Below are 144,179 nucleotides of genomic sequence, written 5' to 3'. Positions count from 1 at the left end.
TTCCTGAACAAGCTGACATTTTATGGGGACTATTAGAAATGCATGAATTCTGCACACAAAATGTCAACTGATATATTAAGAAAGAGCAACTCTCTGTAGTCACTAGCAGTAAAATTTCTCTAGCTTTTACCCCATTCTCCTTCATAGATACATTGTATATACGCTTGTACCATTTCAGATGAGATCACTTGACACCCAAAATACACATTCAAGTTAAACTTCTGCAATAAGAGAGTGGAATCTTAAAGAGAAATGAAAATAGTATCATTTCTCCATCTTCAGTTCAGAAACCAAGGTCATGGATTATGAATTTTAAGCAGTCAGTATATCACTCAAAAATCATTCTAGATATAAGATGGCATCTTTATTCAACTTGCTGATTACTTTTAAAGTATGTTCTCGCTTAATAGCCTTTTGCTTTTGACATGGAGGACTTCTATAAGTTAGATGCTAATACAAAAAAATTAACCCCTATCATAACGCAATTGAGTTGAATAGCATTTTTGTGTTGAATATTGTAGTCAGTGATGCTGTCTCCCACTATGTCTAGAAATTCAGAGAAAATTGAATGCTTGAAAAAAGTACACTTAATATTTATGGGACCCTTGCAGTATGACACAGCTGAGGGAGATATTCCCCATGGAAGATGAGATTATTCATATAATCAGTACCAAGTACAAAGACCACCAAATACTCAACATTAGCATAGCTGCAGTTTATTGATGGCCCTCCCCTCATTCATGACTCCGCTCACGTGTGGCATGACTGATCCACGGCCTCAGTTCTATATTCAGTCCATGTTATTCCAGCTTCCTTGTCACACTTAATGCTGCTCTGCATACACATCTATAGTTGCTTTTCCATCACATTGAATTCCATTTTTCTCACCACAACTTCTAAGGTTCCTTTTTGTTAAAAAAAAAAAAATGCACGTAAATAATGTCATCTACAATAAGATGACTTCAGATGACTTACTACAGCTCTGCCTAAAGTGCAAAAGACAAGTGATAATTCAATTACTAAATTAATTCTAATGCCAATAAAATCAGTTTTATTTACTAGTATGCAGATTTAAATTTTCTTTTGTAGATAAAAGTGGAAAAAAACCTGTAATTTTCCCTTAAAAACAAAAAGTAGAGAAGGCTCAATGGAGAAAGCCCACAGAAAAGTTTGGAGTTCCATCTGTGCACATGTTTACTCAGAAAAACATCACCTATTGCGTTTAAATGAGAATGTGACTCATCTCATTACCCATGACTAGAAAAGTTGCCACTTGTGAATAATTTAGAATTTGAATGCCATAGTGTGTGTAATATCTACAGTAGTATTCAGTTTCTGCTTTGTTGGTATCTTACCTTGTTGATATGTCATTTTGTTGTTTTTGTTCTAGAAGATGGGTTTAATTATATTCTAGAGAGACTATGTTGTTTAAGCAAAAAAGGGAAATAGTCCAGTGTAGCATGCAAAGAAAGGGCTACTACAATGATGTCAGGAGGAACATCTATTGACTGAGATCATTTCTGGAATATTTTACACTTTATTAAACTATGTGAAACATAGAGTTAGGAACATAAGTCAAAACTCAGTCATCATTTTGGTTTTAAATTTTTAAAATTTTGGAATATGCACCATCGGTCATCCCATATTTAATATTGGAGTAACTACTATGTGGAGGACCCTGTGCTCATCACAATGAGGAGATACAAAGCATACAAAGGAGGTCAAATGATAGAATGTTCTAGAATTCGATATCTAGAGCCATACAAACTTGTTCTATCACCTCCTAATGAGTGATTATGGAGGAGGTGCTTAACTTTTTAAATTTCCGTTTCCTCATTTCCAAAATAGAGATAAAAATAGTTTCTGTTGGGGCCCCTGGATGGCTCAGTTGGTTAAGCCTCAGTCTCTTGGCTTCTGCTCAGGTCATGATCTCAGGGTGGTGAGATGGAACCTGGAGACAGGCTCCGCACTAAGCAGGGAGTCAGCTTGGGATTCTGTCTCCCTCATCCTCTGCTCACTCGCTCTCTCTCTCTCTCTCTCTCACTCTCTCTCTCTCAAATAAATAAATAAATCTTTTTTAAAAAGTGTATGTCACAAAAATTCTCTTGAATAATAACCTGAGTATACACACAGAATATTTAATGCTTGTGTGACCAGCACATTATAAATACACAGTATTTCAATATTATTAAACTACCATCACTGCTGTGATTATTCAATTTATTCTCCAAGGAATTAGAAACTAATTCAGTAAAGGAGGATTGAACTAACAAACACCCAAACAACCGAACTGATATTATACGATAGAATATTATCTTTAGGAGAAAACTCTCAGGATATAAGTAAAACCTAAATTGAAATTACATACATAAAGAGTTATAAATATGCCATTAATTAGCCTATTCTAAAATGAACTCCCTAATTAAAGAGAAGAAAAGGAGTCCTTTTAACTTTGGAAGAGATAAGAATATTTTCATAAAATATTTTATCATATCTAATCATGGCAAATGGATAGAACAAGAAAATTGTAAAGAAGGAAATGCCAGCACCTCTAATCCCAACATTCACAGGCAACTATGCTCAGTTTTTCAACGTATCTTCCTCTGGTCTTTATGATGTCGTTTTTTGCACAGTGAAAATTCTATTGTACATTAAATTTTATGTCTGCTTTTGATGTTAAACCTTATAGTATAATAATTTTCTACACCTTTGAGAACACTTTATTATCATTATTAATATTTTGAAAACTTTGCATTTTTCTTGAGGACACACTATACATTCATATGGCATGGTGAATGTCATGAGTCTATATTTTGTCTAACAATTGGAGAATATGACTGGACACAACTTAAGGTAATATGTTCAAACACAATTTGAAAAAGACGCTATTGTTAAAATTCTTAAGAAAGTCCTCATTAAAATGAGAAGCACAACTTTTTTTAGTTTAATTGAAGGATGAATAGAACGTCACTAAGGAACAAGAAAGGTGTTATCTAGGCCAATGTAATCTTGTGAACCAAAAATACAGAAGTAGACACAGAGTGTGAGAGAATGACAGTCTACCTGAACATGAATAGTTCATGCTTTAAGTGCTATAAATTAAAATGGTACATTGTGGAGGGCGGATTCAGAGAGACAAATGTTGTCTAGATGATTTTCTATCTCAATCATAGATTACTTCTTTGTGGTTGGTGAAGAATAGAGGCCCTATGAAAATGATAATTCCTTAAGAGGCAAAAGAAGATCAATGTGTCATGTTTGTAGGATACTAAATGCCTAAGTACAGAACAATTGCTTAGATTTTTTAATAATGTATAAATTAATTTCACATGCAATATAGTACAACTTATCTGAGCAAAGCACTGAAAAAGTAATCTTTTTTTTTCCTTCATAATGAATGAATTAATGAAATTTTAGAGAGCACTTTTTTTTATTCCTAAAGTTTTATATTTCATTTTTTTCACATCCAAATAATACATTAATTGAAAATATCTAGGAAATTTTGTTTTTTTGACCTTGAAATTTTGTACACACTTTTCTATTGCCTGATTAAATTTGTTTTTATTTAACAGAGACAAAAGATTGTTTGAAATAAAACATATGTAAGGCAATGTGCCAGTTACTACAGATATATGGACAGGTTACCCCAAAACTTGATCATGTAAAACAACCATTTATCATGTTTATGAATTTTCTTTTTTTAAAAAAAATTATTTATTTATTCATGAGAGTCACACAGAGAGAGGCAGAGACTTTGGCAGGGGGAGAATCTAGCTCCCTGCAGGGAGCCTGATATGGGATTCAATCCCAGGACCCTGGGATCACAACCTGAGCCAAAGGCAGACGCTCAAACACTGAGCCACCAGGTGCCCCTGTTTATGAATTTTCTGTTTCAGAAATTCCAACAGAACACTGTGGGGATGGGTTGTCTCGGTTTTACAATGTGTGCAGCCCCATCTAAAAACTCAAAAGCTGGGGCAAGTGTGATCTGAAAGCGCATGCATTCCCACATCTGGCATCTAGTCTGGGAAGATAAAACCTGGGTGCTAAAGTAGCTAGGGGTTTTGTGCATCTCTCTCCGTGTTGTCTCTGCATGGCTTTCTAGCATAGTGGTTGGTGCATTCATAATATATATATATATATATATATATATATATATATATATATATATATATATTTTGTGGTCCAGGGTTTCAGAAGTACACTTGGGGAGAGAGAGAAAGAGACAACACACACACACACACCCACACACACACCCACACACACAGATCAGTTGATCTTATCACCTATTATGATCTAGAATCAGAAGTCACTTTGTAGTACTCTGGTGCTCTGTTCGCAGAAGGGGATTCAAAGTTCCACTCAGATCCAAGGGAACATAGACACCACCTCTTAACTGAAGGATGTCAACATTACATTTTAATTAGAGCACGTAGGGATGCCTGGGTAGCTCAGTGGTTGAGTGCCTGCCCAGGGTGTGATCCTGGAGTCCTGGGATCGAGTTCCACATTGGGCTCCCTGCATGGAGCCTGCCTCTCCCTCTGCATATGTCTCTGCCTCTCTCTCTGTGTCTCTCATGAATAAATAAATAAAATCTTAAAATAATGACAATAATAATAATTATAGCATGTGGAATAAGCTACATATTGGTGTGTCCATATTTGGGAAATATACTCTTAGACATGAAGGCTACTGATAACATTACCTTTGAATTCTAACTACCCACTGCAAAAATTTCACCATTACCTCTGAAACCCCTATGTGCCTTTCTTTGAATGTATCATTCCCTCTTCTCTTCTTTTCCCACATCTTCACTTCCCTGCATTTCGCCCTTTTCTATAATTTTACCACTGTGCTTTCATGCCATCTCACAATGGATGCTTGTGCATGTACACACGTGTACACAGATTGGGATTTCATAAAATATAAATATTACTGAATTTATTATTTTATGTCTTTCTTCCTCCCCCACCACCCTGTGTTTTTAAGATTTATTCATACTGTTGCATGTAGCTTAAGAACATACATCTCATGATGGAGTTTGGGTTGTTTCCAGTTTTGTTTTATTTGACTATTATCAGATAGGTATGAATATTTAAACATTCTTCTACATGTTTTTTGATGTACATGTAAGGGTTTCTTTAGCCCATATCACTCAGAATGTAGTATTTACAGCAATAAGAATGTGTATTCTCCAATGTTTATATTTTCACATAACTTTCTTATATTTTTCCTTTTATACATAAGGCTTTAATACACATATAATTTGTGTATATTATGTGCCATAAGGATAAAGTTTGCTTTTTTCCAAATGGATTTGATATTGAATCTAAGATTATTTATCAATTAAAAAGAAACCATTTAGGGACACCTGGGTGGCTCAGCAGTTGAGCATCTGACTTTGGCTCAGGGCATGATCCTGGAGTCCCGGGATCGAGTCCCACATCAGGCTTCCTGCATGGAGCCTGCTTTTCCCTCTGCCTCTGTCTCTGCCTCTCTGTGTGTGTCTCTCATTAATAAATACAATTTTTACAAAAAAGAAAAAGAAAACATTTAGAGGAATTAATTTTAAATTTGCAGAATTTGGTCAAAAATTAAAATAGTAAAAAGAAAACCCATGGGATTTTTTTGCCTAGATTTACTTATTATTCATATGTCCATGTAATATGTGCATGTGTAAATTGCATTTAACATGCCTCTTTACCTCCGAATACTTTTATATGTATTTCCTAAGAATGGAAGTGTTATGTAATCACAGTCGACATCAACTGCATAAATTTACATTGCATCAATACTTTATCACCCATATTTCAGCTTTCTCGAGTGGCCTACTCATATCATTTATAGCATTTTTTCCTGCTACTACATTTTTCAATCTCTAGGGTCAAATATTGCAGTGCTGTCATGTCTCTTTAGCCTGTACCATTTCCCAAACCTTTCTTTGTCTTCGATAATGTGGATGTACTTAAGGAATATATTTTTCCCCACAAAACAATCTTCATTTTGTGTTTGATGCCTTCTAATGTCTACAATGAGGTTCTGCATATGTGGCATATCTCAAGGTGCCACATCTGAAAGAATATAATGTCCAATGGTGATATTAACTTTGATCAGCAGGTGAAGGTTTTGCCCTAATTCTGCACTGTTAATTGACTTAAAAAAATCTTGTTACTTGTAATCTCTTTCTCAACTAATAAACAATCAATGGGACAATACTTGAATATCATATAAATATCTCAATCTCATGAAAAATTTCTCCCTAATCATAAATATCCACTGATATTTCTTCCCTGATGTAATCTTTATTATAGTGGTTGCAGTATGAAGACTTTCCAAATCCAGAACTCATTCCATATTTAATAGTTAGATCTCAACATTCTGTCAGCAAGAGCCTTCACTCTCCCTGTGTTTATATGTACTTATCATTTTTATTTATACATTTATTAATAAATAATAACAAATTCCTATGTTTGATGGTTTATAATTCATTGGTGAACGGAATTATTTCAGTGCTCAACTCCCAGATTTGGCCTATGGGAGCCTTCTCAATATGTCTCCTCTGTGTTTGTAACATGCTCCCATTTGACTTTCTGATATGACAAAATATTCCAGGCTCAACTTGGACCTACTCTACCCTGAGGGCATCAACTTTTTCCAAATTGTTGTAATTCTTGTTTATAAACACCATTTACTTAAGAGCCCAGTGTTTTCCTATCCATTAGCAATGTTAATTCTGTTACAATTCAGATTTTCATGTATGAGTGGTTATAGTCTTGAGTTCTCAATTCTGTTCCTGTACTCGAATGTTACTAAATAGGTACTAAAATCTCTTATTATGGTTTCCTGTTAGTTATTATGTTGTCTACTTTTAGAAGTGTCTCAGTCCTTTTTAGTTCTTGTCCAGTCCTGTAAAATTTGGAATTGGTTTACTAATTTGAATTTTAAAAATCGCTACTAGGGTTTTGATTGAAATTGCATTAAATCTTAAGCCAATTTCTAGAGGTGTGTCACCTTTCTGTAGGATACTGAGTACTTTTTTGAAATGTATTAATTTAGGAATTTTTTTTTTATTGTTAATCATTTTGGATTGGTTTTCCCCAGCACAGAGTGTGCCCTTAATTAAGCAGATGTAAGGCATTTTATAATTTCAGAAACATGTTCTTAGATTATATATTTTTTAAAAAAGCATAAATTATTTGGGTATATTTTCTTGTATAAACCCTACCTGGGTACAGCTTGTGTTTCATTCTTCTCTTCTCAATAACTACTATTAATGTCGGGGATATTTTTATTTTCCTCTTTTTGTTTTCATTCTCATATCCATATTGTAGCTATTGCGCCAGATATATAGACCCTCTGAGACCTTAGACTGACAGGTGGACAATTTTCAGGTGATTAAGACTTGTTCTTTGCATGGGAGTGAGGAGTTTCTGGGCTGCAGGGATTTTCAAGGTTCAAAACTGGGGAAGAGGGATTCCTGGGTGGCTCAGCAGTTTAGCCCCTGCCTTTGACCCAGGGCATGATCCTGGAGTCCTGGGATTGAGTCCCACATCAGGCTCCCTGCATGGAGCCTGCTTCTCCCTCTGCCTGTGTCTCTGCCTCTCTCTCTCTCTCTCTGTGTGTCTCTCATGAATAAATAAATAAAATCTTTGAAAAAAAAACAAAACAAAGAAACAAACAAACAAAAAAAACTGGGAAAGACTGGCAAACTGGAATGACTTGGTCATCATACAAATGATGGAAGGCAGACTTTGTTTGTTTTTGCCTAGCCTAAGGGCCATATTTCCTTTGTGGGCAATAGGAATATCATTATTTTATATTTGGTAGGACATTTAAATGGATAAATGATATGATCTTGAAGTAAATAAAAGAAGTAGTCATCTTAATTAAAATAATTCCAAAAAAGACTCCAGGCACAGGTAACTCCACCAGAAAATGTTACCAAGTTAAAGAAGAAATGATGACAAATGTACACATTCTCCCACATAAAAGGAAGAAAAAAAGGGGGGGAGGAATGCTCTGTCTCTCAGTATGAGTTCAGTCTATTTGTTTATTTTAATGTCACCATAATGTTGATTTAAAAAGACATGACATAGGTCTTACAGAAAAGGAGAATTTGTCATTTTAAAATCCTAAAGAAATATTAACAAAGAAAAGCTAGCAAAATATGTATTATGAGAAAGTTGTGTTTAGTTTTAAAAGTAAGTTTGGGAATATTTTCAAATCAATATAATTTGCTATCTTAATAGAATAATTGAGAAAATTCAAGAATTTATCTGCATGTGCAGATCAGTTTGTTTAAATTATTAAATTCTATTCATAATTAAAATAAATATTTTTATTCTGATACAAGGTAGCTTCAACAAATAATGCATCATGCCTTTTTTTAAATTTTTTTATTTATTTATGATAGTCATACAGAGAGAGAGAGAGGCAGAGACAGAGGCAGAGGGAGAAGCAGGCTCCATGCACAGGGAGCCCGATGTGGGATTCGATCCCGGTTCTCCAGGATCGTGCCCTGGGCCAAAGGCAGGCGCCAAACCGCTGCGCCACCCAGGGATCCCCTTTTTTTTAATTTTTTTTTTTTTGCATCATACTTGATAGTAAAATGTTGAAAGCTTTTTCTTTGAGATCAGGAACTAGAAACGGATGTTCACTTTTATTCAGCCCTGCTACCCCAAAAAACCCCACTTAGAGGAATATACCATGTTAGTATATTGGAATACTCAATATCATAACAATGTGACTTTGTCCAGATTTTACTAGATTTATCCAATCAAAATTCTAAAATGATGGATTGTTGATCTTGCTAAACTGCCTCTAAACTCCTATGAAAATTCAAAAGGCCAATAATAGCCAAGAAAATCTTGAAGAACAAAATAAGAAGACTTGCCCCTTGTGGATATCAAGACATCATAAAGTTACTATAATTAAGGTAATATGGTATTTATGCATAAATGGACCAATAGAATAAAATAATAACTTCAGAGAGACATCCACACATATATATGGACATTTAACTCCTGAAAATGTGGTCACAGAGAGTAGAGGGCAAGGAACAGTATATTTAATAAATAGTGCTGGGGATATTTGGTATTCATGTACATATCCATATCCACAGTTTATACAGAAATCAATTCCAATGAATTGTAGATCTGAATGTTAAAGTGGAAAAAAAGTTTCAGAAAGGTAATACAGGAGACTTCTTTAAGACTTCTGTATAAAAAAAAAAAAGACTTCTGTATAGAAAAATATTTCTTCAGAGAACATAAAAATTATTAAAAATGTAAGTATTGATCATTTTTATGTCATTAAAATATTTTCTGCTAAAATATTAATGAAATAAAATACAGTTACTTACTGAAAGGATGTATTTGTAATTCCTATAATTGACAAAAATTTCATCCATGATGTATACATAAATCTTTTAAATCATTAAGAAAAAATAAATAAAAAACATACACATGACAATTGAACCACACTTCACAAATGAGGATATACACATAATCGAAAAGCATATGAAAAGGCACTCTAAAGTCATTAGGGAAACTAATATTAAAATCATGAGATAGCACTAGTTTCCCCAACAAAAGGCTAGAAATAAAATTCACAAGAAATTTTATAATAGCTGGTGGTTGGAAAGAATGTGGAATGAAAATAACTATTATGAACTTCTGTAGAAAGTGTAAATTGTTAAAAACAACCAAGAGAAAATTTAATATTACTACTCTATTTGAAGATATATGTTCTTTATGCTGTTCCAATTTTTCTTCTAGCTGTATCTTTTTTTTAAGATTTTATTTATTTATTTGAGAGAGAGAGAGAGAGAGAAAGAGAGCAAGAACAAGCAGGGAGAGCTTCAGGCAGAGGGAGAGGGAGAAGCAGCCTCCCTGCAGAGCAGGGAGCCTGATGCGGGGCTTGATCCCAGGATCCGGAGATCATGACCTGAGCCAAAGGCAGACTCTTAACCCACTAAGACACCCAGGTGCCCCTTCTAGGTGTGTATCTAAAAGAAATTCACATATGTGTGCACAAAAGGCATTTAACAAAATGTTCACTGGTATTATTATGACACATTAACTGGAAATAACCCATCAGCCATAGGATGAATGTAAACAATGTGTTAAATATAGAGAATGTGGTGACATGCAGCATGGGAATGAACTGCCCCTACACACAACATGAGAGGAGGAAGAGGAGCATGTTAGGAAAGAAAACAAATGTTACTGCGAAGGATTAGTACACTTATTTGTGAGCCTGTCAGTTTTTGTTTCAAAATTATGAACTGGAAAGACACAGCTCAAAAATAGGAGAAAAAAAATCTTCTGGGGGTGGGGTACGGTGATATAGAACTAGGAGCAAAATTAAGATTTCGATAATATTTGTAATTAATTATTTAAAATATCTGAGATCATACTTTTTTGAAAAAAAAAAGTAGATAACTGAGTCCACATTGGTTAGCTATTTACAACTTTCAGTATTTAAAAAAATGTCCAAATTAGGATATTTTAAGTCGACAGTGATGAATTCTCAATAGTTTGATCAGGGGATTGATTATATTTACCAGTGCTTCCTGGAGTTGCAAATAGGACCTGTAATATATTCAGGACATTTCACCTTGTAAATAGAAAGTATTGATTGTATTGAGCGAGAATGACAATTATTCCTGCCATGGAGCTCTAATGCATGTCTACATTAGCTTCCATCTGCTCTACTGCAGTGCTCTCCAAATTCTGCTCTTCCTAATCCACGTTGATTTCATCCACTTCCACCATCTCAGCTTGAGATATTTTAATGCCTGCTTATATTTCTACCATAATCCCTCAAATCAATAGCATAATATTCTAGGACCCTCATATTCTCTGCTACATACACTTCATTTTTTGCATTGTCCCCTCCTACGAAACATCGTAACTAGAAATTATTGAGTGCTTTCAGTTTGAGTTTTGTTTTATTTTCACATATTGAAATGATCGCATTATTTTTTCTGATAATGTGGTAAATTACCTCAAATTATAATGTTATAAGTAGACCATACAGCATACAGCACTCTGGTCAAAGAACTGCTCTGTGTGATATCATGCCTTTAAATTCCAGGACACCTGGGTGGCATAGTCAGTTTTAAGCACCTGACTCTTCGTTTCAGCTCAGTTTGTGATCTCAGGGTCATGGGATCGAGCCCTGCATCAGGCTCTGCTAGCACAGAGTCTGCTTAAGTTCTCTCTTCCTCTTCCTCTGCCCCTCTACCCCTGGACTCTCTCTCTCCCTCTCTCTTTCTTAAATAAATGAATGAAATCTGTTCAAGCTTACTCTCTACCCAGCATATAGTTCTTTGTAATGATTTCATATAAACTGGAAAACACATGTGCTCTTCATTTGTTGGGTGTAAAGTTCAGTTGGCTTATCTATGCATGTGTCAAATAGATCAATATTTAATTATGCAGATTTAATTTCCTAAATCTTTATAGATTTTTTTTAAATCTTTTTGTCCTATAGGTTACTGAGGAAAAAATGTGTTTAGTCCCCCTCTATGACTATGGATTTTTTTTCATTTTTAAGTTATGTCAAATTTCACTTCACATATTTGAAGGATACAGTTTTAGATTCATACATATTTAAAATTTTTACATCTCTCAGGTCAATTGACTTTTATCATTAAAAATATTCCTTTTTTTTTAAATCTCTGGTCATGCTACTTGCCCTGAAGCCTTCTTTGTCCAGTATTAGAATAGCTCAATCAACTTCCTTACAGTTAATGTCTGCATCGTATCTTTTATCATTGTTTCCCTTTCAACTTTTCTGTCTGTTTGTCTTAGACTTCATTGCTAGAAATAGATTCTGAGATAGTTGCATCCAGACTCACTAGGGAGGACATAGGTATACCTAAATAAATGATTAAGACAAGATCAGTCAGAGAGAGATGCTAATTACAATGTAGTTGTGGTAGAAGGTTCAGAGGATCCTATCTGCCCATAATTAAGGTGAGGAAACCAGGACTTTTATCCCCAGTAGTCATTGGTCAAGGGCCACCTCTGGGAAGTGGTGTAACCTTAGGTAAGCAGTTTCCTGCATCCAAGGGCAAATTCCTGTGCAGAATACAGTTGTGGATCTGTCCTCCCAACAGTTGGGAATGTGTGCAAAAACCCGATAATGGGTTCCAGGTGGAGCAAAATAGTATAATGAAAGTACAATAATAGTATAATAAAATAATTATATGTAAGGTGCGTCCTTTTCAAGGAATCTATATTATTTGATGTGTCCTTTTTATTAAATTTTAAATACTAATCTCTTAATTGAAATGCATTCTATTCACAATTAATATAATTACTGATATATTAGGTTGAAGCCTACATTAACTTTGGTTAGAAAACAAAAGAAATGTCATCCACCTATTCTATGCTTTTTTCTTCCTTTTTGGACTTCATTTTGATTCAGAATTATGTCCTACGTGCGGTGATAGATGTTCTAGCTAACCTTATTGTGGTAATCATTTCCTGATATATACGTACATCAAATCACTACATTGTACACCTTAAACTGACACATAGTTATATCTCAATTACATCTCGATAAAGCTGGAAGAATAAAAACAATAAGCATGTTTTCCCCTCTAATTGTTGTTAGCTGTACATTTCTTTAGTATTTCTTTAGGTGGTTACCATAGAGGTATGAATTATACTTTTATTACTTTGTAAACAGTACAGAAACCTTGGAATGCTTTTGGAATAGCTACTCTCTGACCTACAGAACCATCCCTCAAAATTATCCTGTAATAATTTTTGCAAGGCCCCTCTCTATATAGATAGTTAGATTTAAAAATCTATGAATAAAAACTTATGGGACCATGTGAAGTCCCATAATTACTATTATTAATTAGTATTCAGAATAGAGAAGATATGAGGTGCCTATGTGTTTGTTTATTGTCCTACGTGTGTATAAAGATTTTTTGTGACGTCTAGACATCACCTTCTGTTTAGGTCTAGAAACCATCTCTTCAAGCTATTATCAAATTTCATATCTCTCACTTTGAGGAAAAGAGAGTGAGGCTATTATTTGTTATCCCATGGCTCTTCAAAATGTTTATATGGAAACAATAGAGATTTTCTTATCTCTAATCCCATTTATTTAATACAGGTTACATAATAAACTGGTTTTTATACATGGCCCTAGGTCTATCACCCTTAGAACATGAAGTGCATATAGTTCTGGAGAGAGAAGATTGTCTCCATAGTATATCAATTTTCTTAGCAAGTCCTGAGCATGGAGAATCATGACAATATTTCCATTATATTGACACTCTTTTCTCCCCTTCTCTACCACAAGTTACTCATATGTTAGATCTTTTTACCATGTCATGTATGTTTCTTCTGCTCTTTCGTGTCTGTATTACATATAATTTTCTTTCTTCTTGTTTAGGTCTGATATTTTTTCCCACCTAGGTTTTAGCTTACAAATGTTCTTTTCATTTAGGTTTGTTAAACTCATTCTTTAAGTTTGTAGTTTCAGCCAGCATATTATTTCATTCTGTAAAATCCATTTGATTCTTTTAAATTATTTCTCATTCTCTTCTGAATTTTTTTTTTCTCTTCTGAATTTTTGAATCTTGTAATTTAATTATTTAAAAATATGAATTATGGCCACTATAAAATCTGATAACTGCAATATCTGGATATCATGTAGATCTGTTTCTCCCCTCCCCCTACTATTCTGTCACTTTTTTCTTCTTCATGGATGCCTTTTATAATTGAGTGTCAGATATTGTACAGGAAAAATTGTAAAAATCACCAGAAACCCTGAATAGTGTTGTGTTCCTGCAGAAAGAGTTTGGTGGGTTTTTTTAGGGAGCTTGTTTAAGGGTCATTTATTTGATCTTATCAGAGGTTGAGATTATTTGAAGTTAGATTTAGGTTCTTGAAAGACTGATCAATTTTTAGTTCACCTTTTCTCCTAGAGAGTATATCCCTTTGGGGTTATAAACCAAACCCTATTTGTTTGTTTGTTTCCTTTCCTTCTTAACTATATTATCTAATCCCTGTAAGTACCCAAGCTCCTGTTTCTCAGCCTGACTTCCTCGTCTGTGAGACTGGAGAAAACACCGCCCACCTTCTCAGCCTCCTGGCTCTATTTTTGCTCTCAGAGTTGACAGACAATTTCCTCCTGTGGAAAAAGACATCCAAACACCTGGGTCACCTGTTCTAAGTTTTTTCCTGGATCCTGGCCTGGCAAATTTTCAATGTCTTGGTAGCATTCCAATACCTTCAAACAGATGCCACATCTTCATTGTCTAAATTTTCCATTAGTTTAGCAGATAAATTGTCTGAAACAAGTAATTCAGCCATTATTATTAGATTGCTCTGTCAGGTTGCTCTGAATTTGATGCAAAAAAAGTTTCATATTGTTCTAATTTAACCTGAAGTATGATTATAAACTCTATGCATGATATACAGACATTCATACAATAAACACACTGGGAACACGTTATTTACCAACTTCAAAACTGTGCAGCGTGGCACAAAAAGTTGGAAATGACATAATCTAACTATCAAGAATCTTCAGCCATATATTGGGAAGGTTTAAAATTAGCATTTAGATATAAGTAAATATTAGTATAAGGATAAATGCAAACATTAGAATTTAAATTACTTTCAGATTTACCTGAGATTGATGGAGTGACTCTTTAAATCCATTCTAGGCACTTTTAACAATATTCATAAAAATTTGTGATGCATTTTTTTTTTCTATTTTATAATGACAACATTGAGATTTGGAACGAAAGTTCCTTACTTAGTATTACACAGCTAGAAGATGTTGGAACACAGATTTGGACACATATTGAAAATATGTACTGTGTGTTCCTAAAATTCTAGTGTTCCTTCCATTCTGCAATGCTGCTTCACTGAGCCACACATAGAACATTTGCATATTTAATCTATTTGGGTTTTGAATGAAGTAACTTAAGTTTCACTCTGCCTTATTCTTGACAGAATAAGTAGGCATGCAGAAAAATCATATTTTTCTTAATTATTCAAAACCTTCAAGTATATATTAATTAACTTAGGTTCTGCTCTTGCTCCTAAGTCATAATGAGTTTCTTCTTTTACTTTTATACTTTGATTTAGGCCATGTTTTAAGTGGTTACTCTCTTCTATGGCTCCTGACTCCATGAGAATTATGTGGTTTGTGAGTCAACTTATATTTAATGTAAATTTATGTTTACATATCAATTATTAACCATTATCAGGTCAGAATAATTTTTTCTCTGATTTTAGTAAGAGAGACACAAGATTTTCAAACAGAATCTAAATTTATCCTTAAGAATTTTGGTAAATTGAAATTGCTTAAAAGTGTCAGTAATTTTGCAAATCAGGCAGGAAGACATCCAAGTTCTATTACAAATGGTTTTGTATTTCTATCAATTAAGAGAGGCAGGTGCAAATGATCATATTATAAATCTGTGGATTTAAATTTAGAATATATATTTTTTTAATTATGCCATGACAAGATAGATAAATTAACAAAGGATATTATACTAATGGCTATTTGTTCTATTAAGTTTGTTTTTTTGTTAGTTTCCCTCAGCACTTAGTTTTAATTCCATGGAATTGAATTATTTTACAAATCAGACACATATATCAATTTCTTATACATTGCACAATGCTAATCCTTACCCTTTACTGATACTTTAGCATATCTTTGATCTTTCCATATCTATGCTTAATCACTCTGATACTGTTTTATCAGATGTCTCTAAAACACCTGATCTGTACCAAATTCTTCTGTTTATTTCTGTCTGATTTCTATGTAGGACAATCTCCACATTTACTCTTACTACATATTTTCTATAATTTTAATATTATTTGAAATCTATTTTCGGAGAGCATCCCTTTTTGGGAAAAGTAAAATAAGTGAAACTAGGCAGGATTCTTTGGTATTCACAAAAAGTCATGAGTGATACTTATTTTCATTTGTGTTTGCCATCTTTCTTTACTCATATGAACTATGATGCTAATAAACCATTTGGAGATGATGAATTTCACTTTTCTCCTGATTCTGAAAACTAATAGCTATTTAGAATATTAAATGTTTTGTTCTATAAATGTTTCAAACTATCTACCTTCAGCAATCGCTGACTGCTCACATACTCTATTTTAATTTCATTTTAAGTTATTCTCTCCCTGACATACAATGAATATGTATAAAGGATTTGACTAAAAGTTTATAATCATATGATTTATAAGTATATAGATTTATATTGTACTTACATATTTTTTCTTGAGATAACTGGAGTGGAGGGTTCTTTTTTTTTTTTTAATTTAGGTTTTATCTAATTTAGATAAAAGAAATGTAAAATGAATAATCACCCTTCTCTTTTATTTACTTCTTAAGTACTCTTCTATTTTGTAAATTAACCTCCCAGATACTGTGATTGCCTAAATAGAGCATTGCTCATTTTAGGGGCTTCTCTTTGTGCCATTTCTCATACAAGGTCTTCTTGGAATGATCTTTCTCCCCTTTTTCAATAAGAGTTTCTTCCAAATCCTTCAAGATATTTCTTTTCTCTCTCTCTCTCTCTCTCTCTCTCTCTCTGTGTCTCTCTTTAAGATTTATTTATTTGAGGGAGAGCGAGCAAGAGAGACAGCTTATGCACTGGAGACTGGGGGGAGGGGCAGAGAGCAGAGAAAGAACCTCAAGCAGACCCTGGCTGAGCAGGAAGCCAGCTCTGGGCTCCAACCCACCACCAAAGCCTTCAGACATTGCTAAAGAACATCCTCTCTGAGGTCCTCCTGGTGGGTGACCACCTCTTGACTTAACTGGTTCTCCTCTGCTCTCCAAGCAGCATTCATCACACAAAGTAGGCAAACAAAAACACTTTCTGAATGTTAATTAATGACTTTGTTTTACATGGATAAATCATATTTATTACATATTTGTTTACATTAAATTTAAATTACATTAGATTCATTACATATTTATTACATAGGACTTAGAGATCTGTTATGACCCTGAAGGGCTGCCACGGAATTAACAATCCATGTTCTTATCAGAATGTTCTGTAGCAAAATCCATCTTATCTGGCCTTAGAGTCAAATAGTCTTTGGTGTGATTTGGGGAAAATGACTTAAACTGTTGTGACTCAAAAATCTGTTGTTAGGAGTCTTTTTTTTTTTTTTTTTGAAAGATGACTTTTCCCTCCTGTCTTGCAGTTTCTGAGTTTCCTCAGTTCAAAGATCATGACTTCGTGTCCCTGTCTCCATCCCAGCACATGTCTGACCTCTAGCAAGCACTTACCATATGTGTGAGATGAACAGATGGATAATGAAATTATTAGCGCTGAGTATGAAAACAATTCTCAGGGCTGATACGATCAAGGGAGAATTCCCAGAAAAGATGAAAATTGATCTTTGCACTGAAGGGCATGTAAGACAGGAAAAAAAAAAAAAAAAAGGAAAGACTATTCCAGTTGTGCTTCTAGACAAAAAGTCTATCTTCGTGATAATCACATGAAAGTGTTTTCCAGATGCCAAAGCACATGAAATATTTATTAATACATTTATTTATGGTCAATTTCCCTAAACATTTCAAATCTGTGCAAGGTTTATATTTGCCTCACCTAATAAATAGAAGTTACTTTAAATTTCTGATCAGCCTGCTGGCCATGCAGGAATTTAAAATAGTTGGAATTTAATTACTTAAAAATTGTTGTCTGGGGCTTCTCTTTCTCCTCCGTTCATTTCTCCCTCCTTTTTCTGATCAGTTGCAAGCAATAAATAAATAAATATGAAGTAAAAACAAAAACCCAAAAAACAAAAAAGGAAAACAGAGTGAATCATTTGATAGGTCCTTGTGCCCTCTAGTGGTAAACCCGTTAGCAGCCTGAGGACTGCTCAGTCTGGCTGCCTCGTTCAGTTCCTGCCTCAACCAGGGGATGCTCTCCTGGCCTCCAAACACAGAATAGGCACTACTAACCCACTGGAAACAATGGCTGGGTGCTAAGTAGAGAAATCTAGTAAAACTAAGGGGAGTTAAATTATATCTACATTTTTTTAAATGTATTTATTTATTTTAGAGAGAGCAAGGGGAGGGTCAGAGGGAAAGAGACAGACAGACAGATTCCCCTCTGAGCAGGGAGCAGGGAGCAGGGGTGGTGGGCTCTGTCCCAGGACCCTGAGACGGTGACCTGAGCCAAAATCAAGAGTCAGACACTTAACCAACTAAACTACCCAGGCGCCCCCATATCTACACTTTTAAAAAAGATCGACTGATTGATTGATTGATTGATTGATTGATTTTTAGCAGTGTAAGCTTGAGCTAGTCACTTAATTCCACTGAGCTTAATTATCCTCATTTTTAGCATGGAGATATTTCTATGTCCCAACAATTCCACACGAATGGAGCATAAATTATATTCAAATGCTTCCTTATCTAAGTGACTGGAATAAAAGGGTTTACCATTATTACATTTTTATGGCGTAGAGTTCAAATTATGTGAATTTAAATATAATTATTCAGTAGGCAGATTTTTATTTATTATTGACCAGGAATATTGATGACTCGGGCTAGCGTGGTGTGAAATACATTAAAGTTAAGAACATAACTATATTTTGTCTCAAACTGTATCTATGTAATTATGCCTTCACCAAGTATATATAAACCAAATTTAAAAAGATTTTCAATTCAGAAAAGAAAGATTCACTTGGAAAAGGAGCATCAAGTCAATTATTAAATATTTATTTATTCATTCATTCAGCAGATAAGTTCAATGTAATCTGTCTTGTGCCAGATATTTGTGTAGCACTAAGAAAAACATGGTGAATTCCTACTTGGAGCTAATGTTTCAGGAAATAAATACAAACTAAGTAAATAATCATATTACAAATGTAGAGATAGCACTCTGAAAATGCCAGAAAATGAAATACATAATATCAGGATGTTTAATAAGGGAAATTGTATTAGCTGAGAAAATATGGAGAGAATGAAATCTGGGGTAAAAACCAAAGGAATAACAATGATTGTAAGAGCAATGAATCAGGGTGGATATGAGAGAAAGATAAATATTTCAGGCAAAAGCAGAACTGGAAGGGGGAACAGTTCATTAGAAGATTGAAAAATATCAGGAAGCAAGAGGAAATATTGTGTTTGAAAAGGCAGGAAAGCTCAGTAGGTGTCAACAGCACTAAGACCACATGAGGATACTTATTATTTATTCCTAGAGTTGCTCTTTTTGAAACTTAAGTTATATGGTTGTTTCTTTCTGGAATTTTGTAACTTAAAAATAACTTTAAAAAGCAATTTTTTTAAGAGGCCTTTCAAAGCTATACACTCCACCCTAACACAAGGGCATATACACAAAAAATACACACTGTTACATATGTCTATTATTTCTATCTAACAAGTAATTTAAAAGAAAATTGAATATATAATTCCCTTGGTATTTATAGATTGATAACATCAGGTATGTTTATGGTAACAATTTAATGTTCTGTAAAAAATATATTAACATTATAAATATATGATTTTTTATGCTTCTTTTTGTGACTGCTTTTGCTGTTCTTTTATTATTTGTTTATTTGTTTTGCTTTGTTAGATTTCTGTGAGTAGGAAGTTTTCTCAGGGTTCCCAATGATCCCCAATTCTTTGATCCTGCCCATGTTTTATTCCCCTTGCCTTGACGTTGAACTGGATCTAGTTGGTGACTTTCTTCTAACAGATAGAATTTGGCAAAAATGAAAGAAGAAAGAAAAAAAAAAAAAAGAAGAGGCAAAAATGCCTCTTCCTGGTTAGGTTACCAAAGATGATGATTTGGTCTTGAAGATGTTCTCTCCATGGCTCTTCTCATATGAAGGTGCTGATAGAGAGGGTAGAGGAAGGCAAGGGGTGAGGGCAGTCTCTGGCCATTGGCCAGTGGGAACTAAGGCCCTCAGGCCCTCCAAGGAGATGTGTCCTGCCAACAAGGAGTAAGGGAGCTTGGGTGCAGATCTTACCCCAGTTGAACCCAGGTGGCTTTGGCCCCAGTCAGTATCTTATTTGAAGCCTTGTGAATAAGGTGATCATCCATCCTGGTTTGCCTGTGGCTGAGAGGTTTCCTGGGATGTGGGACTTTTAGTTTTAAAACCTGGCAAAGCCTTGGGCAAACCAGAATGAGTTGGTCATCCTACTTGTAAGAGACTGAGCCAGGAGATCCACAGAAATTATGAGATAATAAATGTGTGTTGTTGGGGCACCTGGATGACTCAGTGGGTTGAATGTCTAACTCTGGATTTCAGCTCAGGCCATGATCTCAGGGCCATGAGATCAAGTTCTGCCTTGAGCTCCCTCCATGCCCAGTGGGGAGTATGCTTGGGATTCTTTCCCACCTCCCCTTGCATCCCTGCACTCTCACTCTCTCTCTCTAAAATAAGTAAATACATTTTTTTAAAAATAAATGTGTGTTGTTTTAAGATGCTAAATGTGGGGGTAATTTGTTCAGCAGTAGAAAACTAATACACTTATATTCAGGATTCAACTTGAGTATAAGCTCTCATGGGAAAACCTCTTATATCAAGTGTGTGCTTAGAGACCTTTCCTCAGATCCTCTACAGTATTCTGTGCTTTTCCCTATGAAAACATCCAAAACTGTCTCATCATGGTCTACTTGTTCTTCTTTCTGTCCCACTAGACCAGAAACACTCTGATTGAAGGGTTCATGTTTATTCTTTAAGGAAAGCTTCGTAATATTTGGAGCAGATGTCACAGTCCTGGAACTGAGTGATGGTATATGTGACTTGGCTGGCTGACTTAATACTTTTCCATGTACTTGGAAAAAATGACATTACTTAGGGAAACAATGCTTCATAAAATCAAAACATACTTCAGCTCTATTAAAATTTGATCTTCTGTGCCTTTCACTAGATTTCTTATATATCTTCCATGTTATAAAAAAAGATAATCCTTTTTTTAATTTTTAGATTTGTACAAACCTAACTCCTCACTTTATGATGAAAGACATGATTAAGAGTCAAAGGATTTTGATTTTGTGGTGAGGATATTTCAGAATAAACTGACATCTGTGTTGAAGTAACAAGAAACACATTACCAACCACATAAAAATAACTTCAAATTCAGTTTTAATTTCACTAAGGGACACAGATAGTGATCTTTGTATAATAATGATTTAGTTAATGAAACAGAAATGACAAAATGGGAAATCTTTGTAAAAGTTAAATTTTGTCTCTCATTAGTAGATTTGCCTATACATCTGAAAATAGGGTTTGTAGAGGACAACATTAAGTCCTATTAACTTGAGTAAACCACCAAGTTATATGGTTATTATATTATTCAGTTCACTCTCTGTGGGCCACTTTCCTTTTGGTTCTTTCTTGGCTGTATTTTGAGCTCCAGATAATTGCTCTTTAAGTCTGCGCATGTAGTTATATCTTAGATATAATCTATATATGTATCTATAATCTATATTATAATATATAATATAATATAGATTATATATAATATATAATATATATTAAACATAGATTATATAATATATGCTATATATATAATCTTTTTAAAAGGATTTTATTTCTTTATTCATGAGAGACACAGAGAGAGGCAGAGACAGAGGCAGAGGGAGAAGCAGGCTCCACACCAGGGACCCTGATGTGGGACTCGATCCCAGGACCCCAGGATCATGACATGAGACAAAGGCAGACACTCAACCACTGAGCCACCCAGGTGCCCCTTGTGCCATATTTCTACAAGCAAACAACATCTTAAATTTTTATCTTATTGGGCAGCTCTGGTGGCCCAGTGGTTTAGCACCACCTTCAGCCCAGGGCATGATCCTGGAGACCTGGGATCAAGTCCCACATCAGGCTCCCTGCATGGAGCCTGCTTCTTCTCTTCTGCCTGTGTCTCTGCCTCTCTCTCTGTGTCTCTCATGAATAAAGAAATAAAATCTTTAAAACAAAATTTTTTATTTTATTTTCCTCTAAAGATGTTTTTATATAATGAGTCAATTATTAGTCTTTCCAAATTTAGTCTAACAATTTCTTTATTTTTAAAAGCTCACTTTCTCTAATACCTAAACAAAATATCAATGAAATTTGCTAATATAAGAATATCCATATACAAATTCAACCACTACTCTTTTTCCCAGGCTTCACTTCTTGACTGATTGCTTCTTGACCTTCACTTGGTTCATTGGAAGCTATTTACTACCCTTTTTGGTGGAAGCAGGTAGCAGAGAAAGATTTTAATTACTAACAATCAAAATGAAAATAGAGGCTTTATTAATGGCAGAGGGCCATGAGTGTTGGAGGGTGCTGATATCAGAGAGGGCTGCTGCAAATCTGGAAAAAAGAAAACGAAAATTCTTGTCTCTCTGAAAATTGAAGGGAAGCAGTTACTACATAAAGTAAGATGTTGGGCCCAAGGAGTTTTTAATAAGTAAATTGAACTTTTTAAGCTCTCCAGAGCATAAAATATAGAGAATACTTAACACTGTTTTATGAGCCAAGTGTCGATGTGCTTATAATATCTAATATGAATGCTTTAGATGCTCATATTTGATTTTATTTGCAAACTTTCATTGAAAAGGAGTTTGGTTAGGGGGATGCCTGGATGGCTTAGTCAGTTGAGCATCAACTGTTTGATTTTTGGTGAGGTCATGATCTCATGGTCCTGGGAGGGGGCTCTCCATCCGGCTCCATTCTTGGTGGGGGTCTGTTTGAGGATTCCATCTCTCCCTCTCCCTCCACCCCTCCCCTTGCTCTTGCTCACTCTCACGCTCTCTCTCTTTGTAAAATAAAGAAAGAAATATTTTTTAAAAAGTTTGGTTAACAGTATAAATTCTTTATTGGGTATTTGAGACATTGTATAAGTGATACAATGCAAAAAATTTATTTTATGATTTCTCATTTTCACTTAAAAATCACATAGTGTTTCTGAATCCTCATCTGTTATTCTAACCCCTTTTACTTTTCTATAGAATTTATAGTCTTCACTTCATAAAATCTATGAAAAATGCCAGAGGATTACCAATAAATAAAGCGTGAAACTTACTCATTTCTGAAAAGGATATGTACAGTCTTGTTTATGGATTAATTCTTGTTTCAGAGAGATCTGTTTGTTGCCTTGGTCAGAATGAACGGCATTTTAATACACTGGTCAGAATATGTGTTTCCTGTGGTACATTCTGTTTAGTTCGCATATCAAAGATATGCAAGTTCGAATATGTTGTATTTAGGAAGCTAGAGATTTAATCTCTCAAACAAATTACATTATATATTCCAAGTCTTATGACCCACCATCAAAAAGGAAATGATATCTGGGGTATTTCAGTAACACCTACATTGTGCATGTTCAATTCATAGCTAATTAGGCAGACCTGTATCTTAATTATTTTTAGCTTCCCCTCTATATGTCTTGCATTAATGAAAGTTTTACTAAATACTCTTGAATTGAATTAATTAAGCACCCCAAAAAGTATTTTCAAAATCATGAGTTGATTTTGTATTTTTACTATTCTTAAAGGAAATATATAATTTTATAAAATTAAAGAATAAATATTAAAAATAATTATCAACATAAGATCATTGTGGGAGGTTGGATTCATGCTAAGAAAGTCAAGAAATGTGGAATTCAGACACATTCATGTTATGTTCACACACTACCTTTAGCTTGTGTTATTAATGAGATAAATATTTTTAGGAAAAGATCAATTTTGCCAATAGAAAAGACGTTTCAGCCCCCTTTTCTCTACATATCCATGATTTGACTGAATTGCCAAATTCTTAAATTCCACATAAAGAAAGATGAATCCTTACTCCCCTCACAAACCATGCAAAGTCTGCCCATAGCCCAAGTTCTAATTTATTTAATTCTTTTTTAATTTTTATTTATTTATGATAGTCACAGAGAGAGAGAGAGAGAGGCAGAGACACAGGCAGAGGGAGAAGCAGGCTCCATGCACCGGGAGCCCGATGTGGGATTCGATCCTGGGTCTCCAGGATCGCGCCCTGGGCCAAAGGCAGGCGCCAAACCGCTGCGCCACCCAGGGATCCCCAAGTTCTAATTTAAAGACAACTTGTTTCACAGAAATTTCTTGGTGGCTGCATTACCCTGGATGCTGTATGACACAGTCTTCTGTTACTTGCTACTATTAATTTCTCTTACATCTTGACTTACTCATCTATTAAGAAGAGTAGTGGCCACATTTTCGTGTGGATAAAGTTACCTTGGCAGCATGTATACAATGCAGGTTCCTGTCTTAGAAGACAATGTAACATTATGTCAAATTTAGCCACACTTGCTTTCATGAGAATATTACTTTCCCTATTTCTGTCAGATATAGACTGAGACCTTTACTTTCCTGTACCATGGCAAAAAGCCTCATGCATTTCCTGTAATTTTTTTCAATATCTTATGACATTGCCTGGCATCTTGGAAGCACTAAAAAAAAAAAAAAAATAGTAGGCTATCATTATTTTATTTCAATCTTCATTTGTGCACTATGCAAACTCCTTCCCAAGTATATCATAAGCATTCAGTTTTATGATCATAATCATCTCATTGAATTAAATTTAATTTTATAATTGTATGGGTTTAAATCTTATAGCAAGTCTTTAAGCCTTTATTTCCACATGCATGCGTGTGTGTGTGTGTGTGTGTGTGTGTGTGTGTGGTTTCTTTTTAGTTTCATTTGTCGTTTAAGTTTTCAAGTCTGTTTTAGTAAAGCTACAGGTATAATAAAATTTCTGAGATCTAATGCATTTGAAATGAAAATAAAAGGTATGCAAAATGGAAAGGAAGAAATAAAACTGTTTTTGTTTGCAAATGACATAGTCAAATGTCAAGAAAAAGCTGAAATAATTGACCAAAAAACCCTTTTGGAATAATAAGCAATTATAGCAAGGTTGCAGGACGTAAGGTTAAGATACAAAATTCAATCACTTTCCTATATACCAGCAATGAACAACTGGAATTTGAAAGAAAAGTACAACACGATTTATAAATATAACAGAATATGTACAGGATTTATATGAGGAAACTACAACACTTTGATTAACTCAGAAAGGAACTGAATAAAGAGGTATTCCACGGGCATCTGGGTGGCTCTGTGGTTGAACATCTGCCCAGGGTCCTGGGATTGAGTCCCACATCAGGATCCCCACAGCAGCCTGATTCTTCCTCTGCCTGTGTGTCTGCCTCTCTCTGTGTCTTTCATGAATAAATAAAATCTTTAAAAAAAAATAAAAATAAAGAGGTATTCCAAGTTAATAGAGAGGAAGATTCAATGTCAAAATGTTAGTTTTTCCCAGTTATCTACAGATTCAATGTAATCTCAGTCAAAATCCCAACAAGATTTTTTATGAATACTGACACACTGATTGTGAAGTTTATTTGGAAATACAAAAGCCTGAGAAGAGCCAACACGATATTGAAGGACATGTATGGGAAATATCTACGTTTCTCTCAACTTCGCTGTGAAACTAACAATGGCCTAAAAAAATTAAAGTATTAATAAGAAAAAAAAAGAAGCTTTGTATGTTCTATTTGGAATACTCTGCCCCACATTTTCAGCTAGTTACTGATGTGCTAATCAATCCATAACAAGCTTCAAATCAGCCCTGTAAAGTTACAACCTGAGAGCACTTGGCCTTGGAACTGTGCCTTTCACCTCTTGCCTCCTGTGGCAAGACTTCTCTAATTCCATGCAGGGTGCCAAGGAGTGTTTATTCAGGACTCAAGTTAGCCCAAACTAGAAGTGCTGAAGAGTCCGTAACAGAGGAATCACCCTTAATGAATTGAAGTTTGGAGCCATTGATCCCCTAAGTAGACAATTCTGAGACTTATTTCATTAGACTCCTAAGAAGAACTATAGGACCAAGGAACAGTTGCCTACATTTCTGGCCAACTCAAAGCAGTATCCTTGCACTGGCTTTCCCTCCATCTCTGTTTTACTCTGTTTTTCTCTTAATCTTGCCACTCGGGTTATTTTCAAAATAAACCACCTGCTTGCTGACTTCTGCTTCAGATTATGCTTCTAGGAAAATCCAAAATAAGACAAAAGGCCTTTTAACATATATTAGCATTTGGTAGTTAGAGCTGGCCTTTCAGTCCTTTCCAAGATAGAGTAATAGGGAAAAAAAGAAAAAGAGTAATAGGGAATGGATTTACTCTATCATCTGAAATAACTAAAAGGCAAAAAAAAAGGCTCTCAAGATGATGGGAATTAGGTAAAAATAACTATGACCCTTAAGAGACAGGAAACAAAGTGGTGAGCCCAACAACTGCACCAGCTTACTGCATGAAAATATTTCTAGGGCTAGAGAACAGGGAGAGAAACTCAGGAAGAGACTGATGGTGACATAAGGAAAGAGAACTGAGGTCCAGATAATGATACTATACTATTGCACACATAGCTAAGAACATTACTACACTGTATTCACAATTTTCCCTCCCATCCTCTGTGCTAATGTTGCTGTATATTTTACTTTCATATAAACACACAAAATGGTGTTCGTATTTCTGCTTAAAATAGTAGTTTTTATTATGGCTGCAATAATTACACCAGAGCTGGAAGGCCAAATACAGTGAGCTGACATTCCACACCTACCAGAACAACATATATACACACAAATTTACATACATACAAACATACATACTGGCAACGCCAAATTGTAAAGAAGATACAGGACACCTGACATTCTCACATATTAGTGGTGTGGAAGGACAAGGGCATGAGATTTTGGAAAAGATTTCTACTAGTAGTATGTACTCAAGAGAAACGGAAATATCATTTCACAAAAAGACTTAGATGATTCATCATTTCCTTATAGTAGCCCCAAACTGTAGGCATCTCAAGTGTTCATCAGGATATTGGACATACGTATTTTAAAATATTTATAATGAGAAATACTTCTCAGCAATTAAAAACAAAGGAAATGCTGATACACACAACGACCTGAGTATATCTCATAAATATGTTAGACAAAGGACCTGTTTCTATTTATATGAAATTTTAAAAAGTACAAAACTACTCTGTAGTGTCGGATATTAGAACAGTCCTGCTTATGTGGACCAGGATTTATTAAAAAGGAGTCTGTAAAAGCTTTTTGTGGTGATGAGAATATTCAGTGCCCTATTTCTATGAGTGTTCTGCGAAAAAGTAGGAGAGGTCAACTATATAATCTCTAACAATAAGTTTTAATACCCCACAGGCAATGCGAGTTGTGAAATTCAAGAGAGTTTGCAGTTTAGATTTAGACCAAGAGACAGGAATACTAAAATGCATGTGAGTAAGTGCCCTGTAACCCCCTTTGATTTTCTCCACCAAAATAAAGGAAATACACACACAACAATGTAAATGAATCTCATAAAGCAACTCAAAAACCGTGTGAAATGTAGAGCCAAAGGATCAAAATTGAAGTTTGAAAATGCTCATAGAAATGGGAGACGGGCACTTGACGGGATGAGCACAGGGTGTTATTCTGTATGTTGGTAAATTGAACACCAACAAAAAATAAATTTATTATAAAAAAAGAAAGAAAAAAAATAAAAAAAAATAAAAAAAGAAAGAAAATGCTCATAGATTATAAAAGATGAATTGGTGTCATAAGTTCATGGTAATGACATGGTCTAAAGTATGTTCAACTAATTGAAACTTTGTTGTACAGATTTATCCTATAGGCATTTGGTGGCAAGAGAAGCCCCTAAATCTCCAGACAATGTAGTTACTAGATATAAGTGATAAACTTTGTATATAATGAGCATAGTACACTAAGGCAAAGGTAGTTCAATGACAATAGAAATGTTTTCTTCAATTTGCATCATAACATGTAAAGTTTATCTTGAGAAAAGACATTTATATTTCATGCTCAATTCCTTAATCACTCTGACTGTGTCTTAGGCAAGAAAAAACAAGAGAGAACAAACACTGGCAATAATACACAAAAGGATAATACTTTAAAAAATAGTTTTGCATAAGAAAAAAATCTTGGAATGGTGCATTTCATAGATCTTTTCCATTTCTACAGCTAAATTAAGTTATCCAACTAAGTATGACCTTCTACAGAGACTTTACACTCACGATCGTGTGACTCCCTTTCATCCCCTCTCTCTTTCTCAATATTGGATTGCCAATTTTGTGATGATGTATGTGTTTCAAAAACATTTTCCAAACACTGCACTCAAATGGGCCATTTGTTTAAGAGGGTCAGAGTAGTTCAAACTTCATAATGTGAATAAATGTTTAAGAGTGGGTTAAATATTGCCTTACACTTCTATAAGCAAATGCAAGTTATTATAGTTATATTTTAAGGGAGGTTATGGTGACCTTGGTTCCCATATTTTAATAAATTATTATCATATTCAAGAGCTAAAATTCAAGCATTTAATCAGAGGTCATACTTGAGTTTTCATTTTAATCTAGGAATTAATTTGATTTCCAATATTTAGTCTCTCACTTGTAGATAAGTACCCAAATTCCTCTGTCTTATTCTTTAATGCATAAAAGAACATAATTCTTAAGTTCTTCAGACTTCCAGTTTAGACTTATATATATATATATATATATATATATATATATGTATATATATATAGATTTACAAATACAGGAATGACAAGCTCTGCTAGACATACAGTCTATTTTATGAAAAATAACTTTCTTTAAATGAATACATTTTAGTCTGGAAGAGCTAGGATTGAAACAATACCTCTGGAGAGGAATAAAAGTAAGTGAAATATGCATAAATATTAATATATTCATGTTCTTTTATTATTTCTGACTATCTGGGTTGGAAGAATAGATAATATGAAATGGAAATAACAGGTCTGGTAATCATTCAAACTTAGAAAAAGATGCAGGCTTGAGCCTTTCCTAGGATCTTCTGGAATCTTAGGCAAGTTACCTGAATGTTTTCCAGATTCAGTTCCCTAATAAGAAAATAATATTACCACCTTTGGAGGGGGGGGGCGGCAGGGAGAGGTGAACAAAATAATATATGCATAATATGACCAATAAGTGTAAATTTTTCTTTCCCTTAGCTAAGCCTCTATCATGGACTAGCATCACTTGTTCCCGTGAGTCTCTAGTTTAGTGGGCATTATTGGGATTTACATTAAGTCTGTAACATGTTGTTTTATTAGAAATGTTGGACCTAGATTCAGGGGTCCTGATGCCAAATTCTGCCTCAAGAGCCCTTTTGCTGTGTTTTGTTGGACACATGACCTAAATGATGCTGGTGAGGTTTTCCACTAAATTTAGTAGAAATGTGATGACAAGAACAAACATTCATTGCAAAAAACAAAACTTTATTTACTATGTCTCAATCTAGGAAGCTAAAGTATTAAAGATGTATATCTGCCTTAAGACTAGGCTAAATAACTGTGAACCATTCAGTTGTTTTTGCTACCTAACAGGTAATACCCAACAAAGTCCAGTTATTACAGATTGGCATTTATATCTAACTCCTAACCAAAGAAATTACTACGGTATTTAGAATTATTTATGAACATATGCACTGCCACATGGATTCACCTATTTGAAACCAGATTCCTCAGATTTTATATTATCCTGGTGTCAAAGTGTGAACTTTGGAGGATGTTTTCCAAATTCATGAGTGGCTTAGAGTAGTCATTTAACACTTGGAAGATATAAAATAATGATCTTTTAAAATAAGCTTTTCTAAACAAGCTACATGATTATCATAAGATCATGTAAATTGGGCATCATTATCTCATTTTTTAATTTTTTTTTTTAAATGTAAGCTCTACACCTAACATGGGGCCTGAACTCATGACCCTGAGATCAAGAGTTACATGCTCTACTCTATGCTAACCCAGTCAGGCACCCCAGGGCATCATTCTCTTTGACAGAAGAACCCAAGACTCAAATATGTTAAAAATTATGCTGTTAGAGAGTGGAAGTCTAGGAGAGACCCTATTTTGTGTATTTTTAAATAAAATGAAATTTTCACAATGTAAAATATCATAGCACAGTACATTTCCTCTACAGCCCCCAAGCAGGTCTCTGACAAGAGCGACTCTGACCCTTCACTCTATGCTAAAGGTACATCTCTGTGTGGCACAGAGTAAACTCAGTAAATGTGTTTTGTCTGAATAGAAGAATATGGGGCATCCCTGGGTGGCTCAGTGGTTTAAGACCTGCCTTCAGCTCAGGGTGTGATCCTGGAGTCCCGGGATGGAGCCCCACATCGGGGTCCCTGCGTGGAGGCTGCTTCTCCCTCCGCCTCTGTCTCTGGCTGTGTCTCTCTCTGGTCTCTCATGAATAAATAAATAAAATCTTAAAATAATAGAAGAATATGGTGGGATGCAAAGAAGGAAGGTGAGAGTGAGAGAAAGTGATTCTGAACACAGGACAATAGACATGTCATTAAAAAAAATTGATCATCAACAAACATATAAGTAGAGGCAGCTCTTTGAAACAGGGATGTTCCACTACCTTGTTTTAATAAGAGATCAAGTTTAAATGTTGCCCCTAAGATAGATATGTAGAGATTTTTAATTGCATGAGAGGCATAATCTATATTCAGAGTATTTATATAATTTAAAAAAAAGATTTGGGAAAGTTTATTAAAAGTAAGAAGTCTACTGTGGTATTTTGGGAAAGCTATTTTAAATGGGAAATGAAAGGAAAGTTTGAATGCTGTCAATCATTATTCATTTTCACAGTCACTTAAGGAGGTAGCTGTAATGTGTGTGTTGGTTCTGTATATCGATTTCATAAATATTAACAACTTAAGTTTATAAAAATCCTTAGGATACTTGAGGGTTCTCAAGTCATTTAGCTTAAAAAACAATCACATTTTACTATTCCTTCTCCTTGCTCTTACTCACCCAGGCGTACACACATACATTCTTTAGTAGGGTTTGCCGGGGTTAAAGGGGGCCAGTGCACAGGGCAATGGTTACTCTGGAGGAAGAGCATTTCAATTGTAAGGTGGGCTAAAACCTACCTTGACTGGATGGTAGTACCCAGAATGATGGTGATTGCTCTTATATCAATGAGGTCTTGAAGGTGTTAGGTATTCACATCTGATTAAGCTTGATAATCATACATTATTATGTCACATTCCATAATGAGAATGATAACAAGTCATTCTGGTTTATCAACCAAACCTAAGCACTGCCATGTCTTGTTAATATCAAGGGCTAATGTGAATTAGAAGAACAGAACCTTAAATGTCAGCATCCATTCTTCTCATGAGCACAGGAGGGCATGCTGTAATAAGATCATAGACCCTAGTCAATGTGTAGTATTGTCCTAGTTGGGGACTATGACAAGAACTGAAAGGGAACTTTTCATCAGCTACACAACTGTTACTGTCAGGAATTACTGCCAAATATAAAACTAGAGAAAACTCTCCCATACAGACAGAAAAGCACTGGTTAGCCATTTACTATTTTGTAGACTTGGCAAAGGTGAGAGGCTCCCATGAAAAATAATGGAGTTTCTATTTTTTTAAAAAAGGAATAGGAGGATGAAGAGTCTATATTCTGTGGCTCCTAATTTTTTAGATAAGGTGCTATTCTGGTACGACTGGGTGACACAAACACAAACTCTCCAGACCAGCACCTGTGAATTCAGTGTAAAACTCCGTAACAGGAAGAATAAAAAAATGAATTTTGTCTTTCCCTTCTATCCAATTACTTTTAAAAAAAATTATGTATGTATGTATGTATGTATGTATGTATGTATTTGAGAGAGCGCATGCAAGCAGCGGGAGGGGCAGAGGGGGAGGGAAAAGGAGAGAGGGAGCATCTCGAGCAGACCCTATGCTGAGCATGGAGCCAATGCAAGGGTTGATCCCACATCCCTAAGATCATGACCTGAGCTGAAACCAAGAGTTGGGCACTCAACCAACTGAGCCTCCAGGCACCCCGCTACCCAACCACTTTTTTGAAAAGCATCTTTTCTACATTCTATTGCCTTTCTAAAATTTCTATACCAAGGTCTGGTATTAACAGTTGCTGAAACCTGTTCCTTATCTGAATCTCATAGTCTACACCCATGTATTTCCTTTGAAATGTGATGGGCCCAAAAGTCTGACAGCAGGACCTCTTACTGTTGGTTCAAAGAAGTCTAAAAGAGGTCTGCTCTATCACTACTTCACATGCCCTGCATCTGTTGTGAGAGGTCTACTGATCCAAAGCCTTTCAATTTTTCCTGCATCTGGTCAGTCAGATTCCATGGACAAGAGGTCTTGTCCGCATGTTATCCTTCCCCTCCTCTACTATTGCCAATGTCCAGCCCAGAAGTAGTTAAAATTAATAGTTACAACTACTATATAATATATTGAATAACTTTTATAATTATTCTTCAAATATTTTTTCTGAACTATTCTTTCTTTTCCTCAGGACAATTAAATAGGTTGTTAGACATTAGATCACCTAGTATTGTGCATCACATCACTCTGGTTTTTTTTTTTTACTCATTTTCCTCTATGTGCTTCAAATAAGATAATTTTCTGTTGATCTGTGTTTAAATAACAATTTTTTTTCCATTTATAATCTGCTCTTAAGCTCATCTGGTGATATTTTAAAAATGTCTGATATTCTATTTTTATTTCAAGAATTTCCTTAGAGTTACCATTTCTCTCATGGGGTTCTCCACCTCTTCCCTTATTTGGACCCATCTTTTCCCTTTTGTCTTTGAAGCTATTTATAATAGTATTATTAAAGTCTTTGTCATCTGGCTCCAGATCTGCTTCATCTCAGGGTCTGTTTTAAGTGCTGTCTTTTTCTTGATTTTCCTGGACATGATAGAGAGACTGGGTTGTACTGTTTGCCTGTAGTGGGTGTTGAACTTTGTTCTCATAGGCAGTTGAATTACTGACACTTCCTTTGTATCCTACGAGTTTGTCTTTATCTTCTGTTAGAGTGAGTCTGTTTCATTTCTCCTTAGTCTAGGGAATGTCTCTAATTATAGAGAATGACTCTTACTCTTAACTCATGACCTTTCTAACATCTCAACTTAATGCCTTGATTACCAATGTGGTCCCCTTACCTGGCTTGACAGAAAACCCAATATCTCACAGCATCTCATGTCTTCAGTATTTGTGTTCAGCTCTCAGCCCCACAGCTGGCACTCTCTGATGGCCTTTGGAGCCTCATAAGTGCATGCATAGTTAACTTTTGGCCAAATACCTAGGCTGGACCAACTTCCCAGCCTTGGTCTTCCCTCTACACTTCTTGGGTCAAGGTTCCTCTGTGTGGGTCTCTTCTTTCTCATACCCCTTTCCAGTCCCAGGGTGGAGCTCCAATATGCCTGACTTCCAATCATCCCAGAGTTCTAGCCTTGGGTTTTGCCTCCCTGTGTCACAGTAGACAAGGTGTACCCAGTCAGATAGCCTAGGCAAAGGTGGACCTCAGTGTATATGTTCCCATTCTCTCTGGGATCACATTGCTCTGCTGCCTGTTATGTGATGTATGAATGCCACTGCCTCATGTATTTTGCCCAATATTATAGTTTTTATGGTGGGTGGAAAAATACTATACAAGTTACATCATCTGGATACAGGCCAGAATTTACCCATTTCCTTTACATTTAAAGAGGCTTTATTGATTTCTTCCAGTAATCACCAAAATGGCCATCCAATTATTATTCTTTCACACATAATTAAATATTTTTCCTTAAAGACAGCACTAGTAATGATAATTTTGGAAAAAGTCTAAGTCATCAATTTCAATTACTTTAATATAATTATAATAAAATTATTAAATTCTACAGAATACCAAGCATTGTACATATCACTAGATGTGGATTTCTCATTAATCCTTACAGAACTCTTTGAGGGAGATACTCCACTCATTTCAACTGTGAGAGAAAGGAAAAAGAGAAATCAACTAACTCGTTATTTTCTCATAGTTAGCTAGCACCTCCTGAACTCAGGAAAGAAACTCAGGGGGTTTGCCCCTAGAGCCCATGCTCTTGGCTGTTACATCATGTGAAGTATACTGAAATAACAAATTAAACTGAGAAATGACACATTAGTGATCAGTGCTAAGTAAACAATTTTTAGGGAGAAAACTTTCAAAGTCACAGAATGGAAGCACAGCTGATTAATATTTATAAGTAAAACAAAAGAGGGAGGAAAAACATACATTTTCCAAATATGTCATAGTAAAGAAGGTACCAAGGGAAAAAATAGGCTTGGTAATTAATGTGTAGAAAAGTGAAGTTACTGACTATAAATAACTCAAAGTTCAAACTAATTTCTTATTCTGTCTTAAAGGAAGAGGCAGGAAACACAAACCTCTAAAAATGGATGAAGGCAGAGAACTTGTTTGAAAATCCCTGCTTGCAGAAGATTTGCAAACCAGCATGAATTTGTAACACACTTATTTAAGTGATTAAGGAATTAACTATCACTGCTAGGGATTAAACTAGTTTAGATAAGTCACTGGTTTCTGGCAGGGCTACCTGGGGGAAGATGAACCATGAATCATGGAGGCGAAAGATGACTGGCTCTAGGCCCAGCCTGGCAAGTGGCAAGATCATTGACCTTGGGCAGGTCATTTCTCCACTTGAGAGCCTCTCTGAGAACAGGGACCTTGAATACATAATCTTTACAGTACTTACCAGCTCTCTCTTCTATGCTTACTTTATAAATGAAATATTCAAAAAGCCTTTAAAATTTTTAAACCAAACTAAACCCACTGAGCCAGCAATGCTTAATAGAATTGTTGTATTCTAGTAGATTTAATGTAAATAAATAATGATAACCATCTTTGGAATTTGAAACAATCTCATAGATAATCAGGAACAAATTAATGACTGGCCTATTTCACTATCAGTATTCATTCAAAGGTACTTTTACTAACCCTTGAATCAAGTTCTGTCCATGGAGTAAATCACAAAGTGACCATGGAAAATTCATCTAGGATAGGGAATATGGAAAATCCTGAACTCTAGACATCACAGTGCCCTGCTAAAGTGGAAGCTCTGTGATGATAGGAAAGTGAGGAAAAAACCTTCAGTCTACTGACTTGAAGCTGATTTTGTTTCTTGGAAGGTCTGCGAAGTTAGGAATTACTTCAATTTGTTGAGCTTCAATTTCTGAGTCTTTGAAATAGATTCTTAATGCCAAATCTACGTAGAAATTAGAGGACTGCTGACAATGAATATAGAGGATTAAATAGTTATCATTCATCATCTTTCTCTGATTTATATAAAAACAAAACTGCTATTTTATCACGTATATTTTTTAACCTTATTGAGATATCTCTGACATAAAAGACACATATATTGAAGGTATACAACTTGATGTTTTGATAATATGCGTACAGTGTGAAAAGATCACTGCAATCAAGCTAAAGAACTTACCCTCACCTCCACAGGTACCACTTCTGTGTGTGTAGGTGGATAGACTTGAATGAAGGTCTATCCTCTTTGAAAATTTCAAGTATAGGAAACATTATTAGCTGTCATCACCATGCTGTGCATTGAATCTCCAGAACCCATCATCTTGCATAACCAAAATTTTGTGCCTTTTCACCAACTTTTCCTCATTTCCCTCGCTCCTATCCCTGGCAAGCACCCTTCTACTCTGCTTCTATGAGTTTGACAGTTTTAGATTTCACATGTAAGTGAGGTCATGTGGTATCTGTCTTTCCATTTCTGGATTATTTTGCCTAACATATTGCTTTCCAGTTTCATCCATGTTATTGAAAATGGCAGACTTTCCTTTTTTTTTTTTAAGACTGATTTGTATATACTACATTTTCTTTATTCATTTATCTGTTGACAGACACTTAGGCTGTATCCACACCTTGGCCACTGTGTGTACACCATTGGTGAGAATGTAAATTGGTGCAGTAATTATGGAAAACAGTAGGGGGGGTTCCTCAAAAAATTAAAAATGGGACTACCATATTCAAGCAATTCCACTTCTGAGTTTACATTCAAAGGAAATGAGATTTGGAAATCAGATATGATTTTAATTTTCAATTTTTTCTTTAATTTATAACAGAAATAAAATCTCAAGGCATGAAAGATGGCAATAAACCTAAAACAATTCCGGCAAGTAAGAATTTGTAAAATAGCAATCTATAAGCAAATATCAGATTATTTAAATAGAATTTACAAATGTATAAAGTTCAGCAAACATATTTAATATAGTTTGCCAATTTCTTGACAATATATGTAAATTTACTTAGATTAAAACAGTTTAAAACTTGAATGGTTAAATTATAAGCATTAGAATAATTTTATCATTATTATTTTTTAATTACTCTCAATTTCAGATTTAGAATGAAGGGAATAGTCTACCCTTGCTCAGCACTTCCTTTAAATCCTTTATTTAAAGAAAAGTCATATTGTTTATTCCCTAACATCTCTGCTAGATGTTAGAAAGATCTAAAAATCAGCAAAATATGAGTCCTGCTTTGAGGGTACTGATAATGACAAAGTATGGTCATAATAGAGATTAAAAACATCCTGAGGCTGGAGATAATTTTGTCTTAGGTACAAAAAGTGATATCCCAGAAGAAATCACATTAAAAAATGGACTTTGAAATAGAGAAGTGCTTTGATAGGTGGGAAAAATGAGAGAAGCAGAGTCATGGATAGGTGAAAAGGATGGCTCTTTTGGAAGCCCATAGCATGGAATAACTAGAGAGTAAGGTGCATAGAAATGTTAGTGGAGATAATGTGGAGGTTGTTGATTGGTGCTGGATCATGGCAGCCACTGAATGCAGTATTAAGGAGTTTATTCTAACTGTGGAGAGCAATTTGGGACCCCTGACATTTTATAAGATGGTGAGAGATGTTAACAGAATTAAATTTCAGAAAAATCACTTCAGGTTTGAAAGGGTAAGATTTGAAGCAGATGAGAAAGGATGTGAATGAGAGTTGAGGAGGCCCTAGGGTCATAGTAGATGTAGCTTTTCATTAAAATGCAGTGCAAAAGAGGAGGTGGCATTTCAGCATGTCCAGATTCTTCCTTGTGTTCCTGTTCAGATGCCCAGCCATAATTTGGATGTGAACAGGCCCATCTTGCTGCCTCAGTTGGCTGTCTCCATGATCTTCCTTTGGGTCAATAACTCTGGCTCCCAGTTATTCTATTCTCTGGTCTCACTTGTCTGCTCCTGATTCCAGAGACCTCAGAATCCCCTTTTTCCTCTGAATTGAGCCCTAGATCTCTTCCACCTCTCAGACTATAGCTTCTTCACCTGTCACAGATGTCCTAATGATTTGAATGTAAAACTGGGAACCCAATCAACAGCTGGTCGAGTGATTTTCAGAAGTCATTTTTACTTTCCAATGTCTCTTTCTACATTATTTTCACAAAAGTCTCTCCTCCCAGCTCTCTACATGGACAACATTTCCTCAACGCCAAGTTTCTATTCAAACAACACCTTCTTGAAAAGACTACATAGACCTCTCTTTAAACTTTCAACAGCCCGTATCATGCCTTGAATCTGCAGTAACATGGTCTACTTTTAAAATACATATCTGCCTTAAGTATTTATTGTCTTCTACTATACCATACTGTTATATTGAATTTTTTTGTCTGTCTCTCCTACAATCCTAACAGAATGTAAGCTACACAGACAGTAGAATCTTTACTTTTATTATGTATCTGAGACATATAGGTATTCAGTAAATGTTCAGTAAATTCAGTAAATGGTAAAGACAGTTTCATAAGATATTCCAAGAGTGAAAAATACTTTAAAGTTATAATTAAGAGATGATATGGGTTCTTCTGGAAACAGAGAAGTTGATGAGAATATATTATTGATTTAGCATAGGTTGAGAACAGCCTTGAATGGAGAAAGAAGCTGACATTGAACATATCTTCATACCTAAATTTATACATAAATTTATACCTAAAAAGTTAACCCATATTCGTTTTACAAGAGCTCAGAGCCATCTCTCCTCAGTAAAGCTCTCCATAGCTACCACTCAGCTGGCATTTCTGATGGACTGGATTGAATTGGAACATTTCTATGATATGCATGGCAAATTACTGCTTGGCACCTGTGGTAGGCAGACTAACAGCCCCCCAAAGATGTCTATGTCCTTATCTCTGGAAACTAAATATATTGTGTATATATTTATAAAAGGGAATTAAGGATTCAGATAGAATTAAAATTGCCAATTGCCTGACCTTAACATAGGGATATTTTTCTGAATTATCCACGTGTAATCACAAGTTCCTTAAAAGTGGAAGTGGAGGCAGAAGATGTCTTCACATAGAGATATGATGTGAGATTAATTCAATCTGTTGTTGCTGCCTTAAAAGATGGAGGAATAGAACCATGATCCAAGAAATGTGGATGGCCTCCAGAAGCTGGAAAAAACAACGTAAGATATTCTCCCCTAGAGCTCCACAAGAGAATGCCACCCGACCAAGACCTTAGCCCTGCATAAGATGTGATGAGACCTGCATCACATTTCTGATATACAAACTGTAAAATTATAAATGTGTGCTATTTTAAGCCACCAAATGTGTGGTAATTTGATACGGCATCAATAGGACCCTAATGCAGCACCTTTCATTGGTGAAGAGCTAAGGTAATCACCACCCTTTCCATGAGCTTGTACACTTCATGGATGCTACTTCTTGAAATGCACTCATGTGATTCTGCATGCATATGATTATAATTTCAGAAAACCACTGCTCTGAACGTTTGGAAAATCCAGATCTCTGGTAACAATCTCTCTAGCATGTCTACTGTTAAATAGAAAACTATAAACTAAAAATAAATTACAGAGCCTATTTCCAATCTCAGATTATTGCTGTATTCTTACCCTTCTTTCTCTTTAGCTATTTTTACTACTAGAAACATCTGTGAAGAGAAGAGCCAGATGTGAAATAGCATGGAATACAGTTTGCAGAGAGGGGCTCTGAAAAAAACAAAACAAAACATATCAATTGTTTTTACTTAAGAAAAAGTAAAAGTAACATCTGAAAAACTGCACAGACTGCATTATAAAAATACTCTTCAAAGTGTATTTTATTTCGAGATAGTTGCTCATTAGATGGAAAGTGTTGCTATATTATGGAAAGAGTATTGGATTGAAAATCAGGCTATTTTGTTTCTATTATTAGTTCTGTAATTTTAGACTGTATGTTAACTTCAATTGCTATATGTAGAAGTACAAAAGTTTAAAGTGTAAAGTGTGATGTTTAAATGTGAGGGCAAACTATTATAAGTAATGGAAAGAACATTAATTGAATAGCCAAGAGACAGGACTGAGAAATCCTGTAGGAGAAAGAGCACAAGTTTTAGAATTACAATGAGCTTGGCTTGTATTCTCACCCCCCCCCCCCCCATTGCCTCACGAGGCTTAATCAAGTTATGTGCTCTCTTAGCTCATCTCATTCCTCTTTTTCATTTTTTTTTCCAATATCGTGTCTGGTATTTTTACCTTATTATTTTATTTTTAAAAATATTTTCTTTATTTATTTGAGAGACAGAGAGAGAGAGAGAGCAGAGCAAGAAAGAGCATGAGGAGGAGTGAGGAGCTGTAGGAAAGGGAGAAGCAGACTCCCTGCTGAGCGGGAGCCTGATGTGAGGCTCCATTCCAAGACCCGAAGACCATGACCTGAGCAGAAGGCAGACGCTTTAGCCATCTGAGCCACCCAGGTACCCCTCATTCTTCATTCATAATAAGAACAACAATCCCAGTTTTAAGGGCTGTTTGGGGACTTACTGTAATAATTCTTTTGGTTTCCTCCTGCAATCTCTTGCCTTTAATAAATAAATGGTGTTAACCGAAATAGATCCAAGCAAGTTTCTCTGTAACTGGAGATTTTCTGTGAGACCTATCTCTCAGTCTTCATCTATGAGAAGTGACCCTTGCTGCTTCCATGAGAATTAAATGAGACAACATATGGATTTGCCTAGTACAGATTAGGTATTCAATAATTATTTTAAAAAATGCAGAGACCAAAGTCCATAGGTTCTTCCTTCTGAAGAAGGCTTGGCCCAGACTAAGAAATGTTACAATCTCATCCAAATATTCTGATCTTATACAATGCACTTTCATCTTTCAAAGCAAGTATGAGTGTAACACTGACCTTCAAGATGGAAAATATGGGCACATAAGCCCCAGGAAAGGGGGAATGCAAATTGTGGGAGCCTTCAGAATTTGGAACGGTGATGACTACAGAGCTGTAGCCACAAGGGAAAAGAAGACTCTGACATAGATTGTAAGGTGATGAAAGGTAAGTCCAAATCTAATGAAAAGACCAGTGTAAAAAGAGACTAAGAGAAGAAGGAAAATCTCAAGTGAGATGTAGATGATCTAGCTTTAGGTGGGAAAGGTAAGGAGGAGAAAGTAACTGCTATTGATGCTCTGTCAACACTGTCTCTCTGTAGCGCAAAGATGTTTACCCTTTATGGTGTCATGAACCTCTTCGGGAATTTAATAAAACACGTTGACCTTCCTTTAAGAAAATCAATGAACATCTGCACAGAATTGCAGAGCATTTAAGAATGACCTGAACTCTAACCGTGGACTCTAGGTTAAGACCTCCCACTGTGGAACATATATTCTTACTCAGGAAATTACTTGATGAACATGAAATCAGAATCCAATTAATCTTCAGTGACATTCAGATGGGAAAACAGAGGTGCAGTCTAAGATAGAATACTCTTAATGCCTCATGGCAAGTGGAGATCATTTGCTTTTTGAGTTCAGAAGCAAAGGGTAAATGGTTTACAGCAAGATAAATTGAGTTACTTGGTTCATTCATCCCGCAGCGATCAGTATCCCATCTGCTACTTCAGGTTCTAGGCAAGTTAATGTAATAGCAAATTCCTGGATGAATTGGATGGGAAGGAAGCCAGAGGTAGGAAGTATAGAGCCAAAGCCATCACCAAACAGTAAAGCAGCAATTGAAAGGGTCCGTTGACTTGGAGATGAAGAAAAATGCACAACAGGAAAAGCCCAATAGGCAGTTGAGCATATGGAATGGGAGAAATTGCTTCATTTATGCAGGAATTAATTTGATATTATTTTCATTGAGTTTTTTGTGCTATAAATAGGGGTGCTCTCTTTATGGTAGCACAAGCATTTTGTTGTTCAAGCCTCATCCTTGGAACAAATTCAAGAAACTTCACTTCCTCTTACACACAGTATGATCCAGCTCTAGTCTGGGAGAGTGATAGAGTAAGGACAAGAAGTAGACAACCTATTGATACGAAAAACAGACCAGCAATTTTTCGTCTTAAACTGCACTCCAACAAGTAATATGGATGCATTACTATTAGATACAATGTCAACAAGATTTCAAGTGCACAAACCTTCCCAAGGTCATTAAATTTCAAACACAAACTGGTAATATAGTGAAATCATGGAAGGATGAAAGGACAGAGGTGATACACCTGCATTTATTTTGGACAATTGGTTATTATTGCATATCTTCAGCCACCTACATTGACATATTACTATTTGTGGGGTAAAACCCTGGGTCGTCATTGCTTCTTTCCTATTGTTTGATTTTAAAATTTATGTTAAAAGAGGCATACATTAGAGTATATATAATATGCATGTAGAGTTTATAGAATAAGGACAAAATGATGTCAAAAAACTATAATCCAGGCTAAGAAATACACTCCTGGATCATCATTTTCCCTCTCCCATAAAGAAAACCCCTGCACTGAATATTTGTGTAATAGTTCTGTGGATCTTCTTTACAGCTCAGTGTTACCCATTTCTCTCCATGTATAAATGGAATTGTGCTGTAAGCTTTTTATACATATGATTTTTTTTTTTTACTGCAAAGGCTTTATTTCTTGATTATTTATCAAAAGGTATTTCTTTTTGGAGGTGCCTGGGTGGCTCAGTCAGTTAAGCACCTGACTCTTGATTCAGCTCTAGTTGAGATCTCAGGGTCATGAGATTAAGTCTCAAGTTGGGCTCTGCACTGAGCATAGAACCTTCTTGAGATTCTCTCTCTCTCCTTCTCTCCCTTCCCCTCCCCTCCCTCTCTCTTTCTCTCTCTCAAAAAACAAAAAGGTCTTTCTTTATATATTCCCTTTTATATTATGGAATATAATATGCACACAGATAATATGTAAAATATATGTGTGCAGTTTAATTACTAATGCTAATAAAATGAACACCTGTATACACACCAACCTGCTTTAAAAATGAAAAATAACCAATAACTGAATACTCCAGTGAGCTTCTCAATGATTACTCAGAATACAATTTCCATTTCTTATTATTTTATTGGTTTCCTTAGGGTTTGATCATAAATATGTACTTTCCTATACAATATTTTTAACTATGTATTTTTACCTTCATATAAATGAAATCACTATAAATATAAAAAATAATTGAATTTTCTCCCAGATATTTTGCATTGTGTATTCATGTTTTTTTATGAAATTAGTTTCAGAAGATAGAATTTATAATTAATTTGAAATTTGTATATTAAATCATATTTATAATTGTATTTAATTTTCATTGCTCTACACTATTCTGTTGTTTGACTCTGCCATGATTTATGTATCTGCATTTTGATAATTGATTTTGTTATTGTTGTGTATGTTGTGGATGCTGCTGCTCTGAGCCTTCTGGTGTATGTCTCCAGACGTACATGTGCAATATTTCTTTTGATTATCCACTCTAGAATACATTTTCAAGGGTCATAGGTGGGAGATAATCAATTTGCCATTAATTCCTTATTAGTATTTCAAAATTATCAATTCAAGTATAGTACAATTTTCATTTTATCAGTATTCTCATTGCTTTATATTGCTAATACTTGTTGGAGTCTGGCATCTTAATTTTTTTTTAAATAACTCAATCTTTTTGAAGGTGATGTGATGACTCATTTTGGTTTTCATTTCACTTATTGCTTGGGAGGTTGAATACCTTGTGTTTTTGTTTTAATTTCCTAGACATTTCTGTTTTCTTATCTGTGAAATCCCTGTCTGTACATTTTGCTATTTCTTTGGTAGTGAAGTCCATCACCTTTATTGATTTAGAGTGTTTCATTACATATTCTGTTTATTTGGTTGGATTCATATATTAAAAATATATCACTTAATTTGTAGGTTCCCCTTTTCACTCTCCTTATGGATTCTGATAAATGAATTTTCATTATTTTCATTTCTGATAAATGTTCTTTATTTTCTATATTTTATTTCATGAAACTAAGCTTTAACTTTACCATTTTTTAAGTCTTAATTAAGATTTTGTTTGTTATTCAAGGTCATAAATATACTTTCTGATATTTTTTCTAAGCTTTGCTTTCACATTTGTTAGATTTATGGAAGTTTATTTTTAGAACTAGAATGAGATGAAGATCACTTTTAATTTTCCCATATATATTATCGGTTGTTCCATTCTTGAATTATCATTCTGTTTCCACTGATATTAATGCAAGATATATCAAAAATCAAACATAGATTTATTTATATGCCCCCACTTACTATCATCTTCAATTACCTCTTACTGCACAAACTCAGAGTATTTTAATTACTATATCTTTAAGTTTTGCTTTCCGGTACAGAAGCTTGTTATTTTCCTTTATTAGAGAATTAGTAAATACTGACTCTGCTATTTAAGGGGGAAAATTGGCTTGTAAATTTCCAGTTATAAGAAAAACGTCTGTTCTGAGTTCATTGGAATTATAATTAGTCTCTATATTTTTTTGTTGGGGTTACCATTTTTATGATAGCGGGTGCTACTATTCATGACCTTGGTATATCTGTGCATTTACTTAGGTTATCTTTATTGGCTATAAAATAAATTTTATAATTTTTTCTCTAAGGATCTTGCATATCATTATTTTTTATTCAAGGGGATCTTATTTTTTATTGCTATTGAAAATAGCGTATTTTTTAAACAGCATATTTTATGTCTATTGCTGGTAAATAGAAGTGAAATTTACTTTTTTTAGTAATAATTATATATCTAAAAAATTGTTCAATCCTTTCATTAATTTCATAATTGTCCTGAGATTTCTTTGGGATGCTCTTTGGAAAAAGTATTTTCTGGGATTAATGACAGATCATCTTCCCTTTTCAATTCCTGGAACTTTTAATTTTTCTCCATTATTTTTTGCTAACACTAGACTACACAGTCTATTTTCAACACTAGGTATATTACTACATTTGAACTTTGGTTTCTTGATACTACAGCAGCTATTCTATGTAACCATTTGTTATTAAGATCAAGTAAACATGAAACATAACTATACAAGTTTATGGCATACATTGAAAATGGTTTCTGTTCCTGCCCTTACACATGCATAAAGAATGATCCATATTTATGTTTTAAGTTTAATAGTTTCTCCAGATTCATCAAGATAAGATTTCTTTTTTTTAAAAAAAGATTTATTATAATTATTGTGAGGTGGGAAGGGCAGAGGGAGAAGAGAATCTTAGGCAGACTCCAGAGCTGAGCCCAGAGCCCAAGGCAAGACTGGATCTCAGGACCCTGAGATCACAACCTGAGCCAAAGCCAAGAGACCATGCCCAACCCACTATGCCACCCAGAGGCCCCTTAATAAGATATCTTAATTGTAAATTATATGCCTGGTAAGGATGATGGTAGGGAGAAGGTAGAAAATTCACATACACATGCACAGACACATACATATGCAGTGGCTAAAAAAGCAGAGAATATCTTGAAATTGCCTTGTCTTTACATCCAATTAGAACTCTTGTAAAGATAAAAGAAAAATGGCCTCAGATTATTTTAGCTTAAAAGAAGTACTCATAATTGTCAGAAATCTCTGCCTAATATTTGTATCCTGGGGGTGTTACTTAAAATGTGTCTCCTAGAGTTAAAAAATGACAAAGACTGTCACAGGGAAGTGAAAAAATATGGAAACCAAAGCTCATTTATGTAGACACATTCGTTATGAACAGGGCCTTTGAGAAAAATCACTCTTACTTTTTTTTTTTTTTTTCCTGGGTGAATCATAAGTGAAAATAGAATAAATTTTGTCTGTGGGATTATAAGCTGAAGTCTGTCAGGTAAATTCCTATGATTTTCTTTGAAGTCAGCTCTAATTATACTCTTTCAGGGGTCCTCTGTGAATGTTCAGTTTTACTACAGTTTTGACTTTCATTAATTTGAACATTAAAGGAAAGAATTTTCAGAAACCATCCATGCAAAATGTTTTTACAATCCCAGCAGTACTGTTGATTCTAATATTTAAAATCTGAAACTAAAGTGAGAAACTGATTTGGAACCTGAAAATATGTTCGTTCTCCAAATCACAGCAGTCTTAAGCCAGTTTCTCTCTTATAGCAAAGTCAAGGTACTGAAGCGATTTTTATGATCTTAGCGAAATTATGGAGTTTTGCATATAAAACTTTATATTTGCTAAATTATTTATTCTATTTTTTATATAAGCCTATTCTGATGCCGTGCTCTTTCTGTAGATACACAAAGTTAGATTAGAATTTTTAAAACCTCTAGAATCGTGACCCAAGGATCCAGACAGAGGTAGTCAAGAAGTCAAGAACTGGAGAAAAGCTCAGGAACACTGCATAGGCAAGAAGCCAGAGTTCTGTTGCTATTTTGTGGCTAATAGTATATTTTGATAAAAACCACTTTGTTGCTCTTGTTCTGCAATCTTTTGTATCTGTAAAATGAAGAGGGTATTGGGCTAGGATCATCTATGGCAATGCATTTCTCTAAAATTGTATGTCAGTATAATTGGCACAAGGAAACACTGAACCAGTCAGATGAGGCTGAAGCACATCAAACCCAACGCCCAGGTACCTATAAGAGAGGATCATTCAAGGCAACTAAATAATGGGAAAAACAAAGGGATAATAGCCTTTTAATCACTTGCTTCTATATGCTTCTTTAATTTCTGTTTTCTAAGCTTTCCTATAATCCTCATTCTAACAGATCCTCTTGAAGTGATCTTTTACCTCTGGGAGATGCCCTTGGCTTAAGAAAGTTTGTAATGGTGTTTCTCAATGAATACTTGGAATTTTATTGAATATAGTAGTTATTAAATTGACTCTACAGCTACAGAAACTCTAGTTGGTTTATCTGTAAAATAGCATTGATAATTGCAATAATTACACCTATTTAGTGATGTTCTAACACATCAGATGATGCATATAAAGTGAGTGCTCAATAAACATTAGCTGCTATTATAAGTATCATAACAATTATTGTTTCCTAAAGTGCTTATTTAGAATTCAAAATTCCTGGCCTCATCTCAGAGTCTGATGGGATAAGGTTGAGGTATGTTTTTTTTTTTTTTTTTTTTTAGCAAGCTCTCAGGTGTTTCAGATTCATATTCATTGGATGGTTATTAGCCAAAGGGAAAGATAAGGGAGATAAAAGGACCTAATTTTCATTTGTTCTTGGCCAAAGGAACAAAATGAGCCCTTGCAGCTCTTTTGCCGTCCAGCTCAGCTTACTAGAACAAAAGGCCCAACCTATATAAAATTATAGTGTTAGGTTTATTTGGCTTTGCACACTGTACAGGTTATTGTCTGGAATGTAGCAATGTTTGTAAAAAGAAACAGCTGTGTAGGGCCTCCCATATCTACATATCATATCTAATCATGAATCATTGCCAACCATCTTCTCTCCCTAGCATTAGGACTAGCAGTTTTATATAAAAAGATAAATAGGGCAGCCCCGGTGGCCCAGCGGTTTAGCGCCACTTTCCGCCTGGGGTGTGATCCTGGAGACCAGGGATCGAGTCCCACGTCCGGCTCCTTGCATGGAGCCTGCTTCTCCCCCTGCCCGTGTTTCTGCCTCCCTCTCTGTGTCTCTCATGAATAAATAAATAAAATCTTAAAAAAAAAAGATAAGTAGATCACTGTCCTTTATTAAACATGAATTCCACTCCAAACTCCAAGTGTGAACTTGAATATTTTTGACCTAAGTGTATCCAATTTTATTTCATTTTAAAATTTATTTTTATTTATTTATTTTAATTTAAATTCAATTAACCAACATATAGTACATAACTTGTGTAGGGTTCAGTGATTCCTTAGTTGAGTATCCAATATAAAGAGTAATTTCTCTCTCAGGGATCACAGTGTGGAAAAAGTAAGTTAATATGCCTCCCAGAAGCTCTTCCCCCTACTTCTCATTAAAAGCATATCACACCATATAAATCATTTCCCTTTCCTTTATTATGCTGAAAGAGATATCCTAAAGCCAGCACTGTAAGGCGGATGAATCAACACTCTACTATCAAGCAAGGTGGTTAGAAGGGTAGGCCCCCTTGACAGATGGCAGTTAGTCTTCTTTTGAACCTCTCTTTTGAAATAGGAAAACATACAGTGAAAATGATATCTGGTCACCTTCCATCAACACTTTTAATTATTACCTAGTCACCAAAGGTTAGGGCAACTTACCTGAATGGGATAGAGAAATAGGAGGGGAATTCATTTTTCTTTCCCTTCTTTAGTCTTCTGAGACCCGTTGTCAAATAAAAATATCTCAAGGTTTCTATACAAATGAGTAAAGCATGGGTCATACACTGAATCACAGTTATTTGTAGTAGGTTACATCTGTTGTATAGAAATGAACCTGCTGGGTAAAGCATGAGATTGCATTTAATCTATGGATCAATTTGGATACAGTTGACATTTTAAAAGTATCAAGTATTTCAATATATGAAAATTACATGAACTTGCATGTATTTAGGTTTCCTATAGTTCTGATATTTTATGGTGGTGACAAAGGTATGGAAGCATAGAATTCATAAAAAGCATAAAGGTTTTTCAGGTCTTCTTTTAGATTGATTCTTTTGTATTTGATGTTTTAAAATACTATTTAACATGGTATAATATTTAAATTAACATTTTCTATTTTTCCTCTGGCATATAGGAACACAAATGCTTTTGCTATATTGTCCTTATAACCAAAAATCAAGATATATTTACATATTAAGTCTCATTTGTTTGTAGATTACTTACTTTAGATTTTTTTATGTATATTATCTGAAAAAAAAAGTTAATGTTTTTCTTTCCAATCTTGTCCCATTTGTCAACCCCAGGGGAAAAAAATTATTTTATTACTTCATGACTACCTGTGATTTACTTTTTTAAATAGATAGCCATTATAAGATGAATTAAGTTTCCTTTCATTTTTATACAAAGAAACATTTATTATTATCGGTATTACATGTTAGCAATTTCCTTTTGTGCATCTATCCAGATCATCACATGGCTTTTCTCCTTTTTATCCATTATATAATCACATTGCTGAATTGCATTAATTTAGTTTGTTAAATGTTAACCACCTGTGTTTCTAGAATAAACTACACTTTGCCTTAATATATTATTCTGTTGGTACATTGTTGGATATGATTTGAATTATATTGCTTAGGATTTTTGCATCTGTGCTTGTAAGAGAAAATATTCTGTGAATTCTTTTTTCTTGTAATGCCTTTGTCAGATTTTGACATCGAGTCTCATGACTTAGGAATTGCTACTTCTATTTTGTCCTCTGAAGGATTTTGTTATAAGAGTTGTATTATTACTTCATTAAATGTTTCTAAAAATACATGAGACTAGCCATTAAGACCCACAGCTTATTAGTTTGGGAAATTTCCAATATGAAATAGGATTTTTTAAATCAACCAATGGGAATTTTTATTTTGTGCCATGTCAGTTTTGATAAATTTCATATATTGGAATACTCACTGTGTTGTAAAATATTAATTCTTTGAAAATTGATGCATAGAGTAAGCACAACACTAAAATCTAGCAGAGTTTGTGTGTGGAAATTGACAAACAGATTCTGAAGTTTGCTTGTAATTGCAAAGTGTCAATGTTAGTCAAGGTAACCTAAAAATAAAAGCAAAACCAGAGAGTTACCATTTCCAAACTTCAAGACCTTTTACTTTGAAACCTTTAAAAATAGAAGTAAGGGAAGTGTGATGTTGGTACAGGATAGACAAATTGAACACCAAAACAGAAGAGTTTAAACACTATCCACAAATACTCAAAAACACTCCCCTAAAATATGAGGAAGAAGACATGGCAGTGTATCAGACCGGGGTCAGACTCCCCACCCCACTCAGCAATGTTAAGTCCTATGAGAACAAGATTCAACTTGGAATACAGAAGCCATTAAGCATATCTTTGTCAAATAAAGATTGGTAGGCATAGAGACCAATAAACCTATGTTCAAACAGAAGCCAGTTATTGCAATGGTTAATTTTATATGTCAATTTGACTGGATTCAGAGAGCCCAGATAGCTGGTAAAACATTAGTTGTGGATGTGTCTATGAGTATCTCTGGAAGAGATTTGTGTTTGAATCAGTAGACTGAGTGAAGATGGTCATCCCTCACCAGTAACGGTGGGAATCATCCAATTCTTTGAGGGCCGAACAGAACAAAAGGCAGAGGAAAGGTGGATTTTCATGCTCTCTTCTTGAGCTAGATATTCATCTTTTCCTGATCTAGGACATCAGAGCTTCTGATTTGGGGCCTTCAGACTCCAGGACTTACATCAGTATTCCCTCTCTTCCCCCACACATATTCATTCTTGGACCATCAGACTTAAACTGGTTTTCCACAATTAGTGGGGCTTCTCATACTTCATAACCATGTAAGCCAATTCAAATAATAAATTTCCTCTTACATATCTATATATATTTAATTGCTTCTAATTCTCTGGAGAACCCTGACTAATAGAGTCATAGTCCAGTTGTATAAGATTTGGAGCAAATGACTTTCTTTTTTTTAGATCTCAATTTCTTCACCATAATTGGGAAATAATAATGGAATCTATAATCTGTCATTTTTGGGAGGATAAAACAAAAAAAAATTAAGTCCAAGACTTGGTATAATGAATAAACCATACTAAATGTTTAATTAAAACTGGTTATTACTTTAACTATAATTTCTTGAAACATGATTAGCTCTCTAATCAACAGAGATCTTTTGGTATAGCCTACACTTTATATCATGACTTCCTCCAGAATTACCATGTTCACTTTTGTTTATTCCCTAGTAAGACTATTTGTCTCAATGGCATTGATTATATAATACCCTTTAAAGAGTGTGTACTTTGTAGTGTAAATTGGACAATTCACTACAGAAGTAAAATTGATATCAATAATGTAATTCAACACAGTATGTGCTATTGATACTGAAGGTGATGAGTAATTTTCTATAAAACATACTATAATTGCACTATTTCATCTGAAAAAAATCTAAGTATATGTTAAGACTAATATGTTTCTTGACTTGCACACTAGTGAGAAATAAAATGTTCATATTATATGTGGAGTGTTTTATGTGACAAATATTCAGCAAATACCTGTGGTTTTGTGTTAATCCAAATAGAGTCATGGTGGTCTTTACTTTTGCTTATTCATATCTTGATATCTCAATTTCAGTGAAAGAAAAGGGTTTACAGAGGTTTTTACTGAAATTAGAGAGAAAGATGATGGAAAAAAGAGTTATCTAAAAATTGACTATGAAGTTGGTTCTTGATTCTTGATTCTTTACCATTATACCATTACTAATCATGATAATTGTGGAAAAATCTCTTTTTATAGATGTATTTTGCATACTTACCTAATTAAATCATTGGCCATTAACATACTTGATTTCCATCAGCCTTTGGAATTTTCATATATTATTTGATTTTGTAAAACAATATTTAATTTTTTTTTTGTATTTTCTAGTAACAATTTTATTGATAGTGGGAGACTGATGAAGAAGTCTAGGGTGATTAGAAATATCAGAATCCTGCATTAAGACTCATCACTCTCTCTATTTTCCACTGGCTTCCACTGTGTTCTTAAAATGTAGATGATTGTGTCACTTCCTGAATAAAACTATATGATGGTCATCTTATACAACTAAGCTAAATTCCAATATCCTTAATAGAATATTCAATGATTGTCAAGTTCTGGCCTTTATTTATGTCGTCAGGCTCATATATCACTATTACCTAATACCCTCATGCTTTGATGGCTCACCTCCAACTATACGTCTAATAGAAAGCCCGATAGACCATGGGCATGTGAGAAATCCAAGGGTGAAGTCTGAGCAAGCCAGTGGCAATGGCAGCATACTGTTGGAATTTCTGTCTCCTTGGTAAAAGCAGACAAAACAACCAAAGAAACCAAATACATGCACAGTTTATATATTAAAACCAATCAGCCAGGTATTCTCATGAACTCTAAAACATGAGAATGAGTTACCAAATAACAGTCACCAACAAAGCCCAGACCACATCATCTACTGGGCAGAAGAAAATGGAAGGAAGGCCTGAGATCTGGGGAACACAGAATCTAATCATTAACACAGACTGCCTTTCAAAAGGGTCCACAGGCTGTATGGGAAGCCAAGTGTACCAATCAAGAACAGATGAAAAGAGGAGGGGTTTTGATGCCTTTATTTTGCTAGAATGTGTCAAGAAAGGCCTGACAATTCATAGGAATTGGCATCTTAGGAGGATACTTGAGGCTAACAACCCAAGTGCTTTACAAGACAGAGCCCTGAACCCTAGGGAAATTCTTAGGAATAGATTCTTAATTGACTAAGACTGAGATACTAGAAGTTAAAGGAGAAACTCTAATGAAGCAGGAGGGGGAGCTGAGAAGGTGGATCTCAGAAACTGCAGGGCTTAATTTTTTAATATTTTGCATTAGCAACATGAGAAGAAACAACAGAATCATGAATCTAGGAAAGCTATCCTTGGTCTAACCTTTCTTTTTAAGAATAAAACCCATATGATTTAAATATGGAGAAAGTAAAAGAAGTTGAATGAAGGTTCAATAAATGTACATGCCATCCTCTAAAAAGATTTTAGCCTGCTGTTTAAAACTTAAAGAAATTTGAAAGGAAGCTGATAGAACTAAATAAAGGAGAATCAATCTATGATTTCAAAAAGAAAGACTACAAGGAACATAAGAGCAAAGGAATATTAAAAATAATGCCTCAATAAAAGCAAATGTAGAAAAGAAGACAAATTTTAAATGAAAATTTTAAATGGAGAAAAAGATTAAAATGACATGAGAGAAGTCAGAGATTTAGGAAATTGAAAAGAAACTCAGACATATAAAATGGGACTTCCTAAAGAATTCCAAAGCAATGAAAAAGGGAACATATTATAAGGCATCATTTAATAAAACTTCCCTGAAATATATAGTCTTTGAATCTATATATTAAAAACGTGCATTAATATTTTCAAATAACTTTACTGGCTTTTATTTTTTAAATTATTTATTTATTTTAGAGAGAGAACACAAGTGGAGGTGGGGGCGGAGAGAAGATGGGGAGGAGGAAGAGAGAGAGAGAGAGAGAGAGAAAGAGAAGCAGACACCCTGCTGAACATGGAGCCTGATGGGGCTGTATCTCCCAACCTTAAGATCATGATCTAAGCCAAAATCAACAGTCAGCTGTTTAACCAACTGAGCTACCCAGGTGCCCCAACTTTACTGGACTTTAAAAGTTAATAAAAAATTAGGGGCACATCCCAGCTCCTCCCCACCCTTAAAAACAAAACAAAACAAAACAAAACAAAACAAAACAAAAAGCCCTACTTATAAAGAAACAAAAATCAGATTGATGTCAGAATTTCCAATAGCAACCTATTTAAAATATGAATAACCCTAATAGAAAAAGTTTCTAAAAGAAGAAATTGTTCAGCAACCTGATAGAAAAGTGTGCAAGAAATAAGAACAGCCAGCTCACATTTAAAGAGAAAAGAAAAGAAAACAAAGAAATCAAATGGTCCTGCAACATAGGAAAAGATCTTAAGAGCAATGGAAGTTAAAACTACATGAGATAGAATTTCTTGACACTATTTTTGGGGGTGGAAAATTTGAGATTGTTAACATATTCTGTTGGCAACGCTGTGGGGAAATAGATTTCTCTCATACATTGCTGATAGCAATGCCAAAGGATATGAGTGCTATGGGAGAGAGTTTGGCAATATCTAACAAAATGTAATATGCAGTTTTTTTCTTTGAGCCAGTGATTTCACCAGCAAAAATCTATCATAAAGGTGCACTGCCAAAAAATGAAAAGTTGTATATAGAAATCTACTTATTGGAGTAGTATTTGCAATAGCAAAGAGCTTAAAGTAACCTAAATGTCCGCTAGGGATGAGTAGAAAAAAAATATGGTAGTTACACAGTGGAGTACTATGCAGATATGAATGAGGGATATTTGGATAAACTCTTCTGATAAAAGCAAGCTAGAGAAAAGGGTATATAATTTGCTACTGTTTTTCTGCAAATGTGATCATTCTTCGATAAAATAGTAGCAAATAAGCTATTGCCTTAGGGTATGATATCCTGGAAACTCACATTAAAATACATACCAAAGATACTTGAATCAATAAATGCTTGATTTCTATAAAGCAAAACAAGAGAAAAATGTTATTGGCCACCTTAGCAAGAAGCTAGGAAAACTAGTCTTTATTTTGAAAATCAACTATCTCAACTGTTTTTCCTTGTCAAACTGTACCCCAGGATAGCCAAAGTGTTGATGGGAAATAGGTTATTTCTATTTCATAAGTATCATAGATAATATATATATGAATAATGATAAAATTATAATATTAACATTTTACAACCCCTCTTTAATTGATCAAGACAGTGGTCATTAGTAGCTATTAAAGTTATGGCAAATGAGATGATAAAACAATGTGTGCATTCTGATGGAAATACAGTATACCACCTATGAAGTGGTCAGGCCATACAACTTAACCTGAATCTAATCAAGTTCCTGGATCTAACTATCAATTTAGGAGAAATACAGGGTATAGAGGGACATAATAAAGAAATCATCATAGATTCGATCAGCAAAATTCACATTATGAGACTATCCAAGGAAAAATGAACTGCCATATAAAATATAGACATTACAAAAAAACTTTTTAAATTAAAAAAATGAAGGAAACCTATAAAGTTTTTAAAAATGCATAAAAAGATGCTGAATATTTGTTGAACATGAACTTTATTTCAACCTGATTAAAACAAGAAACAAATACTAAAAAAAAAAAAAAGATGAGAGGTGATGGAAGAAATTTGAACCCTGACTGGATAAGATATTGAGAATATTAAGTAAATGTTATATTTTAGATGTCATGTGGTATTTTAATCATGCTTTAGAAGAGACATATTTTTAGAGAGATATGCAGTGAAATATTATAGATAAAATGAGTAGTGGGGAGGCTGGGGGTTATTATTAAAATAAGACAATCCATGACTTAATGATTATTGAAGCTAGGTGAAGGGCACATGTTTATTATATTCTCTCTGCTTTGGAATATATCAGAACTTGTCTTATAGAAACTCAGGGGAAAAAGAAAGAAAATAATGTATGGAATTAAATCGAACTCCTGTCCTACTGCATCCATTGACTACTGCTATCCATAAATATTTCTTGCTCAGGGAATGTCTGCTCACTCTGATTAGAACATGACTCATACTCCTAGCCACTCAGACATTCAGGTGGGAGAAGTTCCCACATCCTACAGCTCCACCGTCAAGAACACCTGGCCTTCTTTCTTGCAGTAGGAGCAATAAAAACAGGAGAATCATTGTAAGAGCTTTTCACTGCCTGAGCCAAAAAGTTGCAGTATCCCTTCTGCTCGCATATCAGTGCCCAAAACTCGTTACAGGACCCTGCCTGTCTGCAAGGATTTGGAGATACAGCATCTTACACAACGAGGGAAGAAATTGAAGGGAATAGACATTGGTAGCACCAACAAAATTTACCACAGCATGTCAATGGATCTTTAGAAATAAATAACATTTTATGAGGCACTTTAGAACGTATTGTCTCCTGCAATTCTTGAAGCAGTCTTGAGAGACTTGCATAAGCGAGTATTCTTATTTAAACATGAAGATGTTAAAAATCTCTTAAGTTCATGCAGTGAAGCAAAACGTGTATTCAGGGCTCCTGACTTAGAACATTTCTTCCCATCTCTTGTGTTTGTGTAAGAATTAAATAGGTTTATATATTGGGAATCACTTCGTAGGCTGTAAAACATTAAGTGAGTTAGTTAATTTCTCTCTTAAGGAGAGAGACTCATTAATGTTGCTCTGTGCCATATGTGGGGGCACTTGGTATGCTTTGGAAACAAGGTATTGAAAGGCATGGTGCAAACCTGTTACTATCAGCTGGCCAACTCGCCAAGGACCCTCCTTTGCCAGAAAGAAGAATGTGCCTTCCTTTCCAATGACCAACATTTTGCCTTGTCCTCCTCCATTTTGCTAACGGTTCAGTCTATAACTTGAAGTCTCAATCCGCTGGAATAATTAGCCAGAAGTAGTCCTCTGTGGTGCTCACAGAGTAAATAGCTGTAAACCAAGGCAAAGTGTTTTCCAGAGAGGGGAATCCCGCAACTATTTCCTGGGCTCATGGAACAGAAGGCAGCCTCCCTTGGTGCTCCATAGAACTGGTTAACACCAAGGCTTTCTGGCTTTTTACATGAACAGAAAGGAAAGAGAGAATCTGTCTGTGTTTTAGTGGGGACATTTCCCAAAGTAGGCCCATGCAAATGAAAAAAAAGAAAGGTTAAAAAAAAAAAAAGCTCACAGTGGGCACAGCATAGTCACTGTTGTGTGCACAAATGCCTGGCACAGTTTGAAGCCATAGTGTGCGTGCGAGACAAGAACTCCAGCTGCAGTGAAGAACTCCCCTCTCTACCTACATGCCAAGAGCTTCCAACTTTCCAGAACCTCGTCCACCGTTGTCCCTCTGGCCAAGAGTCTGTGACACTCTTACCTACATTTAGAGATTTTCTTCAGCATTAGGTAACAAAGATTGCCAGCCTATACAATCCATCTTCAATTCCTTTAGCTGTGAGAAATTGTTCCCAAATACCCCTCAATAAGCTGTGCCTAATGACTGTACTTCTTTAAAAAATAATTACTTTGATTGCACTGAATTTTTGACATACTTGCCCATGTTTCTTCATGTAAATTTCCAGAGGAAGAGACTGAGACTTGTTTTTTTTTTTCTCTGTTTAGACTGTGTACCACACTGATGATTCATAGTGTAGATCAACAAATTAGTACTGAATGGATAGCTATATGAAGGATGGGATGGAAAATGAATTGGGTGGGGGGAAGGCCTTACATAGAAAAGATGAAATCTCAAATATAGCTGGCATAAACTTGAGACCTCTCCCTTAGAAAAAGAAAACGTGTGTCCCTAGATTGCCCAACCAAATGATTTCTGGACTAAATGTATTCTGAGAACCCTAAAGTCTTTTGCTAACATTCGCTTATATTGAAGGGAGAAAAATAGTTAAAAATCCATTTCACATCCGCCCTCATCCTTCACACTTTAGCGCAAATGCCCAACAAGTTTGGACTGTCATCTGTTGTGCCACTTCTGAGCTGGAGGAAGCGTTAGAACATGAGGTTTCTTGCTCTGCAGAAAACCGCCCCATTCCAGAGTTAGGACACAGCAAGCCTGACTGGAGAATGAGCTCTGGCTCTTTGGTGGGGTGAGCAATGTGCCTTCTCAATCTGGAAACCACTTGTTTAGTATGCAATTATGCTTCTCTATAATTTCGCTCTTTGCTTGATATGTGTGTCTTTTTTTAATTTTATTTATTTGAGAGAGAGAGCATGAGCAAGCAAAAGAGAGCAAGAGCGGGGGTGACGGGGGGGGGGGGAGGAGTAGCAGAGGCAGCGGGAGAAGCAGATTGACTCTCCACTAAGCAGGGAGTCCATAGTGGGGCTTGATCCCAGGTTCCGGAGTTCATGACCTGAGCCAAAGGTAGATGCTTAGCCAACTGAGCCACCCAGGTGCCCCTTTAATATGTGTTTTTAACTACACTGCGCTAATTAAATTTTCATAGTCAGACATATGGCTCTTTTTTCTCATGTAATATTTTAGCTTTCTTAGGACTTGAGTTGTACAGCCTCACATTTCTTCAATCTCCATAGAAAGCCAAAGCATGACATTTGTATTGTTGTTGGTTAATTAATATTTGTTTGTAAATTAATAGTACGCATCAAATATATTCCTAAGGATTAAGAACTAAGGTTGACTTTGAATATGAGAAATGATTATGAAAGAGTCTATCTATCTATCTATCCATATAAAATTTGGGTTTTCTCATTGACCCAGTAGATATGAAGGTAGCCCTCATTTTAACTTCTAATAATTGGGGAAATTTGTAATACAGAATTGTATTTCTTTACTGCCTTACTCATTTTTACATTTTTAGTACTATGTTGAACAGAGAATACAAATCAAAACTTGTTGAGATTTTATTTGTATATGTGACTTCCTCTTAGTGGGTATATGCTATTTTATTCCCTAAGATGCCCTTTTCTTTTCTTTTTCTTTTTCTTTTTCCTTTTTTTTTTTTTTTTAAGATGCCCTTTTCATTGGAGGTTCAGTTCCTTCTTGTGTGGAAGTTGCTGATCAGCTACAGGGAGGGGCCCATTTCTCAAGCTTGGCTGTTTGGAGTACTTCAACATCATAGCTACAGTGAATGAATGACAGTTGGGGCATGATAAACTCCAATCAGAATAACTCTGGGATTTTGTCTTGTATGTATCAGGAAAAAATTATCCACTGAGGTCAATAACGCTGGCAGGGCAGAAGATGGATGACACTGACCATGTTGCTCATCAAGTAGGGAGCCTATCTAAGAGTAAGGTAGGCAGAGCCTCAGTGTCATCATCTTAATCCCTCATTCCAACTGTGATAAAGCCAGAAGCGCCTCTGGATTGCTGTTCATACAACCAAATAAATTCCCTTTCATTGGTTAGCCTGTTAGAATAGACTTCTGTCAACTACCACTGAAAGAATCGTGATAAAATATCTCTATGATTTTATTGTTTCTGATACGTTTTCATTCAATACTCTTGGGTAGTACAACCATTGGTTTTTAGAATTGTGTCATAGTTTGTCATCATTGTCTTCTTTCTTCATAGTACACAAAATAATGACATATCTTTCAATTAATGGTATCTTAGAGCTGATGAAATGTTGCATGGAATCAATGTTGTATCAGCATGCCACATAGATTAAAAAAAAACAGTCAAGCCTTGAACAACATGGGTTTGAAGTACACTACATACAGATGTTTTTCGATAAATACAATACAGTACTGGAAATGTATTTTCTCTTGTGATTTTCTTTTTCTCTTCTCTAACTTTATTATAAGAATACAGTATATAATACATATAACATACAAAATATGTACTAATCTTCTCTTAATGCTATTGGTAAGGCTTCCAATCAACAGAAGGCTATTGATTAGTTAAGTTTTGGGGGAGCCAAAAATTATATGTGGATTTTTGTCTATGCAAGTGGCCAGTGCTCCTGACACCTGCATTTTTCATGGGTCAGCTGTACATTCCATAAAGCTGCAGTAGCCAATAGTGTCATCACTTTCCCTTTGACCACAAATGTGGTTCGTTTGAGTTGAAATGTGTTTTAAGTATTAAGTTTTAAGTATTAAGTTAAACACTATTGAGATGAATACAGGTTTATCCTATAGCAATAGTTGCTCTGTTATCTTCTTTCTAAGCTCCCAAAATTCTTGAGTCCATTATCAAGAAAACAACCAGAGTGAGCTTTTAAAAACTTCAATCATAATGTAACATTTACCTGCATAAAATAACCCCTTAATACATTTTCAATAACACTGAGAATAAAAAGCAAGTAATGTGTGGTGACATAGAAACTGCACATGGTCTGCAACCAGTCCATCTGCCCAACTTGATCATGTCATGCCACTCTTCCCTCCTCTGAGTCCTGCCCTAACCACATGATGCCCTAACTACCCATGTCTTCAGGTCTTTGACTTCATTCCTTCATTCTCTTCAGGCCTCTGCTCAAGTGTCACTTGCTTAGAGAAGCCATTCTGGACCAACCGAAATTAAAGTACCACATCCCTCATGATTTATTTCTTTTTTTCAGTTTTAATGTTTCTTTGGAACACTTATTACACTTTGCTATAATAGTATATGTTTACTTACTTGTTTTGATTTAAAATCTGTCTTCTATTAAAATGCAAGTTTCTTGGGCATAGAAAAAAATCCATCCATCTTATTAGCCGCTATAGCCTCAGAACAAAGAAAGATGTTCACTATATAGAAATTTAATAATAACAGGTTTAATTAATATCCAGAAGTACAATTACTGATTGGCAATTCACATATACCAATATTTTTGCTGCATTTGGGAAAATTATCTTTAAAGGTGGTTATACAAAATTACTTTCCAAACAATATGGCATCAGTTGGTGATTTTCTTCAACTTTGCCATCATTTACTGTTAGCAGACTTTTTTTTTCAATTGCTGAGAAACAGATGGGTATAAAATTATAATCACCTGTGTTTTTCAGTTGATTTTTTTTTCTCCATTTACTATAAGGCTGAACATCATTCTGTCTCTTGGCCTTTGAGACCTCTTAATTGGTGACTTAATTGCTCATGTATGTTTTAGAACATTTAAGCATTTATATTTTCTCCTTAATTTTAGGAGCTTCTTTATATAGTCTAAATATTAATTTAACAGCCGTCTGTATGTAGCTGTCTTATGCAAGAATGCCAGTTGCCTTAAAAAAAAAAAGACGTATTTATTTATTTGAAAGAGTGAGCACAAGTGGAAAAGGGGCAAAGGGAGAGAATCCTCAAGCGGACTCCCTGCTGAGCTGGGAGCCCATCAACAACACCACAGGGCTTGATCTCAGAACCCCGAGATGGTGACTTGAGCCGAAACCAAAAGCCGTCAATCAGCCCACTGAACCATCCAGGTACCCCTGCCAGCTGCCTTTTATTTCATTTTATTTTTTTTTAAGATTCTATTTATTTATTCATGAGAGAGAGAGAGAGAGAGAGAGAGAGAGAGAGAGAGAGAGGCAGAGACACAAGCAGAGGGAGAAGCAGTGTCCATGCAGGGAGCCTGACATGGGACTTGATCCCGGGTCTCCAGGATCACGTCCTGGGTGGAAGGTGGTGCTAAACCGCTGAGCCACCCAGGGATCCCCCTGCCTTTTAATGTAAAATGATCTTTTTCCTACTTTGTACTAAATAAAGAAAATATACATTTTCTTACATTTTATTTATTTATTTATGATAGTCACACAGAGAGAGAGAGAGGCAGAGACATAGGCAGAGGGAGAAGCAGGCTCCATGCAGCGAGTTTGACATGGGATTCGACCCCGGGTCTCCAGGATCGCGCCCTGGGCCAAAGGCAGGCGCCAAACCGCTGCGCCACCCAGGGATCCCTACATTTTCTTTTAAAATTTAAAGATATTCTTTTTATATTTAGAATCTTAAACATCCTTGGAATATATTTTAGTGTATGACCTAAAGTTGGAATCTAATTTTATATTATTTTTATATGCAAAGCTAATTGTCATGACCATTTATTAATAACTCATTCTACCTATTGGTCTGTCATATATGAAATCACCATCCATCAGTGGGTGTGTTTCTAGGGTTTTATTGTGTCCCATTGGACACCACCATGTCCACTGCCTGCTGCACTAGTTTAAGCGTGATTGCTATGAATTCTTTACAATAGAAAAAGTTCTCCCTCATTGTTTTCCTTCCAAGAATTTTTGACTCATCTTGAATGCTTATATATCCATATATATCTTAGGGTCAGGAGACACATTCTGTGGGGGGGGGGAACAAAACGAAACTTTGTTGGGATTTAGGTTAGAATTTTATTTAAGCAATAGTTTAATTTGGCAAGAACTGACACTATTAAACCAGAGACTCACTGAAATTAAAAATAATAATAATAATAATATAGTCTTTGATACCAAAATCTGTAAATAACTTTTGGTAAATTCAAGAAAGGTGATGTGAAGAGATATAATCTTTAAGGCTGGATTGGACCTTCATTCACCTGTCCATGAAGCTATGTTCATAAACATATTTCTCTTCATTTGGATTGTGGCTAAAAGAAACAGACATTTATATTTGTCCTTCAGCAGCTGTGGAGGGATGTTTATCGAGGGAGACCAGAGAGAAGTGTTCTGTATCTTTCCAATTATCTCAAGCACTGAATATATATCAGTGTAAGTAAGCAGTTAATTACTGCCAGAGCCATACACGCAGGCCAAATCTTTACTTTCTACCATCCATTAACAGTTTATTCTTGATAATAGAGAGAGGTTTACTGAAGTTATCTATTTAAAGCTTTAACTGCAGGCTTAATTTTTGTGTGGAGAATATGTCCATAAATTCATGAGATGGAGCAATCTTCTCTCATCCTCTGACCTTCCCGTGGTGCTAAAACATGAGGAGATGCATATTCAGCTCTTCCCAAGGAAGATAGTGACCTGCAGAAAAAGAGGGAGAGGATGATCATCCATTCAAGTTGAAGATTTAAAAAAACAGTCATACCCACAAAGCACAGAACAGTGAATTAGGGAATATATAAAGCATCTGATTCTGAGAAATTGAATTTTCATTGCAGATGTTGTGAAGAGATAAAGTTCCACCCTGAAAATATATGCCTGTTGTTGCAGCAAAAATATGAAAATGATATTAAAGCAACTCTAGAACATTATTTCTGTGGAGGGAAGAAAAATATCATTTTTTGTTCTTTGTAATAAATTGGTTCCTTTAATTTTCTTTTCTGCCAGGAGTGACAGATGATTACAAAGTTGATCACACAAACACTGGGCTGATTTTAAATTATAACGATGCAAGGAAAAATAGGAATTGCTCTCCTTTCCTCCCAAGGCAATTTTGGAAGACAAATCATTAAAAGGAGTTCACTAATTTTATAGAGAAATGCCAACATTTCTCAATAGAATTACACTAATCTATGTGTTTTTTAAAACTTTGATAAACACTTAAAACTACATGCCATTATAAAATAACAAACAGAACAAGGATCCAAATGAAATGGAGGTTGCTCTAAGAGCAAAAAAGCCAGTGAACGAATAAAAATTGGAAGTAAAATTGAAAAAAAAAAAAGTAATACCCAAAGGAATAATATTTATTATTCTGCCTCAGGCTACTGAGACTCATGCCTTTAGGTTTACTTTCTTGACGTGGGTGTAGAGTAAATGCAATGGGAAAAATTTTTTAAGATTGATGGAAAATATTGTACATTATTTGCAAAGTTTCTACAAAGTTTCTATTTCCCCTCAATTAATTATTGTGCTCTATGCTCAATCTCCCTCCCTCCCTCTCTCTCTCTCTCTCTCTCTCTCTTTCTCCCTCTTCCTCTAAGGCCCTGTTTAAGCATGGAGAAATCCTCAAAATCATGAGTGGGAAACATCAGGGAAATTGTAAAGAACAGTGACTTCACTGGCCTCATGTTCATCACAACTCTAACCCAGCCCATACAAGGTGGTTATGGGTGTGCTGGTTGGTTGAACACAAATGCCCGCAGCTTCTGGTCATCATGAGTTATGCCATCGTCCCCCTTAACTTCAACTCTCTGCTCTTAACTGGCATTTTGCTTCACAGTCTCCCCAAACACCTGTCATCTCTGTACATTCTCCCTTCTTACTTCCCCCTGAAACTAGGGTAAACATATTTTTAGACCCCACACTCAACTGAGATTGTTTTCTTCTTTTTTTAAAGATGCCTAGATAAGGAAGTAAACAATTTATGTGAAGTGCTTTGTATTCACCTCACTATGGCCCTTATCACATCTTCTTGAAATTATCTGTGTAAAGTCCATCTACCCCACTAAATAGAGCTTCTCCAGGATAAAGATTGTGTCTTATTCTTCATTGCCAAGTTCCTAACAGCTCTTTGATATATTACATAATACATTCAAACATCATTTATTCACACAACAAAATGGGGAAAAAAGGAAGGAAGGCTGGCGAGGAGGGAGAAATAAAAGGAAGAAGGAGATAGGGAAGGAAGGTAAGAAGGCAGGCAGGCAGTTGAACGAGACTTAACCATAAGAAGGAGTCAGTGGCTAAGTTATTTAAAGTGAGGAAGGATCATGAGTATAAGAGTGGATACATGAAATAGGATGGTGTGTAAAGTTTGGTATGCCAAGGGTATGGCAAAGTGACAAGAGATGAAGAAAAAGGTTTTAGCACAACTTGACCTTAAAGGATCATCTTTTGATGGACACCAAGGCTCCTTCCACAGTTTGGCTATTGTGGACATTGCTGCTATAAACATCAGAGTGCAGGTGTCCCGGCATTTCACTGCATCTGTATCTTTGGGGTAAATCCCCAGCAGTGCAATTGCTGGGTCGTAGGGCAGATCCATTTTTAACTCTGAGGAACCTCCACACAGTTTTCCAGAGTGGCTGCACCAGTTCACATTCCCACCAACAATGCAGGAGGGTTCCCCTTTCTCCACATCCTCTCCAACGTTTGTGTTTTCCTGCTTTGCTAATTTTCCCCATTCTCACTGGTGTGAGGTGGTATCTCATTGTGGTTTTGATTTGTATTTCCCTGATGGTAAGTGATGGTTGCCATTGTGGTTGAACAGAAATCTCACAGAGGAAGACACAGACATGGCCAACAAGCACATGAGGAAATGCTCCGCATCACTTGCCATCAGGAAAATACAAATCAAAACCACAATGAGATACCACCTACCCAAGTGTTATTCATGATATAGAAATTCTGGAGAAAATGAAAGCTCAATGAGAACGTGTTGAGAAGTAGAAAGCATTCCCAAAGTCATCTGAGCAACTATATTTTTTTTTTAATTTTTTTATTTATTTATGATAGTCACAGAGAGAGAGAGAGAGAGAGAGAGAGAGAGAGGGAGGCAGAGACACAGGCAGAGGGAGAAGCAGGCTCCATGCACCGGGAGCCTGACGTGGGATTCGATCCTGGGTCTCCAGGATCGCGCCCTGGGCCAAAGGCAGGCGCCAAACCGCTGCGCCACCCAGGGATCCCGCAACTATAGTTTTTGTTGTCATCTTTGTGGGTGACTAAAATCACACAGGAGACCAGTTAAAGTCTCAGCCTTTGGGGGCATGCTGAGTCCTCTAAGATATGAGCAGTTCATAGGCTCTTGTAAATGAAGGATGACATAATTTTAATGTTACATTATTTATCTGGCTCTTCATTTTCATCAAGGATCTTGTTTCTGTGTGTAACTAATGGTCATCCAATACTGATCATAGGCATTCTGTCTCCCCAGCCCAGGCGGCATACACTGGGGAAAAGATCGTGTTTTTATAAGACCACTGACATTTTTTAATGCTTTCAGTTTTGCTCACAGAGGAACACTCTGATTCATCCCTCCCATGCTGGGTTATCCTCTGGTCTTTTATTTCTCAGGATTTTGCTTGCTAATTTTAATTTGCCAAGGCACCAGGAAGTTGGCATCCAGATTAAAATAGCAATGGGTCTTTTAGAACTTTTTCCGGGTGACGCTTAAATATGTGTGACTCTTCACTTTTATCGAGAGATACATTTGAAAAAAATGTGTGTATATGAATTCGGGTTCTTCATTTACTGTGCAAATCTGTGAGAAGACTTGGTTGTTCACATATGTTTTCATCCTCTGTGTAAAACAACACATGAAGGGAAAAAATTTGTTCAAAATTTAGTCAAGGATATTTTGAAAATAATAATATCAATAATGACAAAACCTCTACCTCTGAGAAGCTTCTCCATTTCAATCATTCTACTAAGAGCTTCTTAATGAACAATAGACCTTCTCTACGCTAAAGGCATGAAGATTACGTTTAAGTACCTCCTTGGTCATAATGAATATCCTTTTTCAAAAAGATTTATGTATTTATTTGAGAGAGAGAAAGAAAGGGGGGGCAGGGAAGGGCAGAGGGAATCTTGAAGCAAACCCCCCACTAAGCGTGGAGCCTGATACAGAGCTTAATCTCAGGACCCTGAGATCATGACCTGAGCCAAAACCAAGAGTCGATTGCTTAACTGACTGAGCCACCTAGGCAACCCTCATAATGTATTTCTTGACACATCATATTGGCAAACATATTTCCTCCTTTTCGTGATCTTGTTTTCTCTTTTCAGCTTGTGTGTTGTTTCTGTAAGTTTATTTAATGTCTTATTTTAAAATGGATGTGGTAACATAAATGTTAGTTTGTATTACCTGGTTTTCTGTTTTATTGCGTTTCGCGTAATTAAATCAGGGTGTAGTGAAAAAATGCAGGATTTAAGGTAAGAAAATCGACCTATAACTCTCTACTATGAATGTAAACATAAACATTCTAATGAAATACTAGAAAGCCTACAGGAATTGATAGATTTTACAGGAATTGAAGTTATGGGAAACTAAAGATTTTTCCTGGCAATGTGAGAATCACTTAATATCAGAATATCTGTTATTATATTGCACCATGCCAATTGATTAAATAGGAAATATCATTACGTACTATCCATTTGTGTTGAAATGATATTTTACTGATTTTCTGAATGGTGATGTATGCTTCTGTTTCTATACCTATTGTACTTTCTTCTCAAACAGAGCAGTGTCCTGAATTTTGATTAGATTGACACAAATTTGTTGAGTTTATTTTTCTCATTCAAAGATATTCATTGGGTAGGATTTGTATGATAAACCCTATTCTAGACATCAGAGGGGGAAAATTAAATGTAGATGAGTGTTTCCTGCTCGTTAGGAGTCCATATTGTATAACAAAAAGGATTTTACTGATTAACTAGCCCAGCAGTTCTGGACACCTGGCCCTGACACCTGAGCTAAGTTAGCTCTCTGAGGTTCACCTGGGAAAAAAAGTTAAACTATGGATTCTTAGTCTCCAGAAGAGCTACTGAATCAAAATCCTCAATTGTGGAATGGATAAATTTGTAGTTTTTAAAAGGTAACTTTGATGATGTGTCTCAGCCACTGGTTGGTCAGTTATACTTTCCATCTAATCCATTGAATGGTTCAATATCTGATGCCTAAAGAGGACAATGAGTAGATTTCTTTCCTATCTTTCTTTTTTCTTTATCTTTTTTTTTTTTTTTTTTTTTTGAGAGAGAGAGCATATGTGAGTCAGGGTTGGAGAGGGACAGAGGATGAGGGAGACAGAGAATCTTAAGCAGGCTCCACATTCAGCAGGAGCCTGACACAGGGTTCAATCTCATGACTCTGAGATCATGATCTGAGCTGAAATCAAGAGTTGGACACTTAACTGACGAAGCCACCCAGAAGTACCAAGAGGACAATAAGCAGAGAATATAAGAGATAAGAAAGAACCAGAACTTGAAGCTTAGAAGAACAACCTCTCTATGATTCCAAAGTCATATTTTTTTCTTGAGAATCACTTCATTACGGGCTCTTCCAAATATTCCCTTCAAGTCAAACAAAAGTGGCCTGAAAGATATTTTGAATATGTGTATCACCTTATTAAACTGAACATCCCCAAAGTTTATGAGACTCTTATAAAAAGGGAGTGGTTGTATCCCCTTCAACACTGACTGGATTCCACCTGGAGCTGAGTGGACAGTGGGACAAAATAAACCCATGGTCTGCTCAGAAGTGCAGCCAGGATAATCATGATATAAAACATGGTATTGTTGCATGAGGAGTAACAAAGATCTTAAGATGAGGTTTTCCAGTCTATAACAGTGAAAACATATTTGAACTTGGAGTCCAGTCCTTACTCTCATACTTGACAGATACGGTAGACACAGAACCTCTCCCCTGACCTCCTCTTCAGGCTGATGCACACATTTTTAGTTACTAGGCATATCTGGGCCATGCTCTCAGTCACTCAGATTCTGTGCCCACAAGGCTATGTCTTCTCTATAGGGTGGCCCATGGCCAGTGGCAAGCTGATGTGTGTTGACTTAGGTCCAGCACTTTCATCTCAATTTGGGACATCATGGAAGGGCCATCCTAGCTCCAGATCTCCCCCTAGGAACAGTGGAAGCCTCACTTGGAACCCTTGTGGGTCAACTTTTTCCTCTGCCCAGTCCTACTTTCTTCCTTCCTCCCTGTGTACTTCCTGAGAAGACACTCCAAAGAAGTCCCTGCACAAAGATCTCCATCTCAGGGAGATTCCACAGAGGCTAACCTAAGATGCTGGGTGTATACGATTTAACAAAGCATCAAGCTTTGGTTTCCTCATTTGTAAAGCGAAGAATAAAAGAGCTTCTGGAGGACTAAATGGGAACCACACATACACAAGTGCAAATATATGGCACATAGTGGGGGATTACTCAGTGACTATATGTTTAGCTATTTTTTAAAGTGCTTTAACATATACTAAACATAATCATAGGTTGGACAGTTCCTCTATAACTATAACTCTACATTGTATAGAACATTATTAGATCCATGGTCTCATTAAAAAGCACTGATTTACTATTGAGAAGATATCAACCTTTCCTAATTAGGAGCCTATAGAGAGTTTCCCCTTTATCCTCTCCAGTGGGAAACGAATATTGTTATGACATCATTTCTGTGGTCAGTTGAGCCTTTATCGTTTTTATGTTTCTCAAAATTTGCAAGTGCTATATAAATTAAAAATAACTGGAAATCTGTTTCCCCATTATCTACTTTTTCTCCTTTTGGGAGATAAGAAACCAAATTCTACCGATAGGCAAGCAAAGGGAAGTAACTTTTTTTTGGTGTTAAAATGCAGAATGTGTTAGTGACCAAAAGCAAGAGTATGGAAGGATATGGGGGGGGGGGGGGAGGAAGTGTGAAAATCAGAGGATAAAAGAAGAGTCAAGAGAAAATATGGCCAATGAGGCTGTAAAATGGAGTACAAATTGCATGCTTCTTGTTTGAACTGAGTTTTTGCAAAGGGTTAAAATGCAAAAATAGGATTAACCATCTGAAAAAACAGGGAGTGTATCTTATGAGCTGGGTGCCCATGAAGAACTAATTGACCAAGACATAACAGAAAACAGTGCATGAACCTCTCTGTAGTCCCAATCATGGTCTAATGCTTTCTGCTTGAAGAAATGAACTTGTCCAAGGCCTCATAAGCTAATAAAAGGCAGTACCAGTATTGAAATCCAAGTCTTTTATTCCAAAATCTTGCGTGGTGCCACACAAATTCACTGTATGCTTGATATCAAATGTGCCTCCCTGTGGAACACATTAGTGAGGACAATATTTTTATAGAGCATGTAAATAAAAACAATGAATATGAAAGTGCCTTGCATGGTCTCGGGAACATAGACAGACACTCAGCTGAATACTTGTTAAATCTAAATGCATAACTGCATTCACTACCTTATCTGTCCTGTTTATGCATTCTTAGGTAATTGAAAAAAATTAAGTGACCAGTGATTTTTTGATGTACGATCTGCAAATAAAGAATTGTAGTTTTAATTGTCATATAGATCACTCTTAGTTGTGGCTTTGTGATAGCCTCACTAACCTAGATCTACATGTTCCTAAAATTCAAGGGTTGTCTGCTTCTGTATCATACACTGTCTCCCCTTGGTCCCACAGCAGAAGGTGCCAGCTGCAGCAGAGCTTGTTGAGTTCAGAGAGAGATATGCCTGGGCTTGTATTTTGGTTCCAAAGCACATTAGTTTTACGACTGTGTCATTTCACATATTTTTATAAAATATTTTATTATTTATTTAGAGAGAAAGCATGAGTGAGGAGAGAGGCAGAGGGAGAGGGAGAGAGAAAGGATCTGAAGCTGATCCCCTCACTCCCCACTACATACCAGTGTGGGGCTCGATCATATATTCCCGAGATCATGACCTGAGCCAAAATCAAGAGTCCGCCATTTAACAGACTGAGCCACCCAGGTGCCCCCATATTTTTATGCTTCAAATCTACATGTGTAAACCAAAAATCATAATATCTCTCTCATGTGAGTATTGTATTATGTACAATAAATAAAAGAAATATAAAATAAGACTTATAGTAACATTTCAATAAACATAGCTTTCCTCTTCTCTCCCATATGATATTATATATATACACATTTGTGTGTATAAACATTTCTATATACATAGAGCATATATGTATATACCTTTAATAAGCATTAGTTTCCATCCCTTTGTAAGTAAAAAAATAAAAATATCAAACCATGCTCTTACATTTAAATACGTATATCCAATAATCATATTAACATTCTGATTTTAAAGGCAATTGGTCACCATTTACTAAAGTCTTATTATTTTATTATTTTTATTGCAGGAAATATTATCTCTCCTATTGAAATGCAACAGTTTTACTTACTTAAATGGTACTATGATAGCAATTTTCTTTCTTGATTGTCCTAAAACCCCCAATGGGCTTACCGTTTTCAGAGCAGCATGTACTCTCACCATTAGTTGAAAGGAAATCTGTGGCTCTTGACTGACCATTTCTACTCCCCAAATGAAAACCCAAATAGCCACCTAAAGCATTCACACTTGATGCTGAGAATTTCCAGCATCGATATTTTGTTTTCACAGCTCAGCAAAAGGTTTGAGAATGAAGGTTTTTTTTTTCCTTTTCTACTTTTCTCCTAAAATATTACAAAAGGCTCTTATTTTACCAAATTTATTCTCTTATGTATGTATTTCCCCTCCCCATCCCAGTCACTGGATAAAAAGAGAAAGCACTTTTAGATGAAAACAGGAGAGAGAGAATTCTCCGCTTTCATGAAAACTGCCAGAAGTGGCATTGTAAACACATCTTGCATTTGCTATTTCTAATTTTCCCCCAGAGTTCTTTAATTTTCCCTTTGTGTTTGGAGGAACTCTATGCTCTTTTCAGTCGAAGAAGAATTAAAAACCAAACCCAGTTTTTCAAATACAGACATTTACATTTCAATGTTCTTTAGTGGAAGAAAGAAATGCAGTGGTGACTAATAGCACAATGCCTGTGTGCCTTGCAGGTGTCTGTACTTTTTGTTTCTTTTAGGGCTCTAGAATAAACCCTGCCCTTGACCCAGAATGGGAACTGGATTGCTGAAGATGACGCAAATTTGGCACAGAGCTGCTGGCCTTTCATAGCTCAGAGCACTGTCTCTCCACCAATTATTATAAAGGATCTATGGTAGCTCCTCTGCCCCATCTCTGGAAAAGGTGCCAGTGTCATGAGCTGGTGACATATCTGTGAACGATGCAAACAGGAAGCCATCTGAGAGGTGAATACTCACCTTCCACTCTCATTGATCTCTCATTGACAACCTGATAGGTAATGGAGGGCCATAGAGAATGCTTGAATTTGTCACAGACATACGGTCATGTAGTCATGCTTCTACATGCAGGTAGATCTACAAATTGGAGCAAATGAAGAGTAGGGCTGTTTTAAAATACATATTTAATTTATACAGCATTTAATTTTTGATGAAGTTTTTTTTTCCAAATTATTTTTCTCCAAATTATATCCAAATTTTTTCCAAATTATATTCCAGTTTAAAGAGAAAACAAAGAAACAAAAGACACAAAGGGAATAGTTCTACTGCTTATTAAAACACCCAGCAGTCCATCATGCTATGCACAGACCAGGTTCCCAATCCCCAGAGGCAGCCTCTTTGACTTTTAGTTGATTCCTTGGCAGTTTTTTCTCCACATCTCTCAATAGCAGGAAGACATTGCTGTTTGTGGATTCGCATTCTGAGGCATTATCTACAGACTCTGCCAGAGGATACTCCACTACATAGAGCGCATAACTCGCGTCCCCTTCCCAATCCTGCAAATACAATCATGCTGTGATTTGTGTTGGATGAATAGTCAGTCCCCAGGTTATTATGATGAGGTAAATGCTATTCATGGCTGAGACACACAGTACATTACAATTATTATTCATTTTCTGTGAAATATTTTGTTAAATTTTGAATGTTATTTCAGAGATAATTTTCTAATTTATTTTCCTTGCTTATTGTGTAGTTCACTGTCTACCCCAACCCCAACATATCCCTGGGTATGTACAATTTTCTCTACCTAAATCCAAAAACATTAGGTGTTCTGTTACGTCGCCTCTTTGGAAATGTTTCCCAGAGCCTTTGAACAACTTTGGTGTGGACCAGCTGTTATCCTTGGCTCTCCCTTCACAGTTCCCCTGTGGAATCTCTTCATTTCTAATTTGTTTGACGCCCTCTTTCCTGGATCTCATAGCTTTCTCTTTTTGGTTTTATTTCCCTGTTAGTTACGGCATAGCATCTGGAAGTTTCTTTAGAAAAAGTACATGTCATGTAATTTTGTGATATTCCAAATACCTAAAAATGGGTTTATTCTCCTCTCACACTTAAGAGATAGTTGGGATGTAGAAATTTAGGTTGGAGAGGCATTATTATCCAGTGTTGCTAATAAGAAGCGCACTGCATTTCTGATGCTTATTATTTATTTTGTTAGAGTCAGTTTTTCCCCCACTCCCTGGAAATTTGTTGGGCCACCCCATTGTTCCTATTATCCTACAATTTCATGATTTTATTCCCTTGGTATGGTCCTAAATTCATATTTTGAACTAAGTACCATCTATACATTTCTAATGTGAAACAGCATCGTTTTCCTTCTGAGAAATGATCTGGAAATATTTGATATTTTTTCCTTTCTTTCTAAAGGCTTATCTTCCTAGAGCTCAGATAATTCAGATACTCAACTCCTATACTGATCCTCTCATTTCCTTCTCTCTTTTTTTTTTTTTTCTCCTATTTCTACTATGCTTTTTGGAGATTTACTTAACTCTATCTTCTTGGTATTCTGAAATATTAGATGTGAGATACCTCTCTCTCAAATAAGTAAATAAAATCTTAAAAAAAACATATTTCTTTATTGTAGGATCATCTACCTAAGCTTATCCTATGGGGATAAAATCCTAATATTAGTATCTTTCATTCTTTCCCATTGGGCTGATTTTCTATGAGACTTATGTACATCTTGTGACTGAAAGGTAGAGCTTCATCATATTCAAGAAGCTAAGTTCCTCCCTCATATGAAAGGGCTATTTTCACATAAACTCAGACTTTTTAAAAATTAATAACATGTTTATTAAGATATCATTCACAAAATACTTTTGAAAGTGTACCATTTGGTAGTCTTAAGTTATTCAACTCAATTAATCCTTACAATCTATAGAGTTAGTATTAATATCAGCCCCACTTTATAGATACTGACACTGAGGCCAGGAGGGATTAGTAGCTTCCCAAATAGCTCAAGGAGAGCAGAAATATAAAGTACTAAACAACGTGCGCTCAACAAGATAGACAATAAATATGAATTATCCTTTTCCTTTTGTTAAGTAATTAAGAGACAATTTGGAGATTGTCATAATATACCAATCATTATCTAACGTTGACTTAATCTCTGTTCAGTTCCAGGCACATGTGAAATCCTGGGGGATAGTGATGATTGGCCATTGTCCCACCCTCAGAAATGCTCACAGATGCCTGCGAAACAGACTTATAAACATTTGTCACAGATGCGACAAATGTTTAGATAACAGCTATCTGCTGATAACCTTATCTGTATCTAGCACAGAGTGTGAGTTAAAGAAAGCACGTTGGAACCAATTTTTCAGTACAAAATTATTATTTAAAACATGTACTCTCTTAAGCAGCATGCAGACATTGGAAAAGAGCAAAACATTGATTGCTCATGGAGCTTCCCCACTCAGCAGAGAGACACAGCATATGACCACACACAGTAAAATGAGTAATATCTGGTTTCTATGGGAAATAAGAGCCCAGTGAGGAACAAATCACCTCCAGCTGGGGCTAGTCTGAGAAGGCTAGAATTAGCACTTAAAAGGAGAGCGAGAATTTAGAAGCTTAGAGAAGCAAAGTGGACACTTAAGATAAGAATGTGTTTAATTTCATTCACCAATTCATGTCACACTTATTTATTAAGCATATAAAATACTCCAGGCATAAGGAAATCATAAGAGGTGCGAAGATGAATAAGATATAATTTCTACATGAGAAGAGCTCACCATCCAACAGGAGAGCAATAATTGCACAGACTGAGCCTGGAGTAATGATTCTCTGTGAATAAAATCCACACATATGGGGATGAAGAGGGTCCTTGATGGGAATCTGGCCCTCCAGGAGGGTCTTCCTCAGAGCAATCCAGAATAGTGGATTAGCTATATACTGCTAGTGCTCATGATCCTTTCAGGAATTTTCGGCAGCCAAAATCAGTGGGAACAAGTGCCAATATAAAATAAGCAAAGTATAAGCAGAAGCAAAACTCAGGAGTGGGCTGAGATTTGAGTCAAAAGAAGTATGTTGGCAACAGAGTGACAGAGCCCTGAGGGGTTCTTGTAGAATAAGCTGGAGTGGTCCTCTGAATTCCTGTCGATCGATAGGTTGTGGAGCGTGGACAGCAAGACTGCCTACAAGTATAGTCAGGAGAAGACGTTTTGCTACTGCTATGAACAGTATTCTCAGATCAAATAAGGAGACAGGTCAATGTTGTTGGTCGAGGGGACTGGAAAGACTTCACAGAGGAGGTGATGTATATATTAGTCTTTGAAAGTCGGGCTTCTGCTAGGTGCAGAATGGGAGCAAGAAAGGTCACGTGATGCAAGGTGCACAGCAGGCTCAAAGGCTTGGGGGCAAACGAGTGCATGGCTACACGGGGTGTTCAGGGAATATGAGCATTCTGGCTTTCTTCGCACATCGCATGAGTGGGAAGAAACAGTGGGATACGATGCTTACAGAGAATTTCAGAGAACTCTAATTAGATGTGAAGGGGAAGAAAAAAAGCTTTGTTGCAGAAATGGTGTAAGTTTTTTCTTAGTTTTCCAGTTATATCTATTTTCCCCTTAGGTCCAAGTAGGATTAAGATTTATACATTTTACAAATGGAATGGATTTAAATGTTTTTTTTTTCAAAAAGATGGACTTAGAGTGGCGTGGAGGTGAATTTTATGTCAACTTGACTGGGGTGCGAAGTAGGTGGTCACAGATTACTCTGAGTGTTTCTATGAGGGTATTCTTGGATGAGCTCAACAGTTAAACCAGTAGACTGATTAAAGCAGACTGTGTATGTACACACACACACACACACACACACACTATTGGTTCTGTTTCTATGGAGAATCCTAGTTCAGGTGTCAAGGACCTCTTTTCTGACCCACTCTCCAGCTGCTCTTTATCCACTATTGGACTTGCGTTTTGAAATACTCCAACGTTTCACAAGCAGTAACCTGAGATGAATCTGTGGAGCAAGAAACAAATTAGGAAGTGATCCTAGCAGTTTTCCTGGGGTGAGGGTGAGGACTAATAGTGCCCTGATTTCTTCATAAACATGTGTGTACACATATCACAGCCCAGAGAAAACCACTAGGCAATGTGAGTCTCGTGGATCTTAGTCCAAATCCCTGCTCCATTTTCTGCTACTTGTAATCAGAGGCAATGGCTTAACTTCAGAGGCCTTGATGTTTTCTTCTGTAAAATGGGAGCAGTAAGGGGCTTACCCACAAGTCTCGATGAGATGAGGTATCCAAACACTTGTCATGTGAAAACCACTGTAAATACCATGGCCTTCCCTGAATCCTCATGGGTACAAGATTATTTTACTCCTCCTTCCTCTCTCTGCTTCTTTTCCCTTGCCTCTATGACCACCCCCATGAAGAGAAATGTGCAATAATTGGAAAAAAAATCCCTTTTGTAAACCTTTGGATTTCCTATGTCTTCTGAGCACTCACAATTTTCAATTGTTCCTTGGCTTATTGTCATTGGAAACATTAATCATAAACTTTCATTATCTATGGCCAGGTGTTCAATACACCATATATCTGACATCCAATAAAGAGATGATTGCACCCCTAAAATATTTTGCTTTTTACTATATACAAAGTCATTCAGATAATGAAATTTCAGGAAGAAGAAAGCTAAGGGATAATGCAAATCCATTCTTGCAGAGCTGGGCCTGAGGTTGCATACACACACTCTCTCTCTCTCTCTCTCTCTCATAAACATTAACAATCACCCACAAATATGTTTTATGAGCTTTCATGAAAAGCCTTCAGGGGATTTTGCAAAGTCACCTGGTTAATCTCTAAATTAATCTTTGTGCAAACAAAATTCCTGTAAGCTTTTTAGCAGGTGACCTCAGAGACAAGGCGGTATATAAGCTTCTGACAGTCCATTGTGGGCTCGATGTTTTAAGATCTCTCTTTTCTGGCCTGGCAAGCACACTGCATGCTTCAAACTGTACTTTGCCAGTCCTGGAATGTGTGTGCAGGCATAACTGTGCAGTAGTAGTTTTTTTTTTTTTTTCCCTTTCAACTAAACTCTCCAGACTGCAAACATACCTTCAGTATCCTAGGTTTCAGGGTCATGATCTATTAGAACTAGAAAGAAATAGAGATTATCTGGCCTAAACCCCTCTTTTTGCAACTGCATAAAAGGATAGAAGGAAAACATCAGCTTCTTAGTGTTCCTATTATGGGTTGAATTGTGGCCCCCAAATGATATGTGGAGGTTCTGACCCCTGGTACCCGTGGATGTGATCTCATTTGGAAATAGTGTCTTTGTAGGTGTAATTAAGTTAAAATGAGATCACACTGGAGTAGGGTGCAGCCTTAATGCAATCCAATTGGTATCCTTATGAGAGGAAACTCCGTGTGAGAGATACATGCAAAGAGGACACCGCATGAGGACACAGCCACATGGGGAAGGCAGCCCTATGACCATGGAGAGAGGGAGACAGTAGGTATGCAGTTCTGACACAAGAAATGCCAAGGGTTGCTGGAAACAAAGAGACTAGGGGAGAGGGCATAGCCCCGATCACACTTTGATTTTGGACTCGCAATCTCCAGAATTGTGGGAGAATACATTTCTGTTGGTTTGAGTCACCCAGTTTGTGGTACTTGGTTAAGAAAGCCCTATGAAGTGAACAGAGTCCAACCATAGAAAATAAGAGGACCATTACTTTGAATACCCTGCTGATTTTCTAGGTTGATAAAACAGGAAGTGAGAGCAGCAGAATTTCTTTGAAAGAGGGTTTAAATAACAGTGACCTGATAGGATGGGAGATTGAGGGTGCCTATGCACAATATGAGAAAATGTCAATTGCTGATATCAGAAAATGGGAGGGACGATTGGTATCATGATAGGTTACACCTAATAACCCTATGCCACCTTTTCCTTACTATCACCACTGTGCACTGTGTTCAATTCCAAAAAAGGGAAATAGTAGACATCTTCATTGCTATACAGATGATTTGGTGCTCCTTTGGAAGGGCAGAAAATGTAAGAATTTTAAAGCTGAACATATATTGTGTATAAGCTAGACCCGAAGCCAATAATGCAACATGGATGCACATCGGTGCTAGAACCAAAGTCCTGGACTTTGGGTAAACTGATCAAATCTAAACTTCTCCTTTCTCACCTATAATATGTGCATAATAATAGCCTCTACATAATTTTATAGTGAAGTGTGGTGATGCAGTGCATTCAGAGTGGTTAGTTCAAGTCCTCATCCATAGCACTCCATGTGTATGATGTGCTACGAGGAGCAAGGATGGGGGAGGAGGAAACAGACGTGGGGATGGAGAGGAGGTGGCTGTCCAGGTGAAGGAAAGAAGAGGAGGCCCATGATGAGCTTTGTTCAAATGATAAATAAAAGCCCTTTTAATGTATTTATAATGTGTTTGTAAGCTCATCCATTTTCCCCACCTTCCAGAGCAGCAAGTATATTTTTACTTTGTATAGATGGATTTCTTTCTGCGTTCAGCATTAACCTCATGGTTTTAAAAAGTAATCAGTCTAGTTCCTCACTCTTTATGCAACCACACTCAGAGCTCAATAAAAGTCATCATCACTATCATCGATAGAACTTTAAACTTGGAAATGTGATTTCACACGTGGTAACCTATTTGATTATTAGACAACCAGTAAGTGGTTGGCAGAAAAATACATGTTATGCACATAACAGATGAGGACACCAAGCCTCAGAGATGGAGGGAGCTGCCCAAGGTCACAACCTGGGCTGTGTTTCAGTACAGTGCTCCTCCCACCCAGAGCCTCGCACACCCAGGAAGGTGTCTTCTCTTCCCACTTGCACTGCCTGATATATACTCATTATTCAAAATTCAGTGAAAGCATTTCTTCTGGGAGGACTTACCACAGAGACCTTTTGTGTTACCATCTTTGTCAGTATGACACTTGGATGAAGCGTTCCCTTACTGGTCAGATTATCCCTCCTAGACCTTGATCCCTGTGAGGAGAAGGAACATGATGGCAGAGTGCAACACAGAAAGGAGGGGGGATACTCTCTGCACAAGACAAGTGGTGGTGTGGAACTATACACAGAGCACTGAGCTAGGAGAAGGCTTTTGTTTAATGGCATGCTTGACTTCTCCTCATCCCTTCCTTAGGTTAGCCATCATTCCTGAGCGCTTTCTCCATGTGTTTAATAACTGGGATACAGCTCTGCTCTCTTTCTCCTTGTGGTCTTGATTAGGGAAGTTTGTGAAAGATATTATTCATGTTCTAGACAGGCTTTGTTTTGTTTTGTTTAAGATTTTATGTATTCACTTGAGAGAGAGACAGAGAGCATGAGAGAAGAGAAGGGCAGAAGGAGAAGAAGAAACAGACTCCTTGCTGAGTCCAGAGCCTGAAGCAGGGCTCTATCCCAGGACCCTGGGATCATGACCTGAACTGAAGTCAGACGCTCAAGTGACTGAGCCACCCAGGTGCCCCTTGAAACAGGCTTTTTCATCAATTCTTGAACAAAGAGCAATAGATATGATTCATCTTGATGGTGATGATAAAAGTAATCCAAGTTCTATCATATCTGTCTTATGGTTAACCTGACCACAAATTTGCACCCCAGTAACTAAGCCCAGCCAAACCACAAAGGTTAATCCAGAGAGAGGATTAGTGAGAATGACAATTTGGACTTGACCAAGAATGCTTTCACGTCAGTTTGGTATTGAATCCGCAATCAAATGGAAAAAAAAAAAAAGGGTACTCTTGAGACCAGGGATACTCAGAAGCTTGAGTTGTGATCAGTCTTCTGATCTCAAAGGGGTAGCCCTAAGTTGACTTGTTTTCAACAGCTCTCATGATGAGGTTGGTGGATCCTAGAAATGCTCCCTTGAGGTGAAAAAGGGGCTCTAGGGCAGCCTGTGGTGGCTCAGTGGTTTAGCGCTGCCTTCAGCCCAGGGTGTGATCCTGGAGACCCAGGATGAAGTCCCACGTCAGGCTCCCTGCATGGGGCCTGCTTCTTTCTCTGCCTGTGTCTCTGCCACTGTGTGTGTGTGTGTGTGTGTGTCTCTCATGAATAAATAAATAAAATTTTTTTTAAAAAAAAAGGAGCTCCATGTCAGTTTTCTGGGGTCCACTCTTGTGACAAATTAACTAAAATGTAAAACTAAAATAGTGCACTCATGTTTCATATTTTACATGGCTACTTGGTACTCCCTCAGTGGATCTACTAAATTTTCCTTCTAACAGGCTGATTTTCCTGTCTAACAGACACCATGTTCTGTATGTTCTTTAAATGTATTTAAATGTATGCTGACAAAATGTGTTACAAAAGCTAAGACTTTTTTTCATCTTCCATCTTGAGACATGATCTGTAGATCTTCTCTTTTCTTCCTACTGATGCTGTTTCAGACCTACTTTAGAGGTGTCCAGTTACTTTTCAGTTATAAGAATAAGTCTCATTTTGAAAATTTAGAGACTCTGGATTCAGCAAAATCCAATAACTAGAGAGCGTATGCAAATGACCAATACACATATGAAAAATAATTAAAGTTACTAGTATCCAGGGACATGGCAAATCAAAGTAACAATACCATAATGCTTTACATTTAAAAACTGGTAACAATTTTAAAGTTCTGCAAGACACACTGGTGTCAGGAGTGCTGCAAAAAGATCCCCTCATACATTTTGACAGAAATGTGAATTGTTACAGAGTTTTTAGACAACAGTCTAGCAACGTCCATGAAAACATGAAATTAAACATTTCCTTTGACCCTGAAATCTCACTCTTGGGAATCTATTCCACAAAATGAAAACACAAATATGTCAGAGTACACATGATAGAATCGATATTAAAACATTGGTTTGTAGAGGGAAAAATTAGAAAACCAATGAAAGTCCATCAGTTGGAGATTGTCAAAATAAATCATGCTGCAATCAACACAGAGATATTGAATAGCATGTAGTCATTAAAGCAAAATACAGGAAAGTTCATATAATATGGCCTCACTAGGAAAGACAAGCAGAGAACGATGCTCTTATTCACTTTAATGTATGGACAAATATAGAGATATGTTTATGTTTATTAATCATATGTAATTTTATATCTTCTGTTATATATAAATAACTTTATACAATATATATTAGCTTATTGACATGAATTATTAATTATCTGGTTGTACTGAAGGGCAGGTTTGGAGTCGGGAAAACAAAGTAGAGGGGGGAGGTCTAAGCAAAGTGAAAAAAAAAGAACAAACATAAAGTGATAATAATAGCAGTGTGTATAGTATGATCACATTAGTACCTATATGTAATTATATATGTACAATTATATGTGCACAATTAAACTAGAGACAAATATAGTTGTGTACAGATAACTAGACTTAGTGAATTCAATCAGTTTCAAAACTTTGGGATTCAAAAATCAGTAAAGTAAGTCCCACTTCCTTTTTTTTTTTTTTTTTTTAAAGAAGGAGTGTGAGTGTGAGCTAGGGGAGGGGCAGAGTGAAAGAAAGGGAGAGAATCTCCTGCAGACTCCGAGCTAAGCACAGACAGAGCACCCTCGGGGCTCAATCTCACAACCCTGAGATCATGATTTGAGCTGAAACCAAGAGTTGAACGCTTAACCAACTGAGCCACCCAGGGGCCTCCTTACTTTCTATTTTTAACAACCCACTTAGAGGAATTTTTTTTCTATATAAAAGCTTCATATGAGGTCAGAAGGGGCCAGAATGAAGAGGGCAAGGTTGACAAGCCGATATCTTCCCCAATAGCTCCAATATTTCCTGGTCCAATCCAGTGCTCAGAGATCTGCCTTTTTCTATCTAGTTTCTGAAGCTTAATGGCTTTATGCAGAATTACCATTTGCTTAAACTACCTGAAGTGCTTCATGCTGTATTAAGGAGAGCTCTTAAAAATTCTGGGTTCTCAAGGAATGTTTACCCGTCCAAAGGACTACATAAATGTATCAGAAATTCTAAAAAATCAAAGATTGACCAAGGAATTATTAAGCCTCTCTCTTGCATAAGGAAAGGAATCTATGCTTTTCTTATTCAGATTTCTGACCTGAATAATGATTCCAGAATTTCATTCAGTCTATAAATTGTGATTATCAATTAATAATAAGTGATTTTGTACCTTAGAAGGAGCTATTCTATAATTACTTTTATTTCTTAAAAGAAAATACATGCACTGTATAATATCTTTATTGCAGGCTGATGCTCATCTGTCATTGCTGTTGCTAATAGAAGTATATTTCCTTGCATATCACTAATATTTCAATTTTTAATGGGACAAGGAAACCTTTTCAGAATCTTGTATCATCACTAACACATTTGATTTAATGTCTCAGAGAAACACCCTTGCACTTGTCATTGTTTTGTCTTTCAAATATTGAAGAAATTCTGGGAAATAAGACACATTTCTCCCAGAACACCCAGAAACAATAAATATTATGGCATGTCTGACAACTAAGTGTCCAATTTCAGTACTCAAGGTACTAAGAGTACATGGCTTAACCCTGGATGCATCTGGGCACATCCAGTTCAATCATGTGACACAATAGAGCTGCATCAACCACAAGATGGTAAATCCTTTCCCAAGTATTTTCTAACAAATTATTATTTTGTGTTTGTGAATTTTTACCCTAGAAGATGAGAAGGTACATTTATGTGAGAGAGGAAGCAGAACTAGTTTAATTAATATTAGAAGAGACAAAGAAGAAAAGAACATTTCTTGAAATGTTTTCACAAGAAAGGAGCAGAAATATGTACATGAATTGAGAAATTAATCTTCACTGTTTTCTGCAAAAGTGGCATAATTCACATGACAAATAAGGAAATCCCACCATTTGCTATAACACAGATGGACCCTAAGTGCATTATATGCTAAGTGACATAAGTCAGACAGGAAAAGACAAATACTGTATGATCTCACTCATATGGGACATCTAATAATACAATAAAGTTGAACTCCTAGAAGCAGAGTAGAATTGGTGGTTGCCAAGGGCTGGGAGAGGCAAAGGAAATTGGGGACATGCTGTCAAAAGGTACAAACCTCCAGTGAGAAGATGAATCAATTCTAGGGAGCTAATGAACAACAGTGTGATTATAGTCAATAATACTGTATTACGTACTTTGAAGTTGCAAAGACAGTAGATCTTGAATCTTCTTACCATAGAAAAAGGGAAATGATAATTATGTAATGTGATGGATAATTGTGTAATTTGATTTATGTAAAGGATGGATGTGTTAGCTAACTCTGAGGTGGCAATTGTATTACAATATATAAGTGTATCAAATCAAAATTGTACATCTTAAGTTTACACAAAGGTATATGCCAATTACGTCTCAATACAATTTACAGTTTGAATGGGGGAAGTGGCAAAGCAAAAGTGCTAGGCAAAAAAAAAAAAAGGGAGGAGGGATTGGCAACAGTATTGGCTACCATTTATTGAGTTCTTATCAAATAGCAACCATAGTACTGTTTTAAAGTTGTATTACTTTCATTCTCACACCTCACAGCAATACTATGCCTCATAGTACCATTTTCAGAATATGAAACTTGTTTTGCCTAGAGAAAAGGAAATTCCCAAATGAAGCCAAATAACTCTTGGTTTTAGAGCAGTGGAGCCAGGAGAAATTGGATTTTGCTATAGAAAATAATTGGGTTCCCCTCCTTCATACAGCTAGAGACCCCAGTGCCACACACGGCCCTGGGTCAACCCTTAAAATCTTTCCATTTGCAGGGACACCAGAGAAAAGCAGAAAATGTTCCTTCCCAAGTCAGCTTTCTGTCTGAACTGCAAAGCATAGGCCAGCCCTGGACTAACGGAGTGGCTCCTTATACGTTCCCGTGTTCCACTAGAGACAATATAGTGTTTATTCACATCCAACTCTATATTCCAGAATCAAAATTCTATTTCACTTCGATCTGTTTGAGAGTATGGTTTGCATGGTTTTTACTGTAGGTTTCTCTGCCAAAATGTAAACTCAGCACAGGAAAGGAACTTTAGGCTTCCAGGTACATCATAAGGTTCACTGAATAAATAAATGAATGCCTGCCTTGAGGTTGGAGCCCTCATCTGGTTCACATCTGTATCTCCCTTCCTCTGTTCTTGAGTCACTTCTTGCTTCTGATAAGGCACACGGAGGATAAGGCAGGGTGTGGTTACACGAGAAATGGCCTAAACTTGCCTTACTCAGAAGGAATGCATGCAAGTGTCATGCTGATCATGCTATTGTCATAAGTGCTGGGTATAAGAGAGACGAATAGATACATTTTGATCTCATCCCAATCTAGAAGTTACTTTTCCCAAAAGGACAAATTCAGCATAGCATTATTGTGGCATATACAGCAGGAAGCAATATTTTTAATAATAATTCTGTTGTTGTTGTTGTTTACCTAAGAAGAATTGACTGAACAACAGCAACAATGATGACTAATTTTTTTCCACCTATAGCTACAAAGATCTAATTTCAGAAACAGAAATTCTGGTGAATTCTATTTGCTAAGCATTAAAAGGTTCACAATGCTTTATAGTCATCATTTTATTTACACCTCATGGCAACCTTCTGATGTAGGTAATTTATGGAATCCTTTTCCAACAGCAATGTCTTGAAGATAAACATTTTCCATAAAACACAGGTTTATGAGAATCAATTTTTTTTACTTATTTTTTTTTACTTTTATTGTTATTTTTTAGCACTGTGGTGACTTGCAGGATCACAATATGTGTGGACTTCCCAACAATATCAAGTAGCAGGACAAGATAGGTGAGTTCACTGTAGCCAGCTCTCCAGACCTACCACAGCCTGCTATGTGCAAAGGCCACCAACTGAGTGAGTCTCTGTGGGATGGGGATTGCATTCTCTTTGCATATCTATGATCAAATGAACAAAACTGTGCTTTTTATCAGACAAGGAGATATTATTTTACTGTAGCTTTGTTTCAGTTTCTGTTTTTTTGTTTGTTTGTTTGTTTGTTTGTTTGATGGCCTATGACCCTTCAGATCTTGGTTTCTTCTATAGGTAGTATTGGAAAGAACTTTTACTAGTAATTCCATTTTACAGATGAGAAAATAGAAATGCAAAGAAAAGGTTAACTATGTTACTCAAAGTCACATAATTAGTAAATGTTAAGGCCAGAATATGGAACAACAACTATAGATTCACTAAAGAAATTAAAGACAAATGTTATTTTATCTGAACAAAGCAGAACACAAACTCAGAAAATCTGACCAAGTCTTTTCAACATGTCCCTTTGAGGAAGGGCACTCTACTCAAGTAGAGTGGGTCCTTAATCCAAGGTGATATATTCCCTTAAAAGAAGAAGAGAAGAGAGTCACATACCATATTGAGACAGAGTCAGAGATTAGAGTCATCATGTGTCTATAAACCAAGGTATGCCAAGGATTCATGGCGACCACCATAATCTAGGAGAGGAGCAGAGAACAGATTCTCCCTCAGAGCCTCCAGTAGGAATCAAACTGCTGACATCCTAATTTCAGGCATTTAGCCTCCAGAACTGTGAAAAAATAAATTTCTATTTTGTTAAACCACTCAATTTGTGGTGTTTTGTTACAACAACCCTAGGAAACTTATGTGAAAATCTTATCCACATGAATATCTGCACATGATATAAAGAAATGAGCTATCAGGCCGCACAGAGATATGGATAAATGCATACTGCTGAGTGAAAAAGCCAGTCTGTAGGAGAGAAGCTACCTACTGTATGACTCCAATTATATGATATACTGGAAAGGACAGAATTCTGAAAATGAACATGTTTAGCTTAATATAGATACAGAAAATTACACATAAAAATATAGCTATGCAAGCACACAGAGATTAACGTATATACATATATTTCCTTTCTCTGTTAATTGAAAGGGCCTAAAAGCAGTGACATCTCAGTAGTAATGAGCATACCTAGGACCCAGAGCTTGGTTTCTAATACCATTCCTTCTCCAATGAAAAGGGCACTGGGGCTCTTTAGAGAAATGACTGATTCTAAGACTGGAGCAGGAAATATACATGATGAGTCTGGAGCATTTTGTATGGACAAAAAGTAAGAAAGCACACACACACACACACACACAATCCTACAATTATTGGGATATGTCAAAGGGAGACAGGAGCCAACTGAAAGGGTTCCCAAAAGCCAAAGTAGAAGAATCTGAACAAAAAAATAAATTGACTTGTGTAAAATAAACCAAAGGTGTAAAATAAACATGTGTGAGTCCATTCTAATATAAATAGACAATAAAGAAATAAATGGGCAGGGAGGGTGAATTTCATAAGCAGAAGAATTTTAAATTTAGCAACTCCCAAGTTGTACATCAATATATAATGCTATGCTTAGATTGCCAAGTGATTCTTTTATATAGAACCTTAGTTCACACAGTGACTTCTTAAATACAGTTGCTTGCTCAAAGGTTATTAGTGTCTTTTCTGATTATCTTTATACCAGGTCTGTACATGCACTTAATAAATATTTAGTGCAAGACTGACTGACTGAATTAATAAGTGAATGAAGCCCTAAAGAATGCATAATATAAATTATGGTATTACATTTATAAACAGGAAATGATATTTCTGCTCTGAAGGAAATAAAATTAAAACAATTTTCCTCAGGTAGTAGTAATAAAGGTGGTTAGAAAAACAGAGAATTTGAAAGCTGTGTTTTTTTACAATAAATAAGCCTGGATGTGGGCTAAGGGACCTAAGTCTGAGATCTAGCCTAAATATTCCCTCACTGTTTAACCTTGCAGGAATCTGTAGCACCAATGAACTTCAGTTTCTCCTTCCACGAAAGGAGAAAATAATTGTTACCCTGCCAAACTCATAGAGCTGCCGGGAAGATCAAATGTACTCATGGATGTGAACATGATTTATAAAGTGAATACACTATGGAAAGTAATTATTGTTTGAGAGTGTTGAAATGGGGAAAGTGCTTCAATGTGAATAGGGGGCAGTACGGAAGTTAAACAGGCCAAGAAATATATTAAAATCTACATTAAATAAACACCACGCAAATGAACACACACACACGCCTGTGAAATCCATTAGGTCCGGAAGAGCTTCTGACAAAATTCTCACTGGTTGAGCGGAGGCTGGTTGGGTTGTACTTAAGATGTTTCGTATCACACCCCTACCTAAGTAAGGCACTCTATGAGGACAGAGGAAGGGGAGCAGGGATCCAGAATATCTCAACAGAACTGTGGGTCTCCTGTCCACTTTCTATCTCACTGATATTTCCCTCCAAGGAGAAAGAAAACATTTCCCACTGTGGAAGCAGATCATGAGAAAAGGTTAAGCATTTTTAACAGGACTGGTAATGAAAATGTTCAGGTTTTAGGGTGTCTGGGTGGTGCAGTCAGTTGTGCATCCAACTCTTGATTTTGGTCCAGGTTGTGATTTCAGGGTGGTGAGATCAAGCCCGACGTTGGGCTCCATGCTCAGCAGGAAATCTACCAGAGATTCTCTCCCTCTGCCTCTCTTGCCCATTCTCTCTCTCAAATAAATATTTTTAAAAATGTTAGGGTTTGGAGGACATAGGATTTGAGGAAGGACTGGTGTCTGCCAAAAGATGGATATGTCCCAGGTATGGAAAAACAGAGACCACTAGAGTGATGTTAGACATCTTTTTTTCATATAATTCAGGCTTACCACATTTTATGATTTAGAAGGTTTTGTAAGTTGCTTTTCTCTACAAACATTCTAGGGTGCAGAAAATATGCCATCTAGGGTATACTCTGACAAGGGGAATATCTTCCATTTTGGTGCAAAAATAGTAAACAAAAAATCATAACAATAACAAATGCTGCTAATATTTACTAAATACTATTAGTAGCATTTTTTACAGAATGTAAGAATGTTCTGGAAACATTCTGTAAGAAACCTGACTTACTCAGTGCTGATTCTTGTGGCGAGGCTGAGTAAGTATCCAAATCACTGTTTGAAGAAAAAGAAATTAAGAAGAAAGACTACATACAGCATGCCCAAGATCACAGAGTTAGTGACAGAACCAAATACTGTTCCTTTACACCACACTGCCTCAAACACATTTTTAGAAGGGTGGTCAGCCATTTTTGTGGCTACAGACTAATCTCATATGCTAAAATTTTGCATGGTGATGTGGAGAAAATAAAAGTTTACAAAGCACTTACTATGCTTTACACACATTGCATACCTGGGTTTCATTTGATCACAGAGTAGCACTATGAGGTACATGTCTCTATGTCTGGATAACATGGGGAGCTGAGGACAGGATGCCTTCTAGCAATATCCTCTGTCCTCCAGACCATACACTGCTCTGCAGGACACTTTTTATTTTTATTTGTTCATTTTATTTTACATTACAGTATTTTATTTATTTTATTTTATTTTATTTTATTTTATTTTATTTTATTTATTCATTTCATTTCATTTCATTTCATTTCATTTCATTATTTCATTTTTTAGTAGGCTCAATGGCCAGCATGGAGCTCAACTTGGGGCTTATCCTCACTACCCTGAGATTAAGAACTGAGCTGAGATCAAGAGTTAACCAACTCTTAACCAACTGAGCCACTCAGGCGCCCCTTAGGAAATATTTTATTTTTAGCTTTTGTCAATAGCTGACTTAAATCATATGAACATTGTACTCTACTCCTGCTCCCTGAAGAATGGAATCCCCAAATTTTATCTTTGTTGACTAAACCATGCTGGCATATCTTCAGCTATCTCTCTTCTGGGCAGTCAGATGACACTTTGCATCCATTGTGTTTCTTCTCTGCACAGGAAAAATTCCATCCAAGTAAGTAATTGACAGGAAAAATTCCATCCAAATAAGTAATTGGCCGTTTAACGTAACCTCTCAAAATCTTCATTTGTTAATGAATGCATGTGTGCTTGAGCCAACCTATTGCATAATTATGTGCTGAGTACCTCTTGCTGCTTTGCACATGTGGCTTCATAGTGGCCAGCATATTTCTGGTTTTCCCGGCAAACAGCATTTTGGTTTGACATTATTAGGTTCTGCTTTCTAAATCTTTTATAACTGAATATATGAAAAATACAAATAATGATTTAAAAAAAATAAAGCTGACAGAAGAAATATGCGCTGCTTTGCATCACTGAAGACCTAAGTACATATGAATAGAATAAAGGTAGAAAAGGCACACATGTAGTTGCATATACTGTTTTGGGAACTAAGACTACATTTCTCAGAGGGAGATAAACATGAGGTGAATAGAACAACCCACCCAAATATCCACATCCCCTGGCTTCTTTACGTTCCACAGGAACGCAAGTCAACCTGAGAGTCACATAAAATGTTGCTGCTGACTTTCTTCCCACCATCTTGGAAACAACCGCAGTGTAGTCTTCTGTTCCCCTGCTCTGCAGGGACTGTATTGGAGATGCCAGCCACGTGGCTCTGACCAGCAGAAGTCAGCCAGAAGTAGTTAGGTAGCACCTAAAGAACTGTACCCACTACAGATATGGGCTCTGTGGGTGAGTTCCTGTCCAGTGAAATCCTCTTCACAGTTCCAGAAGTGTCGAGGCAAAATGATGCACTCAACACACAAGAGTTAGAAGCACATAGGTCATTACTATAGAAATGATGGTTGAGTGATGGCAGTGACCAACCAGGCTTTTGTTCCAGGCTAAAAATGGAAGAACTATGTGGATGAGGGAAGGATACCTATATCCCGACAATGTCACCCTGTGTGATAATAGGAATGGCAAAGGGAGTGATGACAACAACTATGAGAATCTTATATAAAGGAACCTCAAACCTCATGGTGGTGACCAGAATCACCCAATCCCATAGGCATTTCAAGAAACCTGCTCTGCTGGGCCACCCCTTGTCATGAAAGAGGTATAGAGCATGTTTCAGCATTATAGTTCTGGAAAAGGATCTGGTGCTGTGGAGAAATGAGGTGTTGGGCAAGAAGACCAGTGAACCTGGTTGTCAGTAGGACCCTAAAAAGAACCAGACATTCAAGCGAGGAGCTGTGACTGAACAGGGGCAAAGAAACTCAGGTAGAGTAGTCCAAGCTGCTCTGTGGGAAGTACTGTCCTGGGGCAAATACACTTACTGTCCCTAAGGAATTCACCAGATGTGATCACCTACAGTGATGGCCCACATACATTGAGAAAGGAGAAATAGGACTCCTCATATATATTTGTGTCCTTGCCGGGGCCACTTGGGTGGCTCAGTGGTTGAGCGTCTGCCTTTGGCTCAGATCATGGTCCTGGGGTCGTGGGATGGAGTCCCACAGTAGGCTCCCCACAGGGAGCCTGCTTCTCCCTCTGTCTGTGTCTCTGTATCTCTCTGTGTGTCTCTCATGAATAAATAAAATCTTAAACAAAAAAGAAAGAAAAACATTTGTGTCCTTGTCACAGCAAAGTGTCCATGACAGGACACAGCATAAAACAGATCACTGCACCACCAAAGAGGCAGCATCTAATAGAGAAAGGAATTTTGATGATTAGAGCTGAAAGAGAGGAAAGCATATAGGGTATGAGCCCCAAGAAAGCCAGAGAGATGGCATCTAGGTATACACAAGTAACTGACATCCGCAGAAGGAAAATTGAAGCTAGGGGATGTGTAGTTGGCAGGGCTGGCGTGCCAGGGCTGATCTTGCAAGAATTTGGAGGTAGGGACAGCTTTGGGAAAGAATGGAAGAGAGAGAGAGAGTGACTTCCAAGCTTGGGGGAGGTCATGCCGACACTGGGGGTGGCACGTGGGAAAGCAGGAGTATAGGGTGCTTACCCATGCAAGAAATGTGTAGAGGAGCAGAGAAGGATCATAGGTTTCAGTATGAAACTATGGGCATATCTTCCTCATTATTAAGAACACACAGTTGCTTTCTAACTGGCATAGAATGAGCTGGAGAATATTCCTCATTGGACAAGTGGCTATTTCTCAGTATGTATGACAGTGCTATGGAGATCTTAATTACACTAATAGCTTCAAATTATAACTTTGTGTACTGCACAAGCAGTTCCTTACCATGCTCTGAATGAATTATTTTTTTTTCTATAACTTTTACTATCAGGAATCTAAGTTTGTCATTCAGAAGCCGTAGCAGGTAGTGCAGTGGGATTTGTCAAGTAGCGTGGTGGCTACCAAGAAGAAAATAATTCTATTGTGTCATCCGCATACAAGTTCTTGTGGCTGATTTCCTGCCTAAGCCTTTTAAAACCTGGAGGCATCTACCGTAAAAAATGGCAGTTGACTTGCCATAATTTAATTAAATGTGTATGTTCTATTATTGGAAGTGACCCTAGAGAGACAGTTTTATATGAGCATACATATGTGTGTCTGGCATTTTTTGCAAATATTAACCAGTCACGTAAGTAAACACACACACACACACACTCTCTCTCTCTCTCTCTCTCTCTCTCTCTCTCTCTCATCAGCGGATTACTATTTTTGCAGGTGTTGAGACAGGGCAATTGCATCCAGGTCTTTACAGAGAGCTTTCTAAGTGCTGTGTGTGGCTGCTGACTTGAACTCGCCTCTCTCAGGGGTCTTGGAGCCACGAGGAACAACCCCATCCCCCACATTCGCCACTGAGTTCATCTTGACACCTAAGTCATTGGGCGATGCCAGATACCATGTTCCCTGGGCCCTCACTTCACCCAGTGGACACAGAATTGGCCTAAGGGTAAATAAAAGAGTGGCTATAAAAGGGCTTTGTTATGTTTAAACCTGATCCACGGATGTGCAGGGATAATGTAGAAATGGAAGAGAACCTGTGGAATTCAGCATCAGGGACTTTCCTCTGTGCTTTTGAGATTAGGGGTGTGGGTGAGGCAGTGACCACATCAGATCCTCTAAAACCTCCAAGCCCCTGACTGAACAAAGTAGTTTACTCTTCTACTATAACCACTCTTCAAACCAGACAACACTTCAAACAGCCCCCTCTGACTATGTCAGTCTTTCTTGGCCTCTTTAACCAGCTCTCATTATCTCCTCAAATTCCCACAGCATTTTATCTGATTGGCACACAGCCTAACCTTTCATCAAGGACTTAAACTATAAATAGAGCTTCATTTTTTCCTGACTCGCCTATAGGCTCCTCAGTAGCATAAATATTAGGTCTTTTCTTTCTGTTCCTTGGGTAGTACCCTAACTCGGAACTGGTCATAAGGTAGTACCTTAATAATAACATTTGACTAACCACTAGTGTTTGACCTATTGGCCCATCTATCATCTTGAATTTCTTCCTTAATCTGATGCTGATTGAAATACATAGTGAGGATGCGAAGTTCCTCCTCTCCCAATTTCTCTGTTGGTAATTGTACATCTGGTTTTTTAGCTCTGAGCATTTCTTATAATTCATTTCCTAGTTTATTATCAATAAACTGCTCCTTTCTTCTTCTCTTTGACTCTGGGTGAAAAATTTTAGGCTCAGACTGAAATCATAACAAATTCTCAGAAAAGAGGGTTTTGTTTTGTTTGTTTTTTTTGTCCTCAGAGGAACTATTGTTATTTTAATTCGTAATTATAATTACAGCACTGCTCTTTGGGATAATTCTCCAATACCCCCAAACTACATTTTCGGTAAGCGTGTTTTGTTGTTAATGTACCATAGATTCCTGGGAAGAACTAAGCTATTAATTTGGTATATTTAGGTTTCTTGCCAGCTGGAAGAATTAGTTTCCGATACTTTTAGAGTATATTTAATAGCTCATTGATGCTTAGCTGAATTTTAAACTGGGATGGTTTTAAAATTATGAGTCATAGAGAAGATTGGGGAAGAAAATGGAAAGTCTGAATTCCCATATGTTATTTATTTCTGGCTTCCTTTAAAGTATTATTCTTTAAAATCTGAATAGAATCAGAATGAGAAAAATAAGATTAAGGTTTAAGAGGATGTGAACACTATCCTGGATACCACAGATATATAGAATAGAATTTAGGATATAAAATAGATCTCACAGATATACTCTGAAACTTTTGACAAGTCAATCCTTTGGTGCTCAGTTTGAATCCATGTGAGATAAGGAACAAAGAAAATTCATCTATATGCTTTCCTTCTTTCTCTTCATTTCCCCTTCTCTCCCTTTCATTCCTTTCCTCCTTTTCTAACAGTTGTTAATGATAACTCATAAAATACAACAAAACACAACTTCACTTTGTCATCTCCCACCATGACTTTAACTTGAGTTACGTGGAAATAATTTTTTTCTCATTCTGGGATGGAAGTTTGAGTAGATCCCATACAAGTTTTTCAAGTTCATTCTTAAGTAGTGATGCAATCCTACAGTTGTTTTTCAGACAAGAATAACACAAATTTTAATATTTCCAACCAGTACTTGGATCAAATGAATGCTTCATTCAAATATTCAACCTGGAATAAGATGTCACCCCCTCTCTTGTGGCTTGTGGTTTCCTGCAGTCTGCCTTTGCTGACAGTGAACTATCTTCTCCTTTCTACCCCCCACTTGTTCTATAGAGTCATTATAAAGAAGAGGGTTTTTGTTTTGTTTTGTTTTGTTTTGTTTTGTTTTGCAGAAAAATATGAATCAGCTTCATTCTACTTAGTTCCTCTATCTCTGCTTCACTTCTGTCTTTGGTTACTTTGCCTCTACTGAGATGAGAAGGGTGATTAAGTAGACATCACGTCAACCAATTCGGTTATACTTTCTGCCTTTGGCTTTGTTGCTGCCTGGCTTGATTCTCTAGCATTTGATGTCACCCTGTCCCACAGACCTCTCATTCTGAAGTTAAAACTCTGCTTTTGGGATCCCTGGGTGGCTCAGCTATTTAGTGCCTGCCTTTGGTTCAGGGCATAATCCTGGAGAACCAGGATCGAGTCCACATCAGGCTCCCTTCATGGAGCCTACTTCTCCCTCTGCCTGTGTTTCTGCCTCTCTCTTTCTGTGTCTCTCATGAATAAATAAATAAAATCTTAAAAAAAAAAAACTCTGCTCTATCAGCTTCTCCCCATATCTACTTTCTCAGAACTATAAAGAGGATGGTAACTTCTCTTTCAAAGATTGGCTGTAGTAATCATACCTACCTACTTGTCACATAGCTCAATTGGGAAATCTACCTCAGCTTCACAAGCTCCAACAGGTGATGCTATCTGACACTACCTAGGGTGACAGGGTAAGATTTCATATAATCTTGGGTCTTGGTGATTTGTAGTCCAGGCAATTAGCCTTCCTACCAAGAATCCCATGTATACCTTTGGTTCTGAAAGACATATTCCTCCATAGATTGAAGATTGCCTGGCCCCTTAGTAATAAGTAAAGTGTTGTCCTGAATAAGCTTTAACCATGGAAGACTCTGTCTCTACGGAAGCTCCCTTGTTTTGAATTAGACAACTAATGCCTTAATGTAATTAATGACAACGAATTAACCAGATTATATAACTTGTTGGTGACCATCTTTTTTTTTTTTTTTTTAAGATTTTATTTATTCATGAAAGATACAGAGAAAGGGAAGCAGAGACATAGGTAGAAGGAGAAGCAGGCTCCAGGTAGGAAGCCTGATGGGGGACTCGATACCAGGACTCCAGGATCATGCCCTGAGCCAATGGCAGACACTCAACCACTGAGCCACCCAAGTGTTCCGTTGCTGACTTTTTTAATGGAAGAGGAGTTTCTAGGGATTCCAATGACTGATCATCAGAAGGCTTCCCCGGTACCAAACCTCCTCTTTTCCCCAGATCCAGGTCTCCATGACACCATGGCCACCTATTTCACTGGCTTCTTTGTCCTAGCTCTTTCCTGGAATATGCAGAATTTGGGCCTCATTCTGACTTCCTACCAGAAAGAAGCCAGATTTTTCTCAGTCTTCTCAGATGGATCTGAGTAGCAGAAAGTACTTCTTTGAAGATTAAAAGTATTTCCACCCAGAAGAAAATCTATTCTCATTTACATGTACTTTAGCTTAATAATGGTGTTTAATCAACTTTAAACCATGGTGCTTGAAAATAAAAAGAAAATAGGAAGAGGAAGTACATTCATTTCAGTAAAATGTAGGAAACGAAGATAAAATCATGTTTTCCCAACTCCTTAAATCATCTTTATCAGTCTCACTACAGGAGGATTTAATTTGAAAAGATAACATGCATTGACTGTGCAGTGGATCTTTGGGTATTTGACAGATGAATGAGGTCACTAACGAGAAGCTTATCTTTCACAGAGGTTAATTCTCAAGTGGAGAGATTTGTAGACTGAAACTCAGTGTTTGTGTCATTATAACTGGCTTTATTTCCCTTTCAAAAGATCCTGTTTAATATAAGTAAAAACATTAAATAAAAGCATATACTATAGGCATAACTTTTTGACAAAGTGCCTGAAATTTTGGCGAATATTAATATGGTTACAACCTACTGTAAAAGACCTTTCCTTTTTTTTTCTTTTTTAATTTCCATCATTTTTGCCCAAAGTGAATTTACTGATAAAATTAGTAGGAAAATAAGGATGATTTTTATTGTTGGCATATTTTGATCACTTTCCAAATTGTGTTGGGAAGAAACACACCTTGCTTTTTTGAAAGAAAAACATATACTGTTCTTTAAGTAGTTACAACTCTGTGTGTGTGTGAGTGCATGTACATAGGGCAGAAAAGGTTCAAGCATTCCTTTCCTACCAGCAAAGAACCCCAAAATGTAGTCTCCCAAAGTATCTTTTTCCCCCTGAAAAATAATAAGAGGATTAAAACCAGTAGTAATCATCTTCATAAGTCAGAACATTTCAGTGTTCATCTAGCCCTCATTTTGCACAGTTAAAATGAGATTATTGGGTAAAGTAGTCTGTGTTTCCACTAGAATTTGACTATGTGCCTAGGACATTAATGATCTACAATGATCGATCACTAAATATATTGTAGAAGTTTTTCTTTGTTTGCTTGATCCTTATTATATTGGTATGGGGTACTAGGTGGGAGGTAGAAAATTATTAGCAAATAAGCATAAATCTTTCCTATACTCTTTAAATTTATAGCCAGTTGTCTTGTATTATTAATCATATATAGTAAAAGATCACACAACAAATAAGAAATGGTCAGGGGCACCTGGGTGTCTCAGTTGTTTCAGTGTCTGATCTTGGTTTCAGCTCAGATCATGATATCAGGGTGGGGAGACTGAGCCCCAGGTTGGGCTCCCAAGCTCAGCTGCAGTCTGCTTGGGATCCTTTGCCTCCACCTCTCCCTCCCTCTTTGCCCCTCCCCTCACCCCTGCATATGTTCACGCTCATATTCTCCTCCTCTCTCTCTCTCTCAAATAAATAAATAAATAAATAAATAAATAAATAAATAAATAAATAAATAATATTTTTCAAAAAACAAAAAAAGAAATGGTCATTAACAAAAGAACTATCAGGTCATTTCTATAGTTTGTCGAACTAATGAAAATTTATGCTTGTGGCTCAGATCACAGATTTGTGCATTATGAAAGAATATAACTTCAACGTTTCTAAGAAACTTTAAAGAAAAATATTACTTAATTTGGTTCTGTATTTTAGTCATTATTATGTGCACTGTGGAACTAATTAGTTTAACTGTTTATGGTGCCCAGGAGAAAATATTGAAATGTCTGCTTCAAGTTTGAGTATTTGGACTAGATGATCTCAAATGCCCCATGCAGCTGCCCTCTCTGTACATTCTAGAATTTTAAGTTCACATCTTCTGCTCCTACCTACATTTCATGGCAGGCTGCTAACACCATTGCATTGAGAAAATAGGCATACAGGAGGGGAAACAGCAAGCAATGTCTATTTAACGATAAACGTTGGAGAGAGGAAAAGCCTATTGGATGGACTATGAACATCCAATAAATATTTATTGGGATGAAGCTACTGTGAAAACTTACACATATAAGGACTAGATGCCTACTACTGTGAGGTAAGAAGCCAAGGGAAGCATAATGTCAAGGGGTTAAGTGAGTCCTGGGTTGTACGTTTGCCAGGGAAATTTTCTGGGACAGGTTACTGCGCATCTCCAAGCCTCTACATTCTGGTCTTCACGGGAAGGATGAGAGTATGTGCTTTGTAAGATCACTATGGGGTGGGGTGAGGGTTGCTTGGGTGGCTCAGGCAGCTAAGCATCTGCTTCACCTCAGGTCATGATCCCGAGGATCCTGGGATCCAGCCCTGTGTTGGGCTCCCTGCTCAGGGAGAGGTCTGCTTTTCCCTCTCCCTCTGAACTTCTCCCCTGCTCATGCTCTCTCTCTCTCTCTCTCTCTCAAATGAATAGATAAAAATATTTTTAAAAATCACTATGATGGGGATCCCTGGGTGGCTCAGCAGTTTAGTGCCTTCCTTTGGCCCAGGGCGTGATCCTGGAGTCCTGGGATCGAGTCCCGCATCAGGCTCCCTGCATGGAGTCTGCTTCTCCCTCTGCCTGTGTCTCTGCCTGTGTGTGTGTGTGTGTGTGTGTGTGTGTGTGTGTGTCTCATGAATAAATAAATAAAATATTTTAAAAAATCACTATTAGGATTAGATGAGACAGCATATGGAAAGCACCTGCTCAAAGTCAATATTCAAAACGTATTTGTCCTTTGTTGTTGTCCTCTAGTGTCCTAACCTGTTTATACACGCTTAGAAATGCTCTACATTTCATGTCTTCCCCCAATGTTTCATACTAACCAAGCATATCACAGTTATCTATGCAACAGAATAGTTAGAGATGATTTGGAAAAGGTGATGTTTTAGGAGATCAATCTTCCCAGAAAGCATTCCCCCACCCCAACCCACTATGTCCTGAGTTGTTGTTCATCCCTCCCCCTACAAAGTGGGCTTGGACCTTTTTACTCTGCATTATGGGGGAGTAAAGCACTCTAAGTAAGCATCAAAGTCAATTTCATCTCTGTTCAATTCTCACAAGCCTCTTTTTGCAAACAATAATCCTGCAGGACATCTCATTATTCACTGGGATAATTGTTTCAAATATCAAAAGCTGCATAATAAAAATAAGAAAAATCCTTATTTTTAGAAATTGTACCCTGGCTGTGCTGCAGACTGATCTGGGGAAAGTGTAGAGATAGGTTAGCAGGCTGATGGAACATTCTACAGGAGACTTAATGAAGTCCTGAACCGAGGTGGAAGACACCAGAGAAATCAACAGAAATTCCTATCAAACGTCTGGAAGTGAACTTCTCCAAGGAGGCGGTCAACCTTCAGTAATTACCCTAAGAATTAAGTAAAACTGTTTGCGTCTACATGTGGTGCGTGCTGGAAAAAAATCATTAAATCATGCTGCCAAAATGGGAATAAACGTTTCCGTGGGTTATGAACAGAACTGCACAGAGATTTCAGTGGCCTTTCATTTGTTAGTAATCTCCTAATGACTCAGCCTGGCAATGGCCAAACGCTGCTGTTCTGGGAATCGATGGCCTTCTTAACACAACACAAAACTGTTGCTGTGTGGATACCCATGAATTTGTTGTTCTGACCTCCAAAAACAGCAGTCATGATTGAGTACCTACTATGTACCAAATTCTATGTACCTTTAGGACAAATTTGCCACTGTAATTAGGTCGTGGATAAGAAGTTTGAGACTTCAACTGCTGAGTGACATGTTCAGGATTATACAGTCAGTACATAGCCAAACTGGAATGTCAGACCAGACGGTGTCCAGTTGTAAACCTGTTTCTTACTCCACCTACCAATTCTTCCTCTGTAAAGAAATAAATATATGTGTGTATATAATATATATAAAGTGTGTATATTGTATATACATATATAATATACATATATATTTCTTTATTTGTTTATATATAGTATATATAAACACAATTTACATATGATATATATACACAATAGAAATATTATGTATATATACAGTTTCAATCAGCTACTAAAATTACACAATAGAGATAAATATATTGAGTTGCAGTGACGTTACCAATAATTATTCACTGAAAAAAAACTATGATGATGCAAAACCCTATATACAAATGTGCATAATAGCTTTATCACGATAGCCAAAAAGCAGTGATGGCCCAGCTGTCCTTCAGCGAATGAATGGATAAACAAAAGGTGGTACATCCATTCAGTGGAATATTACTCGACAACAAAAAAGGAATGAACAGTTGATGTAAGCAATAACTTTTATAAGTCTCTAGGGAATTGTGCTGAGTGATAAAAGCCATTCTGAAAAGGTCAATTGTGTATAACTATATATATAGTTGTATAACTATATATATATAGTTAGTATATATAGTTTATATATGTTATACATATATATATAATGTTCTTGATATGACAAAATTATGGGAATAGGAATTAAATTAGTGGTTGCCAGGATTTTGAGATTATGATAGGCGTGGTAGGAGCAAGATGCATGTGATTATAACAGGGTAGCACAATAGGGGTGGTGGACACATGAATCTATATGTAGTAAAATTAGAAATCCACACATATACAGAAGTAGAAGTAAAACTAGGGAAATCTGAATAAATAAGATCTTCAGATTGTGTCAATGGCAATATCCTGGCTATGATATGCTACAATATTGCAGGATGTTACCACTAATGGAAATTCTGTAAAAGGTACTCAAAATCCCCTAGTATTACTTCTTATATTTGCATATGACTATACTATATGATTATTTCAAAATAAAAAGTTTAATTTGAAAAAAGATAATGACATTAGTGGGATGTTTAATGTTAATGATGATTTAAAATAATCTAGGAAAGATTTTTAGAATGTATGTATAATCAAAAAATGCTCCTTTTGAAATACATAAAAAAAATTTTATTTTGCTTTATCTAAGTAATTCAGAACAATTTTAGAATAACAGAAAGAAATTACCTACCGTTTGCCTGCCCAATAACAACTTAATATTTTGGTATACATTCCCTTGGACAATTTTCTCTACATCTGTTACACACCTTTTTGTCTTTGCTTTATGAAATTGTTATTATTCAGTTTCTATGATTGAGTTTTTTCCATTAATAATTACTGGCAACATCACTGCAACTCAATATATGTGTGTAATTTCAGTAGCAGTGTGACATTTCTCTGGGATAAATGCCCAAGAATTCAATCGCTGGGTCATATGGTAATTGCATGTTTAGTTTTATAAGAAGCTGCCAAACTGTTTTCCAGATTGACTATACCACTTTACATTCCCACCAGTTATGTATGAGGATTCAGTCTCTCCACATCCTTGCCAGCATTTGGTGTTGTCATGTTTTTGTTTCAGCCATTATGATAGATGTGTTGTGATATATCATTGCTTTAAGTTATAACAAGTTGAAATTGTTTAAAAAACAATTTTAAGATAAAAAAATTAAGGGGCACCTGGGTGGCTCAGTTTTTTAAGCATCTGACTCTTGGTTTCAGCTCAGGTCATGATCTTAAGGTCCTGAGATTGAGCCCTGCCTTGGGCTTCACACTCAACTCGGAGCCTATTTGTCTCTCTCCTTCTGCTCCTCCCCTGGCTCGTATTCTCTCACTCTCTCCCAGTCTCTCGAATTAAATAATAATAATAATAATAATAATAATAATAATAATAAGGATTCTCAATGCTCATTGAGGATAGAAAAGATATCCTTTCATACAGTGCTTTTAGTCAAATACATTCCATTTGACATAGGAAATCCATTTCTTGGAGTCTACCCTCCATGTAAGGAAAGAGATTTCCTTTATTCTCATTTCAAACCCACCAAGTCACCTTCTGATTATTTAGCATTCCAAAACAATTTGCCATTAGTTGAGGACAGTTCAGGTCATGGAGTTGTCAGCCTCCCCGTGTTCAGGACAGTTCTCTTTTTAGTGCAAATGAAAAAATTAGCATTCTGGCCCATAGGTGAGAGCCCTCAGGTCAGTCCATGTAAAGCTGTCATAGAGATAGAATCTGAGCTGGGCATACTGACCCGTATGATCCTCTGAGCCCACAGGCATGAAGGCTGGACCCAGAGCCTTAGAAGGTTTTCCAGAATAATAATGGCCGGTGGAGAGCCTCAGCAGTGAGCTCCACCCTGGGGGATACTCAGCGGTTATACTGGCATGCAGTTGGCAGCTTCTGCAAGAATCATGCAGATTTATAGGTCAGTCTTTCATGGGAGAAACTTGATATCCATAGATCTGATCACAGTATTTACTTCCAAAAACAAGCAAACAAAAAATGAAAACTTTAAGTGATAAAAGAGTTTGGATTTTTATCTTAATGGAAACTTTTCTTCCTAATATCCTCTCAGATTTAGTTCTGGAAAATATTTATGACCTTTTTAGGTGTAAAATTAACGGGCTGAGTACAGAGATTATCAGCAGGGTCAAAGTTATTTCTCCCTGAGAAAGAATTCAGAAGCCTCTCTCATTCACTTTAAGTGAGATTAAAAGAGAAATTGAATAAGACCTTCAAAATTCTCTCTCTCTCTCATTCTTGCTCTTCCCTCCCCCTTCCTTCTACCCACCTTCCCTTCCTTCTGTCTCTGTCATACACATGCACACACACACACACATACACTGGAGGCAGATGAAATACTATATTATTTCTAATGGAATTAGTGTACAAACCCCCGGATACGTTCTTTGCTTGAGCATCAAATATATTCAACTTAGACTTGCCAAAATCAGATTTAAGAATTATAACTGTGTGTTCATGAATGAAGAAAGAGTTGTTAGTCGGGGCAAACATTGTCTCATTGATTTCTCCTCTGTGCCATTAGTAAAATCAGTTACTAATCCTTGGAGATTACTCAATAATTATTTCCAAAATATCTAAGGTAGGATTCATGAGACACTATGTTCATTATGATGAGTGTCTAAGTGTCTTATTGCTTTTACACTTCATTCTAATTTTTGGTGTGTGCCAGACACTTTTTTTCACTTAAAAAATCTTTACATGTATTAACCCTTTTAATCCATATAATCCTATTTGGGGCTGCTAAAATCTGCCTTTCTGGAGAGGAATAATAACTTTTCATAACTTATCTAAAGTCTTACAACTAGAAGGGGTGGCGCCAGTCAAAATCCAAACCTAGCCAGTCTCCACTAATAACCCTTGGGCTCCATGGACTCCTTGTACCTAGTCCCTTCATGACACTTGCTGAATAATCACATGCTCAATGGTTACTGATAAATATAAGCAACTGGTATTTCCCAAACGTCTAAAATGCCTTGCCTCTATCAGGGAAATCACAGCAAGTAAGGACTAGTAAGCAAAACTAAAGAACATGAAGAGTGAAAAAGAAAGTCTGTCCTGAAAGTCAGACCCAGGGCTGACCTTTGTAGGTTTGTGAGCTGTAGCTGCAGGAGATCCCCGACTGAGGGGGTAAATGAAGAACTAAGTCCAGCTTTTCTCAGCCTGCGTGGACAGGAGGGAGGGGACCTCATGCAATGCTTCTAAACCTAGGATGCAACTTTTTGAATTGGCAAGCTGTGAAATTTATAAAATTCACCCAAGGATCCAGCTAGAAAGAATCTCTACCCAACTTTCAGGTATGCCCTGAACTCCCTGAGTGATCTTGGACAAGCCTATTTTTTTTAACTTCTTCTTACTCCTTCCATTTGGGAACCTAAGCACATGATTCTAGACACTGCACTTGAACTTACAGAATGAGCTTTACCCTTCTTTCAGCTTTATTGAATTATAATCGATAAATAAAAATTACATATGTTAAAGTATACAACTTGATGTTTTGATACATGAGTATGTTGTGAAATGATCACCACAATCAAGCTAATTGTCATGTATATCACCTCACATAGTTACTATTTTCTGGATGCAAAGCTAGAATGCAAAGCTTGAATTCTGTGTGCTGGAGTCTTTTAGGAAAAGACTCACACACTGAAGGACTTTCAAGCTCTCACTGTAAGATTATTTGTAGTCCCTGAAGGCAAGAAAGATAGACAGAGAGATAGAGAAACAGAAAGAAGGGAAGGAAGGAAGGGGGAGAGGAAGGGGAGTTGGGAGGAGGGAGGTTGGAAAGAAGGAAGGAAGGAAGGAAGGAAGGAAGGAAGGAAGGAAGGAAGGAAGGAAGGAAGAAAGGGAGGGAGGGAGGGAGGGAGGGAGGGAGGGAGGGAGGAAGGAAGGGAGGAAGGAAGGAAGGAAGGAAGGAAGGAAGGAAGGAAGGAAGGAAGGAAGGGAGGAGATATAAATTATGGAATGGAGACCATACTCACTCAATTGGGGTCTGACCTATCAAAGGGAAAAGCCTAACATTTCAGAGCATGAGTTTTACTTGTATTTTACAAAAGCAAATTCTCTCTCAATGAAAATTCTCCAAGGACTGAAAATATGCAAAAGAACATAAATCATGTCTTAAGATGTTTGATTTATAGTCTGAGGGCTTAGCAACAGATCTACCATAAAAGGATTGTATGTTGTCATTGTTTAAACTCCCTCATATTAAATATGTCATCTTTAATGGTAAGACAAGTAAATTTGAAATTGATTTTGAATTGAAGAAAATTGGAAGGGATTTACTGGAATCATTATATTGTCAAGAATTCTTCACATTCTCAATAATTCAAAGGCTAATTATTCTGATTGCTCAGACATTGCATTTTGCATCTTCTTGTGGCCTTTCTCTTTTGACCACCTCATTAGTGTCTTCTCTGAAGGATGGGCCAGGGAACAGAAAGGGCACTCTAGTCTGGCTTGGTGGGCAATGAAGATGAGGCTACTGACCATGTGAGATTTGGAAACACTCCAGGATTGCAATTGCCTGTAATCAGCCCAGAACCCAGCTCTCTGTGAATTCAATGTGTACTGTAAACATTTAAATGGGAAAAAAATTCATTATAAATGCATAAACATATGTTTTTACTAAACCATATTCCATTTTCTCTTAATAAACACATATGATATACATCATCATTTAAAGTATCTGTGTTATATAAACAAATAAAGTCTCTACTTCCATTTTCTTCTTTTATACCTCCTTTTTCCTTAGACTGTAAGTCTGGTACTGGGTTAAATATATCCTCCAAAAATTCAAGCCCACCTGGAAACTGTGAATGTGACCTTATCTGGAAATTGGATATTTGCTGATTTAATCAATTTTAGGTGACATCCTACAGGAGTAGGGTGGGCCTGGAATTCAGTGACCGGTGTCCTTGTAAAGAGAGAGATCTGAAGACACAGAGGAGAACATGGGAGAAGATCACATGAAAATGTAGACAGAAGTTGTAGCTACGCTGCCTCAAGCCAAGAAACTCTAGGGATTGGTAGCAACTACCAGAAGCCAGAAGAAACAAGGAAGGACTCTTCCCTAGGTCCTCTGGAGAGAGCATGGCCCTGCTGACTCCTTAATTTTGAATTTCTAGCCTCTGTGACAGTGAGAGAATAAATTGTCTTGGCTTCAACCACCCAGCTTGTGATATTTTGTTATGGAACCCTAGGAAACGAGCATGGACAGTATCTAGAGATTTTGCCCCTTGGCACAAGAGTATTTAGGAACGTGAAGGCACCATCCTCACACCTGGAAAAGGTGAGGTGCAAAGAAATAAATTGACACAGAAAGGAGGTCTCTGCTTGCAACTTAAATGGATGCAGCCTAATGAGGTGCTCCATGTTCCCACCCCTCTCAGCACATCTTTCTATGTTCAAATTGTGAACTTGATTGTCTACTAGACTATAAGCTCTAAAAGATAGTGTCTAAGTTTGACTTATAACTGCCTTATCCCCAGTGCCTCATGTAGTCTCTAGCATACAGTTATCAATCAATAAATACCTGGGGAAAGAAGGAATGGGGGGATGGAGAACAGCATGGAGGGAGGGAAACAAAGCCAAAGTCCATTAATTAAGTTGAATTGTTCTAATGAACCTACTTCCAAAAACATTGATGATGTCAGGAAAACCTAGATACCTACTTCTACGTTCACAGACTTACTAATGAGTGATTCAACCTTTATTTTAAAATATAATTTACCATTTGTGGTAATGAGGTCATTAAATTTTACATCATTTATAATGCTCAGCATTAGAAAAATGAGATAATAATAGACTTTTAGTGCTAATAGAGATTTTAGAAATAATCTTTTCTTCCCTTGTGTTGTCTAAATGAAGAAATCTAGGCCCAGAGAGATGAAGTGGCGGGATCCATGCATCCAAACCCCCAGCTTTGTGTCTTACCCTCTCTATCCTGTTGTCTTGCCAGGGCATGGAAGGTGATATAGGAGGGATGCTGCATTTACAGGAGTATAACTTCTAACCCTTATCTCATCCCACATTGCAGAACATTGAACTTGAATAGAAGCGGACTTCTTAAAGTGAAGATTTTCTCTTTTTTATCACTGACAGATCCTCACAATGAAAAACAACAAAGTGGGATTTGTACTTGTGTCCAGTACTCCTTCAAATGCAGGCTGTGCCCTAAAGCAAGACCAACTTCTGTGTCACTCAATGTCTTCATCAGAACAAGGTAGTCGTCATTCTCTTTTGCTTTCTAATTTCTGACTTAAAATGCTGCTGCTGAGAACCAAAAGACAGGCTGACCATGAACACTCTGCACTATGTTCCCCATACTCTTGTTATCTAGGGTTTCTGAGGATCAGAAAAAAGCCCCCAGGTCTCTGGCCAGCCTCACCTCACCCACTGCCTTTCTGACTGTGGCCCACACTGCATCTTGGGGGCTCATCTCCTTCTATTTCTTCATCCTCACCAATGAAAACATCCCTGGTGGTGTTCAGTGAAATGTCATGTCAAGCTGATTCAGTCTATTGTTTTTCTAATTTAGAACAAAGATAAATGTTAGCTCACTCTGGCAGACAAACAGTCCTCTGACATCAGAGACCTGTGTCTCAGGCCAAGAGCTGGCAGGATTTTAAAATTTACAAAAGGAGTTGCTGCAAAACTACCCAATTTCAACATGGGGATTGTCAAAGTTGATTCCTTGAAAGAAAAAAATAATAATAATGGAATTCATCCTGCAAATAATAACAAATCTGAAATGTATTCTTTGCATCAAAAAAAGCCCCAAACATTATCAGGGGTCAAATCTATTTTGACCAGCTTGCCTTTTGGATTACTCCAATAGCTGGCCCATACATTTAGTCTGCTTACTGATAAACAGGCATAATTTAAATAACATTGGGATTCATTTTCCAAGCATTTTATTAGCTTCTCTGAATTGATTAATGCTTCATAAAATCTGCTTGAGGGGAACAAAAAGATAGTGGTTACATTTTGTTTTAATTTTCAATTTCATAACTTTACTAATTTATATTACAGTGCCATCTATTGGAGTAAATGTGCTTTTTCCATGGGAGTCAGACAAAACCAATCACTTGGTTGGCCTCAGGAGAACCACCAAATTAGTTTATTAGTAGGAATGACAATTATTCAAAAGGAATATTAAATTTCAGCACAGCATAAAGCTCCATAAAGAATACAGAGGCATAGGTAGTAGCAAAGAAATAATTACATGTATGCAGTCTAAATTATTATATCGTATTGAGATACGGCTCTATCAAAGAAAGCATTGCAGCAACATTTCTTGATTTCGAATGCTCATACCCTCTTGAAAAATGTGCAATGTAGATCATCAAAGCAAATGAAATTTGCGATGAGGGACACTCCCCCGACACCTGAGAGATACCGAGATGTCTGTTCTGTGCTGCCCTTGCACCCTTGCATCTTGTAGTGACGCTCAGTGTGAACCAGAAAAAAAAAAAAAAAAACAACAGTGTATAGTTTTCATCAGCTTGTGTGTCTGCCAGCTGCCAGCATGGGTGTACTGTGGATTTAGGAGGTCAAGGGCTACACCTTCTCAGATCTATATTCCAGCATCACGTGTACAACTTGGCTGAGCATTGGTTTCCAGGGCACACGGAGAGTCTCAGAGAAACACAGTTTTCAGACTTCTCTCCTTTGTCAGAATACGATCCTTCCTGGCTCACGTGAAGAGAAGTGCTCACTGGTAAGAAGGCGTGACATATTCAAGGGAGGCAAACATTGCAGCTCAGATTTGGACAAGGTTTAATGCCATCCTGATCTGGAAATGCTAGTACTAATTTTGGAGCTGCAGAATGAGTATTTAAAACATTCAGCTCATGGTTTTCATCTCTTTTGCAAATATTACTCTTTGTTCTGTATCGTACTTACCTTAAATATTTGTAGAAAGATTGTGCCAAAGGGAGGATCTTCATTTGAAAACCTAGGTCTGGAAGAAATCATTTTTCAGATCTTTAATTTTCATTGGTAAAATCCCTCACAATAGATTTTCCTGTAGATATCTTTGAATTCACAAATGGTCTTTTCTCCTCTTTAAAAAAATCATATGCCATTTCTATTATAAGTTTTACTTTGGTGATTTTTCCTGGGATGTGGAAGGTCCTATGATTTCTGCATTTGGGGGTAAAGTGGAATGGGGAATGCAAAGCTTAGTAATAGAAACGTATCTTCACATCTTCTGAATTCAGATATGTGATGGAACACTACTGACATACTGATACTACCCATTTATGTTCTTTCCTTCCTCCATCTCCTGAGGTTTTTCAAAGAAAATATTCCTTTAGACAAAACAAAAGGAGGACCCTATTGTAAGAACTATTTCACATTAAGACAGTAATTTTTCATTAATTTACACCTAAGAAATTTTTTCCAGCTACTCTTTTTTTAAAGACATATATGTATGTATATATGTATGTTTGTATTTGAGAGAGAAAGCATGCACTCTCAAGAGGCAGGAAGGTCAGAGAGAGGGAGAGAGAGATGTCCAGCAGATTCTCCACTGAGCATGGAGCCCAATGTGCAGCTCTATCTCCTGACCCTGAGATCATGATCTGAGCTGAAATCAAGAGTCAGGCACCCAAACAACTGAGCCACCCCAGTGCTCCTATTTCCAACTACTCTTAAGACTCATCCCTTGGACCAGTCATCATTTAAAAATATTTTTCCTGGGCAGCCCGGGTGGCTCAGCGGTTTAGTGCCGCCTTCAGCCCAGGGCCTGATCCTGGAGACCCAGGATCGAGTCCCACATCGGGCTTCCTGCTTCTCCCTCTGCCTGTGTCTCTGTCTCTGTCTCTGTCTGTCTCTCTCTTTCCCTCCCTCCCTCTTCTCCTCTCCCCTCCCTTCCCCCTTCACACAGTGCTCTCTCACTCTCTCTCTGTGTGTCTCTGATGAATAAATAAATAAAATATTTTAAAAAATATTTTTCCTTTGATTTTTCAAAGCAGAAATATAATCCTAAGAATCTTAAAATTCAACTGGAATGTTTTCTAGGATTACCAAATTTGTATATTACATTGGATAATACCCAAAGATAAAGTTTGCAGGTTATTATCTTTAGATTCATTGTGTTTTATTCAAGAAAGTAGTCAAAAACAGTTTATCAAATTATGCCATTAAATAGTTCAATTAGTGTTATTTTTCCTCTTATTTTTTCTTAAACACAATTACTTTTTTTTAAAAGATCTTATTTATTTATTTATTTATTTATTATTATTTATTTATTCATGAGAGACCCAGAGAGAGAGGCAGACAGAGGCAGAGGGAGAAGCAGGCTGCCTGTAGGAGCCTGATATGGGACTCAATCCCAGGACCTCAGAATCATGACCTGAGCCAAAGGCAGACACACTCAAACTCTGAGCCACCCAGGTGCCCCCAAACATAATTACTTTTTCTACTTCCAAAACAAGATAATATGATCATTGTCAGATGATTAGAGGTTTTTTGCTATGTACCTCTTTTTAGTAAATGAAATTTCGGATAAAGTTTTATTTCAGTAAGAGATATATCTCTACTTCCACAATAATAAGGTTTTGTCATACACCTATGTCATTTTGGTAAACTGTGTACTATTGATAATGATAATTATTTAGCTCAATTCAGAGGAAATTTATAATGTACAAGTCTCAGGAAATAAAAGAAATATAAAAAATTCCAATTAATGTATACATTTTGATTATATGATGGAGTGATTAGTAAAAGATTTTTAAACTTAGATGACATGAGAATGGAAATTATGGAAAAATTGGAAATGAACAATGAGTTCTAAGGAGAAGACAAAATGTAAGTTTTCTATGTTGGGGAAGAACTTGTTCATTTATTTTCAAATTAATAGTGGGTGTATCAAATCACTGGAGAATTTTATATTTAACTAAATACAATTAAATATTGAGCTAATTTTATTCTTAAATGTTAATATTTATAGTATGACAGATATCATAACCTTCCAAGATAATGAAAAAATGCCAAGATTGACTAAAAGGATTGACTCAAATGGAATATATAGTTTTTTAAAAAATTGATACATGATTACACATTGCTCCGAATTTAAGACAGTGCTGGGCATGCAGGGGATGTTTCAAAAAGTAATTTTAAAGAATCTCCTCGAAATCAAAAACAAGTTACTATGAATTTTGAAGCCTGTCATACTCTTCCATATTTGGCTAGAAACACTGACTTTCAATAAGCTTTTCTATGGGCAAATCAGCTCATTTTAAGCACAGATTTGATAGCCAGATCAAGGTCCCTAGGCTGGTATTCCCTTCCATTTCTTACCAGAGAAACATGAATGCTCCTACCAAAGAACAAAAATAAGAAAAGCAGAATGTGTAAATTCCAGCAATCCAAACCTAGAACCAACAATCCAGGCCAAGATCCGGTACTGTTTCCAGTACTTTAATGATACCATCTCATCTCTTCTTGTAGAAAAGCAAACAAAGGAGATACTGTCATTTTCTCTTTATAACTAGAAGTCTGTTTTGGTGGTTGAATCAAGATTGGAATCTATATCTGTCTACCTATAAAACCTTGGCTCTTTGAGGGAATCAGAAGGGAGTGTCTACAGTCCCTACTCTCGGATGGAAGAAGTGGCTGTCACTTAAAAGGAGAGTAAAGACTTGGAAGACTTTGCCCCAGTGGTAGGAACAGTGACTGTCAAGAGTGTAACAGAGCTGTTACCTGGAGAGGTTGAGATGCAAAGGAAAATTTCCAAACAGATGAGAGAATATTTGCTGGGAAATTACTTGGTCGGAACCTGACAGTCTCACTCAGCATCCTAGGGGTTGATGAATAATAATGGTGCTATATATGTCACCGATTAGCCACCTTGTTTTAACTGAGGGGTTGCTGTCTACCCCTGGAGAGAGGCCAGTTTGCCATAACCTTCCTAAGGTATAACCCATTTCTGGCTAATGGCATGAGATTTACTTGCATGAAAAACCAGTAAGGAAAAGCTCTTCATTTTACTGACATGGCAAGAAAACCTACAAATCAGACAATATATTGATATTTATTTTTGTAAACAGATGAAGAAGTGGACTCAATCTAGTGTATCCAGGGGCACCTGGGTGGCTCAGTGGTTGAGTGCCTTCCTTTGGCTCAGGGCATGATCCTGGGGTCCTGGGATCGAGTCCTGCATCCCCACAGGGGAGCTTGCTTCTCCCTCTCTCTCTCTGTGTCTCTCATGAATAAATAAAAATCTTTAAAAACAAAAAAAACTAGTGTATCCATAAGAACTAAGCCATTTCCCTTTACTTATGTCACATGGCCCTAGAAATTAATGTTCATCTGTTAATCAGGTTAGTTTGTGGATTTAGCTCTATTTTAAATACAGGAATGCATAGAAAACTATGTATATTTTGTGGAGAAGTCTTTGTTATCAGTTAATCAGGCTTGTAATCAGATCATTCCAGATGCTTCACCTTTGGTCACCTGTTTGAATTTAAAATGAATGATTGTAATTAAAACTGAGTGAAAATTTTAAAAAAAGAAAAAAAAAAAGGAGAGTAAAGAGAAAAGCAAGCCACATTCCTAATCATTGCCTTTTAAAGTGCCTGGCAATTTTCTAAACCAAGAATTAATGTGATAATAAACTCATTAAGTTGGATCATAGTGGCCTCTTCTGGTGAAAATGAGAATATCAGAAATCTTTGCTAAAAATAAAAAATAACTGTTTAATATAAAATTTGAATAAATTATAGAGAATTAGTTTCCACATGTTTGCAAGTGATATTTCCTTAATGATACTAATTCTAAACACGATTGTATATTAGATCATACATACTCAGATGATTTTTCTATATGTCATTAAAACCTGTTATGAGGAAAGCATATTATATGGGACAGACACATACAGTAGTCTTTCAGTGATATGATCTTAGATAAATTTCAAATCTTTTCTAGGCCTCAGTTTTTCAATATGAGGAATAAGAAAGATTGTGATAACCAAAGCAGGAGATATCACAACCATTATTATCTTTGATGACCATGGGATATAATTAAATGCCACGTATGTTATCATAATGATCTTTATAAAAATCCTGTGAAATCACAGGACAAGGTTACACATCCCAAATTATAAATGAGGACACTACAGCTCACAGAGATCCCATATTTTGACTAAATACATGTCTTAGTTATGGATCAAAGTTGTAAATCCACATCTCCTGATTCAAAGTTAAGGAGACTTTCTGCTACTGGTGAGGTGGTGATGGATCCTATCAATCTCTGCATAAGAAAACCTTTGTCAACCCGAGTTCACTATACCTACCATCATTATGGACCTGACCGTGTCTGGGTAGGAGATTGAAAAACTATTCAGTCCAGTGGTTTTCAAAATGTATTCTCTGCTAATCCTTCATAGTCTTCCCACAGGTAAATAGGAGTAGTGAATGGATGCATTTCCAGCCTCTTCTCCTATATCAGCTTTGTATTAGACCAGGTCCACTCAGGGAATAGATACAACACAATACCTACAAACAGGGAATGTTTAACATTGATAGTTATTATCTAGTAACAAGGGATTGACCTCAAAGAGTAAAGAGAACTCTAAATAACTTAGATTCAAGGAAAAGTACCCAAGGGAAAAATAAACTTGGAAGTGAGAAGCCTTAATCAAGGTTGAGCTTTAGACCTTGCTGGAGAAGCTGTGGTCAAAACTCAATAGATGATGTTCACTTGGTTGTTCTGGGCCAGGACTGGTCCACTGCTTCTGGCCCAAGGCTGGTGAACAAGGAACCACAGCTCGGAGCAGCATGGAGGGTATACCCTTGCCTGTTGCAGGTGGGCTGGACGCCAGGAAATTGCAGCTGGACGTGGCACACAGGAAAGGCCCCTGCAGGATGGGGTCTGCTGCAGTCCAGGAAGTCAACATTGGAATGGCTGGGACTCTTCCTGGCAATGTAGCCAGAAGATTTTGAAATTCAATGGAAAGGCCACAAAGGTGTGGCTGGAATGTGACTAAAGCAAGCATTGCTGGATCTCCTCCAGACATGCCACTGGCCCATGGAAAGTGAGTGAGAAGAATAAATTAGAAGTATACCAGAACCAGGAAGAGAAACCCCTTCCTCCTGAGATGTTGTTACTGAGAAATCCAAATGTCATGCTGGATGCAGAATTAAAACACTTACAGGGGCCAGCTCACTTATCACAGAACAGACCGTGAAGGATAGATTTGGAGCCAACAGGCAGGAAATTCATTAAAAAGTATAGGCTTCAACCAGAGCAGTTCATAGGTTTTATATGTTAGGGGACAAAAGAAGTTCTGTTCAACTAAAAAAGAAAACAACAAACAAAAAACAAGATTCCACTAATTCAAAAAAAGTGAGGGTTTTTTTGGAACTACTGATGTTATTAAATCTGCTCTTTTTTACAGAATAGAAAACTATGCTCCAGAGAAGGAAAATAATGTGGCTTAGCACACATTGTTTGTTAAAGGCAGATCCAGGACCAGAATCCAAATTTCCCAATGTATAATCTTTAAACTCTAGTTAAAGCTTTCCCATTTTTTTTTGCCACCATATTTTTGTTTAAACTCAATTAATTAACAAAAAGTGTATTATTAGTTTCAAAGGTAGAGTTCAGTGATTCAAGGCTTTCCCATGTTATCTGGCCTCTCTGATCATAGAAGATAGAGATACACTTTGGCAAGTATGTGCCTGAGCAGTGTGAGTCCCAGTGGGTACACTATCATATTAAATATAAGGCCAACCATAGGAATTAGGTAACCGATGCCATGATATGGATGACCCTTGAAAACATTCACCCAGATTGCTAAGTAAAAAAACAAACAAAACAAAACAAAACAAAACGCTAATCACAAAGAACCACATATTATATCATTTCTCCAAGTATGAAATTTTCAGAGTAGACAGATCTGTAGACAGAAAGCATATTGGTGGTTCTCCCACAGGGAACACTGCAATTATAACACAGATTCTAAGATCAGGGCCTTGGCAGTGTAGTTGTAGTGGAATTCTTACAGCCTGAGAATCAGCAAAACCCGAATAAATAATAACCTGGAAGACCAGAGTACCAGGCTAGAGTGAGTAGCTCAGTAACACCGCTATCATCACCGTTATCACCGCTAATAAGGCATAGGGATCCGGGCCTTGGCACCCCACTTAGTTAAGACACAGCTAAGTTTGACTTGAGACTAAATGATGGGATTTTCTGGTGTTAGATAGTCTGGCTTGCAGAGTCCATTCTTAAGGTCGTTATGTCAGAGTGTATTATTATTATTATTATTATTATTAATTATTATTATTATTATTTTACAGATGGCAGCATAGAAGCAACAAGAATTTCAGATGTATAGACAATATAAGCAAATAGAGGGATTCTCAAGGATCCTGAGGGCAGTCAGCCCTAAAAAAATACCGGAGTTGCTGTTGATTTGGCAAAATTGAGCTATTATAGGTTGGGTACTAAGGGAAATATGATATTGGCACACATTAACAGGGCCAAGAACATGATGATAAAGCATATATTATTTGTAGTCTTTGGAAGACTATTTCAGTGCATATTATGCACATCCTACAATTTAAGAAACAGACATTTGTAGAGGTTAATAAATTGTCCGAGGTTGCCAGGCTTATCACTGGGGGTGTCTGCACTCCAACCTAGATCTGTAAAGACCAAATCTGTTCTAAGGGGTTCCAATTTGATCTATGGGATCTTTAATGATTATAGATATTGAGGTTCTTGAAAAATTATTTTAGTTTCATTCTTGAGCAGCATTTCAAAAGTTCTAGTACATATGCTAGTAGTATTGCTTGTATTCCTTAGAAATACATGCTTCAGAATAGCTGTTTTATTAAACTCACTTACTGGAAATTTCTTATAACACTTAGATCTCAGTTGTTTCAATGCAAAACCAATTAATTACTCATGTTTAGTCTCCCGCCCCGTGCGAAAATAAACACATAATCTCTTTTGACATAAATAAGCAGATTTTCTTTCCTGATCACACCCAGTCACATGTCTGTGATGAAGGAGACACCAAACGTCCATTTAACAAAAATACATAAAACGTGCTTATATGAAATTTAGTCATAATGCCATTTTTTAAAAGGAATCTTTTTAAGCCCTTTGAGAATTACTGCTTAATTCTTTCCTTTTCTTCTTATTGTTCAAACATTTTCAAGCTGTCCACATACTTCCCCTGAAGGAAGAAGTTCTCGTGGAAATGCCTGGAGAGCTGAGCTGTGGTTTCACTCAGGTCTGTGGCCTCTGCATTCTGGAGCCCGACCAGCCAATATTTGAGAAAATATTCTTGAGTTTCATTTAATTAGGTAGAGTTAAAATAATCCATTTTTAAAGAATCCTTTCAAGATCAAGCTCCCCTCAGTTCCTGTTTACATGGTTGACTTTTTATGGTCTTGGCCTAAACCAAAATCAACCAACCAACCAACCAACCAACCAACCAAATAATAATAATTTAAAAAGAAAACAAAGCCAAACAAGTCAACAGCATGTAAGCTTATTAGAAACCCTATGAGCCCTGCCTTCTTACTTTCAATGCTAAATAAATCTACCTCCTAGAAAAAAAGGACTCATTTTAAAATTGTGGGTGTTTATTTATCCTTTGCCACCTTCATTCCTTTGACCTTGCTGGAGGTGATCTGCTGCTTAGCAGATTTACAACCTGCTAGAGGTAACTTTGTCAGGGAATATTTCACGTTCACAGAGTAGAGGGTACACACATCCCATCAGTACTTCGAGTTAAGATTTCCAACAATCTGCCCCATTTTCTCTGCTGTCAGTTTTGATGTCTCCTATCATATGACTTATGTGAAATTTCTTCAAGGAATTCTTACGCAATGTCCAATTGGACTCATTGCCCTTCAGTGTTTTCATTGTAACTGGAAATGCCTTTTACCAAAACTCTTATTAAGTTAAATTATGGTTTCCCCTTGACTTGTGATCTTCCTCACTGACCCATAGATTGCTGCATGGAAGGCTGTGCCTCTGTTGCACAGCATTCCCAATGTCCTTCATAACTGTTATAGAAGCTATAAAATTAAGTAGCAGTTTATACGTTGAAAGAGCTGTGGCACCGTTTCAGACACAGAATGTCCTGAACATAAACTGGTAAATGCTGTAGACTCTTCCCATTCACGGTTCTGGTTTGATGAAAATGACTCCTAATAGCTATGGCTCTTATAACATTTCCAGATCAACTCGGGGCTTATGGGAAGAATGGCTAATTAGAAACTCTATCTGGTGAGAAATTTTACCTTTCTGTCCCTGTCTTAGTCTTTGATAACCCATCACATCCACTCCCGGGGAGCATCATTATCACCTCCTCTTCCCCAATCCTGGAGCTGCCTCTCCTCTGAGTCTTTCCTAAACTCAGCAGGCTGAGCACCCACAGATGTAGGTATATGTAAATATATTGGAAAAAATAACCAAGTTCAAATTTAGCTGACAAAAAAAAAGAAGAAAGAAAAAAAGAAAGAAAAAAGAAAAAGAAAGAAAAGAAAGAAGAAAGAAGAAAGAAAGAAAGAAAGAAAGAAAGAAAGAAAGAAGAAAGAAAGAAAGAAAGAAAGAAAGAAAGAAAGAAAGAAAGAAAGAAAAAGAAGAAAGAAGAAAGAAAAAAGAACATGAGAGACTCCTAACTCTGGGAAATGAACTAGCGGTGGTGGAAGGGGAGGTGGGCGGGGGGTGGGGGTGAATGGGTGACGGGCACTGAGGGGGGCATTTTATGGGATGAGCACTGGGTGTTATTCTGTATGTTGGCAAATTGAACACCAATAAAAAATAAATTCATAAAATAAAGAAACAAAAAAAAGATATACAAACATGTAATGGTTGACTCACTGTTCAAAATAAAGTATTTTCATTGTAGTTTAGCTGTTCTGTATCTGCGTGGGGCTGTTTTACTTAAATTGTTACAATGATCATTTCTTCTTTTGATGATAATCCTTCTGTTTTACATAAATTTATCCTTTACATTATCCATGTAAAAAAAAGTTTGCAATTTCACTTTATAATTCCCTATATCTCTGCTGGATCTTAATTCTTAATTCTGTGAGGTATTAATTATTTTCTAACTGTTCAAACGATACATTCAAATAATGCCCTTCTCATTGGATAATTAGCCTCTGAGTGCTAATTCCTTTGGTTTTCATTCCACCGGCCCAACCTCACATCTCAATCCACAGGAGTCCACAGAATGAAGCTTTAGAAATCTAACTAAACATCCTTACACACCTATTCATTCAGTGAGTGAGCCCCTGTGAATTTCAGGTAGTATGTGAACCTTTCCTGGCACAAATCTGGAGTTCCTCCTGTTGCGGGGTCATTGTGTGTCATGATCAAGAAAGAATTCTTGAGATGTTTTACAGTGCAAATGAGCAAGTGTCTTTAAGGAGCACAGGGACAGGACCCATGGGCAGACAGAGCTGTACTTTTGCTGGGTGAAGCTGGTGGCTATATGCTCAGTGCTCAGGGGGGGACGGGACATGCAGGGATCATAAATGTTCTCTTTGAATTTCTACTCTTGAAACCACTTCCACAGGATTGCTCTGGCGCTTGTCATTCAGCTCTTCAGTATTAACTATTGGTGAGATATATAGGCAGTCACAAGACCCTTTAAGAGTATAGCAACAAGTACATATTTGATCCTTATCAGAACTATGTAGGTTCTAGGTCGGGCTTCCAGGATAAAGGGGAACATTTTTCTGCTTCTATTCCTCATCACTCCCAGACCCTCCCTCCTATTTCGCAACTCTAAGGCCAATTTAGTTGACCTAATAATGGATTCCAGTCTCTCATACCTTCTCAAGGACTGTTCTGGGAAGTGGAGAGCCAGCCCTCCATTCACATATTTCATTCCCTCAAGTTTTTCCCACAAACATATAGTTATGAAAACATCTCAGCTGTTTCCAACACAAGACAAACAAAACCTCACCTTCTTCTCCATTACTCGGTGGCCGTTCCTCATTTCTTTCCTCCCTTCTCTAGCCAGAAAGTCCAAGAGACAGGCTTACTCACTCAACTTCCTTTCTATTCCACAAACATCCACCTTCATATTGAACAATTTTTCTCAAATTGTTCTCTCAAAAATCAAAAGTCAACTTTCGTTATTAAATCCAAAGGACTTTTCTGACCGGGCTTTATATATATTTTAGGCAGCATTTAAAATCAGTTGATAGGTCTCTCCTCAATAAGTAACTGTTTTCTCTGCCCCTTTTTTGTTGGGGTGAGAACTTAGCATCAGTAAGGTGTTCAATTCTTAGGTGAACAACTCAACAAATATTAAATACATATACATTTATGAAACTACCACATAAATTAAAAAATAGGACATTTCCACCATCCCATCAGTCATACACCCCTTTCGAGACAATATATCCCCAAAGTTACCCATAGTTGCTTCTATAATTTTAGATTAGTTATTTCTAGTTTTGAAGTTCATATAAATAAAATCGTATGGTATTTTTTCTTTTGCATGGGCCTTTTTACTCAATTGTGCATCCAAAATCTATCTTGATTTTTCCATAGTTGTGTGTCCTTTTGGTAAGAAAAGACAACAATTTATTTAACCATTCTACAGCTGATGCAAACATAGGCTGTTTTCTGAGTTCTGAGCATTTCTTTCTGGTTGTGTTTTTGTGGATCTAAGCACACATTTCCAGAAGTGGAATCATGGAGCTGCAGAGCTTATTTTTATTTTGTTTTAAAAGGTGCCTAAAAGTTCTCAAAAGTAGTGACAGCCATTTTTCCCTCCATCTACAATATGTAAAAATTCTCCTTCTTGTATATCCTTGCTAAAACTTGGTATCGTTAGCACTTTAAAGTTAGATACTCTTGGGGCTACCTCATTTTGCTTTCAAATCTAATTTCCTAAATGACCAATAATGTTAAACACATTTTCATATGCATATGGGCCACTTGAAAATTATCTTTAGTGAACAGCTTTTCAAGGTTCTTGTCTATTGTTATTTAAATTGAATTATCTGTCTTTTTCTTGTTTACGTGTGTTTATGTATAAAATATATTATTCCATAGAGTATTCCTATGGACACTGGACCTTCATTTCTAAGTACTGTTTTAGTTGCTTCCACAAGGTTTGACATATTGTGATTTAACATCATTCACTTGGAAATGTCTTGAGGACAACCCCTCTGTGTTGAGGCAGGTCACTTCCCTCTCACAGATTTTGTCTTTCAAGAATCTCAGGACTGGGATGCCTTGGTGGCTCAGCAGTTGAGCATCTGCCTTTGGCTCAGGTCATGATCCCAGGGTCCTGGGATTGAGTCCTGTATGGGGCTCCCCACAGGGAGCCTGCTTCTCCCTTTGCCTGTGTCTCTGCCTCTCTCTGTGGGTCTCTTATGAATAAATAAATAAATAATCTTAAAAAAAAAAAAGAATCTCAGGACTGTAGGAGATTTACTCTGGCTTTTTAAAGCTGTTAGCCACTACCCCTTGACACCGCTTCTCAAGTCTCAAGCACAGCCTCAGAACTCAGCAAGTCTTCAGGAGTACCTTCAGGGATCTTCAGTTCCTAATCTGTCACGTTGATCTCAGTTGACAGCTGAAGGTTCTTGGGATCACCTTCCCTGGATGAGTCACTGGACATGGGACACACTCCTTCTCAGTCCACACCCAGGACAGCAAATACTCCTAGGAAAGGAGGCAGCTGGCCTGTGAGCCTCACGTACCTCTGAACTACAATATATCTAGTCCATGTTGTTTCCACAGTTCTGTGAAGTCTTAAAACCATGATTTCTTAAAGTTTTCTAGCTTTTTCTTGCTGTTGCAGTGGGATGGATAGGCTGCTGCCACCACTAAGTCCCAACTCTGGGTGGCCATCCTCTCTAAAGCCATCCTGCCTTACCAGTCAAGTCACTGGATATTGTTTTATTCCTCATGCCATTGGCCATTCTTCCTCACTCTTTTTGTCATTTTCATGCTCAGCACTTGACTTTAAACATTGGAACTTCTCAGATATTTGCCCTAGGTTACCTTCCTTTATTCTGTACTGTTTTACTAGACAATTCCAGTAAGTTCCATAAGTACAACTACGATCTGCCTCAAAATTTTACCTGTTCACTTCACTTCTATCATTTATTCCTCAGACAATTTATTTCCAAATACATTCACACTGATATCTCATTGGGGCATAAAATCTCAGTTTTCAAATTCTTCCTGTCTCATCATCCTTACCCCAGGAAACAACACTCATATTCAGAGTTACCCAAGCCAGAATCCTGGGCCTTTCTCTGTACTTCTCTATCTTTGTCCACATCACCTAAAGCATCTACTCCCTAATTATTTCTAAAACCCATTCTCTTTTTCCCCATATTCTCTCTAGCTCTCTAGTTCATCACTCAATGTCTCCTCCTTAAAGCTCAGGTATCCCAAGACCAACTTCAGGCTTTCTACATGAATCCAGACAAGAATAATATTCTTCTCATGTGTAAGAGCCATATGTAAAGTTGATTACTCAGAAAAGAAGAGTGAGATACGTAGATATAAGATTTTGAACTTCTATGATTAAGACCAAATAGCCCAGGATTCTAAATATGTCATCCTACATAATGACCCTATTCTATAGAGCAAGCCCACCAAAACCAGATAAACACTCATGAACTGATTCCCCTTCAGACTTCCATGGGAAGGACCCTAAGTCTAGCTGTATTCCCATCAAGATGCTCAGACTTGTTCTGATATCAAGGAGATATTCCTCTTTATACATCCTCTCTTCTTTTAGTTCTAGAATAAAATTAGTTGGAGTCTCTGCTTTGGGTTCAAGCTATCTACCTTATATATTTAAATATATTTATTTAGGTATTTGCTACTCAAATATTAATAAAAATAATGTTTTGGTGCTATTTTGGGTTTGTTTTCTTATGACCAATCTCTGTAAGAGAACTCATATGGGCAAATTTAAGAACATAATAAGAGGGACACCTTGGTACCTCAGTTGGTTAAGTGTCTGACTCTTGATTTAAGCTCAGGTCATGATCTCAGGGCCATGGGATCAAGTGGGGTGTCAGGCTCCATGCTCTGTGCAAAGTCTGCTTGAGGTTCTCACCCTCTGCCCCTCCCCCTCCTTGAGCACAATTTAAATAAAGATCTTAAAAAGAACATAATGAGTGCTCCTACACTTGATCATAGTTTCATATACTTAATAACTGTCAGGCTCAAATTTTTTATTACATTATGTTCTTACACAATTATTAAAAATTAAAACAGATACAGAAAGGATTAATCCAAGATTCTACCTCCTGCATAATGTAATACAGTAAACAAAGATTATGAAGTTGGAAGGCAGGATTGCAAACTCCAAAATAATCTTTGTTACTAGCCATTCAAACTTGGAAAAAATCAGTTGAACCTCCATTTCTTTTTCTATAAAATGAAATAAAACACGTAATCCAAAATGTGAAATGTATGTAGAATATTTTATGAACTGGAAAGTGGCATAGTAATTATGCTTAGCCAGTTAGTGATATTCAGTATTCTAGACCTAAAATCTTCCACTTGGTATCACTTAACATATATACTTAATCAATTTTCTGTATATTTTAAGGTGAAACAATTATTGCAAAATGAATTCAATCTGTTCAAACAGTAAATACCATAGGATGATACTGAAATCTTGGGCTCATCTCTCTTTGTATATACAATAAAATGAAAGCCAATATTACTAATAATCCCTACACTTAAAAAGATACATTTGAGCCTGGGTGGCTCAGTGGTTGAGCATCTGTCTTTGGCTCAGGTTATGTTCCTGCCACCCTGGGATCGAGTCCCACATCAGACTCCCCACAGGGAGCTTGCTTCTTTCTCTGCCTCTCTCTGTGTCTCTCATGAATAAATAAACAAAATATTTTAAAAAATTAAAAGATACATTTGATTTATATCCTGTGTTTTTTAAAATATGTTACTTGACGGGATGAGCACTGGGTGTTAAGCTCTATGTTGGCGAATTGAACTCCAATAAAATAAAAAAATAAAATAAAATATGCTACATGTTACTAATATCCCTCCTAAACATGTTGCAGGTATTTATTTCAGATTTGCCTGTAATTAGTCCTTTGACTTGGCTCTCATACTTTCTGTGAAAATTCAGTTCACTCATCCATCATTGTTATTTTTATCCTAAATATATATGTGAGTCACAAAAAAGTGTCTCCTGCATCATCATTAAACTAGTTGTTTTGATGACCCATTTTCTTCTTCTTTTGAGCACAAACAGAAATAGAAGAAACTGGCAAACTCCACCATGCTGGTTCCAAACATCAGTACCACTGTTGATATAAACAGTAATATCAGTGCCTATGCTCCTGATGCCCATAGCAAGGGTTCTCATGTCTAGCCAAGGGTGTTGGTTCCTAATTGTTGCAGAAAGTGCTAGGATGCACTCACAGTTTTCTAGCTTTTTTATCTTCTTCTACTTATTCCCTTAGCACAACACTATCAGAATTTAAGTACAGTCCCCTCGGGGCTGAGAAGTGGAAAATTTTAAGAAACAGATAAGAAAATGCTTCCAAATTATACATTCTCTGTAAAACTCAATGTACTGTCCTTGAGATAAACTTTAAACTTGGATACTCTCTTAAGTTCTAGAAGATTTTCTGAGCTTCCTCTAAACAGACTCTCAGGTTCCCCAACCAGTCATTTTTGCAGAAACATGCTCCACCATGCTTGGATACAGCGGTAAACCAGATGGTTTTTTGAAAATACCTTGATTTCCTCATTTATATTTGCCAAATCAGTAGTTGTTTTTGAAGCCACAGCCCTGGTTTTGTCCTTTATTACTTTGCACATTAAACATAGCTCCTAGCCCCTTCATCAACACCATAACAGCATGGTGGTATAGCTGCACAGAGAAGATAATCTTCAAGTAGGAGCATGTAGTTAATCATACAGTGTTATTGATCCCAAGCTGGTTACATGGTAACCATGGTAACCAGCTGGGTAAATTGTTGGGAACTCCATCTTTTTAAATGAGGTTTGATATAGACCATGTTATATACATTACTTATTGTATAAATACAGGAGCAGAATATGTAGAGATATTTTCTCAGTGGCCCCTGTAGGACAACTGGCGACCTTCATATTCAAGGTTATAATTAGCCAGAAAAAAATAAAACAAAAAAAAAACTAGTCTTGAGGAGGTCCCAAACATTTTTAAAGCATCAGAGACAACAAAAATAAGGTCTGATTTGAGTTAAGAAGAAAGATGAAGCTTACATTATGAAAAAGAACAAGGTCTAGACATCAGACGTTACCAAATGCTTAATGTGAATGAACAACTATAAAGTGACCTTAATAATAGTATCACTGTCAATTCGCCACAGTTTATTATTTATAAAATGATAATTATTTGCAGAATTGTTCTAAATACTTCAAATGATAAGTATTAGCCTACTCCCATAGTGCCCGTACCATGAGAGATAACCAATAACTAATTATTAAGACTTTACTGGCCTTATTATTCTGTAACTATTACTAACTGGATATTAAGATATCTCTTTGGAAATTTCCATGTCCTTAGAATTATAAACTTTTGAAAAAAAATACTAAAAAAAAATGGTTCTGGCAATCCCCTAGGGCAGTGATTTGAGGGGAGTTTCACATCTGCCATCCATGGTATATGCCTGAATGTCAATTTTACATGGATCTAGCTTTTAATTAAAGTTGAGGACACGAAATCTGTATCAGTGGTATGATTCCAACTATATGACATTCTGGAAAATGCTAAAGTATGGAGTGAGAATAGGCAAGTTAACAAGCAGGAATAAAATCACTTTTTTTTTAGTGGTTGTTGCAAAGTGTAATATTCATTGAGCAATTACTATGTACACTTGCTCAGAGATGAGAACTGAAGGAAGGATGGAGATTCCTTGGAAAAGTGGCTTTTAGCTCACAACTTCCGAAGGCTGGCTCCATGTTCACTTTCCTTTTATCCCATGGCATACCCTTTTCACCAATTCTAGGATATATTCCTGCTCTGCTTACCCAGGCAAAATAACTCGGTCCACTGCCTTTCAGATAGGTCTTGTTTCCTTCCTCCACAAGCACTAAAAGAAGTTCACAAAATGCAAAAAGCAAGGGCAAGAGCGCAGATATAAATAAACAACAAGTTATACAGAGTAATTCCTGTGAAGAACAATGTTCATAGATCCTAAGTAAAGAGACTTTGGTCTATGATCAGACAAATCGTAAGTCAAAATCTGTTTATTTGAATGGATTATGGTTATCAATATTAAATCTAAGTTAGTGATCCCCTTATTTTAATCATATATCTTTGTATGCTACAGCTCTTTTGTCTCTATTTCAACTGGATTCACTTAGGGTTACGGGGATATATTTCTTTCCCTTTCCTCCCTCTCTCCCACTTTCCCTCCAAATCATTGGTCACAATTTGTCTTAAATCTTAGTAGATTCACAGACTTCATGTCACATCCTGTGTAAGCCAAGAACTTTGTTACCTCCCAGTATTTTCTTGTGATGGGGATTTGACTGAAAGAAAGCAGATTCTTACATTTTAAGATGTGATGAATAAGGAAGGAGCTTTGTGATAGAGATACCTGTGCGAGCATCCCTTCGTGTGCTGGCTCTGTGCAGGGTTACCCTTGCTTTGACTGAGCCACAGAGGAATGTTGCATCAGTTGCATCAATGTGGAATGATGTACTCAAAACCCCTGGAAAAAAATATAGCTGGAATTCTACTCAGAATCCATGCTCTTCCTTGGACAAAAAAAAAAAAAAGTGTGTAAATAATCCGAACTTCTAAGACTCTTTGACAGATGAGGAGATGGAGGCCTTCTGAGGAGAAATAGCTTGCTCACATTAAAAGTAGAGCAAAGGCATAGAAGGAGATCTCAGATCTTTCCATTAGACTAAATATAAAGAGAAGAACCCTCTTCATTTCTCCTAAATCATGTCATGGGCTTGTAAGTAACATTTATCATCCCACTTCTTGTCTTGTTTTGTCCATAAGATGAGAAAGCTGTAATGACACTGAATAAAAGTCAAGGCACCTAAGTTTCTCATATATGCTGCTACTTTGTTCTCTTAATATCTGTAAGATTACTTTTTCCCTTCTAATTAAGAACCTTTAAAATACGCAATTATCTTACTGCAGCTACTTCCTTTCAAGCTGAGTTGTGTTTCCAGGGGAAATGATGAGATGATATTCTGAATATAGACCCGGGGCTGCATTCAGAATTATCCCTTCCTCATCTGTCCCTCTCTCTCCAGAGGGGAAACAATGTGACAGGGTCATGCTTGCATGCTTAGGCTCCTGGTCTTTTCCGGAAACCCCTTTTCCAATAGGTGGCTACAGGGTTCACCTTCTAGCCATCACAGTTCTTCATGCATGCCTGGCATCAAAGATGTAACTGAGACTCCTAAAATGGAACTGGCTCCACCTGTTAAAGGGGTTTGCACTGTACTCTATTGATAGTGAAGCTGCTATAGGATATTCAGCAGATAGGCAAAGTGAATTAACATTTTAACAATTTCCTTCTTTAACCTGAGACCTGTCAAAAGCACAGGGTAATGACTGGATGCAGGGGGAGTTGTCAGAGCTCAGGATTACAACAATGAGGCCCCAACCCTGGCAATGGAGAAGAAAGGATCTCTTTTAGAAATGCAAAGAAGGAATTATTGAATAGATGTAGGTATCAAATAGAGATATGGAGAGAAAGAGAGAAGCTTTAGAAGTGGAGGAATTGTTGAATTAATGGTGAGTTGACGTGAAGGAAGACATGTCCCCTTTTGGGCACTCAATGCAGTAAACACCATACTTACCAGATTGATATATTGGAATTAAGTCAGAAATAAATGCAGATATGCTTTCCATATATCTTCATATAGACTTTTGAACAACAGGGAACATGTTTTTATATTTTAATTTTATTATCTCTTCAAAGATTACTTATGTTCCACAAGTAAACATTAGGAGAAGAAAGTTTTAAGCCAAAGGAAAAAAAAGAGTGTAATGCGAACATCCATAAATGACACATGAGGGCAAAGAGGAACAGTTGTTTCAGGAGCATCAATGCAGGAGGAGATGTACAGAGTAATGCAGTATAAGAGATGAAGCTGGAACACAGGCTAAGTTGAGATGGGATTGTGGGATGCTTTGAGTGTCATGTTTAGCAGTTTGGGTGTGGTTGTAAATGGAACATGATTTAGGGTTTCTGAAAGAAGAGCAATGATCTAGAGTATTCCCAAAGAGCATAATGATTTTTGCTGCCTGATGGAGGATTGATCTGAAACAGACTCAAAACAGAAACACTGGGTGGAGATTCAAAAGAAATGGGGAGAAATATCAGGTATTTAATTCGGTAATGACCCTCTGCATTAAACAGGTCTTCATAGTGCTAACTCTTTCAGATATCTTGTGTAATTTAGATTATAAAGATAGCTCTACATCTAAATTGAGCTTACTATGTGGCAGGCACTAGGTTCTCAAACAAATGAACTCATTTCATGGCCACAACAACCATATAAACAAAATTCTCTCATTAACCCTCTTGTACAGATGGGAACACTGAGTTGGAGACGGATAGGCAGCCTTCCCAGGGTCACACAGCTGGGAAGTGTCAGATTCAAGTCCAGGTTGGTTTGGCTTCAAGGTCCAAAGAGGCTCATTCTGTGGATTGTAGTCGGTAATACACATGGGGGTAGCCTTGTTTTCCCTCTCCCTCTGCCTCCCCACCCAATCACTCACACACACACACACACACACACACTGCTATCTATTGAATTTAGTATCCAGTGTACCAAATGCCAAGGGGGTCTCTCTCCCATCCCTACACAGTCTATTGACTTTAAGGATTTTTGAACTGATTGAAGCTTGAGTTGGGGAGTTCAGACTTAAATAATGCCTCTACTCTCCTACCTTAGATCATAACTGCCTAATTTTATCCAGTACATTCGATGACATTTATTTGAATATCATCCTCAAAGAATATTATACATTATAGTAAATGCTCAGAGTGGACCTTAAATATCTTTCATTGTAGAAAAGTATTTTTATCTTCCCTCAACTAAAACATCTAATCAAGAAACTTTGGCCTCTGAGACTTGGTTCCACATTTGGGATCTGATGTTTACATCAAGGCACATCTGTCCTGCAGCAGAAACCCTACAGGTAGAAAGGAACAAGACTCTGTAGAAATTCAGTAATTCTTGACTCTGAGTCTTTAAAAATATATTCAGAACACATTCTGAGCTCCTCTCACCTGGAAGCGGATTGTCAGAATAACCTTCCACAATAGGACCAAGTGAGGTCAGCCCCCAAAAGAGCTTGTCTTTGCAAAGGACCACAGGGACCTGAATGCTACTTCTTATCTCAAGCACACCCACAGTTTGCCTGAACTCTATTCCAAGTACAGGCCAAATTGAAAATCATAAAACTCATCTGAAAATAGTTCTCAGATCCTCCTCCTGTCTCTCTCTCTGCCATTCAATGTTCTAGTTGTAGGGGATTTCAATTCTAAAAGAAGGGCCAGGATATCTTAGAAAGCAAACCATAATGAAAAGAATGGAAAGATTTACGTGACAGGAAAAAGAACTCAGGTATTGGATGGAAAATGAGCACGAGTGCAAGTGAGAGGATTTGGTTATACAACCACTGCCTTATTTAGTCAGGCATATAGCAGAGATATGGCTAAGCATAAGGAGTGAACAGTGCAGGCAATCACTGAGTGAAAAAAAGCATGGAAGCTCATCTACCTTCAATCACTAATAATCACTAAAATATTTTAAAGCCTAAAATGCAAGAGAGTTAGCAATAAAAGCTAAACCAAGCTTCTTATGTAAATCTCATTATAACCTCTTATGTAGGATTATTATATACTTTTTAAAAAATAGATATGAAATAGAAAATGAAAAATAGATATGAAAGTGAAAAAATTTCTTTTTGCTAAAAATTAAACCTGGTATAATAACCATTTCTGCTCATATGTTTGAGCATTCAAGTTATAAGAGGTTCACATACCATTTACAGAAAGGGTAAAAGTCAAAACTCACTTGAAAATATTAGCATGCGGGATCCCTGGGTGGCGCAGTGGTTTGGCGCCTGCCTTTGGCCCAGGGCGCGATCCTGGGGACCCGGGATCGAATCCCACGTCGGGCTCCCGGTGCATGGAGCCTGCTTCTCCCTCTGCCTGTGTCTCTGCCTCTCTCTCTCTTTCTCTCTCTGTGACTATGACTATCATAAATAAATAAATAAATAAAAATTTTAAAAAAGAAAATATTAGCATGCCAAAAATACAAAATAATGTGCATTTTTTGCACCAAAATGTGATTTCATTCCTGAAGATTGAACACTAAGTTCCTCGGGCCCTGTGTTTCTGATGTGGTATGTGTACTGGAGGGAATGGCGGAGGTTATATATATAATTATAGTAAAGAATGAATAATAGCAAAGATAATGATCACTACTTTTTTTGGAACTTACTACATGACAGGCACTATGCTCATCACTTTATATGCTTCAATTTACCCACAGATCAATGAAAACAGACCTCTATGCCATCTGTCATTTTTTCAGCCTAGACGCTGGCAAACATTTGTGGTGATAGAACATTAACTGCAAAGACTGCATGGTAGACTGTTTCAAATACATCTCCTGAGGGGGAAAAAATAGAGAGGGAGACAAACAATGAGAGACTCCTAACTCTGGGAAATGAACAAAAGGTTGCAGAAGGGGAGGTAGGTGGGGGGTTGGGGTAAGTGGGTGATGGGCACTGAGGAGGGCACTTAGTGGGATGAGCACTGGATGTTATACTATATGTTGGCAAATTGAACTTCAATAAAAAATCAATCAATGAATCAATGCCTGATACATAAAAAAAAACAAAGAAAAAAAAAAAACAAATACATCTCCTAGTTTCCCACGCAAAGCTAGCTTAATACCTAGAGAAGAGTAATAAGATCAAAGCGATTGAACTTAGAACATGTGACTTCAAATCTTAACTATGCCAGTTCTTACCTGTGCTATTGAGAAAATGGTTATTAACCTCCAGGCCCTCAAATATTTAATATGGGCCATGATACCTTCCTTGTGAATCTCACTGGTACATGTCTCATAGAAATTAGATAATGATCATGAAATTTCTTTGAAAATCATAAAATGCCAGAAAATGTAATTGCTCACTTCTTTTTCTGTATCTACAAAGCTCTCTGAATGATCCGTGCTGGGTAAGTACATACCATCGGCTCAGTAAGATGCTGAGCAGAGGCTCAACTCATCATCTTCTTAGTGCCTTGAAATTGCAAATATGCTTTTATTGATGCACAGGCAGACCAGTCACAGAGAATTAACCACATCCATTATGTCTGCCGCATAACAACTTTGTTTTCTCATGATTCTGCAGTGTGAAATGGGCTCAGCTGGGCTGTTCTTCTGGTTTCACCCGAGCTCACTCTTGTTGTAATCATCTGCAGATCAGCTGGAGTGGTGATCCAAGATGGCCTTCATCACATGGCACACCAGCTGAGATGGCTAAAATACCCAGGCACCTCTCTGTCCACATGGTCTTTCCAGTGAGATAGTGGGACATCTATGCATGATGGCACAGGGCTCCAAATGGGTGAAAATGGAAGCTTCAAGGCCTCTTAAGGCTTGGCCCTGAAGCCACAGAACATCGCTCTGCTGCACTCTCCTGGACAAAGGAAGTCACAAGGTCAAATCAGATTCCAGGGGAGGGGAAGAATTCATCTCTGGATGGAGGGAGAGTCTAGATCACATTGCAAAAGAGTATGAAGGAAGTGGGGGATTATAGAATCACCTTTGAAAACATCTTTCATAGCGGCTTAATCCCTGATGAAGTCATCTCTGACAGGGAGCCCACCCTTCTGTGATCAGGGCTCTCTGTGACACAGGGGACTGTGCTCGTGTCACAGAGCCAAGAGCAGTAAATTATCCACACTGATGATGCTCATTCTCACTGATGAAAATTCTGAAGTGATTTTGTCTCCTTTTGATTGAGGAAAAAAAAAAAACTAGCAAAAAAAATCAGAATGTCACAAGGAACACTGCCTCTCCTTCAAATAAAATAAAAAACCAATGCAAGCAGCCCTCTAATTTTAATTCATGCCTTCCTCCCTTCCCCACATACTTGTTCAATAAATACATTTATACCAGATGAATGGGGAACCCATTGGAGGAAAAAATTGGGGGAGAGAAAAATTATGGTTTGCCTGTGTTGATTTGAAAGTAACCATGAAACATCCAGGTAGGTGACTTGATATTGACGTTGTCTTTGTTGTTCCTGTTTTTATTTAAAATATGCTGTCATCCTCAACAGTGAGCATGAAACAGAATCATTATTATATGTGATAAACAGCCAGCTCAGGTTGCTGTGATCATACAGCTGACCCCGAATCCTTCTTTCCTAATGTAAGGACACTGTATTTTGTCAACAAAGAGTATAGTAAGCATTCTAATATTGGATCCATAAATTGTAAGGTTGTCTGGGGCATCCTTCCAAGTTTCTTTTGTAAAATAGGTTGAACACTTGGTCCTTGTGTATAATTGTGTTTGAATGTGTATTTTGCCCAGTTAGGAGTGAGGAGTTTGATGACTAACAAACTAAATGGAAGCCATGCCCTAACATGTGAGCAGTGCCTCTTTGACTGTTTTTAAGTCATATGGACAAGTTTGTGAGGGTTTTTGTTGTTGTTGTTGTTGTTGTTGTTGTTTGTTTGTTTTTTGGTTTTTTGTTTTTGTCAGTTTAGGGACTTTGGCATTCATTTTTGGAGAACAGAAAATAAATTTTCCAGGATCTTAAAAGTTCAACTCTGTATCAGACCATAGTGAGTGTGTCACAGAGGTATGGCCAATGGGTCAAATCTGACCTACTTCCTGATTTTGTGAGTAAAGTTTCAGTGGAACACAGCCAGGCCCATAAATTTATGCATTGTCTGTGGATGCTACGACAACACAGACTATATGGCCTATGAAGCCTGAAACTTCATTTTCTGAATCTTTGCAGAATAAGGTTGCTGACCTCGAGCATATTGAATCACTAAGTATCTCCCCATTCCCAATTTCCAGAATTGTATGATTCTATGAGTTTATCCTGTAGGCTTACAGGTGTTTGGACAGACTGGAGGTATGGTGATTTGCATGTCCTACAAATATCATGTGGTGGTGTTTTCAATAATAGAAGCAAGCAGAGATTGGAGGCAAGTATAATAGGTATTATACCAATTTGAGTAAGAATTTATTTCTGTTAAGAAACTCAAAATAAAAATAATTATTCTATGAACATGTGAGGCATCAGAAGTAAAGTTATCTTACCTCACAATTTTGCCTCGATTCAACACTATTTATAAATTTAATTCAAAGAGCATGCCTGCCTCACTGCTGTAATTTTTTCTCCTGTGAATAAACAGAGATAGCATGGCATAGCTGTCAAACCCCAGGGAAAATACATATGAACATTAAAAGGTAAAGAAAGATAAATCCTCCAAAGATATAGCTCGCAGGAGACACTGTTTATATTCTGCTATTTAAGACATTGTTCTTTTCCTGTTATTTGCATTTTTCCTATAATTCCAGCAATCAGTAAAGATTACTAGCAATATCTTATCAGCTAATGACAAGAACATCTGGGTCCTATCTCCCTTGATGCATTTTAATCAGGTCATTGAAAGGAAGCTCAGCAGCTGAAAGCTATCTATTTTCTTTGGGATGATTGCATAATATAATTAAAAGTATTTTATCAGTAATCCATGGCAGAAGAGAGAAGCTCTATGCATGTGGCTTCATGGAAGTGAATTGCCAGCATTTTTAACACTTGAGGAACTTGTCATGTAAATCATTACCTCATACTCTAAAATGCCATTAGACTTCAGTGCTCATGCTTGCTGGCTAGTCAGTGAAAATACTTCCAGAAAGTCTTTAGTTTTTAAAATCATAAATCCCAGGCAATGTCACTTGCATTGAGAATTCTTCGTGCAATGCAAATGTCTATGGACAGAACCCATGCCCTTTACCCATCAGCTTTCAGAGCTGTACTGAGAAAAAGACACGGGTAGAAAGCATCCAATGGTCCACTTCCCATAAGAGAAGCTTTCATGAGATTTCAAGTTAAAGGAGCAAAATTCTCTCTTTCCAGCCTCCCCCCATTAAGTAGCCATATAAACTGAGGTTATTTGCATTTCTGGACTCAGTTTCTTCATATGGCAGACAGGTCTATATATTAAATTCCTTCACAGCTCTTTTTTTAAATTTTATTTATTTATTCATAAGAGACACACAGAGACAGAGAGAGGCGCACAGACACAGGCAGAGGGAGAAGCAGGCTCCATGCAGGGAGCCCGATGTGGGACTCGATCCTGGATCACCAGGATCACGCCCTGGGCCAAAGGCAGGTGCTAAATTGCTGAGCCACCCAGGGATCCCTCCTTCACAGCTTTATGTCCCATGCACTAAGGTGCCCTTGAAGCAACTATACATGTGCTGCATAAAGAAGCACCTGTTTGCAAAGTTAACATGTTAGTTATTCCCGGCACCTGGGTGGCTCAGTCGAGTAAGCATCCAACTCTTAGTTTCCACTCAGCTCATGATCTCAGGATCCCTTGGGATCAAGCCCTGCATTGGGCTCTGCGTGCAACTTGGAGTCTGCTTGTCCCTCTCCCTCTGCTCTTCCCCCTGTTCCCGTGCTCTCTCTCTGACTCGTAAATAAAAATGTAAATAAATAAATCTTTAAAAAATCATATTAATTATCCCAATGGATAGTATACTTGACTATTTTTCAAATAAATAAAATGGAAGCATAATTTATATATACCAAACTGTATAGATCTTAAGTGTTCAGATAAATAAGTTTTGTAACTTTATATACTCATAGCAACCCCCCAAAGAAACACAATATAGAACACCTCCACCATGCCAGAAACTCCCTTGACCCCTTTCCAACAATTCCAGCTGCCTGCTTCCTAAAAGAGTCAATAACTTCTGTTTTCAGCATTGCCTATTCTTGGTGCTCAGATAAGTGGAACTGTACCTTATGTATTCCTTTGTGCCTGGTGTTTTGCTCTCTATATAGTATTTTTGATGTTTTGCTCTCTACATATTTTTGAGCTCTCATCCAAGTAGTTATGTACTTCTTTTTATTCGTACTCAATTCCATGAATATAGCACTATTTGTCTATTATGCTGTCAATGAACATTCAGGTTGTTTGCAGTTTGGAGGTATTAGGGTTAAGGTTGCCATGAACATTCTCGAATAAGTCTTTTTGGGGTATCTGTTTTCATTCCTCTTGGGAAATTCTCTTGCTCCTCATATATTACACACCCAAGAGAAATGTATGGGTGTCCATTTGCTATAAGCTTGATGACGTTTGGTATTGTTTGTATTGTAGTTGGACAGATGTAGGATGGAATCCTCCAGTGCAAAACTGGTTCAACGTCAAGAATGATGATAACACACACCAAAAGATATAAAAAGGTTTATTACTGATATAATGAGCCATCTTCCAGAGGACAAAGCAGGCTTCCAAGTAGATCTAAAAATGACTTGAGGGGGACACCTGGATGGCTCAGTCAGTTAAGTGTCTGCCTTCAGGCCATAATCTCAAGTCCTGGATCAAGCCCCATGTCGGGCTCCATGTTCACTGGGGAGTCTGCTTCTCCCTCTCCTACCTACTCATGCTCTCTCTCACTATCTCTGTCTCAAATAAATAAATAAATAAATGAAGTCTTTAAAAAAATAAATAAAAATGACCTGAGAGAGTAGAAAGGGATGGTTTAAGGTTTTATGGTTTTTAGGAGTGGTGTTGGAGAACAGATTCCTGTAGGCAAGAGCTTGCATGGTTTGAAACTCCAGCTGGTTTCCCAAAAGGGATCACCCAGGCTTTCTTGTCAGTATGCTGGGATATGGACCAGAAAGGGGGTAATGGGACTTGAAAACTGTCATCAAACATCAAAAATGCTGTCAGTTGGGGCACCTGGGTGACTTAATTGATTAAACACTGGACTCTTGGTTTCGGCTCAGGTCATGATCTCATGGGCTGTGGGATCAAGCCCTGCTCTGCGTTCACCAGGGAGTTTGCTTGAAGATTCTCTCCCTCTGCCCCCTCCCCTGTCAAATAAATGAATAATCTTTAAAAAAAATGCAGGTAATTGATTATACTCTGTCTTTGGAATTTTAACTTTCTAGTACATGTGAAATAGCATTTTATTATGGTTTTACTTTAATTTGGCCTAATAACTAATGGCATTGAACAAATTTAGATGTACTTATTGACCATAGGTATCTTCTTTTGTGAATTATCAAATCGAAACTTTTGCCTCTGTTTCCTTTTTATTAGTAATTCATTGGAATTCTTTATATGTTTTGGATATGAATCCTTTGCATTACATGTATGAAGATAGATAGATATAGATATATTCATATATATTCATAAGTTTACAGAAGTGAGTATACATATTCGTGAATATATGAATAAGTATACATACATATGCAGATATGTGTATGCATACATATATACACACACATCCAAAATATCTTCATTTAATACACAGCTTTGCTCGGAAAGTACTATGTTAGCATCTTCTTTAAATGTTGTTACTTTATGTTTTTATGAAAGATATTTTTACCTACCAATCCTAGGCCAAAAGTTCCTTTTTCCCTCCAGTATTTTTAAATGAGTCATTCCATTGCCTTCTCTTCATCATTGTTTCTTGGGGTAATGCACTTACAACTCTTATTATCAGCACTTTTGTGTAAGCATTCTTTTTTCTCTCTTGTTGCTTTGAAGACTTTTTCTATATCTTGAATTTTTTTCAACATCATTAAGCTTTTGCTGGGTATAATTTTCTTGTATTTATGTTGCTTGAGGTAACCGTGCTTCTCGGATATTTAAGTTGGTATATTTCAATTTGGAAATTTCTTAAGCACTATGTTTTCAGATATTGCCAGTAACCTCTTCTCTTTCTGCTCTTCACTTGAGATTCCCATTTCATGTATGTTAAACCATTACTTTTTGTCCCAATTGGATCATATATATGAAAATAATTCTCATTTTCTGCTTTAGATGTTTTTGTTTGTTTTTTCACTTTTTGTTGTTCTGTCTTGCTTTGTGGGAGAGACACACAACGTGAGATCTACCCATTTAACATTTTTTTAAGTGTACAATATGATATTGTTAACTATAGATACGATGTTGTACAGCAGATTTCCAGAACTTATTCATCTTATATAACTGAAACTTTATATCCATTGAGCAGTAAATCCCCATTTTCTCCTCCCTCTAACCCTGGCAACAGTTCTACTCTCTGCTTGTATTCTGCTTGAATATTTTGTTACCTCATATAACTGGAATTATGCAATATCTGTTCTTCTGTGATTTACTTACTTCACTTAACATAATGCCCTCCAGGTTCATCAACATTATCACAAATGGCAGTTTCTTTTTAAAACCTATTTTCAGGGCGGCCCGGGTGGCTCAGTGGTTTAGTGCCTGCCGTTGGCCCCAGGGCGTGATCCTGGAGTCCCAGGATCCAGTCCCATGTTGAGCTTCGTGCATGGAGCCTGCTTCTCCCTCTGCCTGTGTCTCTGCCTCTCTCTCTCTGTCTCTCTGTCTCTCTGTCTCTCTCTCTCTCTGTCTCTCATGAATGAATAAATAAAATCTTAAAAAAAACTGTTTTCATGTTTGCTTTCATATGTTTTCATATGTGTACATGAATACACATACACACACACCATTTGTTTGTTTTTCTTTCCATTCTGAAGCAGGTCCTATTTCTCCAGAAGCACTCTGGTTTGTAAGGAACTTAACACACATGCACACACAGACACACATACACATACACCTCTCAAGTGATTTTATCAGAAATAGTTTTATGAACTTTGAAATTGTGTGTGTTGTAGCCAAACAGGAGATGTGTAATGGACATGTGAGCATCATATATATATCCTTGGAAAGATAGATGATAGATAGATAGATAGATAGATAGATAGATAGATAGATAGATAGATAGATAGATAGATGATAGATAGATAGATAGATAGATAGATAGATAGATAGATAGATATAGATCACACTTTATGCATCCATCTGTGATGGTCATTTAGATTGTATCCATATGTTGAGTAGTGGGAAAAATTCTTTAGTGAATGTGGAAATTCATCTGTCCTTTAGAGATCCTGATTTCTTTAGTTAATTTCAATTGACCTGTCTTCAAATTTGCTGATACTTTCTCCTTCTGTGTCATGTCAGCTCTTTAGCCACCAAATAAGTTCTTGATTTCTGATTATCTCTCCATTTCAAGTGTTTTCAGTTTATTAATTCTCATGGATCTGCTGGAATCACCTCTTTGCTCATGTTTTTCTTTCCAACTATACATGTTAACGTAATTATGACTGTTATTTTAGAGTCATTGTCTGACAATTTTTACATCTGAGTCATCTCTGATCGTGTTTGTATTAACTACTTTTTAAGGCTATATTTTCCCACTCCTTTGCTTTCTCTTGGCTTAAAATTGTATGCCAGAGGTTATATGTGAAAGAACAACAGATACTTGATGAAAATAATATTTATCCTCCAGAGAAGGATGTGACTCTTCTTTGGCCAGATTGCCAATATGAAGACTGAGTGATCCCATCTGCAGTTAAGCTAGGTCTGGGATTTGTTGCAACTTTCTTTAGTTCTCAACTTGCTTCAAAAATTTTTAAGGCAGAATTAAAATTTTCTATTCAGTTTGACTTTGGGAATTGCCTACTAACAAAATTCTAAAGATTTCTTTTTGTCTTCCATTTCAGCCATCAGCTTTAAACTCAGAAAACATATGCTCCTCTCTATATTCTGCCTGACAGTTATTGAATTGCTATGGCTTATTTTTTCCCCTCTTCATCTCCCCCCTTTGGCTTGCTATGCATTATAATATTTATTTTAATTCCACTGCTCTGCTTCCAGTTTTCAGAGAGCCATTGCAGTGAAGAACTGCTGTATCTCAGAGTGATATAACCTCACTTTCTGGATCTAATTCCAGTGCTCAGAGGGTCATTTATTGTCTTGCATTCAGGAAAGGCCTTGGACACTAGAGAATCTCTCCCCACAATATTATCCTACCCCCAGATTTTGCCTCACTACCCTGGAACATATGGTAAAAGCCAGAAACTATGACAGTGAGACAGTCTATTAAGCTATTTTCTGACCTGGAAATTTCATTTCTTCTTAATCTGTATATCCATTTCTGAATCTATGGGGGAGGGGGGAGGAGTGTCAGTCCTGTGAAAATCAAATTAAACAAAGAAGAGTTCTTTGAGAATTAAAATGCTATAAACAAGCAAGGTCTTATTTCCATTTTGTATGGCATATTTTGATGCCAATATCTGCTTCTTGAGGAAGGCCTTCTAATACTAGGGAAACCCTCAGATGGTATGTTTTATTTTTTCAAATACCAGAGCATTGTGGCAGTGGTAACTTTGTCAAACACCTAATCAGACCAATTTTTAACTTAGGGAACTATTTTCCATCCTTCCGTCTCTATGTGTAGAGTAATATATAATTGTGATTTTTGAAAGACTTTTTTTTTTTTGAGATTCTGTCTCAGACAGTTTACTTATGGTAACTTATTCAAACTTGAACAAAAAGGTTAATTGTTACCATTACAAATGAAAGTATGAAGACTTAAGTATCATATCCTAGTTAGTATAGAAGATCCAGGCTTTAACTTAGAGTCTCAATAACTCCAAATTATGTGTTCTTTCCATCATAGTACACTGATATTTTAGGATTATGCTATATGATTGTTTCAGTATCTTTTTTCTATCCTCTCAGATTCTTTTAAGAATATAACATTCCAGGACACCTGGGTGGCTCAGCAGTTGAACGTCTGCCTTCAGCTCAGGGCATGATCCCAGAGTCCTGGGATCGAGTCCCACATGAGGCTCCCTACATGGAGCCTGCTTCTCCCTCTGCCTGTGTCTCTGCCTCTCTCTCTGTGAATCTCATGAATAAATAAATAAATCTTTTTAAAAAAGAATATAACATCCTCTTAAGACATGGAAAACCGAGTTTGTGTCCATTTTCATATAAATTTTATAATATTGCCTCCTTTTTCTAACTCTGGCTCTGTGAATCCAGTCAATTCTTTTTTCTTTTTCCATTTAAGCATGTCTAAATTCTTTTATTTTAAATTATCAGCACCATCTCAGACTGTTTATTAAAGGACTCTGTTTTGCTGGGATATTCAATAGAGTTAATGTTTACCCCTCTAATATATAATTATTAGTGAATTTCCTGTACCATCTCCAGCATGCCATCTGGAATTGCTCTTTGTTCTCTGTCTCAAGGCAATACATCTGCCAATGACCTGTTTTATCCATTCTGAAGTTCCTAGTTCTCCAGAACACTCTGGTTTATAGGGAATTTAACACACACACACACACACACACACACACACACACCCCGCCCAAGTGATTTTATCAGAAATAGAAAAGTTAAAGTCGAATAAAATGAGCTTTTTAAATAGCTCATCCACATTCTTATTCTGGTCTCTTGTTTTTCTTTCTTAAATCATCAATTCCTCCTAAACTCTGATAAAAATATCTAATTTGTATGTTTTGTCAGGGATCAGGAGATTCATGTGGAAACTGACCTACTTCATTTCTGTACTATTTAAGTATGTGACAGATACTGAAACATCCCCATATGACCCTCAGGAGTTGGAATACTGTGGATACTCCTGGATAATTTGTGTTTTGTTTCCCTTGTTTTACTGTGAATTTCTAGACAATACAGTGGCTTCAATGATTGTAACTGAACTGAATCGATCTATATAACAACAGTTGGAAGATATTGAACTTTTTTTGTTGTTGTTGTTATTGTTTTGTCTGTGTTTTTGTTTTCTGTTTACTTATCAAGGAACTGGAAAAGAGCATTTACTCAACAAATAATTTTGGGTGCGTAATATTCTGATTTATCACCAGGAATGTTCATTAGAATCATCAGTGGAGCTTTTGCAATTTTACATTTTCTGCCTCAAGCCCTAGAATACATAACATGCTATGTGGACTTTAAGCCTAGGTCAAAATGGCTGTGTTCCCATGAATAAGGATAAATAAGGACCTTTACCCAGTGAGGCTGCTCTTGGCCGAGAGAATGCAGCAGTGAATAAGATCAAGTCTTAGCTCCCAAAGTACTGGTAATTTATGCAAGAAGTAGGCACAGAAATGCTCAACTTAAATATAGTGGGTAGTGTGCCCAACTGATGTGAAGAGTAGAAAATGTTTTCAAGGGAAAGTGATATCTTAGCACAGTTCTGAGAAATAAGACTCCTCCAGATGGAGAGAAGGAAAAATATTCCAGACAGAGGGAGCAGTAGTAGCAAAGGCCCAGAAGGAAGAGGAAGCCTCGAATATTTGAGGAATTTTAAGTAAAAATTGTTAGTGGGAGCGAGTGATAAGAGATAACATCATGTAAGCCATGTTAAGTATTCAGATTGCTTTCCTATCACACAGAGTTGTAAAACGTATAAAATATGAGCCTCATAACTAAACAACCCGGACATCACTTACAAGTGCTGAAGCCTTTGGCAAATCACTTGAATTCTCTAATCCTCCATCTTCTCATCTCTAAAATAGGACTAATCATGCCAATCGTTGATGTAGGTAGAAGGCAGAGTGCTGTTACAAACGAGAAGCATTTTTTCAGGAATTTTCTCATCCCAGGAGGTTATTCTCAGTCCGTTGACTTCAGATTTCTCTTGCCTTGACCATCAGCTCCCAGGCCACAGGCATCCAGTGGCCTGGGGCTGTAGTTCAAGAAAGGGTAACACACCCTTTCCATCAGGTGCTGATGGAGCACACCCTTACCATCAGGTGCTGAGGTATAAGCGAAAGACAATACAAGATCCCACAAATAACAATCCCTCATCCAATGATGGTGTTTTGCTGCTTAGAGATGGGTGGCTTGTTAGCCAGCGTGGTGGGAGGTGCTGGTGGTGGCCTGGCACTTGGTACTTCCTTCATGGGTCTAAAATGGTGGCTGTGCAGCAGCAAACAAGAGCTGCTCACACCAACTTCATGAGGACAAGGGAAGAGGCAGTGAGAATGCGTGTGTGCATGCAGCCGTCTTCCCTACAACTTTTTATTCTAAGAAGAAAGAAAATCCACCAAGAACACTCAAAACATGGACCGTTTAGACCGCACTATTCAGTCAGCTTCGCTCATCCTTGGATAAGAACACTGGAGTTACGTGAATGGTTTATACTAAACATAAATATTAGGACTAGGGGAAGCGGCTTCCTTCCTTTCACATCCTGCTCCTCATCTGATATCTGCACAAAATCAGGTTTCTGTTAGCAAGGAAGAAATTGGAGAATGGCTGCTAGGAAGAAACAGCAGTTAATCTGTCAGAGATTGGAGATCACGAAGGTTCCGGGGAATTGTGTGTGTGTGTGTGTGTGTTGGTGGGGGGGGGGGTGTCAGCCAAGAGCCACAAGCAGGGGGTTTCATATGCAGAAATCAAGGCTAAATAAGGACATGGCAAGGACAGTCTGGTTCTGGGCAGATGGGAGAGACTGCAAACCTCTTCAGAAACCCAGGGCAAAGAGACCAGTTAAACTATGCAGAACAAGGTTATTCTAGAAAATAAGTCTAACAACAGAGTAGAAGAAAAATGAAATAGGGCTATGAAACTACATTTAATTAAGCCCCAAATAGGTACTGGGGATTGCAGGTTGGTTACTACCTTTTTTATAGTTTTGTTGTTGTTGTCAAGATTTTATTTGTGAGAGAGAAAGCATGAGCATGGTGGGGGGCAGAGGGAGAAGCATACTCTGCACTGAGTATAGAGCCCCCCCCCCCACCAATTTGGGGCTCGATCCCAGGACTCCTGGATAATGACCTGAGCCGAAGGCAGTACCTTAACCTCCTGAGCCATCTGGGCACCATTTTGGTGGCTACCCCTGGTTACCACCACTTTGCTTGAAACCTCCTTGGCAGCTCATAGGGGACGTTGGTGTGTGCCAGGCCCCTCTGCAATCCAAGGCTGACGTACTGAAAACTGTCACATACCTTGCCAACATGCTAACACGTTACGAGTGTCTTCACGTGGGAATGCTTTTAAACAAAAGCCAAGAAGTTAAAAAAAAAAAATCTCAACCCTACCAACCTCTTCACTGAGAACAAATAATGAAAGTTTTAAGATCTCCACTGATAAAAGATAGCAGATAATGCAGATGATTTGAAAATGTCCTCTGGGTTAGTAATATGTCACATACCTGTTTATCTTGCCAGATGAGTCATACTCCTTGATCTGCTTAGCTACAGGGAAATAGGTGCCTAATCCCTGAGTTAACCCTAGTGGTCTGACCTGGGGAGCAGTGATTTTAGCTGTAGTAACAACCAGAAGAGGGAATGAATGTCACAGTTGGTTGTTTTCTTGGAACAAGGCTTGTGGTGTGTATGTGTGTGTGTGTGTGTGTGTGTGTGTGAGAGAGAGAGAGAGAGAGAGAGAGGGAACCTACTGAGTGCCTCTCATGTGTCAGGCACGTGCTGGATGTATTACATGCATTATCTTTAATTTTCCTCACGGTCCTGTGAAGTAATTTCCATTATCTTACCTTTCAGATGAGGGAATACAGAAAGGTTAAGAACTTTCCATCAAGTCTGCCACCCAGTGGCATTTGTGAGCACCAGGTCCATGGGGGTGGGGTGGGGGGGCAGTAGAGTCCATACTTCCTGCCACATCCCCATCAGTGCTGTGCAACAGCTAGGGATTTATTATGGTGAAATATGTGGGTGTCTAACACACTAAATCAGTGGAAATCATAGTGCTGCCAGCCAGGGTGGCCAGGTAGGGGGGGTGCTCTCATCTTGAGGTGGCCTTCTCCAGTTGTGCCTCCCACCCACCCCTCCTCTCCATCTTCCACAGAGAAAACAAGAACTCATTATGTATCTGAGTGATGTCTGAATTATTTATCTAAAAGGGAGTTTCCTTGGAAACCTCCACACTGGACTCTTGCCTCTTCTCTGGACTCTTGCCTCTTCTCTGTTTTCATTCTCTTTGATATCCCAACTGCAGTGAGTCGAAGTTAGATTGATATGCACATAACCAAGTGCCTAAATAATCCAATAAAATTTTCTACATGAGATCCATCTGGCAAAATTAGGATTTCTTTAGTTATAGAACCAAAATATTTTGATCTGTAATACCAATTAGGTGAATACGCTGGTATATAGTATCGTGTGCATGGTATAGTACTCTGCAGGAGAGTACACTATAGAGTAGTCATACCCATGTATACCTGTGTGTACCAGTATATGTATATACACCTATACATGTATCCACAAAAGCACATTCTCCTTTTTTTTTTAAAGCACATTTTCTAAAAAAAAAAAAAAATAGAAACACATTTCTGACCAACCAGCCAGTTTGGACACTTATATTATCAAATAACATCAAATAACATCAAATAATGAAAAATAAATATTCTATATTCCCTTGTTCTACTGATGTGATTGCTTTGAGAATGGAGCAGGTATACCCTGTCAGATTGTTTCCAAAATCATGTTTTTATTTAAAAATTAATCCATTAGATTCACTAGCCTCGTCACCTGCCACCTGTTCAGAATTCAGGTCCTAAACCTCTGGGAGTGTCCTCTCCAGAACCAGAGAAGGAAAATTATTTTCCATCCATCATATACAGAGTGATTCACTTTAGGGACTTTTTTATTTGCTCTTCAGGACATGCTAGACCACATGAGTCAGCCCAAGTAAGAGTGGAAATACACTCCTCTTTTGTTTAAGAAAGTCTAGTCTGTGTTGCTAGTTTCTTTCCCCCCTGACTACTTTTTACTTCTATTTTATGTTGTTAGTTTTATGTACATATATTCCTATTCTAACTTGGTTCTATTCGATCTTTAAAAGATGTGTTAATTCCCTGTAGGTCTCAGAAGTGATAAAATTTGGGCCAGAATTAATTCCATACATTATTTGGAAGAGTGCATTACTGTGAAGTAGGAACCATACAGTTTTGTTGTGGGATTCAGAAGAAGTTGGTTTGCACAGAATGCTTGCCTCAGAGGATCAGCCTGCGTTATGAATGCTGTCTGATTCGAGAGGGGCCAGTAATTCGTCCCTTCTTCTCCCAGCCCTCTGAAGATCAGCTTTGGGGAACACCAGAGTCCAAGGCCTGAGAGCTTTCCTTCGGGAATCACCAGTCAACCAGACAGTTCCCCCACCCCAACATCATACAGGTCCCTGAGCCTTCTGATGCTCTGTGACCCAGCCCTCCTGGTGAGAGTGTGGTCAGTGACCCAAGTCTTGAACTTTCCTGCAACCCACTGGTCCAGTGTAGATGCTGCCTTTGGAACTGTGGAAAGAACATACTACAGAGGCATTTCCATACTTCTAATTATAAAACCATCACTGCTGAAGGACAGTGAAGAATACTGGGGTGATTTTGGACTTTGGAGATGCCTAGATAGACTTGGGTTAGCATCCTAGCAATCAGCACCATCTTTGAGGACCTGGACCACTCATCTCTCTCAGCTGTCCCTTACTGACCTGCAGGAATCACTGTCAGCTACTTGATGAGGATTTTGAGAAGACAACACTAAAGGGCCTCTCTAAATCACCAGTCCATAAAATTCACTTGGAAAGTCTGCCCTGATTCAGGACATCTGGAATATTCTGTAGAATATCTATTTTAAGAAAGTACATTTGGGAAACATGCTAAGCATGTTACATAACATAAACATAAGCATAACATAGAGATGTTAAACAGTCAATGAATTTCTTAAATGTGTATTATTTCTACACTTTCACAGAGCATTTAAAAATTATTGACAAAGATGACCAATATCTAAAAATGACAAAGATTTTCTGATCTGTTCATTTTGTTGACTTTCTAAAGGCCCTGAACACAACCAGTCTTACTATTTCTCCTAGGTCTGCTCTGATATCCAACATACGCTCATTCCATTGGAAACATTTAAGTCGTTCATACTTTAAGGTGATGAGCAGATGCCCTGCAGTCCTCCTTATTGCCAGCACTGTGATTTTGCTCACCTAAATCACTTCATTAATTTCCCTAAAAAAAAAAAAAAAAAAAAAAAAAAAAACTCACAGACCATGTCAGAAATATCCACAAATCTAGAAAATGCCATACTTTCACCCATCTGACTTACTCCCAACAAAGCATGTATATTCCCACTTCTTTGATACCCAGAGATCTCTGAAGGAGGGCTAATAGCTTGGGAAGTATATCTGACCACCCAAAGAATCATTAAGGTGAAAACATCAGCACGGGTGTGATGAATATGCTTCCCTGGAGCTGGAGATTCCCAGAGTTTCGAGATAAATCTAAAGTTGCAGATGTTTTTTAAAACTGGCTGCTAAAAAAATAATAAATAAATAAATAAATAAATAAATAAATAAATAAATAAATAAATAAATAAAACTGGCTGCTTTTCCTTTTTATGAATCTGTATGGGGTTTCTACCCCCGACTTGAATTCCCAGTGTCCCATGACCCCTGCTCCCTGAGGGCAGTAAGCCCAAGGTGATGTAGGGGTAGGGTTCTCAGGCGCCCTCCTGAACTCTCCAGCAGGTACACCCAGCCAAGCCCCTGGAGGCCAGCCCGAGATTCCTGGCCTCCATGCTCTGGCATCATGCTGCCTTCCACCTGATACCTAGCAGTCACCTGTGTGCTTCTAGAACATTCCGGGACTTCTTGCAGAAATGCCACTTCACACACCTGTCACAGTTTGCGTGCCATTTGCTGATCTGCTGGGTACAAAGTCCATCTGACCTTGAGCTCCCTGGGGCCTGGACCCCAGTACTGTGCTTCTCCCTGTCATTCACAGCGCCAAACATGAAAGTTGAAGAGCAGCATAGCTTTTGCTGTTGTGAACTAAAGCCAGCAGTAAATATATATTATATTTTAATTGTTAAACTGGTTAAACCAGGCAGAGAACAACTCATTCAATTTGGTTATACAGTTGGCTGGGGTTAGTCTTGGCTGTTACGTGAATGTTAGTTTAAAACATAAAACAAATGAGTAAAAACATAAATACTCTTGTTCTTCATTTCTTTCTCTTTATTCTAACTGAATAGTCTCTCTTTTTGCCTCCAGTTCTCTGAACGACATATTTAATGCTATGAATGAATCCTTCCAATTTCACGGACTCATCAGCTGAGCCTTTCAGTGGTGTTTTCTAGGAGTCTATTACGAGTCTCCTTCCAGTGGCAGGGAAATTCCGATAACAATCACCAGGTGGCGGCAGAGCCACACTACAATGCCACCTAAAGGCGACTCCCAGGAATAGGGTGTTTGTGTTCAGGCACCTGATGGGGTAGTGCAGCCTCTCTAGATCTTCCATCCAAGCTAGTCCCACAAATCACCTTGATCTTATCTATCCTCATTACACCATACCTGCTCAACTTCAGCAGAAAGAGGATCCCTCTCGCCAGCTGCAGGAGCTATTTCTCACTGGGACGAAACAAGAGTTTCAGGTTTGCTAGCCAAGCAGCATTTATCCAAAGCCAGCTATGTGCTTGGCTCTGTTCTAGCTCTTGATTTAAAATCTAGCATTTTGCTGTTGGGAAGGAATGTGGGGCTCCTCTGCCTATCCGTATCTCCAACCCCTGTTTAATAGGGAGAGATACTGAGGCTCACAGAGGAGAGGGTACCTGACTCATACCAACTATATTAAAGGCCAGGCTTCCTAATCCCAATAGCATTTCCTTAGTGCTCAGTACTGTTCCAAAGCAATTAGAGGGCAAGCAGCTTAGATTTATCCTATACTCCAGGTCCCAGCATAGGCAAAACAAAACAAAACAAAACAAAAAAAGCCTTTGTAGGTGCGCCAAAAAATGTACCAATTGGCTGATGACTAAACTGGCTCTATTATCTTTTTATTTTGACATAAAAGGTGATGATTTTGATCCAGAAATTCCAAATTTTGGGGGGGGTGGGGGTGGGGGTAGAGATATTTTTAACTTTAAATTCAAACCTAAATTTTAGATAAAGTAAAAGTGAAACTTCTGAAACTTAAATAATTAGCTCTTAGAAATTACCTTTACGTGTTTATTTGTAACCTGGCAAGTTATAGATAAGCTGCATATCAGCACTGTCGTGCAGATGCTTAATTTTTACATCAGTGAAATATTTTTAATAGCATGGTAAAGCTCTTACATATGAAAATTCATTCATTTATTCACAGGCTACATGTCAATGCCTTCTAAGTGGCACGCACTGCTCTAGTTCTGGGGATGCATCAGGGAACAGAGACAGAACCCTCCACCTTCACAAACTTATGTGCTGGTGAAAGGAGATAGACAATCAACAATAAAGGAGGAAAATAATGTAGAATGTCAGATAGTGGTCAGTGCTTTGGAGAAATGTCAGATAATGTCAGTGGTCAGTGCTCTGGAGAAAAAACAGAGGGAAGGAGGACAGGAAGTACTTGAAAGGGGGTGGGGCATCCTGTTCTAAATAGCTTGGCAAGGAAAGACCTCACAGATAAAAGGGTGTGTGCACAGGGCATTCCAAGCAAAAGGAATAACAAGTGCAAACTATCCAATAGAGGGGCATGCCTGATATATCCGCAAAGAGCAGAAGACCAAGGAAGCCAAAATTTCTGGAAGAGTATGAGCCAAGGAGAGGAGTGCTAGCACAGGGAAGAAGCCAAGGATTATTGCATCAGCTTTCTTTCTTTTTTTTCTTTTTCTTCTTTCTTTCTCTGTCTCTCTCTCTCTCTCAAAACCAAAAAGGAAGGCTGTGCTTTAGTCTCGGCACCTGGTTAAACTTTTTTGAAATAATTCATGATTTTCCTTTTGCTACTGGGGAAAGTACATAAAATGTCTAGGTTACTAATCGAGCTTCAAAGGTAACAGGGGAAAACTGTCATCTGAGAACTGCTAAGGATTGATTAATATTGAAATAATTTCCATCTCAGGCTGGAAATTCCACCTATCTACTGGAGCTGACAACCAAGATTGATCACCCAAGCCAAGTTAATCATAACAAATGAAAATGTTGAGACACCTATAATTAATTACTACCTAAATGAGATTCCTATCTTTGCTAAAGATAGCCTCTGAATATATCAGGTCATCCATCTTTCAGTTTCTTATACTAGATTCATAATTTCATTTTCCTTCTGACTTTCCTCAGAACCTGCCACATGTCTTACACAGACAATGACTTTTTCCTTTAGGTTTTAAGAGTATT

General features: G+C 37.0%; 1 long non-coding RNA gene across 3 annotated transcripts; it reads right to left on the bottom strand.

Annotated features, from left to right (window-relative positions):
- Nucleotides 1-60,695: 60,695 nt before the first annotated feature.
- On the bottom strand, nt 60,696-126,766 carry LOC112665105 (uncharacterized). Of its 3 annotated transcripts, XR_004806232.2 has the most exons (7): nt 126,195-126,766; nt 109,280-109,481; nt 104,887-104,944; nt 98,711-98,859; nt 96,338-96,507; nt 69,887-70,003; nt 60,696-61,190 (listed from the first exon to the last, which is right to left on the bottom strand). It is a non-coding gene; the product is annotated as an uncharacterized LOC112665105 (long non-coding RNA). The 3 variants fall into 3 exon arrangements; XR_004806234.2 differs by lacking the exons at nt 96,338-96,507; nt 98,711-98,859; XR_003140220.2 differs by lacking the exons at nt 96,338-96,507; nt 98,711-98,859; nt 104,887-104,944; nt 109,280-109,481.
- Between the last annotated feature and the right edge of the window lie 17,413 nt (nt 126,767-144,179).

Source organism: Canis lupus, chromosome 17, assembly GCF_003254725.2.
Source record: "Canis lupus dingo isolate Sandy chromosome 17, ASM325472v2, whole genome shotgun sequence".
In the NCBI taxonomy this organism is placed as follows: Eukaryota; Metazoa; Chordata; class Mammalia; order Carnivora; family Canidae; genus Canis; species Canis lupus.
This window is presented reverse-complemented; position numbering and strand designations above follow the sequence as displayed.